At 35.6% G+C, this 144,179-nt stretch overlaps 5 protein-coding genes across 11 annotated transcripts; 2 read left to right on the plus strand and 3 right to left on the minus strand.

Annotated features, from left to right (window-relative positions):
- Positions 1–32,399: 32,399 nt before the first annotated feature.
- Positions 32,400–66,828, minus strand: LOC144354711 (uncharacterized). Of its 4 annotated transcripts, XM_085495650.1 has the most exons (11): positions 66,483–66,828; positions 65,537–65,565; positions 64,594–64,751; positions 64,173–64,317; positions 60,073–60,179; positions 56,419–56,566; positions 54,719–55,935; positions 54,096–54,201; positions 48,995–49,249; positions 38,558–38,638; positions 32,400–34,237 (listed from the first exon to the last, which is right to left on the minus strand). In XM_085495650.1, the coding sequence occupies exons 3-11, from the start codon at positions 64,732–64,734 to the stop codon at positions 34,083–34,085; spliced, it is 2,355 nt and encodes a 784-aa protein (XP_085351776.1). In that variant the 5' UTR covers positions 64,735–64,751; positions 65,537–65,565; positions 66,483–66,828; the 3' UTR covers positions 32,400–34,082. The 4 variants fall into 4 exon arrangements, with proteins under 4 accessions (XP_085351776.1, XP_085351780.1, XP_085351774.1 ...); XM_085495654.1 differs by lacking the exon at positions 65,537–65,565 and having other exon boundaries at positions 64,594–64,707; XM_085495648.1 differs by lacking the exon at positions 65,537–65,565.
- A 6,579-nt stretch (positions 66,829–73,407) lies between these two features.
- LOC100373421 (centrosomal protein CCDC61-like) lies at positions 73,408–85,809 on the plus strand. Of its 2 annotated transcripts, none has more exons than XM_085495660.1 (15): positions 73,408–73,810; positions 74,366–74,448; positions 75,429–75,589; positions 75,976–76,081; positions 76,200–76,246; positions 80,000–80,216; positions 80,344–80,426; positions 81,009–81,184; positions 81,301–81,379; positions 81,470–81,570; positions 82,326–82,428; positions 82,612–82,675; positions 83,044–83,102; positions 83,559–83,665; positions 85,627–85,809. In XM_085495660.1, the coding sequence occupies exons 1-15, from the start codon at positions 73,651–73,653 to the stop codon at positions 85,725–85,727; spliced, it is 1,647 nt and encodes a 548-aa protein (XP_085351786.1). In that variant the 5' UTR covers positions 73,408–73,650; the 3' UTR covers positions 85,728–85,809. The 2 variants fall into 2 exon arrangements, with proteins under 2 accessions (XP_085351786.1, XP_085351793.1); XM_085495667.1 differs by having other exon boundaries at positions 81,012–81,184.
- A 10,236-nt stretch (positions 85,810–96,045) lies between these two features.
- Positions 96,046–98,677, minus strand: LOC100373269 (optic atrophy 3 protein homolog). Its single transcript, XM_002736019.3, has 2 exons — positions 98,499–98,677; positions 96,046–96,642 (listed from the first exon to the last, which is right to left on the minus strand). Exons 1-2 carry the CDS (start codon positions 98,638–98,640, stop codon positions 96,194–96,196), a joined length of 591 nt encoding a protein of 196 aa, XP_002736065.1. The 5' UTR covers positions 98,641–98,677; the 3' UTR covers positions 96,046–96,193.
- A 668-nt stretch (positions 98,678–99,345) lies between these two features.
- On the plus strand, positions 99,346–102,921 carry LOC146749018 (uncharacterized). Of its 3 annotated transcripts, none has more exons than XM_085507560.1 (5): positions 99,346–99,496; positions 100,969–101,271; positions 101,385–101,516; positions 101,635–101,760; positions 102,243–102,921. In XM_085507560.1, exons 1-5 carry the CDS (start codon positions 99,469–99,471, stop codon positions 102,251–102,253), a joined length of 600 nt encoding a protein of 199 aa, XP_085363686.1. In that variant the 5' UTR covers positions 99,346–99,468; the 3' UTR covers positions 102,254–102,921. The 3 variants fall into 3 exon arrangements, with proteins under 3 accessions (XP_085363686.1, XP_085363683.1, XP_085363680.1); XM_085507557.1 differs by having other exon boundaries at positions 99,438–99,674; positions 101,388–101,516; XM_085507554.1 differs by having other exon boundaries at positions 99,439–99,674.
- Positions 102,922–104,209: 1,288 nt separating this feature from the next.
- On the minus strand, positions 104,210–107,161 carry LOC146749019 (uncharacterized). The gene is made up of 4 exons (XM_085507564.1): positions 106,875–107,161; positions 106,485–106,625; positions 106,193–106,342; positions 104,210–105,015 (listed from the first exon to the last, which is right to left on the minus strand). The coding sequence occupies exons 2-4, from the start codon at positions 106,498–106,500 to the stop codon at positions 104,864–104,866; spliced, it is 318 nt and encodes a 105-aa protein (XP_085363690.1). The 5' UTR covers positions 106,501–106,625; positions 106,875–107,161; the 3' UTR covers positions 104,210–104,863.
- Positions 107,162–144,179: the final 37,018 nt, after the last annotated feature.

Raw genomic sequence — 144,179 nt, forward strand, 5'->3', positions numbered from 1 at the left:
ATTCTGCATATTAATAGGAGTCATATGCTATTCTGCATATTAATAGAAGTCATATGCTATTCTGCATATTAATAGGAGTCATATTCTATTCTGCATATTAATAGGAGTCATTATATTCTGCATATTAATAGGAGACATGTGTTATTATGCATAATAATAGGGGTCATATGCTATTCTGCATGTTAACAAGGGCCATATGCTATTCTGCATATTAATAGGAGTCATGTGCTATTCTGCATATATTAATAGGGGCCATATGCTATTATGCATATTAATAATGGCCATATGCTATTCTGCATATTAATAGGAGTCATATGCTATTCTGCATATTAATAGGAGTCATGTGCTATTCTGTATATTAATAGGGGTCATATGCTATTCTGCATATTAATAGGTGTCATATGCTATCCTGCATATTAATAGGAGTCATATGCTATTCTGCATATCAATAGGGGTCATATGCTATTCTGCATATTAATAGGGGTCATATGCTATTCTGCATATATTAATAGGGGCCATATGCTATTCTGTTGTATGCATAATAATAGGAGTCATGTGCTATTCTGCATATTAATAGGAGTCATGTGTTATTCTGTATATTAATAGGGGTCATATGCTATTTTGCATATTAATAGGAGTCATATGCTATTCTGCATATTAATAGGGGTCATATGCTATTCTGCATATTAATAGGTGTCATATGCTATCCTGCATATTAATAGGAGTCATATGCTATTCTGCATATCAATAGGGGTCATATGCTATTCTGCATATTAATAGGGGTCATATGCTATTCTGCATATTAATAGGGGCCATATGTTATTCTGCATATATTAATAGGGGCCATATGCTATTCTGCATATTAATAGGGGTCATATGCTATTCTGCATATTAATAGGGGCCATATGCTATTCTGCATATATTAATAGGGGCCATATGCTATTCTGTTGTATGCATAATAATAGGAGTCATGTGCTATTCTGCATATTAAAAGGGTCATATGCTATTCTGTATATTAATAGGGGTCATATGCTATTCTGCATGTCAATTGGGGTCATATGCTATTCTGCATATTAATAGGGGTCATAAGCTATTCTGCATATTAATATGGGTCATATACAATTCTGCATATTAATAGGGGCCATATGCTATTCTGCATATATTAATAGGGGTCATATGCTATTCTGTATATTAATAGGGGTCATATGCTATTCTGCATATTAATAGGTGTCATATGCTATCCTGCATATTAATAGGTGTCATATGCTATTCTGCATATTAATAGGGGTCATATGCTATTCTGCATATTAATAGGGGCCATATGCTATTCTGCATATATTAATAGGGGCCATATGCTATTCTGTTGTATGCATAATAATAGGAGTCATGTGCTATTCTGCATATTAATAGGAGTCATGTGTTATTCTGTATATTAATAGGGGACATATGCTATTTTGCATATTAATAGGAGTCATATGCTATTCTGCATATTAATAGGGGTCATATGCTATTCTGCATATTAATAGGTGTCATATGCTATCCTGCATATTAATAGGAGTCATATGCTATTCTGCATATCAATAGGGGTCATATGCTATTCTGCATATTAATAGGGGTCATATGCTATTCTGCATATTAATAGGGGCCATATGCTATTCTGCATATATAAATAGGGGCCATATGCTATTCTGTTGTATGCATAATAATAGGAGTCATGTGCTATTCTGCATATTAAAAGGGTCATATGCTATTCTGTATATTAATAGGGGTCATATGCTATTCTGCATGTCAATTGGGGTCATATGCTATTCTGCATATTAATAGGGGTTATAAGCTATTCTGCATATTAATATGGGTCATATACAATTCTGCATATTAATAGGGGCCATATGCTATTCTGCATATATTAATAGGGGTCATATGCTATTCTGCATATCAATAGGGGTCATATGCTATTCTGCATATTAATAGGGGTCATATGCTATTCTGCATATTAATAGGGGCCATATGCTATTCTGCATATATTAATAGGGGCCATATGCTATTCTGTTGTATGCATAATAATAGGGGTCATATGCTATTCTGTTGTATGCATAATAATAGGGGTTATAAACTATTCTGCATATTAATAGGGGTCATATGCTATTCTGCATATTAATAGGGGTCATATGCTATTCTGCATGTGAATAGGGGCCATATGCTACTCTGCATGTCAATTGGGGTCATATGCTATTCTGCATATTAATAGGGGTTATAAGCTATTCTGCATATTAATATGGGTCATATACAATTCTGCATATTAATAGGGGCCATATGCTATTCTGCATATATTAATAGGGGTCATATGTTATTCTGCATGTTAATAGGGGCCATGTGCTATTCTGCATATTAATAGGAGTCATATGCTATTCTGCATATTAATAGAAGTCATGTGCTATTCTGCATATTAAAAGGGGTCATATGCTATTCTGTATATTAATAGGGGTCATATTCTATTCTGCATATTAATAGGAGTCATGTGTTATTCTGCATATTAATATGGGTCATATGCTATTTTGCATATTAATAGGAGTCATATGCTATTCTGCATATTAATAGGAGTCATATGCTATTCTGCATATTAATAGAAGTCATATGCTATTCTGCATATTAATAGGAGTCATATTCTATTCTGCATATTAATAGGAGTCATTATATTCTGCATATTAATAGGAGACATGTGTTATTATGCATAATAATAGGGGTCATATGCTATTCTGCATGTTAACAAGGGCCATATGCTATTCTGCATATTAATAGGAGTCATGTGCTATTCTGCATATATTAATAGGGGCCATATGCTATTATGCATATTAATAATGGCCATATGCTATTCTGCATATTAATAGGAGTCATATGATATTCTGCATATTAATAGGAGTCATGTGTTATTCTGTATATTAATAGGGGTCATATGCTATTCTGCATATTAATAGGTGTCATATGCTATCCTGCATATTAATAGGAGTCATATGCTATTCTGCATATCAATAGGGGTCATATGCTATTCTGCATATTAATAGGGGTCATATGCTATTCTGCATATTAATAGGGGCCATATGCTATTCTGCATATATTAATAGGGGTCATATGCTATTCTGTTGTATGCATATTAATAGGGGTCATATGCTATTCTGTTGTATGCATAATAATAGGGGTCATAAGCTATTCTGCATATTTATAGGGGTCATATGCTATTCTGCATATTAATAGGGGCCTTATGCTATTCTGCATATATTAATAGGGGCCATATGCTATTATGCATATTAATAATGGCCATATGCTATTCTGCATATTAATAGGAGTCATATGCTATTCTGCATATTAATAGGAGTCATGTGTTATTCTGTATATTAATAGGGGTCATATGCTATTTTGCATATTAATAGGAGTCATATGCTATTCTGCATATTAATAGGAGTCATATGCTATTCTGCATATTGATAGGAGTCATATTCTATTCTGCATATTAATAGGAGTCATGTGTTATTCTGCATAATAATAGGGGTCATATGCTATTCTGCATATTAATAGGAGTCAAATGCTATTCTGCATATTAATAGGAGTCATATGCTATTATGCATGTTAACAAGGGCCATATGCTATTCTGCATATTAATAGGAGTCATATGCTATTCTGCATATTAATAGGGGTCGTATGCTATTCTGCATATTAATAGGGGTCATATGCTATTCTACATATTAATAGGAGTCATATGCTATTCTGCATATTAATAGGGGTCATATGCTATTCTGCATATTAATAGGTGTCATATGCTATCCTGCATATTAATAGGTGTCATATGCTATTATGCATATCAATAGGGGTCATATGCTATTCTGCATATTAATAGGGGTCATATGCTATTCTGCATATTAATAGGGGCCATATGCTATTCTGCATATATTAATAGGGGCCATATGCTATTCTGTTGTATGCATAATAATAGGAGTCATGTGCTATTCTGCATATTAAAAGGGTCATATGCTATTCTGTATATTAATAGGGGTCATATGCTATTCTGCATGTCAATTGGGGTCATATGCTATTCTGCATATTAATAGGGGTCATAAGCTATTCTGCATATTAATATGGGTCATATACAATTCTGCATATTAATAGGGGCCATATGCTATTCTGCATATATTAATAGGGGTCATATGCTATTCTGTATATTAATAGGGGTCATATGCTATTCTGCATATTAATAGGTGTCATATGCTATCCTGCATATTAATAGGTGTCATATGCTATTCTGCATATTAATAGGGGTCATATGCGATTCTGCATATTAATAGGGGCCATATGCTATTCTGCATATATTAATAGGGGCCATATGCTATTCTGTTGTATGCATAATAATAGGAGTCATGTGCTATTCTGCATATTAATAGGAGTCATGTGTTATTCTGTATATTAATAGGGGTCATATGCTATTTTGCATATTAATAGGAGTCATATGCTATTCTGCATATTAATAGGGGTCATATGCTATTCTGCATATTAATAGGTGTCATATGCTATCCTGCATATTAATAGGAGTCATATGCTATTCTGCATATCAATAGGGGTCATATGCTATTCTACATATTAATAGGGGTCATATGCTATTCTGCATATTAATAGGGGCCATATGCTATTCTGCATATATTAATAGGGGCCATATGCTATTCAGTTGTATGCATAATAATAGGAGTCATGTGCTATTCTGCACATTAAAAGGGTCATATGCTATTCTGTATATTAATAGGGGTCATATGCTATTCTGCATGTCAATTGGGGTCATATGCTATTCTGCATATTAATAGGGGTCATAAGCTATTCTGCATATTAATATGGGTCATATACAATTCTGCATATTAATAGGGGCCATATGCTATTCTGCATATATTAATAGGGGTCATATGCTATTCTGCATATCAATAGGGGACATATGCTATTCTGCATATTAATAGGGGTAATATTCTATTCTGCATATTAATAGGGGCCATATGCTATTCTGCATATATTAATAGGGGCCATATGCTATTCTGTTGTATGCATAATAATAGGGGTCATATGCTATTCTGTTGTATGCATAATAATAGGGGTTATAAACTATTCTGCATATTAATAGGGGTCATATGCTATTCTGCATGTGAATAGGGGCCATATGCTACTCTTCATATTAATAGGGGTCATATGCTATTCTGCATGTTAATAGGGGCCATGTGCTATTCTGCATATTAATAGGAGTCATATGCTATTCTGCATATTAATAGAAGTCATGTGCTATTCTGCACATTAAAAGGAGTCTTATATTATTCTGCATATTAATAGGGGTCATATGCTATTCTGTATATTAATAGGGGTCATATTCTATTCTGCATATTAATAGGAGTCATGTGTTATTCTGCATATTAATATGGGTCATATGCTATTTTGCATATTAATAGGAGTCATATGCTATTCTGCATATTAATAGGAGTCATATGCTATTCTGCATATTAATAGAAGTCATATGCTATTCTGCATATTAATAGGAGTCATATTCTATTCTGCATATTAATAGGAGTCATTATATTCTGCATATTAATAGGAGACATGTGTTATTATGCATAATAATAGGGGTCATATGCTATCCTGCATGTTAACAAGGGCCATACGCTATTCTGCATATTAATAGGAGTCATGTGCTATTGTGCATATTAAAAGGAGTCATATTATTCTGCATATTAATAGGGGTCATATGCTATTCTGTATATTAATAGGAGTCGTATGCTATTCTGCATATTAATAGGAGTCATAAGCTATTCTGCATATTAATAGGGGTCATATGCTATTCTGCATATTAATAGGGGCCATATGCTAATCTGCCTATATTAATAGGGGTCATATGCTATTCTGCATATCAATAGGGTTCATATGCTATTCTGCATATTAATAGGGGTCATAAGCTATTCTGCATATTAATAGGGGTCATATGCTATTCTGCATATTAATAGGGGCCATTTGCTAATCTGCCTATATTAATAGGGGTCATATGCTATTCTGCATATCAATAGATGTCATATGCTATTCTGCATATTAATAGGGGTCATATGCTATTCTGCATATTAATAGGAGTCATATGATATTCTCTTGTATGCATAATAATAGTGGTCATATGCTGTTCTGCATATTGATAGGGGTATAAGCTATTCTGTATATTAATTGGGGTCATATGCTATTCTGTTGTATGCATATTAATAGGGGTCATATGCTATTCTGTTGTATGCATAATAATAGGGGTCATAAGCTATTCTGCATATTAATAGGGGTCATATGTTATTCTGCATATTAATAGGGGCCTTATGCTATTCTGCATATATTAATAGGGGCCATATGCTATTATGCATATTAATAATGGCCATATGCCATTCTGCATATTAATAGGGGTCATATACCATCTGTTGTATGTATATCAATAGGGGCCATATGCTATTCTGCATATTAATAGAGGTCATAAGCTATTCTGCATGTTAATAGGGGTCATATGCTATTCTGCATATTTATAGGGGCCATATCCTAATCTGCCTATATTAATAGGGGTCATATGCTATTCTGCATATCAATAGGGGTCATATGCTATTCTGCATATTAATAGGGCTCATATGCTATTCTGCATATTAATAGGAGTCATATGATATTCTCTTGTATGCATAATAATGGTGGTCATATGCTGTTCTGCATATTGATAGGGGTATAAGCTATTCTGTATATTAATAGGGGTCATATGCTATTCTGTTGTATGCATATTAATAGGGGTCATATGCTATTCTGTTGTATGCATAATAATAGGGGTCATAAGCTATTCTGCATATTACTAGGGGTCATATGCTATTCTGCATATTAATAGGGCCTTATGCTATTATGCATATATTAATATGGGCCATATGCTATTATGCATATTAATAATGGCCATATGCTATTCTGCATATTAATAGGGGTCATAAGCTATTCTGCATATTAATAGGGGTCATATGCTATTCTGCATATTAATAGGGGCCATATGCTAATCTGCCTATATTAATAGGGGTCATATGCTATTCTGCATATTAATAGGGGTCATATGCTATTCTGCATATTAATAGGAGTCATATGATATTCTCTTGTATGCATAATAATAGTGGTCATATGCTGTTCTGCATATTGATAGGGGTATAAGGTATTGTGTATATTAATAGGGGTCATATGCTATTCTGTTGTATGCATATTAATAGGGGTCATATGCTATTCTGTTGTATGCATAATAATAGGGGTCATAAGCTATTCTGCATATTAATAGGGGTCATATGCTATTCTGCATATTAATAGGGGCCTTATGCTATTCTGCATATATTAATAGGGGCCATATGCTATTATGCATATTAATAATGGCCATATGCTATTCTGCATATTAATAGGAGTCATATGCTATTCTGCATATTAATAGGAGTCATGTGTTATTCTGTATATTAATAGGGGTCATATGCTATTTTGCATATTAATAGGAGTCATATGCTATTCTGCATATTAATAGGAGTCATATGCTATTCTGCATATTGATAGGAGTCATATTCTATTCTGCATATTAATAGGAGTCATGTGTTATTCTGCATAATAATAGGGGTCATATGCTATTCTGCATATTAATAGGAGTCATATGCTATTATGCATGTTAACAAGGGCCATATGCTATTCTGCATATTAATAGGAGTCATATGCTATTCTGCATATTAATAGGGGTCGTATGCTATTCTGCATATTAATAGGGGTCATATGCTATTCTACATATTAATAGGAGTCATATGCTATTCTGCATATTAATAGGGGTCATATGCTATTCTGCATATTAATAGGTGTCATATGCTATCCTGCATATTAATAGGTGTCATATGCTATTATGCATATCAATAGGGGTCATATGCTATTCTGCATATTAATAGGGGTCATATGCTATTCTGCATATTAATAGGGGCCATATGCTATTCTGCATATATTAATAGGGGCCATATGCTATTCTGTTGTATGCATAATAATAGGAGTCATGTGCTATTCTGCATATTAAAGGGTCATATGCTATTCTGTATATTAATAGGGGTCATATGCTATTCTGCATGTCAATTGGGGTCATATGCTATTCTGCATATTAATAGGGGTCATAAGCTATTCTGCATATTAATATGGGTCATATACAATTCTGCATATTAATAGGGGCCATATGCTATTCTGCATATATTAATAGGGGTCATATGCTATTCTGCATATCAATAGGGGTCATATGCTATTCTGCATATTAATAGGGGTCATATGCTGTTCTGCATATTGATTGGGGTATAAGTTATTCTGTATATTAATAGGGATCATATGCTATTCTGTTGTATGCATATTAATAGGGGTAATATGCTATTCTGTTGTATGCATAATAATAGGGGTTATAAACTATTCTGCATATTAATAGGGGTCATATGCTATTCTGCATATTAATAGGGGTCATATGCTATTCTGCATGTGAATAGGGGCCATATGCTACTCTTCATATTAATAGGGGACATATGCTATTCTGCATGTTAATAGGGGCCATGTGCTATTCTGCATATTAATAGGAGTCATATGCTATTCTGCATATTAATAGAAGTCATGTGCTATTCTGCATATTAAAAGGAGTCATATATTATTCTGCATATTAATAGGGGTCATATGCTATTCTGTATATTAATAGGGGTCATATTCTATTCTGCATATTAATAGGAGTCATGTGTTATTCTGCATATTAATATGGGTCATATGCTATTTTGCATATTAATAGGAGTCATATGCTATTCTGCTTATTAATAGGAGTCATATGCTATTCTGCATATTAATAGAAGTCATATGCTATTCTGCATATTAATAGGAGTCATATTCTATTCTGCATATTAATAGGAGTCATTATATTCTGCATATTAATAGGAGACATGTGTTATTCTGCATAATAATAGGGGTCATATGCTATTCTGCATGTTAACAAGGGCCATATGCTATTCTGCATATTAATAGGAGTCATGTGCTATTCTGCATATTAAAAGGAGTCATATATTATTCTGCATATTAATAGGGGTCATATGCTATTCTGTATATTAATAGGGGTCATATGCTATTCTGTATATTAATAGGGGTCAAATGCTATTCTGCATATTAATAGGAGTCATATTCTATTCTGCATATTAATAGGAGACATGTGTTATTCTGCATAATAATAGGGGTCATATGCTATTCTGCATGTTTACAAGGGCCATACGCTATTCTGCATATTAATAGGAGTCATGTGCTATTGTGCATATTAAAAGGAGTCATATTATTCTGCATATTAATAGGGGTCATATGCTATTCTGTATATTAATAGGGGTCTTATGCTATTCTGCATATTAATAGGGGTCATATGCTCCTCTGCATGTCAATTGGGGTCATATGCTATTCTGCATATTAATAGGAGTCGTATGCTATTCTGCATATTAATAGGAGTCATAAGCTATTCTGCATATTAATAGGGGTCATATGCTATTGTGCATATTAATAGGGGCCATATGCTAATCTGCCTATATTAATAGGGGTCATATGCTATCTGCATATCAATAGGGTTCATATGCTATTCTGCATATTAATAGGGGTCAATAAGCTATTCTGCATATTAATAGGGGTCATCTGCTATTCTGCATATTAATAGGGGTCATATGCTAATCTGCCTATATTAATAGGGGTCATATGCTATTCCTGCATATCAATAGGGGTCATATGCTATTCTGCATATTAATAGGGGTCATATGCTATTCTGCATATTAATAGGAGTCATATCATATTCTCTTGTATGCATAATAATAGTGGTCATATGCTGTTCTGCATATTGATAGGGGTATAAGCTATTCTGTATATTAATAGGGGTCATATGCTATTCTGTTGTATGCATATTAATAGGGGTCATATGCTATTCTGTTGTATGCATAATAATAGGGGTCATAAGCTATTCTGCATATTACTAGGGGTCATATGCTATTCTGCATATTAATAGGGCCTTATGCTATTCTGCATATATTAATAGGGGCCATATGCTATTATGCATATTAATAATGGCCATATGCTATTCTGCATATTAATAGGGGTCATATACCATCTGTTGTATGCATATTAATAGGGGCCATATGCTATTCTGCATATTAATAGGGGCCAAATGCTATTCTGCATATTAATAGGGGCCATATGTTATTCTGTTGTATGCATATCAATAGGGGCCATATGCTATTTCTGCATATTAATAGAGACCATATGCTATTCTGCATATTAATAGGGGTCATATGCTATTCTGCATATCAATAGGGGTCATAGCTATTCTGCATATTAATAGGGGTCATAAGCTATTCTGCATATTAATCGGGGTCATATGCTATTCTGCATATTAATAGGGGCCATATGCTAATCTGCCTATATTAATAGGGGTCATATGCTATTCTGCATATCAATAGGGGTCATATACTATTCTGCATATTAATAGGGGTCATATGCTATTCTGCATATTAATAGGAGTCATATGATATTCTCTTGTATGCATAATAATAGTGGTCATATGCTGTTCTGCATATTGATAGGGGTATAAGCTATTCTGTATATTAATAGGGGTCATAAGCTATTATGCATAATAATAATGGCCATATGCTATTCTGCATATTGATAGGGGTATAAGCTATTCTGTATATTAATAGGGGTCATAAGCTATTATGCATAATAATAATGGCCATATGCTATTCTGCATGTTAATAGGGGCCATGTGCTATTTTGCATATTAATAGGAGTCATATGCTATTCTGCATATTAATAGAAGTCATGTGCTATTCTGCATATTAAAAGGAGTCATATATTATTCTGCATATTAATAGGGGTCATATGCTATTCTGTATATTAATAGGGGTCATATTCTATTCTGCATATTAATAGGAGTCATGTGTTATTCTGCATATTAATATGGGTCATATGCTATTTTGCATATTAATAGGAGTCATATGCTATTCTGCTTATTAATAGGAGTCATATGCTATTCTGCATATTAATAGAAGTCATATGCTATTCTGCATATTAATAGAGTCATATTCTATTCTGCATATTAATAGGAGTCATTATATTCTGCATATTAATAGGAGACATGTGTTATTCTGCATAATAATAGGGGTCATATGCTATTCTGCATGTTAACAAGGGCCATATGCTATTCTGCATATTAATAGGAGTCATGTGGCTATTCTGCATAGTAAAAGGAGTCATATATTATTCTGCATATTAATAGGGGTCATATGCTATTCTGTATATTAATAGGGGTCATATGCTATTCTGTATATTAATAGGGGTCAAATGCTATTCTGCATATTAATAGGAGTCATATTCTATTCTGCATATTAATAGGAGACATGTGTTATTCTGCATAATAATAGGGGTCATATGCTATTCTGCATGTTTACAAGGGCCATACGCTATTCTGCATATTAATAGGAGTCATGTGCTATTGTGCATATTAAAAGGAGTCATATTATTCTGCATATTAATAGGGGTCATATGCTATTCTGTATATTAATAGGGGTCTTATGCTATTCTGCATATTAATAGGGGTCATATGCTCCTCTGCATGTCAATTGGGGTCATATGCTATTCTGCATATTAATAGGAGTCGTATGCTATTCTGCATATTAATAGGAGTCATAAGCTATTCTGCATATTAATAGGGGTCATATGCTATTGTGCATATTAATAGGGGCCATATGCTAATCTGCCTATATTAATAGGGGTCATATGCTATTCTGCATATCAATAGGGTTCATATGCTATTCTGCATATTAATAGGGGTCATAAGCTATTCTGCATATTAATAGGGGTCATCTGCTATTCTGCATATTAATAGGGGTCATATGCTATTCTGCATATTAATAGGGGTCATATGCTATTCTGCATATTAATAGGAGTCATATGATATTCTCTTGTATGCATAATAATAGTGGTCATATGCTGTTCTGCATATTGATAGGGGTATAAGCTATTCTGTATATTAATAGGGGTCATATGCTATTCTGTTGTATGCATATTAATAGGGGTCATATGCTATTCTGTTGTATGCATAATAATAGGGGTCATAAGCTATTCTGCATATTACTAGGGGTCATATGCTATTCTGCATATTAATAGGGCCTTATGCTATTCTGCATATATTAATAGGGGCCATATGCTATTATGCATATTAATAATGGCCATATGCTATTCTGCATATTAATAGGGGTCATATACCATCTGTTGTATGCATATTAATAGGGGCCATATGCTATTCTGCATATTAATAGGGGCCAAATGCTATTCTGCATATTAATAGGGGCCATATGTTATTCTGTTGTATGCATATCAATAGGGGCCATATGCTATTCTGCATATTTAATAGGGACCATATGCTATTCTGCATATTAATAGGGGTCATATGCTATTCTGCATATCAATAGGGGTCATATGCTATTCTGCATATTAATAGGGGTCATAAGCTATTCTGCATATTAATCGGGGTCATATGCTATTCTGCATATTAATAGGGGCCATATGCTAATCTGCCTATATTAATAAGGGTCATATGCTATTCTGCATATCAATAGGGGTCATATACTATTCTGCATATTAATAGGGGTCATATGCTATTCTGCATATTAATAGGAGTCATATGATATTCTCTTGTATGCATAATAATAGTGGTCATATGCTGTTCTGCATATTGATAGGGGTATAAGCTATTCTGTATATTAATAGGGGTCATAAGCTATTATGCATAATAATAATGGCCATATGCTATTCTGCATATTGATAGGGGTCATATACCATCTGTTGTATGCAGATCAATAGGGGCCATATGCTATTCTGCATATTAATAGGGGTCATAAGCTATTCTGCATATTAATAGGGGTCATATGCTATTCTGCATATTAATAGGGGCCATATGCTATTCTGCATATATTAATAGGGGTCATATGCTATTCTGCATATCAATAGGGGTCATATGCTATTCTGCATATTAATAGGGGTCATATGCTGTTCTGCATATTGATAGGGGTATAAGTTATTCTGTATATTAATAGGGATCATATGCTATTCTGTTGTATGCATATTAATAGGGTAATATGCTATTCTGTTGTATGCATAATAATAGGGGTTATAAACTATTCTGCATATTAATAGGGGTCATATGCTATTCTGCATATTAATAGGGGTCATATGCTATTCTGCATGTGAATAGGGGCCATATGCTACTCTTCATATTAATAGGGGACATATGCTATTCTGCATGTTAATAGGGGCCATGTGCTATTCTGCATATTAATAGGAGTCATATGCTATTCTGCATATTAATAGGGGCCATATGCTATTCTGCATATATTAATAGGGGTCATATGCTATTCTGCATATCAATAGGGGTCATATGCTATTCTGCATATTAATAGGGGTCATATGCTGTTCTGCATATTGATAGGGGTATAAGTTATTCTGTATATTAATAGGGATCATATGCTATTCTGTTGTATGCATATTAATAGGGGTAATATGCTATTCTGTTGTATGCATAATAATAGGGGTTATAAACTATTCTGCATATTAATAGTGGTCATATGCTGTTCTGCATATTGATAGGGGTATAAGCTATTCTGTATATTAATAGGGGTCATAAGCTATTATGCATAATAATAATGGCCATATGCTATTCTGCATATTGATAGGGGTCATATACCATCTGTTGTATGCAGATCAATAGGGGCCATATGCTATTCTGCATATTAATAGGGGTCATAAGCTATTCTGCATATTAATAGGGGTCATATGCTATTCTGCATATTAATAGGGGCCATATGCTATTCTGCATATATTAATAGGGGTCATATGCTATTCTGCATATATTAATAGGGGCCATATGCTATTATGCATATTAATAATGGCCATATGCTATTCTGCATATTAATAGGGGTCATATACCATCTGTTGTATGCATATTAATAGGGGCCATATGCTATTCTGCATATTAATAGGGGCCAAATGCTATTCTGCATATTAATAGGGGCCATATGTTATTCTGTTGTATGCATATCAATAGGGGCCATATGCTATTCTGCATATTAATAGGGACCATATGCTATTCTGCATATTAATAGGGGTCATATGCTATTCTGCATATCAATAGGGGTCATATGCTATTCTGCATATTAATAGGGGTCATAAGCTATTCTGCATATTAATCGGGGTCATATGCTATTCTGCATATTAATAGGGGCCATATGCTAATCTGCCTATATTAATAAGGGTCATATGCTATTCTGCATATCAATAGGGGTCATATACTATTCTGCATATTAATAGGGGTCATATGCTATTCTGCATATTAATAGGAGTCATATGATATTCTCTTGTATGCATAATAATAGTGGTCATATGCTGTTCTGCATATTGATAGGGGTATAAGCTATTCTGTATATTAATAGGGGTCATAAGCTATTATGCATAATAATAATGGCCATATGCTATTCTGCATATTGATAGGGGTCATATACCATCTGTTGTATGCAGATCAATAGGGGCCATATGCTATTCTGCATATTAATAGGGGTCATAAGCTATTCTGCATATTAATAGGGGTCATATGCTATTCTGCATATTAATAGGGGCCATATGCTATTCTGCATATATTAATAGGGGTCATATGCTATTCTGCATATCAATAGGGGTCATATGCTATTCTGCATATTAATAGGGGTCATATGCTGTTCTGCATATTGATAGGGGTATAAGTTATTCTGTATATTAATAGGGATCATATGCTATTCTGTTGTATGCATATTAATAGGGGTAATATGCTATTCTGTTGTATGCATAATAATAGGGGTTATAAACTATTCTGCATATTAATAGGGGTCATATGCTATTCTGCATATTAATAGGGGTCATATGCTATTCTGCATGTGAATAGGGGCCATATGCTACTCTTCATATTAATAGGGGACATATGCTATTCTGCATGTTAATAGGGGCCATGTGCTATTCTGCATATTAATAGGAGTCATATGCTATTCTGCATATTAATAGAAGTCATGTGCTATTCTGCATATTAAAAGGAGTCATATATTATTCTGCATATTAATAGGGGTCATATGCTATTCTGTATATTAATAGGGGTCATATTCTATTCTGCATATTAATAGGAGTCATGTGTTATTCTGCATATTAATATGGGTCATATGCTATTTTGCATATTAATAGGAGTCATATGCTATTCTGCTTATTAATAGGAGTCATATGCTATTCTGCATATTAATAGAAGTCATATGCTATTCTGCATATTAATAGGAGTCATATTCTATTCTGCATATTAATAGGAGTCATTATATTCTGCATATTAATAGGAGACATGTGTTATTCTGCATAATAATAGGGGTCATATGCTATTCTGCATGTTAACAAGGGCCATATGCTATTCTGCATATTAATAGGAGTCATGTGCTATTCTGCATATTAAAAGGAGTCATATATTATTCTGCATATTAATAGGGGTCATATGCTATTCTGTATATTAATAGGGGTCATATGCTATTCTGTATATTAATAGGGGTCAAATGCTATTCTGCATATTAATAGGAGTCATATTCTATTCTGCATATTAATAGGAGTCATTATATTCTGCATATTAATAGGAGACATGTGTTATTCTGCATAATAATAGGGGTCATATGCTATTCTGCATGTTTACAAGGGCCATACGCTATTCTGCATATTAATAGGAGTCATGTGCTATTGTGCATATTAAAAGGAGTCATATTATTCTGCATATTAATAGGGGTCATATGCTATTCTGTATATTAATAGGGGTCTTATGCTATTCTGCATATTAATAGGGGTCATATGCTCCTCTGCATGTCAATTGGGGTCATATGCTATTCTGCATATTAATAGGAGTCGTATGCTATTCTGCATATTAATAGGAGTCATAAGCTATTCTGCATATTAATAGGGGTCATATGCTATTGTGCATATTAATAGGGGCCATATGCTAATCTGCCTATATTAATAGGGGTCATATGCTATTCTGCATATCAATAGGGTTCATATGCTATTCTGCATATTAATAGGGGTCATAAGCTATTCTGCATATTAATAGGGGTCATCTGCTATTCTGCATATTAATAGGGGTCATATGCTAATCTGCCTATATTAATAGGGGTCATATGCTATTCTGCATATCAATAGGGGTCATATGCTATTCTGCATATTAATAGGGGTCATATGCTATTCTGCATATTAATAGGAGTCATATCATATTCTCTTGTATGCATAATAATAGTGGTCATATGCTGTTCTGCATATTGATAGGGGTATAAGCTATTCTGTATATTAATAGGGGTCATATGCTATTCTGTTGTATGCATATTAATAGGGGTCATATGCTATTCTGTTGTATGCATAATAATAGGGGTCATAAGCTATTCTGCATATTACTAGGGGTCATATGCTATTCTGCATATTAATAGGGCCTTATGCTATTCTGCATATATTAATAGGGGCCATATGCTATTATGCATATTAATAATGGCCATATGCTATTCTGCATATTAATAGGGGTCATATACCATCTGTTGTATGCATATTAATAGGGGCCATATGCTATTCTGCATATTAATAGGGGCCAAATGCTATTCTGCATATTAATAGGGGCCATATGTTATTCTGTTGTATGCATATCAATAGGGGCCATATGCTATTCTGCATATTAATAGAGACCATATGCTATTCTGCATATTAATAGGGGTCATATGCTATTCTGCATATCAATAGGGGTCATATGCTATTCTGCATATTAATAGGGGTCATAAGCTATTCTGCATATTAATCGGGGTCATATGCTATTCTGCATATTAATAGGGGCCATATGCTAATCTGCCTATATTAATAGGGGTCATATGCTATTCTGCATATCAATAGGGGTCATATACTATTCTGCATATTAATAGGGGTCATATGCTATTCTGCATATTAATAGGAGTCATATGATATTCTCTTGTATGCATAATAATAGTGGTCATATGCTGTTCTGCATATTGATATGGGTATAAGCTATTCTGTATATTAATAGGGGTCATAAGCTATTATGCATAATAATAATGGCCATATGCTATTCTGCATATTGATAGGGGTATAAGCTATTCTGTATATTAATAGGGGTCATAAGCTATTATGCATAATAATAATGGCCATATGCTATTCTGCATGTTAATAGGGGCCATGTGCTATTTTGCATATTAATAGGAGTCATATGCTATTCTGCATATTAATAGAAGTCATGTGCTATTCTGCATATTAAAAGGAGTCATATATTATTCTGCATATTAATAGGGGTCATATGCTATTCTGTATATTAATAGGGGTCATATTCTATTCTGCATATTAATAGGAGTCATGTGTTATTCTGCATATTAATATGGGTCATATGCTATTTTGCATATTAATAGGAGTCATATGCTATTCTGCTTATTAATAGGAGTCATATGCTATTCTGCATATTAATAGAAGTCATATGCTATTCTGCATATTAATAGGAGTCATATTCTATTCTGCATATTAATAGGAGTCATTATATTCTGCATATTAATAGGAGACATGTGTTATTCTGCATAATAATAGGGGTCATATGCTATTCTGCATGTTAACAAGGGCCATATGCTATTCTGCATATTAATAGGAGTCATGTGCTATTCTGCATAGTAAAAGGAGTCATATATTATTCTGCATATTAATAGGGGTCATATGCTATTCTGTATATTAATAGGGGTCATATGCTATTCTGTATATTAATAGGGGTCAAATGCTATTCTGCATATTAATAGGAGTCATATTCTATTCTGCATATTAATAGGAGACATGTGTTATTCTGCATAATAATAGGGGTCATATGCTATTCTGCATGTTTACAAGGGCCATACGCTATTCTGCATATTAATAGGAGTCATGTGCTATTGTGCATATTAAAAGGAGTCATATTATTCTGCATATTAATAGGGGTCATATGCTATTCTGTATATTAATAGGGGTCTTATGCTATTCTGCATATTAATAGGGGTCATATGCTCCTCTGCATGTCAATTGGGGTCATATGCTATTCTGCATATTAATAGGAGTCGTATGCTATTCTGCATATTAATAGGAGTCATAAGCTATTCTGCATATTAATAGGGGTCATATGCTATTGTGCATATTAATAGGGGCCATATGCTAATCTGCCTATATTAATAGGGGTCATATGCTATTCTGCATATCAATAGGGTTCATATGCTATTCTGCATATTAATAGGGGTCATAAGCTATTCTGCATATTAATAGGGGTCATCTGCTATTCTGCATATTAATAGGGGTCATATGCTATTCTGCATATTAATAGGGGTCATATGCTATTCTGCATATTAATAGGAGTCATATGATATTCTCTTGTATGCATAATAATAGTGGTCATATGCTGTTCTGCATATTGATAGGGGTATAAGCTATTCTGTATATTAATAGGGGTCATATGCTATTCTGTTGTATGCATATTAATAGGGGTCATATGCTATTCTGTTGTATGCATAATAATAGGGGTCATAAGCTATTCTGCATATTACTAGGGGTCATATGCTATTCTGCATATTAATAGGGCCTTATGCTATTCTGCATATATTAATAGGGGCCATATGCTATTATGCATATTAATAATGGCCATATGCTATTCTGCATATTAATAGGGGTCATATACCATCTGTTGTATGCATATTAATAGGGGCCATATGCTATTCTGCATATTAATAGGGGCCAAATGCTATTCTGCATATTAATAGGGGCCATATGTTATTCTGTTGTATGCATATCAATAGGGGCCATATGCTATTCTGCATATTAATAGGGACCATATGCTATTCTGCATATTAATAGGGGTCATATGCTATTCTGCATATCAATAGGGGTCATATGCTATTCTGCATATTAATAGGGGTCATAAGCTATTCTGCATATTAATCGGGGTCATATGCTATTCTGCATATTAATAGGGGCCATATGCTAATCTGCCTATATTAATAAGGGTCATATGCTATTCTGCATATCAATAGGGGTCATATACTATTCTGCATATTAATAGGGGTCATATGCTATTCTGCATATTAATAGGAGTCATATGATATTCTCTTGTATGCATAATAATAGTGGTCATATGCTGTTCTGCATATTGATAGGGGTATAAGCTATTCTGTATATTAATAGGGGTCATAAGCTATTATGCATAATAATAATGGCCATATGCTATTCTGCATATTGATAGGGGTCATATACCATCTGTTGTATGCAGATCAATAGGGGCCATATGCTATTCTGCATATTAATAGGGGTCATAAGCTATTCTGCATATTAATAGGGGTCATATGCTATTCTGCATATTAATAGGGGCCATATGCTAATCTGCCTATATTAATAGGGGTCATATGCTATTCTGCATATTAATAGGGGTCATATGCTATTCTGCATATTAATAGGAGTCATATGATATTCTCTTGTATGCATAATAATAGTGGTCATATGCTGTTCTGCATATTGATAGGGGTATAAGCTATTGTGTATATTAATAGGGGTCATATGCTATTCTGTTGTATGCATATTAATAGGGGTCATATGCTATTCTGTTGTATGCATAATAATAGGGGTCATAAGCTATTCTGCATATTAATAGGGGTCATATGCTATTCTGCATATTAATATGGGCCTTATGCTATTCTGCATATATTAATAGGGGCCATATGCTATCATGCATATTAATAATGGCCATATGCTATTCTGCATATTAAGAGGGGTCATATACCATCTGTTGTATGCATATTAATAGGGGCCATATGCTATTCTGCATATTAATAGGGGCCAAATGCTATTCTGCATATTAATAGGGGCCATATGCTATTCTGTTGTATGCATATCAATAGGGGGCATATGCTATTCTGCATATTAATAAGGACCATATGCTATTCTGCATGTTAATAGTTGTCATAATCTACTCTGCATATTAATAGGAGTCATATGCTATTCTGCATATTAATATGGGCCATATGCTATTCTGTTGTATGCATATTAATAGGGACCATATGCTATTATGTTGTATGCATATTAATAGGCGCCATGAGCTATTCTGCATATTTATAGGGGTCATTCGCTATTCTGCATGTTAATAGGGGTCATATGCTATTCTGCATATTAATAATATTATTTATATTATTCTGTTGTATGCATATTAATAGGGTTCGTATGTTATTCTGTTGTATGCATAATAATAGGGGCCATATGCTATTCTGCAAATTACTAGGAGCTATATGCTATTCTGTTGTATGCATATTAATAGGGGCCATAAGCTATTCTGCATATTTATAGGGGTCATTCGCTATTCTGCATGTTAATAGGGGCCATATGCTATTCTGCATATGTATAGGGGTCATAAGCTATTCTGCATGTTAATAGAGGTCATATGCTATTCTGAATATTAATAATATTATTCTGTTGTATGCATATTTATAGGGGTCGTATGCTATTTTGTTGTATGCATAATAATAGGGGCCATATGCTATTCTGCATATTAATAGGGGCCATATGCCATTGTGTTGTATGCATATTAATAGGGGCCATATGCTATTCTGCATATTTATAGGGGTCATAAGCTATTCTGCATGTTAATAGGGGTCGTATGCTATTCTGCATATCAATAGGAGCCATATGCTGTTCTGCATATTAATAGGGGTGATATGCTATTCTGTTGTATGCATATTAATAGGGGTGATATGCTATTCTGTTGTATGCATATTAATACGGGCCATATGCTATTTATCATATTTATGGGGGTCATAAGCTATTCTGCATGTTAATGGGGGTCATATGCTATTCTGCATATTAAGAATATTATTAATATTATTCTGTTGTATGCATATTAATAGGGGTCGTATGCTATTCTGTTGTATGCATAATAATAGGGGCCATATGCTATTCTGCATATTAATAGGAGCCATATGCTATTCTGTTGTATGCATATTAATAGGGGCCATATGCTATTCTGCATATTTATAGGGGTCATTCGCTATTCTGCATGTTAATAGGGGTCATATTAATTGCCATCTCTTGCTGTCTTGCCCACTATTTTCAATCCTAATACCTGTGATCCTCCTTATTTAGAAAACTCGCATGTCAGCTGTCTACTCTATACCGATGATATTGTGATACTTTCTAAAACTAAACAGGGATTACAGACATGTCTTGATAGTTTGACATTGTATGCTAAAACATGGAAGCTCTCTGTCAACACTGACAAAACCAAAATTTTAATTTTCAATAAATCAAACAGACGTTTGAATAATGATACATTTTTTCTTGGAGGTATCGAACTTGATACAGTTAAATCTTATAACTATCTGGGACTAGTCATTAGTGCCAATGGTAGGTTTAAGGATGGCCTAAAAAACCTTAAACGTAAGGCTCAAAAGCTCTGTTTTCAATGAAAGCAAAGCTTGGCTCAATTCAAAACATAAGTATAAAAGTTTCAATTTTCCTTTTTGACAAACTCATCAGACCTATCCTCATTTATGGTTGTGATGTTTGGGGTGATGAGTTCTCCACTAAATCACCTATTGAAGACATTCAATTAAGTTATTGTCGGTATCTACTAGGGGTGTCACAACACACACCAATTATGGCCATGTATAGCGAGTTAGACGATACCCCCTAGATGTATTTATAAAAAAAACAAATAATTAAATATTACAGTCGGGCCATGAATTCTAATAATGCGTTACTCAAGGAAGCTTTTGTGGTTAACCAAAACATTAAAAGTAAATGGTATCTAGAAGTAACATCATTATTAAACAATATCCAACAATATCATTCAGTTAACAACTGTGATAAATAAACCTCGGCACAAATAAAACAAATTGATTTGGGCATCAAGGATTTATTTCTAACAAAATGGAAAGGTGAGGTCCAAAATGATAACCGCTCCAAAGCAAATGAGAAAAACAAACTAAGAACATATCGGCTAATCAAATCAGATTTAAAACTTGAGCCATATTTAGTCAAGCTAAAAAACTTTGAACTGCGTAGTGTGCTTACCAAATTTCGTCTTAGTGACCATAGTCTCAAAATTGAAATGGGTCGTCATAAAAAATCCCATTAAACAACAGGGTTTGTGACATGTGTAACAAAGGTCTAATTGAGGATGAAATGCATTTTCTGCTGGAATGCAACAAATACAATTAGTTGCGTACCAAACTATTCAATAAAGCTAAGGATATGATCCCAGCATTTGAAAATAAACCTGCAGAGAAAAAAATCATGGAATTGTTACAGAATGAAAACGTTATTATACCAGTAGCACAGTTCATAAGTAAAAGCTTCGAAGTCAGGGAGCAGGGTCTTACTTGACATCTTAATGCCTGCTGCCAATTTAGTAATTTCATATTAGTTAGTATTTCAGAGATTTTGTATTATTTAGTAATTTAGTGATTGTATTTGTTATTTAGTATATTGTGTTTTTGTTTTATTTTAATATATATTTTTCTCCTTGTACTTTGTGACCATTTTCTTTCCCTCCGGGGATTGTGTAAGAGTCAATAAGTAAACTAAACTAGTAAATTAGCTATTATGTTGTATGCATATTAATAGGAGGGCCATATGCTATTCTGCATATTAATAGAAGTCATGTGCTATTCTGTTGTATGCATATTAATAGGGGTCATATGCTATTCTGCATATTAATAGAAGTCATGTGCTATTCTGTTGTATGCATATTAATAGGGGTCATATGCTATTCTGCATATTAATAGGGGCCATAAGCTATTCTGTTGTATGCATAATAATAGGCGCCATATGCTATTCTGCATATTTATAGGGGTCATATGCCATTCTGCATAATAATAGGGGCCATATGCTATTCTGCATATTAATAGGGGTCATATGCCATTCTGCATATTAATATGGGCCATATGATATTCTGTTGTATGCATAATAATAGGGCCATATGCTATTCTGCATATTTATAGGGGTCATATGCCATTCTGCATATTAATAGGGGCCATATGCTATTATGTTGTATGCATATTAATAGGAGGGCCATATGCTATTCTGCATATTTATAGGGGTCATAAGCTATTCTGTTGTATGCATATTAATAGGGGCCATATGCTATTCTGCATATTTATATGGGTCATAAGCTATTCTGTTGTATGCATATTAATAGGGGTCATATGCCATTCTGCATATTAATATGGGCCATATGCTATTCTGTTGTATGCATAATAATAGGGCCATATGCTATTCTGCATATTTATAGGGGTCATATGCCATTCTGCATATTAATAGGGGCCATATGCTATTATGTTGTATGCATATTAATAGGAGGGCCATATGCTATTCTGCATATTTATAGGGGTCATAAGCTATTCTGTTGTATGCATATTAATAGGGGCCATATGCTATTATGTTGTATGCATATGAATATGAGGGCCATATGCTATTCTGCATATTTATAGGGGTCATAAGCTATTCTGTTGTATGCATAATAATAGGGCCATATGCTATTCTGCATATTTATAGGGGTCATATGCCATTCTGCATATTAATAGGGGCCATATGCTATTATGTTGTATGCATATTAATAGGAGGGCCATATGCTATTCTGCATATTTATAGGGGTCATAAGCTATTCTGTTGTATGCATATCAATATGAGCCATATGCTGTTCTGCATATCAATAGGAGTCATAAGCTATTCTGTTGTATGCATATTAATAGGGGCCATATGCTATTCTGCATATTTATAGGGGTCATAAGCTATTATGTTGTATGCATATTAATAGGGGCCATATGCTATTCTGCATATTTATATGGGTCATAAGCTATTCTGTTGTATGCATATTAATAGGGGCCATATGCTATTCTGCATATTTATAGGGGTCATAAGCTATTATGTTGTATGCATATTAATAGGAGGGCCATATGCTATTCTGCATATCAATAGGGGCCATATGCTATCCTGCATATTTATAGGAATCATAAGCTATTCTGTTGTATGCATATTAATAGGGGGCCATATGCTATTCTGCATATCAATAGGGGCCATATGCTATTCTGCATATTTATAGGGGTAATAAGCTATTCTGTTGTATGCATTTTAATAGGGGGCCATATGCTATTCTGCATATTGATATGGGCCATATGCTATTCTGTTGTATGCATAATAGGGGCCATATGCTATTCTGCATATGTATAGGGGTCATAAGCTATTCTGTTGTATGCATATCAATATGAGCCATATGCTGTTCTGCATATCAATAGGAGTCATAAGCTATTCTGTTGTATGCATATTAATAGGGGTCATATGCTATTCTGCATATTGATATGGGCCATATGCTATTCTGCATATTTATAGGGGTCATAAGCTATTCTGTTGTATGCATATCAATATGAGCCATATGCTATTCTGCATATCAATAGGAGTCATAAGCTATTCTGTTGTATGCATATTAATAGGGGCCATATGCTATTCTGTTGTATGCATATCAATATGAGCCATATGCTGTTCTGCATATCAATAGGAGTCATATTCTATTCTGTTGTATGCATATTAATAGGGGCCATATGCTATTCTGCATATCAATAGGGGCCATATGCTCTTCTGCATATTTATAGGGGTCATAAGCTATTCTGTTGTATGCATATTAATAGGGGGCCATATGCTATTCTGCATATTAATAGGGGTCATATGCTATTCTGCATATTAATAGGGGTCATATGCTATTATGTTGTATGCATATTAATAGAGGCCATATGCTATTCTGCATATTTATAGGGGTTATAAGCTATTATGTTGTATGCATATTAATAGAGGCCATATGCTATTCTGCATATTTATATGGGTCATAAGCTATTCTGTTGTATGCATATTAATAGGGGCCATATGCTATTCTGCATATTTATATGGGTTATAAGCTATTATGTTGTATGCATATTAATAGAGGCCATATGCTATTCTGCATATTTATATGGGTCATAAGCTATTCTGTTGTATGCATATTAATAGAGGCCATATGCTATTCTGCATATTTATAGGGGTCATAAGCTATTATGTTGTATGCATATTAATAGGGGTCATATGCTATTCTGCATATTTATAGGGGTCATAAGCTATTCTGTTGTATGCATATTAATAGGGGCCATATGCTATTATGTTGTATGCATATGAATATGAGGGCCATATGCTATTCTGCATATTTATAGGGGTCATAAGCTATTCTGTTGTATGCATAATAATAGGGCCATATGCTATTCTGCATATTTATAGGGGTCATATGCCATTCTGCATATTAATAGGGGCCATATGCTATTATGTTGTATGCATATTAATAGGAGGGCCATATGCTATTCTGCATATTTATAGGGGTCATAAGCTATTCTGTTGTATGCATATTAATAGGGGCCATATGCTATTCTGCATATTTATAGGGGTCATAAGCTATTCTGTTGTATGCATATTAATAGGGGCCATATGCTATTATGTTGTATGCATATGAATATGAGGGCCATATGCTATTCTGCATATTTATAGGGGTCATAAGCTATTCTGTTGTATGCATAATAATAGGGCCATATGCTATTCTGCATATTTATAGGGGTCATATGCCATTCTGCATATTAATAGGGGCCATATGCTATTATGTTGTATGCATATTAATAGGAGGGCCATATGCTATTCTGCATATTTATAGAGGTCATAAGCTATTCTGTTGTATGCATATCAATATGAGCCATATGCTGTTCTGCATATCAATAGGAGTCATAAGCTATTCTGTTGTATGCATATTAATAGGGGCCATATGCTATTCTGCATATTTATATGGGTCATAAGCTATTCTGTTGTATGCATATCAATAGGGGCCATATGCTATTCTGCATATTTATAGGGGTCATAAGCTATTATGTTGTATGCATATTAATAGGAGGGCCATATGCTATTCTGCATATTTATAGGGGTCATAAGCTATTCTGTTGTATGCATATCAATATGAGCCATATGCTGTTCTGCATATCAATAGGAGTCATAAGTTATTCTGTTGTATGCATATTAATAGGGGCCATATGCTATTCTGCATATTTATATGGGTCATAAGCTATTCTGTTGTATGCATATCAATAGGGGCCATATGCTATTCTGCATATTTATAGGGGTCATAAGCTATTATGTTGTATGCATATTAATAGGGGCCATATGCTATTCTGCATATTTATATGGGTCATAAGCTATTCTGTTGTATGCATATTAATAGGGGCCATATGCTATTCTGCATATCAATAGGGGCCATATGCTATTCTGCATATTTATAGGGGTCATAAGCTATTATGTTGTATGCATATTAATAGGAGGGCCATATGCTATTCTGCATATCAATAGGGGCCATATGCTATCCTGCATATTTATAGGAATCATAAGCTATTCTGTTGTATGTATATTAATAGGGGGCCATATGCTATTCTGCATATCAATAGGGGCCATATGCTATTCTGCGTATTTATAGGGGTCATAAGCTATTCTGTTGTATGCATATTAATAGGGGGCCATATGCTATTCTGCATATTGATATGGGCCATATGCTATTCTGTTGTATGCATAATAGGGGCCATATGCTATTCTGCATATGTATAGGGGTCATAAGCTATTCTGTTGTATGCATATCAATATGAGCCATATGCTGTTCTGCATATCAATAGGAGTCATAAGCTATTCTGTTGTATGCATATTAATAGGGGTCATATGCTATTCTGCATATTGATATGGGCCATATGCTATTCTGCATATTTATAGGGGTCATAAGCTATTCTGTTGTATGCATATCAATATGAGCCATATGCTATTCTGCATATCAATAGGAGTCATAAGCTATTCTGTTGTATGCATATTAATAGGGGCCATATGCTATTCTGTTGTATGCATATCAATATGAGCCATATGCAGTTCTGCATATCAATAGGAGTCATATTCTATTCTGTTGTATGCATATTAATAGGGGCCATATGCTATTCTGCATATCAATAGGGGCCATATGCTATTCTGCATATTTATAGGGGTCATAAGCTATTCTGTTGTATGCATATTAATAGGGGGCCATATGCTATTCTGCATATTAATAGGGGTCATATGCTATTATGTTGTATGCATATTAATAGAGGCCATATGCTATTCTGCATATTTATAGGGGTTATAAGCTATTATGTTGTATGCATATTAATAGAGGCCATATGCTATTCTGCATATTTATATGGGTCATAAGCTATTCTGTTGTATGCATATTAATAGGGGACATATGCTATTCTGCATATTTAAAGGGGTCATAAGCTATTATGTTGTATGCATATTAATAGGGGTCATATGCTATTCTGCATATTTATAGGGGTCATAAGCTATTCTGTTGTATGCATATTAATAGGGGGCCATATGCTATTCTGCATATCAATAGGGGCCATATGCTATTCTGCATATTTATAGGGGTCATAAGCTATTCTGTTGTATGCATATTAATAGGGGGCCATATGCTATTCTGCATATTAATATGGTCCATATGCTAATCTGCATATCAATAGGAGTCATAAGCTATTCTGTTGTATGCATATTAATAGCGGTCATATGCTATTCTGCATATTTATAGGGGTCATAAGCTATTCTGTTGTATGCATATTAATAGGGGGCCATATGCTATTCTGCATAACAATAGGGGCCATATGCTATTCTGCATATTTATAGGGGTCATAAGCTATTCTGTTGTATTCATATTAATAGGGGCCATATGCTATTCTGCATATTTATATGGGTCATATGCTATTCTGCATATTAATAGGGGTCATATTCTATTCTGTTGTATGCATATTAATAGGGGCCATATGCTATTCTGCATATCAATAGGGGCCATATGCTATTCTGCATATTTATAGGGGTCATAAGCTATTCTGTTGTATGCATATTAATAGGGGGCCATATGCTATTCTGCATATCAATAGGGGCCATATGCTATTCTGCATATTTATAGGGGTCATAAGCTATTCTGTTGTATGCATATTAATAGGGGGCCATATGCTATTCTGCATATTAATATGGTCCATATGCTAATCTGCATATCAATAGGAGTCATAAGCTATTCTGTTGTATGCATATTAATAGGGGTCATATGCTATTCTGCATATTTATAGGGGTCATAAGCTATTCTGTTATATGCATATCAATAGGGGCCATATGCTATTCTGCATATCAATAGGAGTCATAAGCTATTCTGTTGTATGCATATTAATAGGGGTCATATGCTATTCTGCATATCAATAGGGGCCATATGCTATTCTGCATATTTATAGGGGTCATAAGCTATTCTGTTGTATGCATATTAATACGTGGCCATATGCTATTCTGCATATCAATAGGGGCCATATGCTATTCTGCATATTTATAGGGGTCATATGCTATTCTGTTGTATGCATATTAATAGGGGGCCATATGCTATTCTGCATATCATATCAATAGGGGCCATATGCTATTCTGCATATCAATAGGGGTCATAAGCTATTCTGTTGTATGCATATTAATAGGGGCCATATGCTATTCTGCATATCATATCAATAGGGGCCATATGCTATTCTGCATATTAATAGGGGTCATATGCTATTCTGTTGTATGCATATTAATAGGGGCCATATGCTATTCTGCATATCAATAGGGGCCATATGCTATTCTACATATTTATAGGGGTCATAAGCTATTCTGTTGTATGCATATTAATAGGGGTCATATGCTATTTTGCATATCAATAGGGCCATATGCTATTCTGCATATTTATAGGGGTCATAAGCTATTCTGTTGTATGCATATTAATACGGGACCATATACTATTCTGCATATCAATAGGGGCCATATGCTATTCTGCATATTTATAGGGGTCATAAGCTATTCTGTTGTATGCATATTAATAGGGGCCATATGCTATTCTGCATATCATATCAATAGGGGCCATATGCTATTCTGCATATTAATAGGGGTCATATGCTATTCTGTTGTATGCATATTAATAGGGGCCATATGCTATTCTGCATATCAATAGGGGCCATATGCTATTCTGCATATTTATAAGGGTCATAAGCTATTCTGTTGTATGCATATTAATAGGGGCCATATGCTATTCTGCATATCATATCAATAGGGGCCATATGCTATTCTGCATATTAATAGGGTCATATGCTGTTCTGTTGTATGCATATTAATAGGGGCCATATGCTATTCTGCATATCGATAGGGTCCATATGCTAATCTGCATATTAATAGGGGACATATGCTATTCTGCATATCAATAGGGGCCATATGCTATTCTGCATATTTATAGGGGACATATTCTATTCTGTTGTATGCATATTAATAGGGGCCATATGCTATTCTGCATATCATATCAATATGAGCCATATGCTATTCTGCATATTTATAGGGATCATAAGCTATTCTGTTGTATGCATATTAATAGGGGGCCATATGCTATTCTGCATATCAATAGGGGTCATATGCTATTCTGCATATTAATATGGGTCATATGCTATTCTGCATATTAATAGGGGTCATATTCTATTCTGTTGTATGCATATTAATAGGGGCCATATGCTATTCTGCATATCAATAGGGGCCATATGCTATTCTGCATATTTATAGGGATCATAAGCTATTCTGTTGTATGCATATTAATAGGGGGCCATATGCTATTCTGCATATTAATAGGGGTCATATGCTATTCTGCATATTAATAGGGGTCATATGCTATTCGCATATTAATAGGGGTCATATGCTATTCTGCATATCAATAGAGGTCATATGCTATTCTGCATATTAATAGGGGTCATATGCTATTCTGCATATTAATAGGGGTCATATGCTATTCTGCATATTAATAGGGGTCATATGCTATTCTGCATATCAATAGAGGTCATATGCTATTCTGCATATCAATAGGGGCCATATGCTATTCTACATATTTATAGGGGTCATAAGCTATTCTGTTTTATGCATATTAATATGGGGCCATATGCTATTCTGCATATCAATAGGGGCCATATGCTATTCTGCATATTAATAGAGGTCATATGCTATTCTGCATATTAATAGGGGTCATATGCTATTCTGCATATCAATAGGAGCCATATGCTATTCTGCATATTGCTAGGGTCATATGCTATTCTGCATATTAATAGGAGTCATATGCTATTCTGCATATCAATAGGGGCAATATGCTATTCTGCATATTTATAGTGGTCATAAGCTATTCTGTTGTATGCATATTAATAGGGGGCCATATGCTATTCTGCATATTAATAGGGGTCATATGCTATTCTGCATATCAATAGGGGCAATATGCTATTCTGCATATTTATAGGGGTCATAAGCTATTCTGTTGTATGCATATTAATAGGGGCCATATGCTATTCTGCATATTAATAGGGGTCATATGCTATTCTGCATATCAATAGAGGTCATATGCTATTCTGCATATTAATAGGGGTCATATGCTATTCTGCATATTAATAGGGGTCATATGCTATTCTGCATATCAATAAGGGTCATATGCTATTCTGCATATTAATATTATTCTGTTGTATGCATATTAATATGGGTCGTATTCTGTTTTGTTGTATGCATAATAATAGGGGCCATATGTTATTCTGCATATTAATAGGGGCCATATGCTGTTCTGTTGTATGCATATCGATAGGGGACATATGCTATTCTGCATATTAATAGGGGCCATATGCTATTCTGCATATTTATAGGGGTCATAAGCTATTCTGTTGTATGCATATTAATAGGGGCCATATGCTATTCTGCATATCAATAGGGGTCATATGCTATTCTGCATATCAATAGGGGTCATATGCTATTCTGCATATTAATAGGGGCCATATGCTATTCTGCATATTTATAGGGGTCATAAGCTATTCTGTTGTATGCATATTAATAGGGGTCATATGCTATTCTGCATATCAATAGGGGTCATATGCTATTCTGCATATCAATAGGGGTCATATGCTATTCTGCATATTAATAGGGGCCATATGCTGTTCTGTTGTATGCATATCGATAGGGGACATATGCTATTCTGCATATTAATAGGGGCCATATGCTATTCTGTTGTATGCCTATTAATAGGGGCCATATGCTATTCTGCATATTAATAGGGGTCATATGATATTCTGCTGTATGCAGATTAATAGGGGTCATATGCTTTTCTGTTGTATGCAGATTAATAGGTGGCCATATGCTATTCTGCATATTAATAGGGGTCATATGATATTCTGCTGTATGCAGATTAATAGGGTCATATGCTATTCTGTATGCAGATTAATAGGGGTCATATGCTATTCTGCTGTATGCAGATTAATAGGGGGCCATATGCTATTTTGCATATTAATAGGGATCATATGATATTCTGCTGTATGCATTTTAATAGGGGTCATATGCTATTCTGCTGTATGCAGATTAATAGGGGTCATATGCTATTTTGCATGCTATTTAATAACATATCCAGAAAAGGCACTTTTAATCATGGTTGCTATAGGGGATTGATATGATGCGAAGAAACTCCCTTAACAAGTACACACCAAACATAAAGGAATCATATAGTTAAAAAGACAAAGACCCTTTAAGTGATTTGCAAAAATAAACTTCTTCCCCTATTTAATATTGTTTTTTTTCAATTTTGTTAATGGCCAAACAAATTATTTTGGGGCAAACTCATGTGACAATTTTCTTAATTCTCTATATACAGAGTAAAAACCTGGTGGAAAATAGACAACTAATAAAACTAGATACTACTCATAACTTTGAAGAGATTCCAACCTGTGCTTGATTGTCAACAGAGCAAACCACACCTTATATGGGTGTACACCATTTTTCAACAGGTTAGAGTTAGTTTGTATGACAATATAGTAAAATTGTTGCTGAGCAACTTTACCAACTTTCTAATCAGTTTTTACAACATTGTATGCCTTTTTAACACATTAAAGCCAACTTTTTTCGATGACAGCTCCTGCAAATCTTTTAACATCTTGGAGACTATTTTGGGTGTTGACAAATACATACTTCTGACAATAGGTAAAAGGTTTTAGTCACTTCTTTGAACATTCAACCTTATGTTTTGGTTTTACAACAGTAGAGACACCATTCAATTTAAAGTATGTTCCAAGTTAAGTGATGACAATATGTGATTATAGAAACCCATTTAATGCAAGTGTGAGTTTGGTGAAATGAGTTACATATTCAATGAATTAATAACACAAATCAAGTAGCTATGGTTACAATACAACTACCCTGTATACCATAAATAAAAAAGCTTTACAAGAACACATGCAAATTACTTCCATATTAGGAACCCATATATATGATATATAGATATTTAATAAATCTGACAGTACAAGAACGATAGAGTCAAGAGATAATTGTAAAAACAAAAAAATCATAAAAACATTTCATTCCTCATATATATCATACATTGTTTCATACAAGGATAATTCATCAAACTTGCTCTATAGAAAATAATTTAATACATATAACCTAACAAGATAGGAAATGAAAAATTGAGCACTGTGCAGTGAGCACTTATTTTGAAATAATTTTTGTAGAGATATTGCAGCATTTCATCAACTCACTACATATTAATATTATTATCTAGGCACATAATAACTATCATGTAATATTTCTGGTATATTCATTCTGAAAGTAAATTCCAAACTTTCTCCACATACAAAACCCAAAACTGAGCAGGGCAGTTCACTATTCACTGGTGGATACTCTCTTGCTGTATTATCATGTCTGCATACTTTGTGTTTCCCTATAATAACTTATGTTATTACCAACATCTAGAACTTGTTAGCTGTTATGGCGCCCTTCTTTGGCAATTCCACATTAAGCTATGAAAATGCAGAATAAGCTTTTATACTTGCCACGTAAGTGAATACAGTTAGTTAAATTAAAAAAAAAACATATTGGCAGTGTACTATATTCTATGTATAAATGCTCCAGAGGCATAATCTGAATGTCATTAAAAATGTTTTTACTTAAACATTTTAATACAATCCATTTATCACAATAGTAATCTTTCTACCAGAATTGCTTTTATAGATTTTTGCCAAAAAAAGAAATTTTTCAAACCTATTTGAACTTATTGAATCTGTTGTGCGCATGTACAGAGATTCCTGTGTTAGTATTAATCACAAACCATCTGGTAATTTCATGGTTTTGTTGTTTTGTGTAATTGCCAATCACAATAATTTACCCTGCTTTTGTCCAAAACATACAATATTTACTTAAATATACAATAAATAAGATTAAGTTTCATGTTTTTGTCACTCTGTATCAAAGTAGTTTCACAGTTTTAATCCACAATTGTGGTTATAATCATGAATTCAAGCCAGAACTAGTAACAAAAATTACCGGGTATTGTTTTCGTTAAACCTGACATTGGGTGTCAACAAAAGGCAGTTCTCACACTGTCAGCATTGAACCTGACATTGGGTGTCAACAAAAGGCAGTTCTCACACTGTCAGCATTGAACCTGACATTGGGTGTCAACAAAAGGCAGTTCTCACACTGTCAGCATTGAACCTGACATTGGGTGTCAACAAAAGGCAGTTCTCACACTGTCAGCATTGAACCTGACATTGGGTGTCAACAAAAGGCAGTTCTCACACTGTCAGCATTGAACCTGTGTAAGAAATCAGCTAATATCTCATTATGATTCAAGATTGTTGGCCATGTTGGCACTTTGCAAAATTGTTACCCATTTATTTAACGTGTAACACTTCTTGTGATGGTGTGCATTCCAATGCCGCATACATGGAGGCAGCAACTGTTTATTTGAAAGGAACAATACATTTGGTGAGATGTTTTTATGACATATGTATTTCTACTAGTAGAGCTGGCAAATCTATTTCAATGCGAGCCATTTGAAAATTCTTTTGGTGTTTTTGTGCAATGTCTTTCAGTTCCACAACAGTAGCTTGTAGAGTTTCATACAAACATGTCATACCAGTATTACATTTTTCTGAAAAAGAAACAAATAAACAAAGGACTGTATGTAAGTGTACATTTTATTGTATTCTCCTACACCACTATTACATTGGCAGATTTCGTTCAGTGAGTGTATATTAATTACACATGACGCCATTATGTCCATGGCCATCAGCTACGCCAACTCTGATTGGGTGCATAATTTACAGGCTCTTCAATCAGATCACTATATTTTACTGAGGTTGTTTACATCAATTATGCAAAGATGGACATTTTGGGAAACTGTTACGCTTGTGTTTGTTACGACAAGATTTTGTAAAATTTACGATGACTTAAGGTAGCGAGAAGGGAAATTTTCACTTTTTTCTTGATTTTTCAAAAATTGATAAAACGGTTACCCTAGACCTTGATACATCACCCCAGGTTTACAAAAGATCGAAATTGCGAAATAACGTTGCTCAAATTAGTGTTTTAAAACACTAGCAGAAAAGACTACAACTGCCGTTTCGTGGATATTTGCATAATGTTTATCTTTGAAAGGGTTTAAATGATAACATCTTATCTGTATACTCTGTTGTTGACGATTCTGATATAACGGGTGATAAGCTTCCAGTAGCAAACAATGCGTGTTTATCTAACGTCCATTGTCAGCATTATTGTCAGTCGAGATTTCGTCGGGGAAACATGGTCATACAGTACTCATTTCGCCCAACCTTCCGCTTTTACATCGACCGCTTATTGCTTAATTTACGACCACGCGGTCTTGTCCGACCGGAAACCGACCGCATTTTAATCGCGTTTTTTTTTTTCGCTCGCTCGCTCATTGAAAACATTGACCGCTCGCCCAAACACTGAAAACTGGCACATGGGTGGTCGAAATGGTGGTTTTGATAGTAAAGTGTGAACATACAACTAGTATTAACTATTATTAAATTCTGTACGACACTTCAAATCTAGTAGTTGTATGACACTTGTATCGTGAAAGCAACTGAACTGGAACCTCTTGTTACGTGTTTTGGGTGCTTGTTCTAGATGTAATTTTTTTATTTTTATTTTAATGAGACAGTTACGTGAAAAAAGCCTAGGTAACTCCTTTTGACAGAGCACAGAAACGAGGAAATGTTAGTGAATTATTCAAAAAATAACGATACCGAATCCACATCGGTCCACATCTGGTAAAATTTGACATTACATTTTTAAAATTAAGTCACGATCATTGAATGAGCTCGGTCTATACCGTATACGTACCGCAAAAGTGTTCCCACAAAAAATATTTTCGACTAAAAACGACCACATGCCCTGAAAAAATCGAACAGAGCTTGACATGTATGAATAATTTATTGGGCTTAAAAGAAAAACGTGTCAAATTTAGTTATAGCCATAACTATTTGGTGGCCAGTCGATGAACAATTCAAAACTCAGGATTCACACGGAAGTCCTTCAGGGCTGAAAATCATCGACGCTACTCTGGTTTACTTTATTTCACAACTTGCAGAGAAAACTGATTCGCGTGAGCTCTAATGTATCTTAGCCTAGTATGTTCTTTTTGAACTAAGGTCAAATTCCATCAGTTTGTCAAAATATATGTTTTTCACCGAATAATTTTGAAGCCTGTCACAGCACAAACAACTATGTGAATCGACGCCGGAGATTGGATTATACGACGACCCTTCAATTAGCGTCAAATATGCTTTGTTACAACATCATTGATTGGCTGAGAGTCACCTGATCGGAGCACGAACTGGGTCACAGAACCATATTTGTCCGTATTATCAACAGGACTTTGCAAAATAACCACACCCACATTTTCAATCTTTTTTAGCGCGGAAGTTGCCAACAAATGTAAAAAAATCGTGAATTTCATAGATTCGAATAAAATAAAGCAAGCGATTGATAAGGATGATTATTAATATTTTCCCCGATGCTCTTCGAATTTTTATTTTTTTTATTTCAAGGTAAGAAATGGCTAGTTGAAGTTGCATCGTCTTCAATGCGGTTGTTTCACCGCGAACAACTCTAGCTCTGTTTTGGGCATGGTTTAGTTTTGCGATGTAAAATAAAATATATATTAAAATAATAATACTTGATTAATTATTTGGGATTTCAGCCCACAAATTACGGACATGATCTCCATGAATTACGGTCAATGTTTGTCTTCTCTCGGCTGATTGTCACGGTGTTGATCGACGCCCTTCCTAAACTCAGTATGGAGAAACCAATGGGGATCGACATTCCAAACAAACAATCGAAATTATCAACGAAAGACGAGATTTTTCTAGATATTTACAAACATACTGTCATGACAAACATATGTAAAATTAACAAATACACAAAGAGGTGTAATATTAGGTTTTATTTTAGGCTTAGAAATATTTTCTTTCACTCAGCCCATGCATGTAACTGCCATTTAGCTTTACGGTCCTTCAGCATCGGGGGAAAACAACAATAATTATACAAAACACATTGCGAAGACTCAACAATCAGGAAAGAAACCCCAGACAACCATGTCGTACTTGTGTTGAAATACATTTTGTATTTCACGTCAGAATATTATTTAAAATATAATATTCAGTCCACGCCAAAATCGAGGTCAAAGGGTCAGGTTGCGTGCATATAATTATATATAGTTAAAACAAAAAAGTATTTGAACTTTTGTCATCTGTTCAACATCTATAAAAACCAGAAAGACAATTATAAGACAATGTGAACCTCGGAAATTATTTTGTTAGTCCGAATTTTAAATGCGCGCGAGCGAGCAGGTGGGCGGTGATATTTCGGGGTTTGCGCGGTCGAAAAAAAAGCGGAAATTATCCGGTTGAATTCAACAAGCGGTCGCAAAAGCGAAAGAAAAAGGTGATTGGAAAGCGGAAGCGGGCGGGAGGTTGTGCGAAAGGAGTACTGTAACTTTGCACAACTTTCTTTTAAATCGTTTTATTTTCCAAGTCAATATTCTATTTTACTAATACATTTTTTTCTAACGCAATGGCGAAGAAAAGAAAGAAAGCGTTGACAGACGAGGCAAAGAAAAATCTGCCACTCAGTGTCGCACTCTGACACAGCAATTTTTTTTCAAACATCGGCCATTTTGTTTCACCATGAAAACCGTTTTATTAGGATTAGCTTGTTTGTAAACTGTCAGCGTGTACAGTGGGACAGTAATGTTTGTCAGAGGATTATCCCTCGTTGTTCGTTTGCATAACAATGGAAACCCGAACGTTCCTGGAGTACGGACTCAAATGCCAGCAGTTTTCTTCATTTTTCACGCTCGAGCTTGAAATTATTCATTATCTGACACTCTTTATGAGTTCTATGATATCAGTGGTTAATATGTTTGGCCATTTTTAGTGTATATTTATAATAATGCAGCAAATATACAGTGTTTTATTAACCAAAACTGTTTTTCGCGTTTTTCTCGAGTTGAAGTTTTGATCGAGAACGACTCATTGGGACCGCCGCCAAATCAAGTGCGTTCGGACTAGGACATTCAAACTCGCAGTTATCGTTCAAAAGATAATGATGGTGCGAAATATGTCTGGGTTTTTAAAGAAAATGCTTTGTCACAGAATAATAGTCTGTTAAAGGTGCCAAGTATGAAATAATTTGGGGACAAAAAAACAAACCTGCATAGAAATCGGAATAATAGGTCTTTTGATTATCGGAGACGCATTTCAATGGACTTGATTACGGACAATGCATAACTTAAATTTCACCAGGAAATTCCGCAGTGTGCTCTCGCAATCGCGTACTTAGTCATTTTTACAAGGTTCGCCATTTTTGATGTCACGTGATAATTATGTAAACAATGTCTGTCCAGTTTGTGCGAACCTGCACCTCTATACTTAGTCTTTTGATATATATAACCTAAATTACTGTTCTGAACGAGACAACAGACAGAGAATGTTTTATTTAAAAACGTCACAAAACCTTCTCGCTACCTTAAACACCCTGTCTGCATGAACTGCAATGAAATCTTCAATATGACTCCCTATCTCAGTGACCACATGCAGTGAAATCTTCACTATGACTCCCTATCTCAGTGATCACATGCAGTGAAATCTTCACTATGACTCGCTATCTCAGTGACCACATGCAGTGAAAAGTTCACTAGGACTCCCTATCTCAGTGACCATATTTGTATGCAAATTTACCCATTTTCGAACCCAAAATGACCACTGAAGAGCCATTAGGATATCACTATATGGTTATCGCAATGTCATGAAAACAAGTTTGGGTACCAACTCAATTCTCAATTATTCGATGGAATCTCTCGCAAAACATCAAGAATTCAATTTTCAGTTGAAGAAAATTATACCCAACTATAGATCAAAAAAAAAATTATAGATGATGTACTTACCAAGACAGTAAGCTTTTAAAGTGTCCATCACAAGAACATTCAAGTTCAACACTGCTTGAGAATTATTCAAACATGGCAATTCTGCAAAAAAAAAATTGTTGAAACTAGGTCAGCATGTGTTGAAATGTGTGTGGAAATGGTCAGAAGAGTTAGGTACATGGTGAATTAAACATGATCTTGGTGAAATGTGACAAGATCGGCTCTCTGAACACTGGGCGAAAACCACTCAAGATACAGATTCAAACCACAAGGCTATGAAGGGATCATGCGCAGCTTGGTGAGGAGATGACAACTCAACCAACAACAAAAGCAGGTGTATGTGGGTGTGATATCAGAACAAGTCAAGTGAGTTGCATGTGCGTGTGATATCAGCACAAGTCAAGTGAGTTCCATGTGGGTGTGATATCAGCACAAGTCAAGTGAGTTCCATGTGGGTGTGATATCAGCACAAGTCAAGTGAGTTCCATGTGGGTGTGATATCAGCACAAGTCAAGTGAGTTTCATGTGCATGTGATATCAGCACAAGTCAAGTGAGTTCCATGTGCGTGTGATATCAGCACAAGTCAATTGAGTTCCATGTGGGTGTGATATCAGCACAAGTCAAGTGAGTTCCATGTGCGTGTGATATCAGCACAAGTCAAGTGAGTTTCATGTGCATGTGATATCAGCACAAGTCAAGTGAGTTCCATGTGCGTGTGATATCAGCACAAGTCAAGTGAGTTCCATGTGGGTGTGATATCAGCACAAGTCAAGTGAGTTCCATGTGCGTGTGATATCAGCACAAGTCAAGTGAGTTCCATGTGCATGTGATATCAGCACAAGTCAAGTGAGTTCCATGTGCGTGTGATATCAGCACAAGTCAAGTGAGTTCCATGTGCGTGTGATATCAGCACAAGTCAATTGAGTTCCATGTGGGTGTGATATCAGCACAAGTTAAGTGAGTTCCATGTGGGTGTGATATCAGCACAAGTCAAGTGAGTTCCACGTGGGTGTGATATCAGCACAAGTCAAGTGAGTTCCACGTGGGTATGATATCAGCACAAGTCAAGTGAGTTTCATGTGGGTGTGATATCAGCACAAGTCAAGTGAGTTCCATGTGGGTGTGATATCAGCACAAGTCAAGTGAGTTCCATGTGCGTGTGATATCAGCACAAGTCAAGTGAGCTCTATGTGGGTGTGATATCAGCACAAGTCAAGTGAGTTCCATGTGCGTGTGATATCAGCACAAGTCAAGTGAGTTCCATGTGCATGTGATATCAGCACAAGTCAAGTGAGTTCCATGTGCGTGTGATATCAGCACAAGTCAAGTGAGTTCCATGTGCGTGTGATATCAGCACAAGTCAAGTGAGTTCCATGTGCGTGTGATATCAGCACAAGTCAAGTGAGTTCCATGTGGGTGTGATATCAGCACAAGTCAAGTGAGTTCCATGTGGGTGTGATATCAGCACAAGTCAAGTGAGTTCCATGTGCGTGTGATATCAGCACAAGTCAATTGAGTTCCATGTGGGTGTGATATCAGCACAAGTCAATTGAGTTCCATGTGGGTGTGATATCAGCACAAGTCAAGTGAGATCCATGTGGGTGTGATATCAGCACAAGTCAAGTGAGATCCATGTGGGTGTGATATCAGCACAAGTCAAGTGAGTTCCATGTGCGTGTGATATCAGCACAAGTCAAGTGAGTTCCATGTGCGTGTGATATCAGCACAAGTCAAGTGAGTTCCATGTGCATGTGATATCAGCACAAGTCAAGTGAGTTCCATGTGCGTGTGATATCAGCACAAGTCAAGTGAGTTCCATGTGCGTGTGATATCAGCACAAGTCAAGTGAGTTCTATGTGGGTGTGATATCAGCACAAGTCGAGTGAGTTCCATGTGGGTGTGATATCAGCACAAGTCAAGTGAGTTCCATGTGGGTGTGATATCAGCACAAGTCAAGTGAGTTCCATGTGGGTGTGATATCAGCACAAGTCAAGTGAGTTCCACGTGGGTGTGATATCAGCACAAGTCAAGTGAGTTCCACGTGGGTGTGATATCAGAGGTATGTACGACCTAGAAATAGTGCCGTATGCGAGTACCAAGTTGCGAGTCGCAAGTAGCAAAATATGCCATATGCTAGTGGTAAAAACGGCATATGCGAGTGGTAAAATGTATCGTTTGCTAGTAGCAAAAAAGCCCTATGGAAGGGGTAATACAAAGGCTTGTAACGTTTGCTTATAATATAACAACGTACGTTCAATTGTGTTTTATCACAGTAAAATCAAATATTTAGCATGGTTATGAAATGATGTGTACATGGTTGGTTAAGATTGGCATGATGCTGTATCAAAAAAGTTCGTTCAGTCGTTTGCATAGAATCGATGTTTGCTCTTCACGAAATTGCACAGGAAACATGAAAGCACAATAATTTAATAAACGGCCATGACCAGCCAGCACACTCCGCATAACATGTGAAAATTGTTTTTTCTTTTGGTAAAATTAGTATGAACCCGTGGTCAGCGATTAAAGAATCATAGAATTATAATTGTAGTTAGTAACGGGTGCATGTTCACCGAAGGGTCACAGAATTCTTGTGTCACGCGCCGCCGTTTAAATGAAGACAATGGCAGGTTTCAAAAGTAGTCACACCTCGGAGAGGTGTTAAATTTGCCACAACCCAAGTGTTAACTAGCACACAATTCCATAATACATAGTATATAATAAAGAAATAAAGTGCATGTTGAGTGATAAGTCCGCATGTTTACGAGACGTCCCTCACACATGGAATGTATTTACAGGCAACCTGGATCAAATTTGAATTGAAACAAATTGAAACAAAGAAGCGTCTGCCATTGCTTGGTCAGGATAGAGAGACAATTGTCATGGGTAAATGCTAGTAGAAGACCCTCAATGCCCCAAATACTTCGACCTAACCACTTTATATGTACAAGTAGAAAAAGTGTTATGTTTCGTTAAAATAAGCATGGACATGTTAGCATTGAAATAATCATAGAAGTACAGTTATCATCAGTACAAGTAGACTCGCTGAACAGGAACTCACACGCGATCCAATGGAAACAATGGCTGATTTCAAAGCAATTTTGTCTCAGACAAGACATGGACAACAAACTCGCTGTTTTGCTGATTAGGAATAACGTGATGTTATATAATTTCGTGGTATTTCAACAGCTTTGTAATGAAGCACAGGCCCTTAGCTAAATTCTCCTATAAACTGTTGATTCTGTCGACCAATGGGAACGCACGTTTCAACCAGACTACTTGGACCTTGCACATTTGCGAGACGTAACAATAAACGCAGCCAGTGATACATTTCGAAAATAAAAATACAAAATAAACGCAATCAGAGGCGCCGACCACGCGCGTTGGAAATAAATAGAACGCATTCAACGGCGTTGTGACACAGTATCACCAGCCTCTTTTACTCACGCAATATAATTATGCTATTTCCCAACGCACTTATATTTAATACATTGACGAAAAACACCACAAGAAAAATGTCAACTAATAATACGCAATTATCCAGGCAGTACTAGAAATTATTGCTGATACTAATCATGTTTTGTATTGGAAAGTTAGATACTTGAACGTGAAGTCCCGGGCATGTAGTAATAATAATAATAACTTTATTGCCTTCCTGTAAAATGTTTTACATAGGATAAGTACAGCAAAAAAGAGTTTTAAAATAATAAGATATATGTAAGAATTGTACAAAAAACAATACAAAAGGACTTAACTAGGATTTAAATGTTAAATAAATATTTGTGTTGTGTAAATATAATTGGCCAGTTCTATAATTATGCCAGGATCTTTGCTTGAGAGTATATACATGTATGTGAACTGTATATTTTTATTGTTATTATCTTTTCTAAGGTCTATGTTTTAACGAAACATAACACTTTTTCTACTTGTACAAATAAAGTGGTTAGGTCGAAGTATTTGGGGCATTGAGGGTCTTCTACTAGCATTTACCCATGAAAATTGTCTCTCTATCCTGACCAAGCAATGGCAGACGCTTCTTTGTTTCAATTTGTTTCAATTCAAATTTGATCCAGGTTGCGTGTAAATACATTTCATGTGTGAGGGACGTCTCGTAAACATGCGGACTTATCACTCAACATGCACTTTATTTCTTTATTATATACTGTGTATTATGGAATTGTGTGCTAGTTAACACTTTGGTTGTGGCAAATTTAACACCTCTCCGAGGTGTGACTACTTTTGAAACCTGCCATTGTCTTCATTTAAACGGCGGCGCGTGACACAAGAATTCTGTGACCCTTCGGTGAACATGCACCCGTTACTAACTACAATTATAATTTTATGATTCTTTAATCGCTGACCACGGGTTCATACTAATTTTACCGAAAGAAAAAACAATTTTCACATGTTATGCGGAGTGTGCTGGCTGGTCATGGCCGTTTATTAAGTTATTGTGCTTTCACGTTTCCTGTGCAATTTCGTGAAGAGCAAACATCGATTCTATGCAAACGACTGAACGAACTTTTTGATACAGCATCATGCCAATCTTAACCAACCATGTACACATCATTTCATAACCATGCTAAATATTTGATTTTACTGTGATAAAACACAATTGAACGTACGTTGTTATATTATAAGCAAACGTTACAAGCCTTTGTATTACCCCTCGCATAGGGCTTTTTTGCTACTAGCAAACGATACATTTTACCACTCGCATATGCCGTTTTTACCACTAGCATATGGCATATTTTGCTACTTGCGACTCGCAACTTGGTACTCGCATACGGCACTATTTCTAGGTCGTAAATACCTGGATATCAGCACAAGTCAATTGAGTTCCATGTGGGTGTGATATCAGCACAAGTCAAGTGAGTTCCATGTGGGTGTGATATCAGCACAAGTCAAGTGAGTTCCATGTGGGTGTGATATCAGCACAAGTCAATTGAGTTCCATGTGGGTGTGATATCAGCACAAGTCAAGTGAGTTCCATGTGGGTGTGATATCAGCACAAGTCAAGTGAGTTCCATGTGGGTGTGATATCAGCACAAGTCAATTGAGTTCCATGTGGGTGTGATATCAGCACAAGTCAAGTGAGTTCCATGTGGGTGTGATATCAGCACAAGTCAAGTGAGTTCCATGTGGGTGTGATATCAGCACAAGTCAAGTGAGTTCCATGTGGGTCACTCTGTATACATGAAGCGTTAACAAATATTCGGCACATTCAAAAATCCCCTAATGTCAACATAGCCATTATGTACTGTATTAATCTCAATGTTTCTTACAGAATAATATAACACAAATGGTATTAAATTTACCAAATGTCAATAGTACAGCAACATATCTAAGAAAAATTGTATTGGAAAAAATACTAAGAATTTTAGTGGAAAAATTATTGTCAACTTGTGGAGTAAAAAAAATATTTATAATACATAATGAAAAAATAAAATATCCAGTCAGTGGAGATGAAAACATAATAACTACCAACCAAACAATTACCATAATATATTGCCAGAATCCAGTGACTGGTATTTTCTAAAATTTTGGAAACTTTTGCAAAGACTGGCACACCTCAAGTTGAAGGTCATTAAGCAAATTTTGAACTGGATTCTGTACTGTACAGGCAACAAAACAAATCAGGTGTGTGCTTTTGAAAAAAACATCTGTCACAATATGTGTTTGTATCATATAAGTATACACACTATGTTTCTATATCATACCACACCTATGGTCACATTATACGTACACACTAAGTTTCTATATCATATCATGATATTGCCAAATTTAATGAATTGGGAGATGTCCTAATCATGGGTGACATGAATGCTAGAAGTGCTCAACTGTCAGACTTCATTATTAATGATGACAATGACCACTTACCATTACCAGATTATTTTAATATTGATGAACATTATTACAGAAACAATATGGATTCATTTGTCAACAAATATGGTAAAGCTTTGGTTAAACTGTGTTGTACTAGTAACTGTAGGATTTTGAATGGTAGAGTTCCAGGTGACTCCTTGGGAAAATTTACGAGTCACCAATATGGGGGTAGCAGTTTGGTAGATTATGGTATTGTTAGTTCAGAACTTTTTTGTGCTGTTCAATATTTCAAAGTTTGGCCTTTGAATCACTTATCTGATCATTGTCCTATATCTGTGTCTCTGTCTGCATGTGTTAAACATAATATGGTAGATGATCATAGCCTGCTTTCCCCTTTACCCGGCAAATTTATCTGGGATGGCGACAGCCGGGAAAATTATATTAAAGCAATTTCTAGTAAGAATATAGGGGAAAAACTTCAACATTATCAGAGTTCTAATTTTGTAGATGTTGATGAAGCAGTGGCTAACTTCAATTCAATTATTATTAAAGCAGCAAAGAGTTCTCTTAAAGTTATCAATCCCAAAATTAAAAAAAAGTCTAATAAACCAAAACATAAAAAGTGGTTTGACAATGATGTCAGTGAGGTAAGAAGAAACTTAATTAAATATTCACATTTATTAGACAAGTTTCCTAAGGACAATAGTATTAGACAAGAACGATATAAAATTAATAAAAAATACAAGCATCTAATTAAGAATAAAAAAAAGGAATATAAAGCTAATTTATGTAATAGAATCATTATGCTTAAGGAGTCTAATCCTAAGTGTTTCTGGAAGTTACTTGAGGAACTTGGTGATTTAGATAAAAACCCACAAAAGCATGACAACATCAGTGTAGAGTCATGGTTAAATCACTTTAAATGTTTAAATAATAAAGTTAACGTGGAAGATAAAAGCTTCTCACAGACTATTGTAAATGATATTAGTAGTATGGAAAGTTTAGATGATTACAAACACATTATTAATCAAGATTTCACTAATAAGGAAGTATTGCAGCATATTAAACTTTTAAAGTCAGGCAAAGCTTCAGGCACTGATATGATTTCAAATGAAATGTTGAAGCATGGGGCTCCTTTTATTATTAATTCTCTTACTAAAATGTTCACACAAGTTTTAAATTCAGGCATTATGCCATTACATTGGAACAGTAGTCTCATTATTCCTATTTTTAAGTCAGGTAACCCAAAGGACACTAATAACTATAGAGGCATTGCCATTTCTAGTTGTGTATCTAAATTATATACTATGATACTAAATACTAGATTAACTAAGTACTTACAAGAAACTAATCAAATAGTGGATAATCAGTTTGGCTTCAAGAAAAACCATCGTACAACAGATAATATTTATATTCTTAAATCCTTAATTAATAAATATGTCAATTGCAAACTGAAAAAATCAGGGAATTATTTGTTTTCATGTTTTATTGATTTCTCCAAAGCATTTGATTCAGTCTGGCGAGAAGGGCTGTTATATAAACTTCTTTGGTTAGGTGTGGGAGGAAATTTTTATAAGGCTATTAAAGCTATCTATAAAAACACTAAATATAGCATTAAATTGAGTGCAGGGATTACTCCATATTTCAATTCATGCAGAGGGGTAAAACAAGGGTGTAACCTTAGTCCTCAACTATTTAATATTTTTGTTAATGGAATCTGTGATGATGTTAAAAATTTTGACCCTGTTGATTTAAATGGCTTGAAGCTCAATTGTTTGTTATATGCTGATGACTTGCTATTGTTTTCTACAACCCAAGAGGGGTTACAAAAGTGCATTGATGCAGTCCAAAATTACTGTGACAATTGGCATTTAAAAGTAAATATTAACAAAAGCAAAATCATTATTTTTAATAGACTAGGTAAAAACTTAGAAAACAAATTTCAGTTTTATTTGGACGCCACTAAATTACAGTGTGTTAATTATTATAATTACCTTGGCATTGTTTTTCAAACAAATGGTAAGTTTCATAATGCTATGTCTAGGCTACAAGACAAAGCACAGAAAGCACTGTTCAAGATGTACAAAATACTTTGGATCAGTGAGGAATGTTATTCTGTTAGTCTGGCTAAAAAACTATTTAACTCTATTATCAAACCCACAGCTTTATATGGGGCTGATGTGTGGGGAGGGGTTATGCTGAACATCTACAAGGGGTCTGGTAAAAATAAATGTACAGTTGACAATTGCAATTTTGAAACAAAACTTTTCTCAGATAAATTAATTCCAGAAAAACTTCATATTAAATTCTGTAAAAGAGTTCTGGGTGTGCACAGGAAGGCATCTAATGACCCATGTAGAGGTGAATTAGGTCAATATCCACTTATATTGGATATCTGTGTTTCAGTTATGAAATATTATCAAAGACTAGTATGTAAAAAAACAAACAATTCTATCATTGATGCAGCCTATGAAGAATCCAAAACTCTTGTGCATGACCCATGGCTTAACTTTATACAAAAATTACTAGTCATAACAGATCTAACTAATTCAGACCCACATCAGAACAATTTTTGTGATATTTTTAAAGAGAAGCTCAAATGTTTGTACCGTATGAAGTGGAAAAACAATTTGTTGAACAATTGTAAGCTTGACTTTTACAGGTGTGCTAAAGAAAATTTTGAATTTGAACATTATTTGGAAAAAATTAAAAATAAAAATCATAGAATAGCTTATACTAAATTTAGAACTTCTGCACGTTTTCTTCCCATTGAATCCGGTAGACATAAAGGCATTTTGAAGGAAAACAGGCTATGTAATCTCCATGAATGCAATGAAGTAGGGGATGAGAAACATTACATTTTATATTGTAATAATTGTCAAATCAAAGAACAAAGATCTAGATTCCTTGCAGCTTTATACATCTATGCCCCAAAGCTGGAAGATTTTAGCATGGATGAATTATTTCCTATTATTGTTTCAAGTAATGATTTTTTCATTCTTAGCATTTTTGCAAAATTTATTTTCTATATTCTTGATATGTATTAATACTGAAAGTTTTTGTTGTTCTGAATGTTTTGTTTTGTTATTGTTATTTTTGGACTTTACTCAAGTTTTCATTGGTACGTTCCAAATAAAAAATTCTATCTATCTATCTATCATACCACACCTATGGTCACATTATACGTACACACTATGTTTCTATATCATACCACACCTATGGTCACATTATACGTACACACTATGTTTCTATATCATACCACACCTATGATCACATTATACGTACACACTATGTTTCTATATCATACCACACCTATGGTCACATTATACGTACACACTATGTTTCTATATCATACCACACCTATGATCACATTATACGTACACACTATGTTTCTATATCATACCACACCTATGGTCACATTATACGTACACACTATGTTTCTATATCATACCACACCTATGATCACATTATACCTACACACTATGTTTCTATATCATACCACACCTATGGTCACATTATACGTACACACTATGTTTCTATATCATACCACACCTATGGTCACATTATACGTACACACTATGTTTCTATATCATACCACACCTATAATCACATTATACCTACACACTATGTTTCTATATCATACCACACCTATGGTCACATTATACACTACTGCACTTTATACTGTGTAGAAAGTGCAGTCAAAGAGGAAATCATTATTTATTAAAAACACCCATGTCAAATTATTTGAAAAGCCTTTCTTTTTATTTGTTTTTAACATTCATTGTCCAATAAAATCAAGAAGGCACTTACTCAAAGTGAAATAGTTGCAACCTGTACCTTTAAAACATCTTAAGCAAATAAGCATCTATTCATGTGCTATTTTAGTTGTTATTGTTATCACCGCTTTGAACTCCTGCACAACAATGTACAACTCCTCTGTTTTAGGCATTAATACATAAATCATTAATTCATTTAAAATGTCCTGTTTTCCATTTGCTAACCCGCAAACACTTTTAATGTGAATATGACATTTTAATATATTACTTTTGGCAAATAGAAGACAAGAATTGTCACCAATATTGTTTCAACTGAAAGATTTTTATTTGGTAAAATTAGAGTACAATGTAATAGAGTACATGGTTTGAATAAAAATGAAATATTGCATATCATACTCGTTTTTAGAGATCTATTTCCAACAATATTCACAATCGATAATTTAATAACATTGGCAGTTATAAATGCGATGTATGTGCCGTATTTTACTTGTCTGGTTGCTTGGGTTAAATGTACAATATTGTCATGGACTAAATTTTCAATTTATTCAAAAAAATATATATTACAATCCATGGCTCAGCAACAGCCCAATACACCACCCTTGAGTAGATTAGAAATGACAAATTATATCAACAAGGCAAAACACTTTACCAACTCTCATTTCTCTCTGTAATACCAGTGAACACAATAAGTGCATACAATGTAGACATGGTCAACAGCAGTCAGTTTTATGGTGAGCAACATGGAAACATTTTTACTGCCATCAAAAGTTCATATAAAAAGTGCTGTAACCAATGTAGTCATTAGTTACTATCATTGAATAATAGTTAATTAACTAGTGATAGAAATGAAACACTTACCAGGATTTAAAATAATAATCGCAAGAAATAATGCCATTTCTATTCGGTCAAGATGGTATTGCTGAAACGTCTTAGCAAATGCTTTAATTTCACAGATGCCTCCAACCAACACTTTGAGATAAGACACAGTGAGAAATGTATCTTCAAACCTTAAGTATTCAGTGTTATAATTCTGTGCAAAGCGTGCCAATACACAAGGAAAGGTACCCATCTTCATTAGGGCCACCTGGTCATCCTCAACAATCTGACGAAAACCTACAGAATTATGACATAAACAACATTAGAATTCTGCTCTATCCTAACACCCTTGTAGGCAATGGGGTAGAGATATACTTATGGCTACTGCTAAACGATGAATTGTGATTTGCAGTTTACAATAGGTTTTAGTTATAAGCATAACTCTATATATATCATGTTTAATTAAACTCAATTAAATTGCAATTTTAATCAAAAGTAGTAGAAACAAGCCATGCATGGCACAGTCCCCGTTAGTTATCGAATTTAAGATATATAGTTTTGTTTATAGTAATATTGCTAGAAAAAAACATATCAGGAATATGATTATGATGATTGTTTAACATTAAAATAATTGACATTTGTATCTGAAAGAATATTGCGAGATATTGCTCTGGAACAGCATTAATTAAAACAAAATCAGCCATTTTGAATACATGTATAATGAATATATAAAATTTGAACATAATCAGTCAAAGCATGTCAGAGATATGGCACTAAAGCTGCATTCATTAATACAAAATGACCAGTTGGCCATTTTTAATCCGATCTGCAAAAATAAAATGACGTGCATCAGGAACCCATAATGTCTAATGTATGTACCAAGTTTGAACAAAATCCATCTGTAAACAGCCGGGAAATGCTTGATTTCGATGATTTTTTAGCACAAAAATGGCCACCATTCGGTCATTATTTAATAGGATCGTCAAACCAATATAACTGTAAATCTATGACATGATCTATAATGAATATTTGAAATTTGAACATAATCAGTCAAAGCAAGTCAGAATTATGGCACTTGAACCACATTCATTAAAACAAAATGGCTACCAGTCGGCCATTTTTAATCTTATCTGAAAAACAAAACGATGTGCATCAAGGTCCTATAATGTCTAATGTATATACCAATCTTGAACAATATCCATCTGTAAACAGCTGAAAAATGCTTGATTTTGGTGATTTTTAGCACAAAAATGGCCGCCATTTGGCCATCTTAAATCAGATCGTGCATATGTATAAGGTCTCATGCCACGAATTAACCAATGGCTGCTCGTAGCCCTTGGTTAATTTAAATGCCTTGCAAGAACCAATAAAATTTTTTAAATATTTTTTTCTCAGGTGCTCCCTGTTTGAGGGCGTAATTACCTGGGTCAAAGGTGAGACCAACATGTGGTCTTTTGTTTACTACTTAGCGGCTGTGTACCTGTGGGTTTATTCTGTGTGTATTCGAATGTTCTAATCTTGGTGTTTTTCCAGTGATTTCTCTTGGTGCAATCCAAAAACAGTAGGTGTGTCTTGTTTACCTGAGATTTTGAGCAGGCCAACATGTTAGTTTTTTTCATATGGTTGATTACTGGCATGTTGATTTCCCATTTTTGAGCCATGTTTTCAACTTTCGTCATCATTTTCATATAGCAATCTCGTCATATGTTAACATTGTCGTCTATGGAAATTCAATTAGTGGTATGAGCCCTGAATATCATGTATGATGTATGTGTGAAGTTTGATTGTGATTGGTCCAGGCATTTCTAAGATACAGGTACATAAGTCCCGGACGTACATAAGTCCCCGTTTTTGTTGTAATAGTTAAAGAACATAGTTGAACTCTGGTAACCTTGCCCTTTGTTATATAATATAATTCCCTTTATCATAGTTTGTTTCAATATAAATATGCATTGTCATAATTAATTTTGAATACAAACAAGTTTTGGGGTTGAACCAACAGTGGGGAATCAGTCTACCGAATGTCCTTAAAAGATGTAAATATCTTACAAAAACATTGGTGCCTTATTTGTTTAATTATTATAAGGGACATAATTTCCAGCTTTCTTCAAAGTAATTCAGATATTTTAGTATAAAAACAAATGTCTCATTGAAAAAAAAAGTGCTGCATTTAGATGTGAATAGATTCATAAAACATGCAAGATAACAGAAAATTTTAACTGGCTTTAGTCCAAGTATTTTGTACAGGTGTCTGTCAAAAATTAATGATTCACTGAGACAAATATGAACTGCCTCATTGTGTGACTACTGTATTATATGAAAAGTAAAAAAAAACACCCTTTATGAATAGCTATCATGTTGCAAGCTCTGCTTTGTATGCAAATCAACTTAAATAGTTGGCGTCCAGTGGAGGGAGAAGTCAACAGTACTGTTGCCTCCTGAGAACCTACATCTTCAAACACTGCAATCTTTGTTTGAAGTGAGTTTTTAAACTAGTATTATAAAAACTCTATCATTCTATTCTAATAGCTGAAACATATTCCTGTGAGTTTTCATTTGTCGAATGAACTGTTTGTCAAATACAGAATACATATATTTTAGAATAATTTTCTTTTTAAAATGTGGATGAAATGTTTTGCTTTTAATGTATTTTTTATGTATTGTTTTTGATTTGATAACTTTGAACTAAACAGATTTTCTATTAGCTTCAGATCTTGATCAAAGTTAGGCACCCAATTCATAGGAGTGCTTATATTGATTTTCTGACATCTTGTTTTCTGTAAAGATTTTATTGGTAGGTTTGCAAATGTGTATCAGACTGTGCAATCTCTCCATGAGTTGGTTTTGAAACCCAGTATGGGATTCTGAGATACATTACCAAGGATATTATTACAAGATAAATGATTTGCTTCATTGAACACATACAACAATGCATATTTCCACTGAGATCAGTGACCTTTGATGTGTATCACCAGTGATCAGTCAAGTAGAAACAGTCAAAATATTTTATCAGATTTTCTCAATTTTTGCATGATATTTTCATACAGAACATCTGTTGTTCAAACTCAGGGAAGAATTTATACTGATGAATAAGGTGACCAAGTTTGATAAAGTTTGGAATAGAATTAGTAAAGTTATTATGCACACAATAACAATTATTAATGACAACAACAACAACAACGACGACGACAACGCCGGACAAAATTTTTCCCTTAATATACCTTTCCCTTCCATCTTTGATGGTATGGGCAAGGTAAAAAGGGATAAAACATCATATCATTCATGAAACCAGGGTAATTTTACTGTTTCTTTAAATCTATGTAGTTTTCCTTATATACCTTGTTATTACTTGATATTACGGGCCCGTGCGTTTTTATTATGGTCATGTACTCGTGACGTAATGGAAAAGTTTTGCCTCATAGCTATGGTTTTTGTTGACACTCGTTGAGACATGCTGCAGTGATTGGTTTGTCCTGCCTCTCCACTCACAAAACGAAGGCTCTTGAAAAATGGACTGAACGGCTAAGTACATGCGTTTAGGAAGCTCACAAAAAAGGTTCTAAATTCCAGCGATGGTGACTGCGAACACCAAAAAACGACCTTGATTCCAGGAAAGGACACTGCAAGGACTTTCTCTGTGGAATTTTGACCGAAGAGCACCAAGTTTAAACTGCGAGAATTGCTTTGCCAAAAACCTGCCAGGTCAGACTAAACAATCATTTTGTACTGCTACCGAAGGGACGTCGCCTCTTGTAATATCCAGCCTGTTGGAACTTCTTCTGGTTATGAACTGGTCAGTTATTTAGCAGCCAACAAGACATTGTATTTTGAATTCTGTTGCTGTAAACGAACATCACCGTTGCTGTTGTTTTCAAATATATATTTTAGTGTATTATAATTGCCGATTGTTTTGTCTCTGTTTGACAAGTTAGCCATCTCCCCAGGCGGTATAAATGCCTGTATGCTCCTCACCACACCAAATTGGCTAGCCCAAGATTTGAATACGATTTCTTTATGAAAATGGGAGATTCGCACCGGAGACCAAATCTGGGTTTTCCATGTCCTCTATTGTGTGTAAAACAAATTATCTCGCAGTGGACTTACAGTCCTACAACCATCGTATACAGATCTTGAACTGGAGTGGTTGTAGGACTGTATTACCTTTTGATGGTTCCTTCCCACATTGCGTAGCAGTGTCAACTGGTGGTCGTGGTGCGAGAAATACCCAAGTTTTATTTACATAACCCTAAGCTATGCAAAATTTGAGAGATTCACAGTTTAGCGGTTGGCAATTAACATACATCATCAGACTAGTTATACAACAGAGTTGCAACGCCTATTGTTTAAGGTGTTAATCAGCTTAATTGTACATGCTATGTGTGTCAAAGTTTACCGAACACCGGATATTCTGCACACTTCGCGCTTCTTTGGAAATTGTGTATTTCTTTGTAAAACAAATCCAGACATTTTTAAAACAACGTTCTGGACATTTTACCTTTTTAAGAATTGACCAACATTTAGGCGAGTTACAAGTAACTGAATGTCTTAGTATATACCTCAAATAGTTTTTGAATATATAATGAATTTCTCTGAAATGATGCAGATTTTGCGGAAGGTTTCTCATTTTTTTTCGGGAAGGGCATATCGCTACGTTTCAAGTGATCATACCACTTTGTGTGTTAACACTTTTGTTTTCTTTTCAGGGGTACCAAAACATGGGATAGCTGGTGTCATATACATGATATCTCTCAGCTTATCAGTATTGTTAAAAACTGGAGGTGTGTTATTTTTGTCGAGTTCTATTTCATAGTACTGTAACTATCTTCCCCAGATTAAATTCTTACGTAAATGTTATTTTCGAATTTCAGTGTGGTCATGGAGGTAATAAGAATTACCTACCCGGTATGTCTCGCGATAGTTAATCGAATATGAATAGATCTCGCGTTATTTTGTGATAATCTTGTTGATTCGCAACGTTTACTCGGTATGATAAGAACTGTTAATCTAAACAAATGTAGCATTACTTCAAAAGAAAACGCCGCCTTGCAAGTCTGTTGTATTACTAGTCTGAGATACATCTAAGGGCAGCCATTATACACTTTACAACTACAAATAACATGGTTGGCAATGTACTGAATCATACCTGGAATTCTCTTGGCAAAGTTAATAATAGCAGTTATGTGCCCCACAATTTGTTCTTTCATTAGCAGCCACTCAGCTTCAAAGAATATATCTGGATTTGATTTAAGCTGAAAGTAAAAATTTCAAACATCATAATTTTATGTTGAGTGAGTTGGAGCAACATTATAATATGGGACACAATTATGTGAAAGTAACTGTACTTACATTGGCCGTAAACAAGATTCGTACAAGCAACTTATCAATAACCCCATCAACTTCCTTCAGTTGAAGCGACCGCAAATAAGATTTGAATGGATAATTTACAACTTCCTTTGTATAGTCAAAACAATATTGTAATATGAAAACAAACAACTTCGCCATAGTACAAACCTAGACAGAAATTTATTAATCCAAAATCAAGTGACAGCAGAGGAAGTGAGATCGTTTTCATAATATTAGATTATTTGATGGCACCAATAAGAAAGTCCCCTGCTATATTGCAATGTTCATAGGGAGTTTGCTAACTCCTCGTACAAATCTTGTTTGTGCCTGCTTTTAAAGAGAATATTTAACAATATAACAAGTATGATTACTTTATCAAAAATTCAAACATAGTTACTATAATGTTTTCAGTGATGTGTTCACCTTTTGGGCTGCTTTGCAAAATGTGGGCGAATTAGCATACGTTGAGAAGACCAGTGTTACTCTATCATAGGCTCTTGCCATTTCAAACATAAACTGCTCTTGTTCAAAAGTTGTCCTTTTCTGTTTAGTCACTTCTACCGGACTAGGTTTAGGTTCACATTTTATTTGCATTTGATTAGCAGTAACACCCAAAAGGTCTTGAGTCGGTGGGGTAGTCTTTGATATCAATGCTTGAGTCTCTTGTATTAGTTCTTCTGTAATCTTATCAATGTCCTTAGAGATTCCCTTCATTTTTTTACTCTCATGTTCACCTGATGGTGTACACTGTGAGTCAGTGCGCGATGATACTGCCGAGAGAGACTTAACACTCTCTTCTTCATCCCTAGAATGTGTTCGCTGTAGCACTGTATTAAGTCCAGATATTGATGTTTTTTGTTCGATATTCATCAGAGATTTGACTAGATTTTCTGTATTAGATTTACTAGGCACAACCATGTTCTGTGAAAACTCTTTATTTTCACTCAAGGTTCTCCAAGTACTTGATTGATTTCTGTTCAGTGCTGATGCGACCTTGGATGAGTACGTACTGCTTGGAGATACGATGGATTTTACTTCATCTTTGTCAACAATATTGCAAACTTTGTCAGATATATCACTTTTCCTAATTTGCACACTTTTATTCTGCATCAGGTTGTTTACTATGTCTTCATTTTGACAACTTTCTAGACATGAACCAGGCTGACTAATCATTGGAGAATCAACTAGTTCACTTAAAACACTATTAGCAGTGCTACAGATTACAGAGTCTGTACAATGGCTATCCTGTCCTGACTTTTCAATATTAGACATGCTAAGTACACCATCATCTTCTGATAAGTTTTCGATTACAGACTTGTTGAGACCGATGCCATCATTCACTGACTCGGTTGAACCACTGCCATTATTTTCCAACACATTGACATTCTCTAAGCCTACAGCTGACAATGTTTTACTAGTCTCAGAAGGTGATTTTCCATGGTCAATATCGTCACTGTTTTTTTTCTGGAATACTGCATTGACTGTGATTGGATCAATGGTCAGATGTCCCGACTGGTTCAACCTAGTATGATTTATCACTGGTTTAAGTAATCCCGCACATTTCCATGGAATATCTTTCTTATTTTCAAATTCATCACTGGCCTTGTCCAGAATTTTGAGGTGTCTTCCAAGTTTGATTCCTAAAACAAATAAAAGTTTTTTCCATTAAACATGTAATGGTCATGGATTGCAATGGTTTGGTCAAAATATGTCAGCAAATTGTCATTTAAAAATATGTGAATAAAAAATTGCAGAAAACAAATGAAGTCTCGTAGCTAGGAAATTTAGTGTCATAGGGATGTATATGATGTCCTTTTGAAATTTATAGAAATGTAATACACCATGGATAATTGACATGTAAGTGGCTAATCACAATTACAGTACATCTCCAGTAGAAGCACACATGAAAAAAAATTTTGGATCATTTAAATCATTAAAGAGCGTGTGTTCGAATTTCATGTAAATAAACAATGTATTTTACATGCGTTGTATACATTGCTATGAGTCCCATATCGAACAGGACGCGGCACGATGACTATCGCCCTTTAAACTTATTTTAACCATAGTGAAACCTCTAACAAGCACAAAAGCAAACAATGGAAACAATAAATAACAGTGTATACCATCTCTTGACATTCCAACGCTAAGACACTTGTCAAATCTACAATACCGACAGACATTCCTGGTCAACAGAGTAATTTCACAAGGTTGATCTTTGTTACAGTGACAATGATAAAATGAACTGTCTTTTAAACTTCTTCTGAAGAATCCCTGTAAGTATAAAACAAACTGTCATAAGGGTCACATAAAGAGTTACATGTATACTAGTTAGAGGAGCATTCACTTGTATTCATTCAAATAGAAATTAATGACTGAAACACTTACTGGCAGCCACATGATAACTTAATAATATCAGAGAGTTGGGAAATAGTAACCATGATGAAAATAGTTTGAAAGAATTAATCATGGCCTCCACATCATAATATGAATACATAGGATATACATTGCCCAACTTTATTGAATGTGTAACATGATGTATGTGTATACTTTGAACATGGTCAGTTCAGCTATGTTAGCAACATGGCTCCAAAAACAGCATTGGTTAAAAATAAAATTGACATCAGTCAGCCATTTTTACTAAAATCTTAGATAAACAAGCCACTGAGAATGTCACAGCACTTTGTTCTAGTAAATCAATACATGACAAATGAAATGTCAACATTTATATGGTTCTTTTTTTTCAAGTACATGTACACTGAACTAATGACTTGGACTGCCAAACAATTTAACATGTGTGAGTCTCTAATATCTATGTTTTCAAATTCAAAGTTCTAGTGCATTATGGGATAGTTATGTTAGATTGCGAGAACAGATATGCTGTATGATGCTGTCATAACTATCCCACAATACACAATGATTTGTAAGTGCTCTATGATCTATAGCTGTCATTCAACCACCTTGAATTGTGATGCAAATCAACTGTTGTTGATATGTGAAAACACAGTTGTCTGTGAACTAAGTTTCAACCTAACAGTTGAGTTTGAGATATAAGCAGAAAACATGCAAAAACACTAAAATTATTGACTTTTGTCTTTTCTGACAGTGACATGTTGCATTGGATTGTAAAAAGTCAATTTTGTTGGAATGATAACACACAATTATATGTGAACCTTGTTTAGAGTGCATGGGTTTGAGATATAAGCCAAAATAGGTAAGAAAGAACAGAAATTGATGATTTTCGGCAAACAAAATGGCTACAAAGCAACCATCTTGAATTGGAGTGTGGCGTAATCAAACTTCCTTGTTGTGCTCTCTCACAATCATCTGTGACCCAAGTGTGAATTTTAGAAATTGTACAAATTTGTCAAACAAAATGGCTGCTGGTCATCCATACTGCATAGCATCTAAAAAAAATCAACTTGCATCTCTGTGGAATAATATACTGCCTCTGTATCAAATCTGAATAAAATTATATTCTCAAGTTATAAGCAAAAATGAACAAAAACAATTTTTGATGAACAATATGGCCGCTAGTCGGAACATGGACTGACACATTTAAAAAAAAATACCAGGAGAAATAAAAACAAGCAGCCTGTCGGCTGAGATAGCTCCGCTGTTAGCAATGCACATGGCAATTAAAGAACAGAAGATATCATTAGAAAATGAACAAATCTGAGAGAGGTCCACATGTAGTACCTATATGTATAATATATCAAAGCAATTGGACTTGCGGTTTTCAACAAGAAGTCGAAAATATCACTTTTTACCAAAAATTACAAAAATATTCATCAAAATTAGAGAATTAAAGATATCATCATGAAATGAACAAATCTGAGAGAGGTCCACATGTAGTACCTATATATGTAATATCAAAGCAATCGGACTTGCGGTTTTCAACAAGAAGTCGAAAATATCACTTTTTACCAAAAATTACAAAAATATTCACCGAAATTAGAGAATTAAAGATATCATTACAAAATGAACAAATCTGAGAGAGGTCCACATGTAGTGTAGTACCTATATATGTAATATCAAAGCAATTGGACTTGCGGTTTTCAACAAGAAGTCGAAAATATCACTTTTTACCAAAAATTACAAAAATATTCACCAAAATTAGAGAATTAAAGATATCATTACAAAATGAACAAATCTGAGAGAGGTCCACATGTAGTACCTATATATGTAATATCAAAGCAATTGGACTTGCGGTTTTCAACAAGAGGTCGAAAACATCACTTTTTACCAAAAATTACAAAAATATTCACCAAAATTAGAGAATTGAAGATATCATTACAAAATGAACAAATCTGAGAGAGGTTGACATGTAGTACCTATATATGTAAATATCAAAGCAATTGGACTTGCGGTTTTCAACAAGAAGTCGAAAATATCACTTTTTACCAAAAATGACAAAAATATTCACCAAAATTAGAGAATTAAAGATATCATTACAAAATGAACAAATCTGAGAGAGGTCCACATGTAGTACCTATATATGTAATATCAAAGCAATTGCACTTGCGGTTTTCAACAAGAAGTCGAAAATATCACTTTTTACTAAAAATGACAAAAATATTCACCAAAATTAGAGAATTGAAGATATCATCATGAAATGAACAAATCTGAGAGAGGTCTACCCAAGGTACATATACACCAAGTATCAAAGCATTCAGGCTTGTAGTTTTCAAGAAGAAGTTGAAAAAGTAAAACATTGACACGGACGACGACGACGACGGACAATCACTCATATGATAAGCTCCGCTCGACAAAGTCGACAGCGGAGCTAAAAATAGATAATTATTATTATGCACATTGATTAATTAATAAGTAGTCATTTTGGTAGTATTCATTGTACTGCCTCCCCAGACTAATGTTATTATCTATTCTTATACATCTGTCACCGTAACACCATAAGTTACAGGCTGCCATAATTTTGAGGTATTTTACAAGGTATTCTCATTCTAACATATAAGGAAATGTGAATTCCAAGTATGGAATGAATATGCGTGTAAGCGACCTCTAACAATAACAAGCTGAGATAGCTCCGCTGTTAGCAATGCACATTTCAATTAAAGAACTGAAAATCACTAGAAAATGAACAATATGTATAGTATCAAAGCAATCAGACTCTGTTTTCAACAAGAATTTGAAAATATCACTTTTTAACAAAAATGACAAAAATAATTATATTCATTAAAACTAGATAATTGAAGATAGCATCATGAAATGAACAAATCTAAGAGAGGTCTGCCCAAGGTACATATAAACCAAGTATCAAGGCATTCAGGCTTGTAGTTTTCAAGAAAAAGTCAAAAAAGTAAAACATTGACAAGGACGGCAACGGACGGCGCTGGATGCCAATGGACAATCACTCATATGATAAGCAAACATGGCTGCCACTAGGATTTGACCAGACTCCACACAAAAAAGTTCTCTGATTCTGTTCTAAACTATTTGGATTTTGGCATTCCCATGATGTATCCTTGAATAGAAAAGATGTATAATAATAAGATTATTACGAAGATACCTCCAAATATGCACTCAGACAGTACACCATCGCATCGACCTCTGCTGCGCGTTGGTTAATACTTCTGCTATACTGTCCTCGTGCATACTTTGAGGTATCCTCATAATAACCTCATACTATTGCATTTAAAGTCAGCGCTTACTAAATTGCATAAACTTTTATTAGAAACTTTTTTTTTAATTAAAACATTGAATTCTCTTTCGAAAATTCATGTTCAGCAAGATTGAGGCAATAGATGTTGAATTCTTACTTTGCATCCTTCACATGTATACACCCCAAAGTGTATGCCTGATGAGAGATCACCGCATACCCTGCATTTCATCTGATTATCACATGTTGATTTCATCTGCACGCGACCTGTAAACAAAGACACATCATTAATTATGCTACAATTTAAATCACAATGAATGCAGCAAATTGCTGTATTATTCAGTTCATACCCGCACATACCATTGCTATATTATTCAGTTCATACCCGTACATACCATTGCTGTATTATTCAATTCCTACCCGTACATACCATTGCTGTATTATTCAGTTCATACCCGTACATACCATTGCTGTATTATTCAGTTCATACCCGTACATACCATTGCTGTATTATTCAGTTCATACCCGTACATACCATTGCTGTATTATTCAGTTCATACCCGTACATACCATTGCTGTATTATTCAATTCATACCCGTACATACCATTGCTGTATTATTCAGTTCATACCCGTACATACCATTGCTGTATTATTCAGTTCATACCCGTACATACCATTGCTGTATTATTCAGTTCATACCCGTACATACCATTGCTGTATTATTCAGTTCATACCCGTACATGTACATACCATTGCTGTATTATTCAGTTCATACCCGTACATACCATTGCTGTATTATTCAGTTCATACCCGTACATACTATTGCTGTATTATTCAGTTCATACCCATACATACCATTGCTGTATTATTCAGTTCATACCCATACATACCATTGCTGTATTATTCAGTTCATACCTGTACATACCATTGCTGTATTATTCAGTTCATACCCGTACATACTATTGCTGTATTATTCAGTTCATACCCGTACATACCATTGCTGTATTATTCAGTTCATACCCGTACATACCATTGCTGTATTATTCAGTTCATACCCGTACATACCATTTCTGTATTATTCAGTTCATACCCGTACATACCATTTCTGTATTATTCAGTTCATACCCGTACATACCATTGCTGTATTATTCAGTTCATACCCGTACATACTATTGCTGTATTATTCAGTTCATACCCGTACATACCATTGCTGTATTATTCAGTTCATACCCATACATACCATTGCTGTATTATTCAGTTCATACCCATACATACCATTGCTGTATTATTCAGTTCATACCCGTACATACCATTGCTGTATTATTCAGTTCATACCCGTACATACCATTGCTGTATTATTCAGTTCATACCCGTACATACCATTGCTGTATTATTCAGTTCATACCCGTACATACCATTGCTGTATTATTCAGTTCATACCCGTACATACCATTGCTGTATTATGCAATTCATACCCGTACATGCCATTGCTGTATTATTCAATTCATACCCGTACATACCATTGCTGTATTATTCAGTTCATACCCATACATACCATTGCTGTATTATTCAGTTCATACCCGTACATACCATTGCTGTATTATGCAATTCATACCCGTACATGCCATTGCTGTATTATTCAATTCATACCCGTACATACCATTGCTGTATTATTCAGTTCATACCCGTACATACATGTACCATTGCTGTATTATTCAGTTCATACCCGTACATACCATTGCTGTATTATTCAGTTCATACCCATACATACCATTACTGTATTATTCAATTCATACCCGTACATACCATTTCTGTATTATTCAGTTCATACCCGTACATACCATTGCTGTATTATTCATCATACCCGTACATACCATTGCTGTATTATTCAATTCATACTTATACATACCATTGCTGTATTATTCAGTTCATACCCGTACATACTATTGCTGTATTATTCAGTTCATACCCGTACATACCATGGCCTTAGCCCTCTCCTTTTTAATATATTCGTGAACGATATTAAATCACACATTGAATCTGGCAAAAATGACCCACCAATGCTACTAAACAATAGGCTCTCTTGCTTACTTTATGCTGATGACTTGGTTCTTTTGTCAGAAACAAGTAGTGGTTTACAAAACGCTATTAACAATCTACAGGATTACTGCAAACAATGGATGCTACATATAAACATTTCTAAATCTAAATCAATGATCTTCAATAAATCAGGCAAGCTTCTAAATAATTTCAAATTCCAAATCAATGGCTCTGAATTAGAGAGAGTCTCAGCATATAAATATCTTGGAATGAAACTAAATTTAACAGGGAAATTTGATGTAGCACAACAGGATCTGAAAAATAGGGCACTGAAGGCATGTTTCAAAATTAAACAGCTACTATATTCAGAAACATTAATCCCAATTAAAATATACTTAAAAATGTTTGACTCAATGATCAAACCAATTCTTTTATACTGTTGTGAAATTTGGGCGGGTGACATTGTGAATAATAAAAAATACTTTATGAATCTCATGTCACCCATGGAAAAAATGCACATTAAATATTGCAAATTCCTACTCAAGGTCAATAGTAGAGCAACAAACATTGCATGCTTAATTGAATTAGGGAGATACCCATTAATTATCACTGGCATCAAACAAATGTTAAAATATTGGCTTAGAATTAAAAAAATGCCTGATAATACACTAATATATGATGCGTACAAGCTTGGCATCACTCTAGACAATTCTGGCACTCAAAACTGGGTATCCAGCATAAAAAATTGCCTAGAGTATACAAGCATGGAAAGTGCATGGAGTGATAAAAACATAGAAGATAACTTTATTGAACAAATAACTGACAAACTAATAACCAAATTTAAAGTACATGCCAGGAACACTCTAAACAACGATAATAAAGGCATCAACCACAAAAATAAACTTCGTACCTATAGGCAGCTAAAAAAGGACTTTACATTTGAAAAATACTTAGATATAATAAAAAACCCGCATCATCGATCTTCATTATCAAAATTTAGACTAAGTGCTCATGTTTTGCAGATTGAAATGGGAAGATACAGTAATGTAGAAATAAGTGACAGAAAATGTCCAGTCTGTGATGAAAATGAAATAGAGGATGAAGAACACTTCCTGCTCAAATGTAAACTCTACACAAATGTGAGAGAACCCCTAATTACCATGACAAAACATCTTAATAATATTACATCAAATGAAGAAAAAATGATAGCCATAATGACTAGTGATAATGAGTCAATTATAATAGAACTGTCGAAATATATTTACAACTGTTTCAATCTGAGAGAAGAAAATATTAAAAAAAACAGTATGTCATCTGCCTCAAAATCTAAATAGTTACATGTTTTTTAATTTTATTTAATGTGTTTAATGTTATTTTTTTATTTTTACTTCTTTTTTTTTTCTATACTTTATTGTACACTTTTGTCAAGATCCTAATAAGGATACGATTACAATAAAGATTATTATTATTACCATTTCTGTATTATTCAGTTCATACCCGTACATACCATTGCTGTATTATTCAGTTCATACCCGTACATACCATTTCTGTATTATTCAGTTCATACCCGTACATACCATTTCTGTATTATTCAGTTCATACCCGTACATACCATTGCTGTATTATTCAGTTCATACCCGTACATACCATTTCTGTATTATTCAGTTCATACCCGTACATACCATTTCTGTACTATTCAGTTCATACCCGTACATACCATTGCTGTATTATTCAATTCATACCCGTACATACTATTGCTGTATTATTCAGTTCATACCGTACATACCATTTCTGTATTATTCAGTTCATACCTGTACATACCATATACCCATGACTCTCGGGGTAGAACATTTTTTATTTACTTAATTAAAACAGGATAATGAGAAATTTATAACTTTCTTGAAATACCACTGTGTAATATTTCCATGTTTTTGTTCATTTTGATCAAGGCCAAAAAGCAAAGAACTTATAAGAAAAAATGGCAACAATATTATACAATTTTTGGGTGAAAATATTAACTTGTGTGAGGATTGTTAAAATCACACAGTATAACATCTATTACATGTTAGTTTCATAACTCCTAAATGGAACAGATTTTTGCAGAAAGATGTAATCTATGTATCAAAGATACAATTTGTTCCCAAGTAGAGAGGAGAACATTCCTACTGAACCTGAACAAATATCCAGCATAAATTAGGATATCAAGTAATATGATGTACCTGTTCTGGTCATACCGACAGCCAGACATTTGTGAAATCTACAATACTGACATAGTAACCTAGTTGCTGGAGTAATTTGACAATGCTTGTCTTGCACACAATAAAAACATGGGTCACCTTTCTTGGTACTTCTGATAAAAAAACTCTGTAAAGTAAAAAAAAAATATATTCATATACTAATACAGTTGATACGAAAACAGGATCTGATTACTCATCAAACTGTGTTCAAAACCACATACTAGTAGTTGACAGTACATTCAGTATATATGCACAAATCAAAAAATAAGCTGACTACAATAGTTTTGACTTCCATTATATCAGAGATCATACCTACTTGGACAGGTTGTATGTAAGGTGCCAGCTTACATCAGTAACTGACCTGACTTTTTAGCATCTGACAGATATGAAAAAGGCGGCTTACCTTACAGGCTTCACATACTATTGCACCAAAGTATTTGCCAGCTGCCTTGTCACTGCATACCACACATACTACATCCATGGTTGTACTGCTAACCTCAGCTACACCATCATCTGCCTTTGATGGAACAACAGAAGTCATCATTTAAATACTACAGTTACCTATATGTTAAATAGAAATAATTTTATTTTAGCAAGAATCCTGGAAATTGTGTATACCAGGTACTCGTACATTTTCACCAGCTGTGGTTCATGCAAAACAAAGTGATATTACTGTCACAGTAATACTTTGCAAAGTATGAACATTATCATTTCTACCCAAAATGATGACATAATTAACTAAAAATAGATAAGAAGATTGATGTTTTTGAAGTGTATTTTAAATTAGGTATAATGGGTTGGAATGCATATCAATCATACAGTCAAAAAAGCCTAACAAATTTGGTCCAAAAATGTTCTCCATATCTCCTGGTATTTTCACAAGGGACATACATAAGTTTTTTTTTATTTAATGTACTGTGATGTAGTAAATGATTGAAAACTAACTTAGACATCATCACATTTATAATTATGTTCTCACAAAATCCCAAGGAAAATATAAAATAAAAATCCCTGTCCAATATTTCTTTTAGGCTGTTACTGGAACACAAAAATTGTTTTATTTGGCTTTACTCACAAAATCTCTAAATAAATGTCACTTTAAGAAATAGGAAATAAACATTTGAGAATACCCCATATTTGAAAAGAAATTTGTTTTATTCACTATAACCATCATTTCTTTGAATTTACAAATGAAGAAACTCAGAACAAAAGTAACCATCATCTGAACCAAACTTAAATAACCGCTATAAATTTGACAACAACAAGATTCAGGTTAGCAGTGATTTAATAGACATACTTGGAACAATAATTTTGGATGTAATAATAATAATAATAATAATAATAACCTTTATTAATGTCATATCCACTCTGGGATCTTGACCATAATACAAAAAAAAAAAAATAAGGAATAATAAAATAAAATAGTAATAGTATGAAAATACTTGTATAAAACAGGGAATAAAAAATACCATATAATTATTTTTTATACTATTTTGAGGCAGCTGGTAAATTGCTTTTCATGAAATTCTCTCTTTCAGTAAAACAGTCACTGATGAATTTGGCAATTGCTTGGACAGATTTTCAATTTTTGTTATTGAGAAATGCTTTCAGATTTAAGTTTTCAAAGAAAGCATCTCATTCAGTGTTGTACAGAATACAATTTCATTGGAGTTACAAACAGGGCATTTCTATTAGAGACATCTATGTAAATCACCACAGTGACAACAAATCTGAGATAACAGTCAAGGAACAGCGGCGGTGGCATGGGAGGGGGCAGAGGGGGCGGTCGCCCACCCGAAAAAAATGTTGGGGGCATCGCTCCCCTAAATCAAACTGAAAACCTTTGTGTCAGCAAAATATGCCCCTAAAAATGCAGGAAATAGCTTTTCAGAGGGTCTAGATTTCAGATCTCGCCCCCCTCATGCACAATTTCATTGTGCCGCTTCTGAGGAAGGAAGTTCCTTTCCTAATAATTTATATATAATGTATATAACTGGCATACTTATAATATAAACCTACTTTCTTAACTGATCATCAAATGAAAAAAACTAGAACAATGGATTCATAAATGGACTGCACAAGTCGGGGGTATAGGATATACGACTGGAGTATAAAACAAAAAATGGCTCGGGTCATAGGTACACAGAATGCTACACGTCCCTGGGCGAGGTATTTTTGGCACAGCCACAATAGTTTTACAGACAATAAGAAAGGTCAATGTTATTGTTAAGATCTCTATTTTGAGGGATTTTTAACGAACACACAATTGAATCGCATAAAATACTATCTTACCACTATCCGTATTCGACTTACACGTTCGCAAATATACGGCTCATTTAAATCGAATTACGTATAAACACAGCAACTTTGGTGTGGGAGCCTGGTCAACTCGATCACAACTCGATTAATCATCGAGTTCGACGAAGATGTCGAGAAAACAGTACACTGCACTAGGCAGAACATTAGGTTGTTGTGAGGAGAACGAGTTGTTTTTGTCAGCATACAAGCGAATGAAAATAACCCGACGTCATAAAGCGCGTCAACATGTGCTAATAATCAAATTACAGCAAGCAAACAAAGTCCACCAAAACGATGCCACGAAATAAACATCATTAGGGTCATACGTAAATAACATGGCGGGATATGACGGCAATGATAATGAGGTCAGTTAAGGTCAGTCAATAACATTAGCCATTTTAGAACTACTGATGGCGCTATATACTAGGTGTATTCTAGTAATTTGTATTTCTCACTCAACTCAATCCGACATTTGAACAAAACACATTAATTCATTCTTTTGAAAAAATACCTAACGTAAAATAAAAAGCAGTTGAGGAGTAAATTACATTGGATGTATGTTTAGGAAATAGCATGTAAACGTCGCGGAAATCATCGATGGGCCGGCGTTGCACTGTCGACGCGTGAATTCGGCGCATTTACATTTCTGAAATAATTTTGCGCCAAATCACGCGTGGCACTGCACTGGTAAAGTTTACTTGGTACTGGACATTCTAGAATAGTGGTTGTTATGCAGATCATGGTCAATCGGTTCATTCTGCACCACTCTGCCCCCCCCCCCCACCACGCATGACACTCTAGTCAGTGTCTAGTACTCTAGTACTTATGGCTTGTTCAAGTTTATTTTACATGAGATGGGGGTAACCGATTTATTACAGGAAACGTCAAAGAAACATAATGTAGGTCGATGATTCCCTGCTTGTAATAATATAATCATTAGACTTAGCGAGGATCGAAACACGAACAATTCTAAGAAGAAGTGACAGTACATGAAAAGAAAATTCTGAAATTATGCAATATGAATATTTATAAACATTATTTAGGCATTCATAGTATATAGTGTCAGTGTATGTTTAATATTTACACTTAAACAAATCACAAATTTCATCTGCACTCTTTGCTACTTTGCAATAAGGTAATGAGCTGATACGTGTAGTCTTATTTACAACGTACACATGACATATATACTACTCTGAGTCAAAAAAATCTGTGTTTAAAAAAAAGGGCTAACAATATTTTTGTTCAGTTTCCCAACTGACTACCTTTTAACAGATTATTTCTGCCACAATCATGCATTTAATACATGTATATTAGTTTTTGTTCATCAACTACGCAGAGGAAATATTAAATACAAATATTCGTATGTATGGAACATGGCTAATTTGCATAAAATAAAATAAAAAAGACTAATTTATATAAAATAAAAGTTTCGCGAAAACATGGCTGGGAAGGGTTCTCGGAAACGCAATTAATTTATTCTCCGTTTGGGGTTTACATTGATTCCATTGTCATGTAAATGTATAGGTGTCACTAATGGACACCTCACCTTGGCGGCAGTTGGCTGTGTAAAACAACCAATTCATGCTCTGTACGCAGCGATGGTTATTCTCATACTGCTGGTATTTTCACAGCAAATCAAGTATGTATTAACAGTACTTGTAGTACATCTTTACGTGAGATTCTGTCCAGTAAAGCAGCAAAAATGGGAGAAATTTGGCAGCCGATTTACACTTACATGCGTCCATAAAAGCCCTCTATCGTTTATCTATCGTGTACAAGAAACCAAATGCCCAAATGAGATTCAGTTGTCGGGCTCCAGAGATTATTAGATAAACTAGAATTGAATTGTGAGCGCTGGAGTATGTCTGTAAACTTTTCCTGTATAAGGCCAAAATTGATGTTTTCAAGGGCGGGGGACATTTATCAAGAAACGAAAAGTGAGTGATGGCGGTCCACACCGTTTCATACTACAAACTTTGAATATCTTGGAATTATGTTTTCCTGTATATTCCACTGGTCAATGGCAACAAAACTATTGGCACAGCAAGCGAAAAAAAACTCTGAATTGTTAATGCATTCTATCGTACAGAGCCTACTTTAAGGTGTTTGATACAATGATACTACCAATACTAACCTATAGACGGAAATCTGGGGTTTTAGAGAGTGTAAATATCTGGAACGAGTCCAATATTATGCTTATACATTGTTTCTTGGTGTTTCTAATAGATCACCAAATAGAAGTATTCTAGGAGGATGTGGGAGATATCCTATCTATCTATACTCAGCGAAACGCTGCATTAAATATTGGGCAAAATTAATTTCCATGTAAAATTCAAGGTACCCCAAGAAATGTTGCAATACAATATCAAAAGGTCGGGAACCAGAACAAACACACCTAAATCAGTGACATTCTTTGCATGCACAATAAATTGGAAATGTTAATGTGTTTATAAATACATTTGTGGAACGATTCAAATAGTATCGTTCCTTGGTATGGCGGGCTGACTCGTGTACTTTAGACAAGTTAGACACTTACTGTCAATTTAAAATTACCATAGAACTAGAAAGAAAGTTTTCTGTTCATATTCGAACATAAAAAAACAGAGAAAGAGGCCAGCGTACGTGCGAGCTTTGCAATATGAATTCTATTGAAAACGAGTTTCATTTTTTATTAGTTTGTAATTTTTATAATCACATTAGATATCACTATATCCAACATTACTGCACCCCACCAATTGTAAATAAATTTCTTGAATTACTCAAAACTCAAAATTATGTATTTCTATAGTGTTTAGCTGAGTTTGTATTCAATGCAATACAACTTAGGAGGAAAGCTGCCGAAATATTGTAAATAGTTTAAATGTTTTGTTTTGGGCCGATGGCCATGTATCAGTTAATAAAGATCCAATCATCTCTGTAAGCGATGTGCGCATGAGCAATTGAATTAGTTTTCAAGTTGTCAGTGAGCGACTAAATAATTTGATACTTGTTTATATTAAGATCTAGCCTCTATAATTGAGACAGAATACAAATTGGGCTATAACGATGTGAACTGCGTTCGAGTCGTCAATGTTGTATGAAGACACATAGTATGTGTAACATGATCAACACATACATGGCAAAGAAGAAGAGGAGGCCAAGCCTGAAGGATTGAACCCTGTTGTACACCGAAAGTCACGTAACACCACAAAGATGAATTCATATGGGTGCGCTTCTTATAAAAAAAATAAAGTTGGCTAAAATGAATTGAATTCAAGTAATTTGGAGTCAAGATCTGAGATTTTTTAATGGCCTGCAATGAACATAAAGCAAAGTAAATAAATAAAGCAAAGTAATGTTAAAACGACAAACTTTTCAAATCAACAATCTATTTCCGGACCTTAAATAAAACAGGAGCCATCAGGTTTAGTACAAGATAGAACGTCTAAGCCAGCTTTACTTAGTACTCAACACTACGATAATTTACAAGGTTCGCCATTGTTGTTGTCATGTGGAACTTATGTAAACAATGACTGTCCAGTTTGCGCGAACTTCAGTTGTCCGTCTATACTTATGCTTTTGAATCATATACGCTAAATTACGGTTCTGAATGAGACAACGGACAGAGAATGCTTTATTCAAAAACGTCATCAAACCCTTAGCTACCTTAAAACGATTCAATCCACCGTTTTTCAGACCTGAGACTTATTTTGAATTTATCTCCTTATAATGTACTAATATACCAGTAATCGACTTGTTAGGCTCAATTAAAGGTAAAATGAGTTATTGCTCAGAAAGCGGGCGTGGAGAAAGGCTCTTGTTATGTTAATTGTTGAATGGAATTGAAAACACCCATTCACTTCATATAGTTATATTTATAGTTATGTGAGGAATCGATCTATTATTGTGGATTTTCTTCCGGAATCTAGTTCGCTGTTACGTTTATCTTCTTTCCGCCTCGTCATAGTAAGAACATAACTGTATACAACAAAAATGTTTCGCAAAGAAAATGCATTTAAAGGCAATGTCCAGAATCCTAATAACATGAACAAACTAAACAAACAAACAAAGAAACAAGTCATTCACTATTGAATCTTCGATCAGTGCACACACCCCCACTAACTTTCCATAAAAGAACACATAATGTTATACACGGGCAACGCGATATGTTCATGGATACGGAGCAGACGAAAAGGTCACATACTACACAAACATAGGACAATTCTTTGTCATTCTGCCAGACAACTAAACTTTAGTCTTCAAATACACCCAAACTATAAAATTTTGCATTAAAATACTTAATCTGGATTTATTTTGCATTATGTCTGTTATATATTGTAGTAGTTTATGTTAAATGGTCGATGGAAGGCGATTTTATAGTGCCCTAGCCATTCATCATTTGGGAGTTTGTGCACAGTTAACTATAAATACCCATGATGCTCTGTTTCATTTTTATATTATGCCATTTTCTCTATTATGATATTTTTTATTGACACAGCACTGACTTTGTTAAGACAGCAGTGTGGTAACTAATAATATATCCATAATTATACTCCTACTATGAGGTGCTGTGTCTTGTTTTAAGGCACTGTTTAATAAATTGTAGCGTATTGAAATATATAGACTATGAACTGACAAGTTATAGAAATTATTTATGTGCTTGGTCATATATCCAACTATAGACTTTCTTCAGTTTGTTGTTCATACTTTGGACACGACATTAATAGATTATTAGACATTACTAACCTTGTTTTACTCCAGAATGCGATTGATATTCTTTTGTTAGTCTTCCATTTGTTTTTACTTTCTATGTAATATTACTGTAATGTGTTTTATTGTTTTATACGCATTTCCTGTAACCCCCTCAGGCTATTTTAATAGTTTTTGTATAAACCGTCATGCCAGACATTGTCAAGGTATTTCTAAGTATGCATAAAATCTGTTTGTTTCTTACCCTTCTGTTTTGAAGGTTTGTTATTTTCAACTTATTAAGGCTCGTTATGGTACAGATATTCATTCAAGTTAACCATTTTATTCAAGATAAATAGATTGTCTGATGTGCATTGGTTTTTACGAAAGCCAAATACGTATGCAATAAATCCGTTAATCTGACATTGAGTACACCTGTAAATAGCATACCGAAACAACTTGATATGGCGATTCCCCTATAAATGGATGTACTTCAAGATTTTGGAAGTTATTCGACGCACAGACATTGTTGTACAATGTCTGTCAGGTAAAACTGGCCAATTTTAAATATTTTGTTGCACATTTTATCTTCTGTCGAAGCTTTATCATTTTTCGGCGATTTATTGCATTCAAGATCTCACTTGCTGGTATCGATTTGTCACCAGGTTCATATTTGTATCGCATTTGTTTATTTCACTCGAAATATTTGAGTTTAAAAAAATATTGAAATATGAAAAACATTCGTTAGAATCAAGTGGGTGATATTAAGTAACTTCATTCAGTATTTTCCAAAACGCCGTAGGTTCACCTTTATAATTTTCGAGGTTTATTTTTTTTGTTCGTTTAATTGTTTTCTTATTTTTTTTAAACTTGAAGAAGTTACTACGAATACGCGTATCGTCTGGGTGTTTTTTTATTAGGTTTGTCATGTATTTGAATTCTTTACGAAAGACCTAACAGTCTTGGTCAAAACCAATTTTTCTTCCTGTTTATTTTAGTATTAATTTGTACTTCATGAACACTATAATGCGAATATTTTTTAATTTAGAATAGCTGTAAAAATATTCCCCCACTACTGCATGTGTACAGAAGGGTGTTGGTTGGTTCAATACGTTCTGGGTGCGTGCTCATTGAACTCCATACGTGTAGCTAGCTGACTTGGCAATGACTTTCTCTCTATGTTTTACATTTTTACTCTTACATCTTAGTAGTAGAACCTTAGTCCCTCTATGATTGACCGGCTACATTACTGAAATTTCAGTGTATAATGTTAGAGAGAAAACATTTTAAACCGATAACCAACAGGTCCAGCAAATGGAGCTGTTCATCGGAAAAGCTGTTCTAATGGATTTTTGTTGAGGGCAGGAGATTTTTTTCTTTTTTTGTAGGGGCGGGAAATATCAGTGGGCAGGGCAGATTTCTAAAAAAACATGCAAGGACAGGGAAACTTTTTTTTAGTGGGTAGGGTATTTACATAAACAAATATCGCAGAGCGGTTAATGTATTCAAGAAGCCCATAGAAGCCAATGAGAGGAGGAGGCAAACAAGTGTTTGTTTTTTAATGAGGGGAGGGGAAAAATGAATTTGGTCAGCAGGAGAACAAGAAAGGCAAGTTGGCGGTAGGGGAGTAGGCAAAAAAGTGTTTTTTTTTTTAATGAGGGCAGGGGAAAGATGAGTTTGGTCAACAGGAGAACAAGAAAGGCAAGTTGGCGGTAGGGGAGTAGGGAAAAAAGTGTTGTTTTTTTTTAATGAGGACAGGGGAAAGATGAGTTTGGTCAACAGGAGGGGAAAACAATTTGTTTTCAGGTGGAGGGTAGCTTATGAACAGCTTTTAATTTCCCCTCTTTCCTTTATATTAACTAGCCTGTAACATAAATGTTGTCCCAGAGAATTGACTATTTCAATTTATTGCTCGTTAGCTGCACCTGAACCAAACGAACGACTCCTTCGAAACAGCGCCACTAACGACTTGTAAAGTGCAAAGCGTAATTTCAACGTCACTTCCGCTAAACCCTGACTTATACATGGCGGTTTCCTTCAAAATTGTGTTAGTAGGTTTGAGAAGAAAAATAAATAGTTTTGACGAAGACGTATAAGATTCGACTAGATTGGTAAACGGACATCTTTTAGGTGAATACATTCAAGAACACACAGTTATATGATTCGTTCGACTCGGTACATTGAATGAACGAGTTCACAGCTGGAGCAAGTTGAGTCAAGTTTTTGTAGACTGTCAGACTCACAACATCACAATCCTTGGAAGGGTACGACGTAAGCTGATCTTGTGAGTTTGCGATCTCAGTTTGTATTTTGTAGTATTTTTTTCTGATCGAGTGCATGTTAACGTAACTTTTTTGTATCCCGGGATATTGTCGTGTTTCGGCGTGAATCGACCAAAGGAGTGTGTGTCTCCAGGGATCTCTCCGTCCGTTGAATCGTTAACAACTTTGCAGAGAAAACCGATATTAATTGGGATTTAGAGTTCGAACAAACCATGGCTCACGAAGAAGGTAACAGTGTAATCTCTTCAACATGCGTTTTTCGTGGTATGGAATACATTGTCAGTATGCATGTGTCAGATGCATCAACGTTGACTGTGGAAGTTGAGGATAGACTCAGTGCTGACCAGTGGAGAGGAACGTTTGACGCATCCTGTAAGTAAAGTCAATTTCACGACAATTTTAAAATTTTCGAATACTTTATCTGTGTCTACAATAAACATTTATCGGCATTTTATGTAAATCTTGTGGAAGAATCATTCACTGAATTGCGTTGTCGCCGTTAGGATCTAGGTCAGTGATTGAGTGCCAGTATTCAAACGTGATGTGTCGTGTATGTGTTTACTGGGTTTGAATTTATTTCTGAGACGATAAATAATAATAATAATACATCCTAATATTGAATATACGAATATGAAATGATGAAGAACACTTTTCAAAACCAATAAAAATATTTAACTTTAATTTCAATTTTGTAGATGGTTGTGATTAACTGTCACATGTTTTGAAGTTGTGAGCATGTTGTGACACGATGTCTTCCATTTTGTAGCATTATTACATGTGAAATAAACTACCAGTAGTAAATATAATTATTGAGAAATCACAGTTTTATTAATTGTGGCAGCGTAACAATATCATTGGCAGGTAGTTGCCATACAGATGTATTTTCTAATAATGACCATTTCCCTGTGTAATCAATTCCTCTTACAGATATTGAAGACCTAACCCATAAAACTGGTAATTTTAAGCAGTATAGCATATTTGTTAGTATGTTAGAAACTGCTGTCACAAAGGTGAGTGTACTATAAATTGTTAATGGTGTAGTCAATGCTGTAATATTTAGATCAAGTATATTGGTGCCTGCATCCTAAAATATAATTGTAGATAGGGAAAAATAGAAAACTTTCTCGATCTCCAACTTATCAAGCGCTACTTTATTGATGAAAAAAAAAACATTAATGTAATCAATTTAGGCCTGTGTGAACTCCAGTTAGAGGGGGGGGGGCAAGGGGGGTGGCTGGTACAGTTTTACGAGAAATAAAAAGGGCTTTTTACAATTTACAAGAAAAAAAAGACGTTTTTACAGTTTACAATGAAAATTGAATTTTGCAGTGAATTGTGTCATCTAGTCGTTTTACAGTTTCAAAAATGTAATTTCCCTGGATAATTCTTTACATTTTTTATTTGGATGTAAATTCTTGTACGTACCGAGAAAAATTACACATTTTTACAGTGTACGAAAAAAATATTTGATTGATTACGTTGTACGTCTAGTCTGTGATTACAGAATTATGGAATTTAGTTAGGCCCTTAGTAAGTTAGGCCCTTAGCATGCCAGTACCAGTATACCAGTACAGTTGAATGGATACCAATGAAGACTTTGCATATTTGTTGCAAGTGGGGAAAAGTGAATAGTCCCTCTGTGTCATGTGTTGGGTGCTGTAATTCATTTGAGTGTTATTTCTAGTCTATGTATTCCCTAATATAGGACATTGGTTGTACTTTGATAACATTGGGCTATTTTTATTACTGTTTGTAAATTGTTTCTGGTTTAGTGATCATGAATTTATAATATTCAAGAACTTTTTTTTTCAATAGTAGCAGCTGTGAAAATACTTTATGCAGCCACCTACTAACAATCCTAATATAGAGATACAAGTTTCAATTATCTTTCTACTGTCACTACATATACTGTTATACACTTGCATTACTATATATGACAAGGCAATATAAATATTGATCAATATTAACATTTTGTGGTGTTAACTTTCAGACAAGTGATGCAGTCTCACTAGATTTATTAACCTATGCAGATCTAGAATTGCTAAGAAATCGTAAAGCTGGTGTTGGAACTAGAGCTATTCCTGGAGCCAAGTCAACAGCACTGAATACTAAAAGATATTTAATACTCACATACACAGTAGAGTTTGACAGGTACATATAATAATTCTTTTTTAATTATTATTGAATTGCTACCTGATATACTTCCTATAGGTGTCCCTGTATCTGTAATATTTGTTGTGCAAGGTGTACTAATTTTCAAGTCACCTGCTGACACTAATGCATGTTGAAAGAATCTGTAATATTTGTTGTACAAGGTGTACTAATTTTCAAGTCACCTGCTGACACTAATGCATGTTGAAAGAATCTGTAATATTTGTTGTGCAAGGTGTACTAATTTTCAAGTCACTTGCTGACACTAATGCATGTTGAAAGAAACATTTGCCCAGGTGGACCCAGTGTCAAAGATTTTGGCAGTGCATTTTTAAGACTCTTGTATATATCTTTGAATAATTAAACCATATGTGTACCATTGACAGGATACACTATCCACTACCTCTACCTTACATGGGTAAACCAGACCCAGTCTTATTACAAGAAACAGTAAGAACACTCAGGGAAGAAATTAAAAGGATAAGAAAACAAGTAAGTATTAAATTTCTAACTTGTAAGTTGTAAATGAACATTACAAATGTACGTTGGGTTCAGTAGTCTGGTTAGAACCATTGCATAAAACTAAATAATTTCTTTATTTATTTTCTAGAAGCATCCAGACTACAGAGAAGGAGAATTCACTAGGATTAAAAAAGAGTAGGTGTAAAATAACTAATAATTCTTATGTACAATTCATAATTGTTTGATGTTAAGAGACCGTTAATCGACTCAAGCAAGGAAAAAATGAAAGATTATGTCTCCAAATTCATTTCCATAGAAATAATTTGTTTTGTGATTTCTTGGATGCATCATTTGAACATACAACTAACCAGAATTCATAATTATTTTTCATAATTATTATTTTCAATATTATTTTGGGTTGTATTTCATAAAGAGGGTCTCAAGTAATTAACTTGTAAAATGTGCTACATGTTTGAAGTCTTCTTCACATGTGCTAAATATTTGTTATCAGTGGGGTTAAACCTGCTAGATCTGTTAACATGTTGCAGTTGTTTTCCCTTTACTTGATGTCAAGCCCTCTGACTTTGACCTAAGCTAATTCAGGTCATGGAAGGTACTAACTGAAGGAACCACGACGCTATTGTTTTAGCTTTACCCTGTAATTGTTTGTCAGTGTTTGTTCAAAAACATTGGTTCCCGTTAGCTCTTAGCACCTTCTTACAATGGATTACGCTAATCTTGAGCGTTCGGTAATATTTGGAGCATGCTCGGAAGCGATAGACGAACTGTACATAAATAAAATTGCGTTTAGTTTGAATGTTTTCGGTGATCTTGGTGAACTTTAATGAAGAATTGGCAGATATAACATCAATTGAAGAAGAACTGATGAGCCATCATGAATCTTTTTGTATTTATAATGGTGATGAGACTTTATAAGCAATGATTGCCTGTGACAATAACGATTGCATTATTCAATGGTACCATTGCCAGTGTGTGGGTTTGACGCCCGAAATTGTTTGAAATTTTTGACTACCGGGCATCGGCGAACAGCACCAGAAAGGATAGTATCAAAAGAAGGGCATGCCTAGACACTTTCTCTGTGATAATATTTTTTAGGAGTCCTTAGGAATTGTTCTTGTAGATGCTTGAAATCTTGTTCTTGTTACAGTTGCTAATAATTAAGACATGTGAAATCTGAGGTATGTATGGGTGCCTCAAAACAGTGTTTGCGAACAGTTGCGACTTGCCTAAGTGGTAGCAACAGTGCTTTGTGACCCGAGAAAAGGCATTTTGCGACTCGGTCGCAAAGCTCTCGTAGGACCATGCTGCTACCCAATCTCCTTCCCATAGGTCTTTGCGCTTTACGCAATAGTGTCTCTGCCACAGGCAGCCTTTAATTTTGTGGTCAATCACCTCACTACACACGGCCATTTTCCTGTAGCTGTTACATCTGAAAACGTACTACAAAAAGTGGGAAAAAAACGTATGTGACATCTGAACTATTTATTAATGTCAGACTTCAGTAAAAACGTAAATACGAACCATTTTTGCAAGGTAATGTTACTGTAGTGAAATGGCGCACGTGATACACTAAAACGTCCTGTTATCGTATATAGTTAGGAAAGAAACATTAAAGACTAATTTCACTGAAAAGAGTTTCCTAACATTTCCGTTTATCTTGTATTCTGGTGAATATTTCAATACTATTTCTGGCTTGAACGGGTTTGATTTCCCGCGTCTAGCAGCAATAGACCACAAAGGTTCTAGTAAGTTTATAAAGTTAGTCATTTATTGTACAATCTAATTCATCGGCATTTAGGAAAGGATTGTACTTTTCTAACGCAAGTCATGTATATTTAATAACTATTTAACTGAACTATTTTGCCAGAGTCGGGGCGTGAAACGTCTTATTAAAGTGATTAAAGTAACCAAGTGACTTTCGCATAACTGTGTGAACCGACTGGGACTTGTAGTTAGAACATATTCGAATATGCAAATGAGTTCTATCCAAAGCTGCTTTGTGCAGTGATGATAAGTAACGCGCATCGAACTGTAAGTTCGGCTGCTGTTCGGCTGATGATTCGATGGCCATTTATCATCTGTCACGTGGTGACACACTACATTCATTGAAATAAAACCTTTTCGTAAATAATTTTCCAAATTATCCAATCATCACAATGTCTAAACCTAACGCATTTACAGAGCAATAGTATCGTATGTGGAGGAGATCACTTTCCCGGCCAAGCGGTTCTATATAAAAGTCCAAAGATGCCCGGGTCAACGTCCCCTGGGATAAAACAAAGTGCTGCAGATGAAATAGCTTCCCAAATTAGTTTCACTTCGGGCTTTGGATTACTGTTTTGTTTTATTATTCTACTAATTTCGTAATAGTTATATTTAGACAGACATTGAATTAAAATTCTGATACATAAATGCGTACCAACAAGCCTAGTAGTAGGGGAAAATGAACAATACTGCAACAACCTTTTTTATTTTTTCGTATATAACGAGTATCTAAAATCACGATGTTCATAATTACTAGTCATGTGAGTAAAACCTGTCAAAATCGACCATGATAGGGACTGGTGAGGACAGCGATAATTTGTTTATATCCAGGGTCATACTGCCAGACACAACGCGATGCGTTGTTTTACATGGGACATTAGTGCAGTGTGAGATTTGTATATTTAAATAAAATGAACAGCAAGCCTGGAAAACAGAGCGTTAGTGTCAAATAAACAAAACAAAATGGCGATGACTCGCTGGTGTGGCAATGAAGCCAAACAAAGCTTCACTAAATATTGGAGAATGAACATTAGCCATAAAAAGAAAGTTTAACGCTGTCACAAAATGCTTTTTCTCAGGTCGCAAAGCACCTTTGCTACTACTTTGGCGAGTCGTAACTGCGGTCGCAAACGCTGTTTTGAGACACCCATACATAAATGGAAATCTGTGAAGTCAAACATTCATCTGTTGAATTTCCGGTTGTGAAATGCATATTTTGAGCATTCGCAATTCGTTACTTGTGTAAACAATCACAAACTATCATCGACATCAACGATGAGCTAGACAATGTCCATATCTGGATTAACTAGGGTTGAAACAAAAAAGAAATAAGCAAGTTAAGAGGCTTATTCCCAGTAAGTGGCCACCTGAGAGGTGTTGTGACTCCTTTCCTTAGTACTTTCCATGCTCAGGTCAAGTCCAGATTAATTAATCTGTTCACACATGGTTTTAAGTAATGGGTTATAATTAACACAAGGTTGAACCTTGTTTTTTTTAAACATGTGGGAACGTGTATCTGCAGTAAATTAATCTACTGTCTAACAATGAAGTGAAATGGTTTCTAGTGAATCAATGTATACTGATAAATGAATTGTTTGTATCCTGTATGAAATCATATGTGGCTAGTATAGGTTTCACACCACAATTAGCATTTGTATCAAGAAACAGGGTCACATAGGCACCCATAAATTTAATCCCTTCTGCATCAAAACAACTTTTTTGCTTGTGTTGTGTATTGTAGTGTGGTCAGTTGTTTTGTTTTGTTTTGTGGGATTGTAGTCTGATTGTTGTCTGTTGCTTGGTGATTAAAAAAATTGAATATTGTTTGGGTGTGCTATTTCTACTCAAACTGTTTTATTTAATATATGATATTAGAATAATGAAGCCTTACATTTGTGGGTTAAGTATCAGTGAAAACCTGATTGGTAGACAGGCACAAGCAATATTACCAATACCAGTGTGGTTGAATCAATTTCATTTTTAGAGATATTCAGCTCCTGTGATTATGTTTAATATTTTGGATTTTAATAACTTTACAGTTTACATTTTTAGAATTTCAAAGTTATTACATTGTTGTCTATGGGGATCAAGTTCAATTTTAATGTAAGACCTATTATAACATTTAATTTAATTTTTCAAGTTTTTGATCTCTGTCCAACCCAGATATGAAAAAGTGCTAAAAGAAAAAGAAGAAATAGAAGCCGCTTACATGCAGTTTAGAAGAGAAGTGAAAAATACAAGTAAAGGTAGTGCCGCAAAGGAAGTAAGAATACTGAAAAATATTGTGAAAAACTTAGAGGATGAAGTGACTACAGAGAAAGCAAAATTTCGAAGGCAAGCTAATAAAAGAAATCAGGATTACAGGAGTCTACTTGAAGAGGTGAAAATATTTCTTGTTTTTACCATCATCGAATCTGGTAAAATTGTCAACACTGAGTAGCTCAACTATCATTATCTACCACTCCACTATAAGTGACTATATTTTTTCTTTTTCATTTGAATGGTAGGTTGAAGAGTTGAGGGCAAGTGAGCGAAACTTGCGTGCACGTGTGAAAAGTCTTACCAATGAATTAGCAGTGTTCAAAAGAGGGTAAGATCAAACTGTTGATTGTATGAACAGCTTGCTTTTATTTTATTTCAAAATAGCCCTTAAATTTATTCATAATACTATTTTTTTCTGTTATTGATATCTCAATCAGACAGGTATTTGGCCATGCTTTTGTTGTATATCCTGTACTGCATTAGCTTACATAAATGACAGAGATGTGTCAATAAGTCAGATTTTATTGATCAAGCATACACAATATTTGGTTTTTGTAATCTTCTATCGGAGATATACTTTTAATAGATCAAGTATGGTTGGTTTTCATGTATATTTAACCTTACCTCTGGAATACAGTAATCTCCCCTGCTTAATGTCCATGCATTTGTGCTGATAATCTTATTCTGGTACAAGAGTCAGTGGCCAAGCATAGTAAGAATTGATGAGAATTGAAAATTCAAGCCAAGCGTAACAGATTAGATGTTGAAAGCCAGGATGAATGTCAATTTCATCACTGATTGATCTGATCACCTGGTTCAAATTTATAAGCAGAATGACAGTTTACTTGTATATTTTTTTCCATGTAGGCTTGTAATTGTTAATAATTAATTGATGGTGTTCTTATAATAGAAGGATAAGCAGAGCATCACCCATACCTAATGTGTCATCATCAGCACAGAGAAGGGAAAGAGAAAGAATCAGGAGGCCGCGATCACTACCAAGGGAGAGATCACTGTCAAGAGATAGATCATTATCGAGGGAAAGGCCATCATCAGTGTCATCTGCTAGGAGTATCACGCCATCAGGTAATACATAGTACTCTAAATAAATTAAAAAATAATACAAAAACAAAAGAAGTCTATACACGTAGGTATGTCTGTTTTAATAAACTTGATTCATTTGCATTTGTATTTTATTACAGGTTGCAGACTGCCACGATTTGACCCTACTGCTTATATATCTGATAAAAAACGCAAACAGGATGATGCCAAATCAAAAAGGTGCATATTGTTATGATTTTATATCAATACGTAATGTTCACTTTGTAACCGTTATTACTAATTTATCATTGCATTGTCTTAAATTGACAGAGATCGTTCTATTAGAAGATATGGTAACTTAGATAGAAGCCGAAATCCATCATCTGCTGAGAGAGGTAGAGAAAGGACGAGACCATCACCATTATATTCTGGTAAAAATATCTATGATAATTATCTTGTAATGCCCTACACATACTACATTAGACTGTCAACAGTCAGTCGAACCTAATAATAAATATTGTGTATAAACGTAATAGGCTTGAATAAATTGCGAATGACAAGACAGGAAGTATGGAGTACTGGAGCGTTTCGACTACCATGATATTTTGGCAAAGAATACCAGTGAGACACTATTGCAAACTACCGGTACATACGTGTTCATCAGCGTACCTACGGGAAGTCAGAGCTTTTTGTCTAGATTTTCAATGTTTCAGAGAGTTAAGTTTAAATATCAAATTACCTTTGGGGTCCATGTTGACATTCGTCTTGTCAAAAAGAACTTGTTTCGAAACCAGGGATTCCCCACTTTCAGTGCCATTCTCTTAGAGGAAATTGCCTGCGACCTTTTCAATAACTCTCGCTTCGTTTGTTGAAATTTCTTCCTGAACTCATCCATGTTTTTGTGCCGGATTAACGCTCTCTGTCAAGACGATATAATAGTTTTCTTTGTTATTTTGGTTGGAATGACTGCATTCAGAAGATCAGCCCATTTAGAATAAATTTGCATGATTATGTTAAAATAGTTATTTTGCTTGTTTGGTCCAAAATTAAGAATAAATTAAACAAAATGTGAATTTATCAAAATTTTGGACTCAAAGGGTTAACAATCAAATGGAATGGTTGTACTGCAAGACTTTATACAGACATGAGTGTTTGTATGTAAAATATACATGCTTTTATATCATAGGTGGTTACAGAAGAGCTCGAACTAGTTCTATGGGAAGTATGGGAAGTAGAACATCCTCTTTGAGTGATATTGATATGCCATCTACCAGTTCACAAAGATTAAGGTAAGTTTTGGCCACATACATAATATTTAGCATGTCCTGTTAACATCCACCTAGATGTCCAGTTGGGTACATGTATAGAATTTACAGTGAAATTAACCATTTATTGTACATAAAAATATATTTATTGTACTATATAATATCATATTTTTAACTAAAAAGCAACATCATTTGTCTTTACTGCAGGGGTATAAATAATGTGCTGAAAGGGAGGACATCATCATCAGCACGCTGGGCCAGTCCTGATGTGGTAGGTAACACTCACTTTGAACACTTACTTTCATGTGATTTCAATACATTTGGTATAAAATTTGAACATTCTGGGGGTATTGTGCAGCGCAGGCCAATGTCAAGGTGGCTACAGTTTGCTAAATTTTGACCATTCGTTGGTGTTCACTGGATTTTTATTTTAGTGTTAGTAAATGTGATAATTGAAAAAATATATAGTATAATCAATTCAGCTAAGAGGCTGTATATATGATTTTTTTTTCTAATACAAGGAGAACATTTGGCATTCTAACATTGGTTCTTCTGCACTCTGAAGCAAAGTAAGTGTATTATCATTTTCAATTTCTTGTTTTCTCTACAAATTTCATACTATTATTTGGTTATTTTCAGCCTCTACATATGGCAGGCAGTGGTAAATCATCCAAGAAAACTAAATCAAGAACTAGGAGATATCCTTTTTATAATTTTGTTTTGTTTATTTCTATGTCAATTAAGCTTGCATGTTAAATTACCCTGTAAATTTTGCTCATTTAGAACTTATTCTGATCTTATAATGAGAGTGTTTGGCATATTAATTAAAATTAGACGAATGTGCCACAGACTCAATGGGAAGGCCTAATCCACTGGCCAAGATTCATTCAATAACTAATGCGACTTTGGGCGAATCTTGGTTAAGTTCTGCAGGGGTTTGTGTTTGATTGCATTAGATGTCAGCACTTGCAACATTAAAAAAAGGTCAGGAGAGATAACAGTAATATTCAATGTATGGAACTGTTGCCTGACACAAAAATATATTTAAAACAAAAATTATGGTACTGCCAATTCACTTCACAATTTGATACATGATATTTCGATTCATATCGTTGAGAATATTCACTGTGATACTGATCCTTGACTGGCCACACAGCTGTAAGTACACCTGATCCAGCAGCTGATTTGGATAAAGTGCGTAGATTAACGAATACATCTGGGAAAATCAGAAAACGAGATGTAATAGATTATGAACCTATAGGTGAGTCTATTGAATTATGCATAGTAATGTATTTGTACTTTTTGGATTAACTTGATTATGGGCACTAGACTACTATAGATCCAGTCATTGCTCCAATTACCAGTAAAAGTCCTTATGCCAAAGCTCAATAGCTCAATCAAGTTGATACTTGGAGTAAATATTTTTCATTACACTACAGATCTAAGTGATAATCTCAGTTGATCTATACTGTACACTTGTCGACATGTGGACGGTTCTTACTTGAGTGAGTTACAAAGCAACCTCATGCTTACTGAGAGAGCTTAGCAAAAAATATTCATTTGAATGGGCGAGGCTGCATGTTCATTTACATTTTAATGGATACAGCGAAAATGTCATTCAAAAATTGGATAGTGACACTGATTAAATGAAGTAAAGTAGTGTCTAAACATAACACACAAAGTAAAGTCAGAAACAATGTAGCTGATGATTATTATAAACATGCAAGAAGTCACACTAGTCGTCTTCTGGTGTTTTGTCACCTGTGTTACCTGCTGATATATAATGGCTGTAATTTTGATAGGCTTTCAATTATTGTTTCAGTTTAAATAATCAAACAAAACAAAATTTTGCACACTGTTCATGTTGAACTGCTGTAAGCCTTAAATACACTTTCTAATGTTATTGAAAACTTAAAAAAAAAAAGATTTCACAACCATTAATTCTTAAGATTATCCTAGATCATAACATTGTGTAAGTCTGAGAAACACTGAAAAATACACACTTACTAGTTTTTGTAGAACTTTTAAATAATTTGAGTATAAGATTATCATGAGAATTTCGCACAGTATGCACAAACACAGTACAGTGATCATATCGACTGAGGCATTTGGAGATTGAGTGGTCTGAGTGCATACTTTGCAGTATACTTGTGATAGCTGTAATATTATAACTATTCTTTTTCTATTTAGTAAAGAGAATGTGAACATTTGTGTTCAATTACAGGATTCCATCATGTGCTATACTGTACTTCCAATGTAAACAATGACTAATTTTTGAATATAACATCTATAAACTATTTGTGACGTACAGTAGTTTACCCCATATAAGAGAATATTGGAACAAGTGCAGATAAGTTTTCAAGCAAATGCAGATGTGGCACATTACTGAACAGTAAATTTTATTGTTTTCATAGCCTGACATGTAGGTGTGAGTGGCGCCCTCACTGCCAAACTGCATCATAGCTCACTAACGCCTCACAGAATAGTGTATGTCTTATCGGCAAGATCAAGTTCACGCCTTCTTGCAATGAGTTTCAAAGAATATTCATTTTGGTGGTCATGGTAACACCGTTAATCTAAGCCGTGTTTGCCTTGTCGGAAAAAGTCATAGACTGTTTTCAACAAGATGATAAACATTGGGCGAAAATTTGCCAGCACATTATGTCAACAAACAAATAAATGGTTACTCTTTGATGGCTGTCACTATCTGACGCTCCTTCAAATTGATTGGTACCGATAAAAAATCATTGGGGAAGAGAAAAACTACATTGTTCTGTCAGGCGTGTGTTGGGTTTTGAGCACCGTGGAGGGTACAACTCATGTGACCTTGTCAGGCGTGTGTTGGGTTTTGAGCACCGTGGAGGGTACAACTCATGTGACCTTGTCAGGCGTGTGTCGGGTTTGGAGCACCGTGGAGGGTACAACTCATGTGACCTTGTCAGGCTATTGTTATCATGCACTACATGTAGTTGTATAATAATGCTCTGTACTCCAAAAGATGTATACTAATTATCAACTTATAAATATTCATTACCCCGCTTTGGACAAGACATACTGTTCTCTTATTGTAGATTATAGTGTGTCCAGGTCAAAATGGGATGGCCTTCATAAGATAAAGCCTGCAATAGGGCATTCTGATTGGCTGTATGAGAAGCACTCAGAAGATTTTAAACAATGCTATATGCATATAGCTGTAATAATGAAATATTTGTCACTTCACAGGTAACAGGAATGGATACTACCATGACAGATCAGCTGAGATGTCTGAAATTGATGCTAGACTCAACGCACTTCAACAGTTCATGCAAAATAATCTAAATTGAAAATCCTGCTGGGATTGTGCAAGAAAAATGAATTCAGTTGATGTAGTTATGTAAATTAAACTAAGACAACAATAGATGCTAATTCTGTACTGTTTTGTATGTGATTATATCAGAGACACTAGAATGTTGTGATAATCTTAGACATGTTTGAGAAAAGATTTGTACATTATATATGGTCTTTCTGCCCTGTCAATTAGATAATCCCCTGTACATACTAATTTTTATCATAAATTCAAAAATTGCTTTCTTTTTGTATATACACAATAATAACTGATATATCCATAATTTGTTGCACCATAACCAATAGTTTATAGTTTCCATATACCAGTAATTTGTGTACTTGCCAGCATTGTTTAAATATTTCCATTTTCTGTACGATTGTTGTTCTTTTAGTAATTGTAACTGAATGTGGTGTTGTATTTATGCCTGTCCTCTTTTACCCAGCACTTATGTTATCAGGTATGGTCTCAAAGATAACATTCAGTTTAAAATTATCACAAATACATAACTGGAGGAATGTATTCTGATTGCTCAAATGATGTAATTGTATTAAAATATACTGATCTCATTACTGGTGGTGTTCCTTTGTAAATATTGATTGGAAATTAACACTGCCAATACTTGCAGATTCAAAATTGAAGAATAAAAAATTATTTCACAATTAACTTTTATGTGTTATGGTTTTGATTTATACATTTATCTGTGGTCACTCACCATGAAGATTTAGTCTGAAGTCATAAATTGCCTGCATCTTATAGTAACAAGCTGTCTGTGGCACAATTGTGCTGCCATGGCTGTATTTAAGTGGCTTACTGTCACCGCCATACTGAACACAAAAACATCAACATTGCCAGCTAATTTGCTGACTGGTTTGTTATGCACGTCTTGAGATCTTTACTTGATTAGAACTGATTAGTTCAAACCACTTTTATGAGAGTGCGTCCTGCTAAAATACAACCCACCAGACACACTATCGCCTGTATCCAGACATTTCATACTGTGTAAATACATAACTTTGCCATTTATAGAAATGTACAAGATTAAATAAAATGTATTGAAAAGCAATCGCATCACGATTTATTTATAGTCAGATTTGTTTCCTGTTGAGGTTTGACCCAATTCACTATGTTCAATTACCCACCATAGACTCCGGTCAGTCAAAATGACTATTTTGAACTGTAGGCATTAATCAGCGATTCTGCCGGTGACTGAGAGATAGAATCTGGGTCAGGGGAAGCCCCATGACCCCAAGATTCTCTTTCCCTTACGTCGCGAACCACATGACCGAGTCCATATGGCGGCACCATAGACGGCTGTACAATCACTCTGCTTCTTCTCCACATCTCAAATGGAGATCAAGTCTAGCGAGCTCTGCCTGGATCGCCTGTTTTTTTTTCCTGTCCGGGTTTCTAGCTTGGGTTGTTGCCGCTGCCCGGCATCCGACATTGTAGCTGGTAGGATAAGTTTTCCTTGTCAGTTTTACCCTCGTGTGGTTTTCCCCTTTGTTGTGTAGTATTTTTCACAACAAAGAAATAAAACCCGGGCGACATAGCTTAATCACTTGTTGGTTTCGTTATGTCTCCTTTCCTACTGTAATTCGCTTCCCTCATGCATGTCGTCTTCATTGTATGCTTGATCTAGGTATTTAGCAATGAATAGATGTAATGACAGCACCAGGGCTTGCTGCCGTTTTTTTTTTTTTTGGGACTCCTCGTGTTTCGAGTTGATTGTGCAGTGCTTATATTCAGAATTTATTAGCATAGAACCCGCATCCGAAATACTTTTGTTGTAGCTGCGTGCGGGGTTCAGGGTTTTTGCCGTGAAGGCGTGTGTTTTTCACTGGAGTTCTGAGGCCTGAGATTTTTTTTTCAGAGCCATCAAAATCGCTGACTGACCGCGTTGCTCGTTTCTTCACAGCAAGGTTGCATGTAACAAATCGGTTAAAGTGAGTGCGTGTTTGGCATGAGTGAAAAGTCCTCACGCTCGGCTACCGGTGCTTCATGTACCGGGACGTCGAGTAGGAGGCCCGATGGTGGAGGTATCGATACTTTTTCTCGGTCTCCCCCCGCTGATCGGAAGGCATCCTCACAGTCTGTTTTTCAGGCGGTTGTTTACCCGATTTTACCGGCTGCAGCGAGGCTGTGCCCCTGGAGGCTTTTCTCCTTTGGCGCACGGCACCGGGTTTGTCTCCGAGTTGAGGGCTTCGGTCGAAGGACTGTCAAGGCAATTGCGTCTCTTGCAGGCCGGGTAGATCAGACAAAGTCAGAGCGGCCTCCTCTGGAGCCTCGGGCACTGAATGCCAACGGGGTGCTGGCAGCCAAGACTCCAATCTCGGGGCAGGGCTTTCAGGGCAGGGCACACGTTGACCCCTCTACTTTCAGCTAGCCAGGGTTCGTCGCGCGGTAACGAATTTATCCTTGTGTCCGGTCTCCTCTGTGGGTTTTGGACTCCCTTACTTACCGACCCACGGGCGTCCCCAGAGGGAACCGACCTTGTCATGAGACGCACAGTCGAACACACTCCCTCTCACATATACAAAGTGAAAGGAGACGCAGTTTGTTCGCGACGGATACAGCCGGTACTCCGGGCGGTCCCTCAGAGTTTTCCATCCGTAATGACTTGGTGAGCCACGTTTTGGGGTGATGTGGAGTATCATCGATCCCAGTGATACAATGTAAATACCCCCACCCTTGATCCTAAGGCGACCATCCAAGGTTGCTTCAATGCTTAGGGGATCACGGGCGTCGGGATCCAAAGCGACCCCGTCGGCACATCTCTCCCTGTCCGTCTGAGTGCGGAGTGGGGTGCAGGACGTGTAAACAGTGTTGATGGGCGGACGTTGGTCAGCCACGAAGGACGTAATGCTTAAAACCTTTGGCAACACTTCTCGCTGGACCAAACGCTACCCGGTCGGTGTGGTTTCGGGATCAGCCCCATAGCGTGGGATGAGACCAAAACGCCCCAACCGGATCCCAAGGCTCCTTCCCCAGACCACGGTACCACGAATTTCCGTTTGGCAAACCGGGCAAAGGGGGACAGCCGTGTTCCATGGGCATTCTCGCCAGCTCAATCGGAGACGACCCATCCAGCCCTGAGGGCAGAGTTGCTTAAGCGCATTATTGCGCACACCCAGGACTCTGGAGACCTCGGAGGCAGAACGCACCAGCCTCCTAGACCAGGCGACACATTTACTGGCGGGCCACCGCACATCTATGTGTGACATCCCCTAGTGTCACCTGGCTCTCTTGGCCGGGGCCACTACTGTGCTACAAGACGCGGCCTTAGATGCATGTGTTTTCGCCGACAAGCTGAGTCAGGGGGTACGTCCCCACCTCAGTGACGCAGACTGGACATCTTCCACCCTCTTTGTTCAGGAAATGGTGGGTACAGTCTTGGAGCTTCGGAGTGCAATGAACCAGAGGGCTCATATCGAATCCATTAGCCAGTTGACCCTGCAGAGGGCACTCCAAGCACAGAAAACACAACGCCCTAGGGTGTCGTCCACTAGCCAGAGTCAGCCAGGAGGCAAGCGCTCATACCCTTCCATGGAGTAGTGGCGCAGCGGGGGAAGCGTGTTTGACGCTCACCTCTGCAACCGAGGGGACAGGCATGTGTTCGGTGAGTGGCCAGGTCACAACTTAGTGACTACTTCAGGTCTTGGGGAACTTACCTCATGGGAGAATAGAACACCCCCTGCTCGCAACTGCCGAACCCATGGCCACATATCCCTGTCGTACACAGATTGCGTTGGTGTAGTCTGGTTTGGAGACAGCGAGTGACCGATCCCTGGACCTTCCCAGGTGGTGACATCCGGTTGCAGGATACTGCTAAAATCTCCATCTCCCCATCAGTGTCTCCCCTGTTAGGCACTGCCAGGGGACTCCCACAAGGCGGAAGCAATCAGACAGGGAGTAGCAGTTTGCTGGGAAAAGGCGCCATACACAGGGTACTAAATCCGGGTTCTACCCAAATGTGTTCATAGTACCAAACCTACAAGTGCCGGGCGTCCAGTTCTGGACCTCTGCAGACTGAATCAGTCAATCGATCGGTTCCACATGGAGACACCATTCAGGGTTCTTCTCTCCATCCACCGTTTCGACTGGCTAGCCCCACTAGACTTAAGTGGGGCCTACCTGCACATACCGATGCACCCAGCGAGTTGCCATCTCCTTCAAATCGCCCAGCTGGGCCAAGTATTCGAATTGTGGGTGCCCCCCGTTTGGGTTGTGCACAGCGCCCTATGTGTTCACCAGAGTGATGAAACAGGTATTGCTGCTGCTTCAACAAATGTCGGTACACCTCAATCCGTACCCAGACTACTGGTTACTACACAACCCGGACAAGAGGTCAATAGCCAAACACGCCAGGCTAACACAGGATATACTTCACCAGTTGGGCTCATTAGTAAATTGACAAGTCCCGCCTCGACCCAACGGGCAGTTGGTTTCCCTAGGCATGGAGTTTTGACACAGAGGTAAGCTTGGTTTAGCTATTGCAAGTGTGTGGCTTAGCGCCTAGTCAGCGTTCCCTCAGTGTCCCTCCGAGAACTAATGCGGATCATCGGATTGATGACCTAAGTTCGAAGGGTCGTTCCCCAGGCAGCTGCGTAGTGAAGGAAGCCCTGCCCAAGTGGCCGTCGCTGGCCAACCTCTGACAGGGGGCCCCCTTGGACCCGCTTGCCGCAGGTATGACTCTGGTAACTGATGCCTCCTCCCAAGGTTGGGGAGCACATCTACTGGATGAACAAGTCCAAAGATATGGCCCCCGCATTAGTTTCGGGACAACCATATCAACCGGCTCGAACTGAAAGCAGTATACTTAGCACTACAACACTTTCTACCCATAGTTCAAGACCACAGAGTCCTGCTCCGCACAGGTAACGCAACGGTGGTCTCCTTCAAGAAGGAGGGGGGGGGCGTGTTCCTCATTGTTGTCAGTCCTAGCAGAGCAAACCCTCCTTTGGTAACTGGATTACAATGTGGAGCTAACCGCACACCACCTTCCAGGGGTGAGGAACAGTCTGGCAGATACCCTTTCAGGGGGGCTCCATCTCCAGAACACTGGGTGGCTGATACAAGCCTCCAGGCAGTTTCGGCTGTTGGATGGTCCAAGGTTAGACCGTTTTGCCGCACCACGGAACGCCAAGCTCCCGACGTACGTAACACTCCTGCCGACTCCAGGAGCCTGGGCCAGGGCTGCTTTGCTAACCCCGTGGACCCACTTAGTTGTGTACGCCTTTCCTCCCTTCCCGCTAGTTCACCGGGTACCGGAGAAAACTTCGACAGGTGCACACCTGCATATTATTATTGGTTGCACCCAATTGGCCAAACAAGGCCTAGTTTCCACTTCTGTCGGAAATGCTAGTCGAAACACCAATAGTGCTTCTGGACTTACTGGACCTGCCGTCCCAACCAGACGGCGCACTACCAACGAGCCCAGCGGGTATCACTTACACACATAGAGGCTCTCATTGGACCAGCACATACAAAAGCTTTATCTGAGCGAGCTGCCAATGTCCCGACCAACGTCCTGGTCAGGGCGAACAGGGATTCCACCAATGCAGCCTACATTTCTAGGCTGCGAGCATACACTGATTGGGGTAGCGGAAGGGAGATTGATCCATACCATCCCTCTATTGGCCAGGTAGCAGGCTCCTTCATCCACCTGTTTGACGAAGTGGGTTTGCCCCATGCAGCGATCATTGGCTACAGGTCGGCCTTGTCCCCCATCATTGAGAACGTACGAGAACAAGACTAGCCGATTGTCCTATTATTAGGAGACTATTTACTGCTTTCCAGACTCCAAGACCCATACAAGGGAACCGTCCAACTCGGACTTGTTGCTTGTGTTGTCCGCTCTAAACAGACCGCCCTTTGAGCCTCTCTGATCAGTACCACTCAAATTTTTCGACGTGGAAAATAGTCTTCCTACTGGCCCTTGCCTCAGGTAGGCGTCGACCAGAGCTGGGGGCATTGTCCTTCTCGGATGATGTACCGCTGTTATGGACAATCAAGTTCTGTGAAAGACACAAATCGGGTTTCTCGCCTAGAACCAAATCCCAGGACACGATCCTCACCCGATCGTCATCCCCCAGCTGTCAAATTTTGTCTGCCCGGAGGGTCAGAAGGAATTGCTTCTCTGCCCGGTTCGAGCACGGAGTTGCTACCAAACCGTACTAAGGGTTCAGGACAGAGTGCCAGGCACATGTCTTTGTGTTACGGCCCAGGCAGGCAGGATAGGCCGGCCTCCCCAACTTCCATAACCAGGTGGTTTACTGCGACTGTATTAGAGGTCTATAATACTTTAACTTCCTTGACACAGAGCTTGCAGAGACACCAAGTACGAGCGCATGAGGTCTGTGCAATTGCTAACTCACTAGTGCTAGCGTCAAGTGCCCCCCACGAGCATACACAGAGGGCAGGCTTCTGGAGAACGCAGAACGTCTTTATCAACTACCACCTAACAGACACCGTATCTATTGGGGAAGGTCTCTTTAGGTTGGGTCCCGTCGTAGCGGGTCAGTCTAGGTTTGCTGACCCAGCCCGAACGACCACGACCCTGCGCATAGGTAATATTAAAGTCAGTCTCGGCATTTTATGCGGACAGATTTCTCTACCGTCAGCACTCCCCTGGAAGCTCCCAGGTCCTGCTTTGCGGCCTATGCCCTCATGAAGAACTATTTCGGTCTCTACTTCGAAAGCTCACTACCCCCAGTATTGGGTTGGGGTTTAGGCTTTTGGGCACACCAAACCCTGTCACCGTAGCAGCATTTTGGCTTCTTGCTCCGGGGACAGCACAGACACCACCCTTTTTGGGCCTTAACCAGGGTGTTGAGTGATTATTGTATTTCATCCCAGACTGGGAAAAGACTTTCATCATTTTTCTGTTTGCTCGGTTAAAACCCGCCACCTATCGGCGTCTGACTCTGCCTAAAGTTCACAAGTCATTGTCAATGACACGTCCGCGTTCCGTTCATATTTGAGTGACATATACATTCAAAGCAGATCATGACCGAAATCTGATCCGAAATGCACCTGCATATGTACAACACATTGTACTAAAACTGAACAAAATACGTCCATGCATAACTGAGATCCGGGTCCGGAATGGTGAAAATGTGCAATTTCAATGCATTTTCGGCCTTAAAGCGGCCGCCATTTGGCAATCGTTAATGAGATCTAGAAACAAATGCACATACATATTTGTGACATGATGTACCTTGTGTGTGTGAAATTTGAACTCTATCAATCCAGGCATGTCTCAGATACGGATCCAGAACTGAATTCTTTAAAACAAAATGGCCGTCAGTCGGCCATTTTAAACCTGATCCAAAAAAAAAAAAAATGACGTGCATCAAGGTCCTATTATGTTTAATGTATGTACCAAATTTGAACAAAATCTGTCCATGCATAACTGAGATCCGGGTCCGGAATGGTGAAAATGTGCGATTTTGATGCATTTTCGGCCTTAAAATGGCCGCTTTTCGGCTATCGTTAATCGGATCATGAAAAAATGCATGTGCATATGTCCCATATAATGTGTGATGTATGAGTGAAGTTTGAACTTAATCAGTCCATGCATGTTCGAGATACAGGTGATCACGGACGCACGGATGCACGGACGCACATAGGGCAAACCATAAGTCCTCGTTTTCGGACTACGTCCGAACAGGGACTGAAAATAGTCATTTTGACTGACCGAAGTCCATGGTGGGTAATTGAATGTAGTGAATTTAGGCAGAGGGTTCTTTGAACCCCGCCTATTCACATAGTTCATACCCACCATGGACTCCGCCCCCCCAACCACTCTTTCTGTAACGTTGGTCCAAGTCCTCGATGCGGAAAGGAACCAGAGTGATTGTACAGCCATCTATGGCGCCGCCATATGGGCTCGGTCACGTGGTTAGTGATGCAAGGGAAAGAGAATCTTGGGGTCATGGGGCTTTGCCTGACCTAGATCTCTCCGTCACCGGCAGAATCGCTAATTAATGCCTACAGTTCAAAATAGTCATTTTGACTGATCGAAGTCTATGGTGGGTATGAACTATGTGAATAGGCGGGTTCGGAGAACCATCTGCCTAAATTTGTTTAAATCACGTAATGATCTCCAAGTGCTCTAAGCAAACTTAGCTGCCAATATTCCTGCTTTGTTCAGAACAGTAATAATGCACAAATCAGTATGCCTCCGCTAATTTTATTAAGGAACCATTCAAATTGCTAATGAAACAGCAAGAGAGGGGAAAACTAGTTAAAAATTGACCTGATTCAGACATTCACTGAAAGTTACTACATATGAGCATGTTAATATACAACAACCTATCCATTATATGAAAGCTTAAAATACGGAATTGCATATGCTGTACCAATCTAAAATAAATTTAGGTTTTTTTCTAAACGGGCGCATCGCCCTGATACTCACGGCTGGTGCCCTCTTATCGAATTGCCGATTGAACTCTAATTCATAAATATATTTCTTGAGCCGTGCACTAATATATTTTTCTCCATGAAAACTTCCCTGCAACACAAGCTGACAATGTGTCTGGACACTAAAATCACTAACAATATTTCAATGGCAATAGATACACCATTAAAATGGCACAGAAACCTTCCAATATGGAGTTTCTAGGTCTATCACCTGTGTGTGCTCCTTGTTTTTCTAGAAAAATCCCCGAAATTGGTTATTTTTTTAAAGATTTTTATCAAGTAGAATATTTTGTCGGGGTAAAGGGGAAAAAAACAATCTCACATTAGCATCATCTACATGTTGACTTCAATACTAATTATGGTAGTGAGTGTGTTGTGTACACTGCTGGAGAGTAAAATGGAAAACTGAATACATAACTGAGAGTGTGTATCAGATGCATTACTAGGATAATATCACCCCTTGCCTCTTGGATATTCAGTGATGAAACTCGCTCTGAAAGTAATATTTTATCACATGAATATAGTACATATCATTCACAGTTGTGGCCACCAGTGTGAAATACGACGTTATAAGGATTGATAAATTGTTTATACAGGGGGAAAAACAATTTATGTGGCAGTAATGTAGAAATTTCAGGCAGGATATTTACTGAAATGCAATGATACTAGCTAATTCATAATAATGATTGAAAGTTTATTTTAAAGAGATATTGATAGGATAACATTTGATATTGATAGGATAACATTTGATATTGATAGGATAACATTTCATATTGATAGGATAACATTTGATATTGATAGAACATTTGACATTGATAGGAGAACATTTCATATTGATAGGATAACATTTGATATTGATAGGGGAACATTTGATATTGATAGGAGAACATTTGATATTGATAGGATAACATTTGATATTGATAGGAGAACATTTGATAATGATAACCGATGCAAATACACATCCACTCATGCACTTAGATGTACAACTTCCAGCTTTTTGGATGTGATAAAAAGTGGCATTATTACAAGAGATAACCACATTAAAGTGAGTTTTTGAATTTGATAATTGTTAGCTGATGAGGGTTTAATGACTGCATCTTGGCGAATAATTGTCACATCAATCGTCCCTGGTTATTATTTTTCAATATTTTGTATACATATTTAGGCTAATGCAGTGTCATTAACAGCATTGGAATATTTGCCATAAACATCAAACAATTTTACTTGCATAACATTTATTTCACATATTATTGGTATTACATGTATACAATTATGAACACAATTATTGATCAAAAATCACATAATTTGTGTAAAAATTAAATATTTATATTAATGCAATTATTTGTTAATTGAGGATTATAATAGTTATATTAAAGTAATTTTCATTTAATACATGATTTAGTCATTACGAGTATACCACTGATACTGACAATGTCTTAAATCATGCATCTACTCAGATGGATATTCTCATTACGTATAAAGTTTTTAATTATAGAGGGCAGTAGACAGTACAAACTGTATACAAATCATGTTTTCAGTCTATGCATTGCAATGCCCATAAGTATCACACCCTGTGTACAGAAACTAAACTCCTGCTCCTGTATCATAACATGTCACATTCAAACCATGCCATAATTTGCTACAACTTCATTGAGACATCACCTTGATGTCCAAGAAGTTTGTCTTGGTGTCCTTCAACAAATACAGATATTCCCAATACTATCCTTATTCACTAAAGCAATTTGATCAAACCTGGCGATGAAAATAGGTGACCTCTCAAGACACCCAGTCTTCTCAATGGGTGTTAAAATTCTAACATGCATTCAAAGATTTATGAGACAAATGTCTCACATTTCATATCTGGTGGATTACCAATGATGGAACAGACTAGCAAATAATTGTCAGACTTTTAACAATTACAAAGACCAAACAAGACTGCATTCAAGACATTCAATTCTCCAATCCTTTTCGTGGCATATAGCATAAGATTACTGTAATTGTAGAGAACAATTCATAAACACAGAAAGTTTTGTTTTTTAAATTTCACCACCACCCTTTCTTTCTATCTTTATTTTGAGTAGTTGTATTAGAAATCTCTTTAGTTTCTTTTGATACATCTGCAGCTGTTTTTTCCTCTTGTTTTGAAGCAGGAACCTTTGTCCAGTATGATTTTGAATGATCAACAAACGCAATTCTGCGATTAAGTTCCCGTATTTTAGCATCTTGCTGCTCTACAATAAAACCCATCTCTTCAACTTTCATTTGAAGTTCTTTGATAGAATCATTTTGCGTGTCTTCTTTGTGTTGTTCATTACGAGACTGTCTCCAAAACTCGGCTACAAGAACACCCACGCCCACAGTGAATATAAAACTTTCTCCTAGTATCTCAGCACCCAGTTCCACAGCAGCTGCTTCTGAGAGTGGCTTCACTTCCTTTACCTTTCCAAATCCCAACAGTCTCATCTTGACATTGACTTCACTCCAGTGGTAAACTAAAACAACATTAGATGTGAAGTTAGAAAGAAAAATGAAAATAAAAAATAAACTAAAATGACAGTTTGGCAATTAGGAAGATCACACCATGTAGCACATTCACATCGTTATTACCTGGAAGGAGACCATGATATTTGTATAATGGCACCTAACAGCATTTCAGTTTCAGGGTATATTGATGCCACATATGATTATGGTTCCATGCTACCACACAGAATCTTAGTATCTTGGCACAGGATCTTAATATAACAGAATTTGTGATTATATTATATTTGATTACAATATAGAAACTTGGAACACAAGAACTTGGTAGACACTCAAGACACCAAGCAGACAGGCAAATGAATGTATTGCCTTTCTTAGATATTTTTATTTGATGGTGTAAAATACTAACTGTTAATACATTGATAGGGGTTCGGACAGTTACTTCCAATAGGGGGGTCCACCATGTTTTCCAGAATTTACACACGCGCTCATGCATATATTTTTAAAAATTTATTTCAGAACAAAAGATATAAAAAAGTAAATCTCACAAATGTGTTCTCAATAATAACTATTGCCTATAAATTTGTTGATGAAAAAAAAGTTATAGTCTAAATATTTTGAGGTTAAAGTTGCCAAATAACTAACAGATTATGCAATGCGGCTTGAACCCCAATTATACTGTTAAGTTTTAAACACATCCCAAGTCCATGCGCTGCTGATATCAGATTATTTTATTTAAAGTCTGAAGTCACCATTGTATAAGATATTTACTGGATTAATCCAATTATGCTGATATATAAATTAAAATAAACGATGAAAAAATAAATAAATATTTTTTTTTTAACTTTCAAATATGCATATTTTGCTCTGTAAAATACCAAAATCCAATACAAATTTAAGCAAAAATCAAAATTTCCTTTGTTTTCATTAGCACAGACTGTGCTTCGGGTGTAAAGCATTCCTGGTATATAAGATATGAAAGATATTTTAAATCCAAATTAGTTTTCAAAGAGTTCAAACCCCCTAGATTCAAACTTTCTTTTCCTATCTTATACTGAGGGTGTTTATCAAGTGAGTACTCCACAGCTTTGCTTTTATTTACTATGTTTAGCAGCATAGATTTCCATGATATTTTCACTGCACATATAATACATTTTGTAATCATGTCAGAGCCCAAACTGTTTCTTTGATTTTTCAGGAGCAGCGCAGCATGTTTTAAAATATAATGATGGGTTGGGTCACCCACTTTTTTATTTGATAGGGGGTGGGTCAACTGAGATTTACAGCTGGCAAAATGGAATCTGCTGACCCCCCCCCCCCACGCCGAAGTAACTGACCAATCCCTGATAATACAGTTTAGAAATCCACAACTGCTTGTGTGGTCTTTGACCCCACGGGACAATTGCTCTGCTAAACGTTTATTGCGAAACTACCAGAGGATTCTTGCAACATTTGACCCTAACAGAGGGACTGTGATTTGACTGCAGTATTGAATATATTTAATGGGATCTGCAAGGTCTTATGGGTAATACTGAACGTCTTCTCTAACCAATGGAAACTTCTGATGATTTGAAAATAACACAGGGTAACAGTTTTACAAATATTTATATAAAATGTTTAACCATACACCGTAAAAAAGATCTTAAGATCTATGGTTTGACCTTTGACCTGAATAATCATTCAAGATTTAACTATGAATATATGTATTACTGAGCAATTCTAACCAATCTTATTTACTCCAAAGTACACACTATCCAATTGATTTGGTTGAAACAGTGATACCATTTATTATGTTATTTACGACACGTCGCACTTAAAGTGCTGTGCACATGTGCGCCAACACATCGTCCATGTAGTATGATGTACTTACTCTGTGCTGGTGGCATACATATCCTCCGTCTGAATAATTCGCTTGATTTCGCTGCACGTTTTAAATAATTGGCGATAGGCTTACTAATTTGGCGAACGGCCAGTGAAGCCAATTTCGCGAGAGGAAAGGCACCCACAACCATTTTGTCTGTTTGACCTATGTATGACCCCTAACTGAAGTCGACCTTGAATGACCCGTGAACCGTAGGTGGCGCTGTTATAATCGGCAGTCGTGTATTTTTTTTTCTAGTTTCTCAGCGTTTCGAATCTGACATTGTGTTTTGTTGCCGAGAACGTGAATATATTAAAAATGCCTGCGGCGTCTTGAGCTACCTCCCAGTATTGTATATAATACAACCAAGGTTTTATAAGATGACAAAATGGTTGGGGATGGCGAACTCTTGAGATTTGCCCCAATCATGAATATAAACCTTTATTGCAATTCAATACTGAGTTTCAATTTCTATACACCTACGCAATACACTGGAATACAAATAACGTAAATGAGCAAACCAGTGGAAATTTTCAAGTCGATTGCGTGATCTACGCGTGTACAAAACATGATGCAAGCGACTTGTGCTAACCGTATTTGGCTAAACTGAGAACACACATACAGGACGTGTTTACTTTCATTTAAATGATTGTCGTCATTTTCACAGCCATGAAGCTAATGTCGCGAGTGAAAAGGCTCGTGATTATTACCGATTCACTGGCATCAATCAGAACTCTGGCGGAAATCGTTCGTGTCTGATGACGTCAACCTAAGAGAAAATATCGTGAGATTATATATAATAAGCAAATTTGCAATTTGCACGACTTTAGTTTCATTTCGCATGGGATCTTCATCGCATATCATACCTTTATATGCCCCAATCATATGAAATCTAAATTCTTGATAAAATGAATACTGAGTTTTAGTTTCCACCCGCTGAGTCAACATTCCGGATTACAAGGGGAATTCCCAAACGCAAATGAGCAAACCAGTAGAAATTTCTAAAGGTGAGTGCGTGTTATACGCGTGCGATGTACAAAACATGATGTAAGCGTTTGTATTGGCCATATATAAACTGATATGAGAACGCACGTACATCGTTTTCAGTTTCGTCTGGTTTCAGCAATATATTTGTTATGTCTTCAACTAAACCGGTTTCTGCTATTGATAACTGCATTGTACCAGGTATGTGGCGGGTAATATACATACGTATTGTTCTGAGAGCGTCCGTCACGCCGGGCCGTCACGGCAATGATCGAACATACCGCGTGCAATACTGTATATTTACTGTGCATATTTTCAAGTTAAGACTCAATCATATTTAACGGTATTATTTATTTACTGAAAATAACGGGAAAAGTGAGCATGTGTACATCGAGAATTTTCCAAATATATTGCAGGGGAATTCCCGCTTTCTAGCTGCGTATAATATTGATCTGACTGAGTAGTTAAGTATATAAATACTGATCAATTTATAATGCAAATCAGCTTATGCTATCAAAACAATTTATATTATGTTTCATTTCAAACTGGAACGAGAGGTTTGTATTGGTCGATAGAATGTTTTAAATGACGTCAATACACACTGCGCTCATTGACTAGGCTGGAGTCTACTGCCATTGGCATTTATATTTATAAAAATGAACAGAATGGGTTTGGTGTGTCGATAGTATGTCAACATTATGTTCAACCATACATTTTGACCATTGTTTACATGGAGGCTGTATACTAGTAGAAACCACTAATTACAATCTGCCAATAATGATGATGAAACTGGCGAGCAACTTTAGGGGTAGCCAGGACCTCAGACAGCCAATCATCGGGTTGGTTGTCTAAGTCTGGACAGAATTTGATATGACGATAAAAACACTGTCAACAAACAAGCTAATCTCTGGTCGGCTGTTCAAGCAGAATAAAGCACAATCTTGGGACACGATCCCTCTATAAATAGATCATGGTTACTAGAACCGTGGATAGAGGGAATATATTTAGAGGGACTATATTTTGAGTGGACTATATTTAGAGGGAATATATTTAGAGGGACTATATTTAGAGAGACTGTGCTTGAGAGTAGCGTCGCAGACTCATAGATTGGAAGGATTTCGTTATCGTTCCCTATCATGGACCAATTTGCTGTGGTGTGGGCCAGTTAACGACAATAGCTGGTGAATTGCATATTAACGATGCTAACTTAAAGGGCGGTGGTCGTCGCGCAGCGCGTGTTCGCATTTCACGTAAACAAACAATGAATTTTTCTTGCCTTGTGGGCGTTGTTATGAGTCCCACTGCGGCATATCGAACACGACGCGGCGCTACGACTACCACACTTAAATAAATAAATACGAAGTAAAGTGTTCCATCCAAATGTAAATGATTTTCTTTTGGAATATTCTCAAGTAAGAGAAACAATACTTTGATTTATGGTGAACAGTAGAACAAACAGACATAATTACTGACTGTACAAATGACATCTTTGCAGAATTAATACTTGAGTCCACGTCAATTACAACTATCAATAGTGACGTCATCAAAGAAATGGAAGACTTAGCTATCGACGCCACACAGACTTGGAATGATGAAAAGGTGAATGATGAAAGAAATATCCTGGATGAGAGTATCAGTGACGTAGTTTTGAGGTTCATAGTGAATGGCATGACATCACGTCAGGCAACCGAAGAAACTGACGCTAATGCGGAGCTGGTCTATGGACTTAGGACGATCAATGGGTTAATTAATGCGGCTGATAAAATACGTAACACAATGACAGATGCCGGGAATGGAGGTCAGTATCACTCCGTTTAAGTTATAACAGTTATACTGTCCAACGGTGAGTCATGGAATGTTTTTTTTTATTTTTTTTTTATATGTTTAATCCCGACATTCGATGGAATGAAGAAGGTGGATGCGCTAGCTATCGCCAAGAACTCCTTGAAACCATGGATACGATCCTGGCGGAGGGTAATCATAGTAGTGATGAGATGAAATTATTGATTGCTGAAATCAAGAAGAAATTGCAAACAGAAGAAGGTAATACAAATATTAATGGAGTCTGATGGTTTAGTTTTACACATAGTTCTTTCTCAGTAGTCTTACGGGTAACCTCACATGACTGAGTATTTTCATATACCATAACTTCAATCTAAAGGTGATGGCGATTCTAGCAGCGATAACGACCATTTAGATACCCAAGATAATAGCGAAAGTAATGGAATAGATCTACAATCGATGCCTTCGTTGCTGGAATACTCAACTAGAGATACTGGTCTCTTCTGTAAGCATACCCATTACGATATATCATGTAGTTTGCTGTCAATATAGATGCAGAGGTGCCCAACGACCGGTGGCGTTCTATGTACAAACTTTATTTCAGTTACACTAATTTTGAATGAATTAAGTATTAGTTAAAAGATAGGCAAGTCGATTTATAGATGATACGGAACTTTGTGTTTTCATCATGTCAGAATAATATTTGCGCAATGCATAACATATACAAGCACACTAAAATTAAACTATAATATGATTTTGGTGATGAATGTTGTAATTTCTGTAGTCATATTTATGTAGTGATTATTATTTCATATATAAATTGATGGGCGTGTATAATTGATTTATTTATGTATCATTTCTAATTATGAAATAACTGACACTGTAGTTTAGTTGATAGTATTAATACGACTGTTACGAGAAGATAGTGGCATCATCACTATTGTTGCATGTGTCTTTATTATTGGTATAATATATTGTTTATTTCAGTTCCATTGTGAGTATATGTATGAGAAGATCCATGTATGCAGTAGCTTTTGTAGTGTTTAATTCCAGTCGCCGTTGTACGTTGCACATTCGACGGTCGTCTCACACTAGGCGATAGTCTTCTTGTAACACCGACGACCGTGACGAGTACCGGAGACCTGGACCTGCGTATGATTTAATCGGATTGGCCTATTGTTGAATAGATTCTGTGATAATAGTAGAATAGATGATACTATCGTATATACAAGTTTCATAAAGGAGAAGATATGTTAATATGTTTGCTATTCGTGATAAAATATACATTGTGTTTTTCCCGTTGACTATAAATGTCCTTTTGATTTATACAGGAAATGCCACATACATATGTATACATACAGCGTTTATTTGTCTGAAATTAAACTATAGTCAAGTAATTTTTAAGATCAGCAAAATATCTAGAACAAAAGTGTATTTGATTTGATTTGATTTGTGTGTCAGTAATGTTACATTATGATTGTCTCGGATTGATCGAAAACACATGCAGGATTATCCAAAATAATACGTTTTATAGATAATTTCACGCTCAACAAAGTAGCACGTATCCTGTATTTTGAAATTAATACGATATATTCTTCATTTACATTGTGTGTGCTGTTATACTTTTATTAAAGACCTATTTGCGTCTATTCCTACTATCCTAAAACGTTGTCAAACTCCATTTATGTATGGGTGTCTCAAAACAGCGTTTGCGACCGCAGTTGCGACTCGCCAAAGTGGTTGCAAAGGTGCTTTGCGACCTGAGAAAAGGCATTTTGCGACTTGTTCGCCAAAGTGGTAGCAAAGGTGCTTTGCGACCTGACACAAACGCTCTGTCTTCCAAACTATTTACTAATTAAAATTCCGTTATTTTCGGCAAATGTTTTATGTCGTTATATAAACTACTGAAAGCTGGTCAAGTTTCCACCGACAGTTGTAAATATTGTACGTGTAATATTGTTTCGCTGATTACAGATTTTCGATTATCTTTAATTAGCGAAACGAACCATTTGCTGATTAATATGTTATTTTCGGCAATTTTTTTATGTCGTTATTTATTCGCGAGTGTGCGTATTTTCGTAAAGTGGCGTAAACATTGTTACAGTCAACGATGCGCTGAACAGGAAGTCCATTCTGGGCTAGTGCCATTGTCAATTTTTGTACAGGGGACGCTCCAGTAAGAAATTGTTTCCTTATTTGTTATTTGCAGCGCATGCGCTTACGTTAGTGTTTATTTAAAAAATAATTGGATTTCCACGTTGTTTATTTGTTTACGAATATGATATTTCGTGACCGTAGCTAGCTTTTTTCATTGGAGCATCAAGAATAATGTTTTAGATTTCCAGAGTAATGTTTTATATGCATACTATATAATTTACGTTAATTGTATCATACATTAGAAAGTATAAATTTACAGTGGCCCCTCGCTAAGTCGCGGGTGTCGGGTGTATTTAGAACAAAAATCTTACAGCTTCCATCTCTAATATTGCAAAACCGTCAGTTGTGAACTGAACTATTTAGCTCCCAGACTATTTTGTCATTTCCTTTGAAATATTCGGGAACAATTGTTCCGGTCTGGTACCTTCAAAGTGCGTCGTGTGGATTTATTGTTTCGAGAAGAAAAAAAGTAACCGCATTGTCAATCAGCAATAGCGTTAATTACGCGTAAATTTAAAACGTGAAACTTTTACAAGGCATTGTGGAAAATCTATTCAGTGGAAATACTACAAACTTTTGTTGTATAATCCTAGTGAACATATGTTTTAAACAAGTCAAACTTCCATTCGTTAAACCTATGCGTTCAGAAGTTAAATAGTTTTAAACACAATTTAACCCAAAACGGACATTTTCAACCCATTTTCGATACCGTTAGCAACCACAAACAATACATCATACTGTTGAAAAGCTGGCAAAATAAGCTTTCATACGGTATATAGCATGACAAAATTAACGTATTTGTTAGTAGTGTAATTTATTGTTTAAAATTCCTATAAATCAAGGTGCAGCGCCACCTTAAATCTCATTAGGATTTCCACATAAAGTTACACAGATCGAAAAAAATGCATTATTAAGATAAGAACAAATAATGATTTTTTGTCAAGGCTATATACTACATTCTCTTATTTTTGGGGCATGTTTGTGAGTGTACACGCATGCATTAAAATATATATACCCATCATTAAAAATATCAAAACGTCAAATGTAACCATAATACAAATGTAAAGTAAACAAAATTACCCAGAGCTGATCGAGAAATGCTGTGACATTGTCTAATTGGTTGTGGAATTGCCACGAAAGACGCTCATCGAGAAGTGTACGTCTTGTAAATATCACAATCACTATAACAATGCTGATTACTACGGTACATTACGATACATGATTGTTATTAGGCTAGCTAAAATGCGAATATGACGTTCCGGAACACAATAATTTAAATATTTTACAACAATCAGAACAATCTCTATGGAATTTCGAAATCAGTGCTACCTCGACGAACAGTTGTTCGCTGTACAGAAACTGAACGATGGTGGCGCACTTTATGCCGTGATGCATCTCTTCCAACACTGTCTTCGCTGGGGAATACTGGGATCTACATATGTATAGTTGATCTATGCGTTTGTCAGATAATTGAAAGTATTTTGCGAGATTTGTCCATTTCCGATACCCAACTGATCATAATCCAACATCATTACAAGAGAAGCCAATAAATCATCATTACGTAAAATATCGGTAAAAGTCCAAGTGCATTCTGGGAATGGTTCTGTGGAAAAAAATAAACGTGTTTTAAATAATAACACATGCTTGTGAGGGTAATATCACGATTTGTTGCCTGCCCAAGGGATGATGGTCATGACCATAGTATTGATGATGCCAGAGCCGAAGGCGAGGGCATCATCAATATTATGGTCATGACCAACAGCCCGAGGGCAGACAACAAATCGTGATATTGCCCGAATAACCATGTGTTATTTATTTTATCACATCGAACAGACATCCACCATGACAATCACAACTACCATACATCACTCACACCCGCTCTCCCACAAAATAACAACACCTATATTGAAGTATGCAATATTTTATTTTATCTATTATAACAAGTTTCACATTACTCAATAACATACATACATACATTGTTTGCTGAAAAACAACGAAATACACTCAGTAAATGTAATTTTCAGCCATGGATAGTCTTTTTATTTGAACCGTGTTTCAGCAGTGTGGATCACTCAAATTATCAAGAATAACATTTTTGAAATGAATTGAGAAATTCTTAAACGCAAGTTATTTGATCACTCTACAGATAAAAATATCAGAGTGCCGTGGAAGTGACTGAAATTACTTTCTCACGTACATTTTCGCTCCATATAAAAATACCCTATACATCAAAACAGAGTATCTTACTTAGTATCCATTCTGGCACGTTCACTGTCTATTTCGGATGGCTAAAGTTCCTTCAAAACCCTGAAAGCAACCCCGAAAGCAACAGCGGCCAGAGCAGCACCAGTGCAGCGAACGACAATTTGTTATGCGCAGTATCATTGTAAAATCCTCTTGGCGGGCAATATACCATGTAATATCCATTTTTATTCCATGTCATGTGACCGAGTCTCAACCAATCATAGCATGCGTAACAGCAGTGAGATGTGATAAATTAGCATAGTGCCTTTGTCAAAAAAATTCTGAATGATTTTCTCATTTTATTTGTGAACCCATCGGCGAATCCCCGGGACGAATCTGTATGCCACCATTCATGCCAATCAGAAGGCGAATCCCCGGGACGAATCTGTATGCCACCATTCATGACAATCAGAAGGCGAATCCCTTGCAAATATGGGTTGCTTTTGATGTTATTGTACTATATGTGAGCCCGTGAACCAACGCTCCAATTCGAGTTCCCCCACCCCGGGGGGCGTAATGTCGGATAATATACTCACGAGAAGGACCCACGTAAACAACTGCTTGATATTCCATAGAATGACTATCCTTTTGAGCTGAGTCACGACGTTCAACTTCATGCTGGTAATTATACATTATATTCTGGTTTCCGACCATTACAGCGCCACCAGTTATGCTTAAATTGCTACCTGTGAACGATATGATGCAACATCTATGTTACCAAACCAACATTGGACAGATATCTAAATACAAAATCATATACAAAATACAGTTGTAAATTTAAGATGTAACTAGAAAATAGTCTATTTGATCACGTGGTATTTTTTATACTTTTTTCAGACTTCATCCTGGTGTTAATTTATTGAATCAACATTTTCATCTCATCTCTGGTTCATTCACCATCTTCGTTTACAATAGTTTCAATAGTTACAGCAAGTAGTTGATGATGTTGATCCTGTCCATTCTTCTCATCTAATAATATGATTAAAGAGAAGAGGCTTATTAACATTCGTCTATTGTCAGTATTTTAACCAATGCCATTGTAGTATATGCATTGATTAAATGATAATGTTATCCACCCCCGAAATAAACAGCTAGGCATTATAATAGAATTGCTGAATTGGCCATATACCACAATAATACACTTTTTTTATCAGGTTCTCTCAAAACAACGCAACGACGGCAAATTAGTTTACGCTATCAACAATACATTAGGCTTACCGTTAGCCCCGTTGTCATGGCAATGTTGAAGTTCTTTTAATTTGTCACAAAGGGTATTTGCTGCATGCGTAACACGTTCAATCTTGCACAATTCAGACTTCAAAGATTGGTTGTCATGGCTACCTGTATACCAACAACTTTTGTCGCACTACAAGACTGGCATGATTTCATACACGTAACGGCCACGGGAGGCGGAACTCGAACTGCGACATGACGGTGTTGAATGTTGCCATCACAAGCATTGGGCATAGACATAGTGTTCACACATTCATCTATAGTAATCTGCACTTCACTGTGTTCAATCTGTGTGTCACTGTCTCTCATAGAAAAAGAACCTGTTAAATTCGTTATTTATAATCACTACGATTTTTTATGTGTTTACAAGAGAAACAAAACCAATCAGATATAAAGTACATGTACTATATATTTAGATTACGTAGATTCAACAATTAGCTGATATATAAAATATAGGCTTGAACTAGTCCTTCGAATCTCTAAAATACCGCTATTGTTCAAAGTTGTCATCGCAGCAACATCATGTACGGCGTTCCAACACTGTGTAACCTGATCTGACCTCACACTGTGTAACCTGATCTGACCTCACACTGTGTAACCTGAACTGACCTCACACTGTGTAACCTGATCTGACCTCACAGTGTAACCTGATCTGACCTCACACTGTGTAACCTGATCCGACCTCACACTGTGTAACCTGATCTGACCTCACACTGTGTAACCTGATCCGACTTCACACTGTGTAACCTGATCTGACCTCACACTGTGTAACCTGATCTGACCTCACACTGTGTAACCTGATCTGACCTCACACTGTGTAACCTGATCTGACCTCACACTGTGTAACCTGAACTGACCTCACACTGTGTAACCTGATCTGACCTCACAGTGTAACCTGATCTGACCTCACACTGTGTAACCTGATCCGACCTCACACTGTGTAACCTGATCTGACCTCACACTGTGTAACCTGATCCGACTTCACACTGTGTAACCTGATCTGACCTCACACTGTGTAACCTGATCTGACCTCACACTGTGTAACCTGATCTGACCTCACACTGTGTAACCTGATCTGACCTCACACTGTGTAACATGATCTGACCTCACACTGTGTAACCTGATCTGACCTCACACTGTGTAACCTGATCTGACCTCACACTGTGTAACCTGATCTGACCTCACAATGTGTAACCTGATCCGACCTCACAATGTGTAACCTGATCCGACCTCACACTGTGTAACCTGATCTGACCTCACACTGTGTAACCTGACCTGACCTCACACTGTGTAACCTGATCCGACCTCACACTGTGTAACATGATCTGACCTCACACTGTGTAACCTGATCTGACCTCACACTGTGTAACCTGATCTGACCTCACATTGTGTAACCTGATCTGACCTCACAATATGTAATCTGATCTGACCTCACACTGTGTAACCTGATCTGACCTCACACTGTGTAACCTGATCCGACCTCACAATATGTAACCTGATCTGACCTCACACTGTGTAACCTGATCTGACCTCACAATATGTAACCTGATCTGACCTCACACTGTGTAACCTGATCCGACCTCACACTGTGCAAGCTGATCTGACCTCACACTGTGTAACCTGATCTGACCTCACACTGTGTAACCTGATCTGACCTCACACTGTGTAACCTGATCTGACCTCACACTGTGTAACCTGATCTGAACTCACACTGTGTAACCTGACCTGACCTCACACTGTGTAACCTGATCTGACCTCACACTGTGTAACGTATCTAGCAATAAAATATTCGAGTTTTTGTAACTGTAAAATAATTTCCTTTTTACTTATATATTAATTTTCCATTGCTGAAAAAACATTATAGGGCGGTGGTATTCGCGCGCGCACGTGTGACATTTTGTGTTGACAAACATTGATTTTTTCACAATCAAATGCGCTCTTTTAATGGTAATCGCGAGTACAAATTACATAGTTAAAGGTCAGTGACTTCTCAGTTTTGTGTTGTTGTTTGTCTGCGCTATCTTTGTTCGTATGAGTCCCATATTTCGCACATACGTGGCGCGACGACCACCACCCTTTAATAAAAGCGGGCTTCACTGTATAGTTATGTGGCCTGGTGACTTCACTCACCCTTTAATTTATTTCTTTGCATGTTCATGTAATAAAGGTAAGTTATAGCTGCGAAGGCAATTGCACATCCAATGGCATGCCTGGTCAAATTCTCTGGAATCATAGCTGAAATAAAAAAATAAAATAATGCAACCATTAGTTTGGATATCATTAAAATACTTAAAGCACCACAGATGCATTCGGACGGTGGGTGCCATGCATTACTACCATTCGTTGCAAAAGATTTAGATTGTAGTTATGGGCTACGGTATATTATATGTTAATGTCTATGAGACACACAGCAAACAGGTTGCTGGGGATGCTGCACTTCCCAGTGACACTAACCTGAAAACAAAAGCACTGTTCACATCTCGTAAACAAAAATCGCGCGGGTTCTGTGAACACGGCAATGGTCCCCGACTGTTTCCCTTCGTATTTCAGCAGTCGCCAATAAACTATGTATAATACACACGGCAAAGGTAATAATGTAACTATTAAAAGGTCACGGGTCGGGGTTGTAGCTTTGCATTTAATGCTATACCCCCTCCCCCATAATTCACGAGTGTTCATTCGAATACGATACTCTGGAAAAAAGAAGACCGATAAATTTCGTACACAAACGTGAGATGTCACAAATGTCTTATCGGCAAAGTTAATAATGTCTTCTTTCTTTCTTTATTTATTTGCATCTACAATCTACCCGCACCGTTATTTACACGGGGGATTCCGTAGTATGGAACAGCATTAGTTACGGCGTTATGGGGATTTCCCTGCCGTGTCAAGCAACATTGGCGACGATCCAAATATTAGGTTACACTCAGGGAAAACACATAGAAGCGAGAGAAACTAAACTACCGATTCACCTATAGCAGAAATCACTATTGATCTAAAAAAAAAAACGAAAACGATTTCGAGAATACACTAAAGGGAATGTTCTATAAGAGATAGTTGCGATATTGAGCTATAGGTTAATTTATGAATGACGAATAAACGGATCACAAATTACGGTTCAATTAATCGAACATGAATGTTGAATTATCAATACTGCAACATTTTCTTTTCTTCAAATATTCCTGTCGTTCGTGCATAATAGGGGTACGCCGCCATACTACAAATATTTTTTTCTTTATAATAATATTATCAAGTTATTCTTTTAATAATGTTTTAAACTTCACAAGAAGCCTTGCACTGCGCAGACTCCTCATCTAACCCCTGCTATAACCCAGATTTCTTCCCTTGTGAGACCAGTTTTGACTATTGCAAACATTATTTACTCATTATTCGTGACGCCTGTATAGAATGCCACAGCGTAGAGGAGTGAGATAGGTGTTATAGAAACACAACACAATGCGAATACATTAAAGATAAAAATAAAGACGAAATATTTAATTATAATCATATTTCGTGGAAATTACGACAGAAACGGTCTCTGTCTGACATAAGGGAAATTCCCGGATGTAAATAGCCATATAAACAAACTTACGCATTGCGCCTGTTAATCACATGACATAATACGCCATGTATCTACACTCCCACTGAATACGAACAACAACAGCGTACTGTATGGTATTGTCAGCGGCAGTTTTAGGGGGAGTTGTAAAAATTATTGGATGAGCGTAGACAGGAATAGGAATTTCCAGTTAATAATTCGTCATCTAATTTTGTTCCTTCTACAAACCGATCAGCTTCATTTTAAAGTGGGGAACTTTGGCTTAATCAGCTTCATCAGAGACAATTATCATGAACATCGAGGCGATAGTGAGAATAGCTGAAACCAGGCTAGAACATGGAAAGCAAACACAGCGAGAAATGAAAACTCCGCATGTAAACACGGAATTAACGGCTGAACGCAAACCCATGGATTTTGCCGACTGGTGCATCATTACATATAAGGTTTCTGACGACGCGTCAAACAGTCGCTCGTTTCTTATCGACAGTGGTGTATTCGACAACCTGTCCACGGAATACGTAGAAGCTGACCTTCGTTTAGTGAGTACTAAATACGCAATTAAATGAATTGCCTAAAGTTCATCAATATCCAAGACAGCAGGGAGTGTGTCATGACGCTTGAGAAAAAAACATACTAAAATCGCGTAAATGTGTATCATGACGGACGTCATGTGCATATATCAACAAATACTCGATAACTTCAAAACTGCACGATTGTAAGTGAAAACATTCCATCTGCATTTTCATATGTCACTGACAATAATAGCGAGTACAGTAAATATGTCACTTATGAATTCATTGTTGTATTTATATGTGATTGTAGTAGTATTCGTTCTACCAAAGAGGAATCATAAACTTCTACATTCATCGATTTTGAAAAGGCGTTAACAATCTAAATCGCCCCGTTGTTGTGTTTCAATTTTCAAATCTGTAAGGCTAGGCAAGCTTTAATTCGACGTATATTACTGTTGCACGAGTGCGTTAAAACCTCTCCATGGTTGGCATGCCAGTAACTTCGTACTTTCAATGTAACTGTGGGTTACAGCCCTGCTACCTTATCTCGTCATTGCTATTCTGTTTTTTCATGAACAATATCGAAAATAAGCCTGTGACCAATACTTATTTAGGTGTTATCTTTAATTTAATAGTTTTATCAAAAACTATTTATCTTTGGTGGCACACAGTTTCACATTTCAAACAAACATAGAATAGATATGTAACTCATTTATGGCACAATATTGACTTCAATAAACCATTTTAAAGGGCGGTAGTCGCCGCGTTCTGTTCGACATGGGGCTCATAGTGACGTACACTTTCATGGCCCATTGTAACAGCGTGCAACCGATATGACGCAAAAAAACACGCATAGGACGAGCATTGTACTTGTTTGTGATATCATAACTCGATCATACCGAATCCTGTCGAATTGAACGCGTAATAGAGGTGTTGACAACTGGAAACCGACAATATAGTGACGCCAGCAAGCCCACTTCTGTCTTCACCAAGATGGTTTATTCCAATCTCCCAAGGCTGCAATTCGCATAGACAAGCAGAAACTCAAATCCGAAACTCACGAGTACATAATAGGCAACGTAATTGGTCACATTACAAAACTCCTGACCCCTGACATTTTTGTTCTCAGGGGAACCAGGTAAATCACTTGACATTAGACATATATATTAGAAAATGTGTGTTTCATAAAAACAGTAATTATTGCAAAGAGACGAAATTAAATAATAATACAACAAAATATTGCAAGTATTTTCAAAATACAAGAACTCACATACTGTATAGAAACATAAAATGTTCAAATAAAATTGAATGTAAACTTTTCATGTCAATAATTTCAAATATATATACTGTACAATTTTGAAACACTAATGAAGATGCAATTTTCAATAAAAATACATGTCATACACCACTGTATTTATATATCTGTCATACACCACTGTATTTATATACCTGTCATACACCTCTGTATTTATATACCTGTCATACACCACTGTATTTATATACATGTCATACACCACTGTATTTATATACATGTCATACACCACTGTATTTATATACCTGTCATACACCACTGTATTTATATACCTGTCATACACCATTGTATTTATATACATGTCATACACCACTGTATTTATATACCTGTCATACACCTCTGTATTTATATACCTGACATACACCACTGTATTTATATACCTGTCATACACCACTGTATTTATATACCTGTCATACACCACTGTATTTATATACATGTCATACACCACTGTATTTATATACCTGTTATACACCACTGTGTTTATATACCTGTCATACACCTCTGTATTTATATACCTGTCATACACCACTGTATTTCTTTATATACATGTCATACACCACTGTATTTATATACATGTCATATACCACTGTGTTTATATACCTGTCATACACCACTGTATTTATATACCTGTCATACACCACTGTATTTATATACATGTCATACACCACTGTATTTATATACCTGTCATACACCACTGTATTTATATACCTGTCATACACCACTGTATTTATATACATGTCATACACCACTGTATTTATATACCTGTCATACACCACTGTATTTATATACCTGTCATACACCACTGTATTTATTTATATACATGTCATACACCACTGTATTTATATACCTGTCATACACCACTGTGTTTATATACCTGTCATACACCTCTGTATTTATATACCTGTCATACACCACTGTATTTATATACATGTCATACACCACTGTATTTATTTATTTATTTATTTATTTATTTATTTATTTATTTATTTATTTATTTATTTATTTATTTATTTATTTATTTATTTATTTATTTATTTATTTATTTATTTATTTATTTATTTATTTATTTACATGTCATACACCACTGTATTTATATACATGTCATACACCACTGTATTTATATACCTGTCATACACCTCTGTATTTATATACCTGTCATACACCACTGTATTTATATACATGTCATACACCACTGTATTTATTTATATACATGTCATACACCACTGTATTTATTTATTTATTTATTTATTTATTTATTTATTTATTTATTTATTTATTTATTTATTTCTTTATTTATTTATTTATTTATTTATTTATTTATTTATTTATTTATTTATTTATTTATTTATTTATTTATTTATTTATTTATTTATTTATTTATTTATTTATTTATATACATGTCATACACCACTGTATTTATATACATGTCATACACCACTGTATTTATATACCTGTCATACACCACTGTATTTATATACCTGTCATACACCACTGTATTTATATACCTGTCATACACCACTGTATTTATATACATGTCATACACCACTGTATTTATATACCTGTCATACACCACTGTATTTATTTATATACCTGTCATACACCACTGTGTTTATATACCTGTCATACACCTCTGTATTTATATACCTGTCATACACCACTGTATTTATATACATGTCATACACCACTGTATTTATTTATTTATTTATTTATTTATTTATTTATTTATTTATTTATTTATTTATTTATTTATTTATTTATTTATTTATTTATTTATTTATTTATTTATTTATTTATTTATTTATTTATTTATTTATTTATTTATTTATTTATTTACATGTCATACACCACTGTATTTATATACATGTCATACACCACTGTATTTATATACCTGTCATACACCTCTGTATTTATATACCTGTCATACACCACTGTATTTATTTATATACATGTCATACACCACTGTATTTATTTATTTATTTATTTATTTATTTATTTATTTATTTATTTATTTATTTATTTATTTATTTATTTATTTATTTATTTATTTATTTATTTATTTATTTATTTATTTATTTATTTACATGTCATACACCACTGTATTTATATACATGTCATACACCACTGTATTTATATACCTGTCATACACCTCTGTATTTATATACCTGTCATACACCACTGTATTTATATACATGTCATACACCACTGTATTTATTTATTTATATACATGTCATACACCACTGTATTTATTTATTTATTTATTTATTTATTTATTTATTTATTTATTTATTTATTTATTTATTTATTTATTTATTTATTTATTTATTTATTTATTTATTTATTTATTTATTTATTTATTTATTTATTTATTTATTTATTTATTTATTTATTTATTTATATACATGTCATACACCACTGTATTTATATACATGTCATACACCACTGTATTTATATACCTGTCATACACCACTGTATTTATATACCTGTCATACACCACTGTATTTATATACCTGTCATACACCACTGTATTTATATACATGTCATATCACTCATACAGACACCCATCATGGGCGTTGTCAGAATTCCGACGGGTACCCTTTGTACTGAAACAATATGTGTCATATGGGCAGGTGACAGTGTATGACACCACGTATATTAATATAATTCGTAAACTATATCTCTAGAGAATTCCACCACTATGTGGAGATGTTAAAATCACGATTGTACTTTTATTCAATGTATTGTCGGGAAACCTAATAAGTATGCCGGTGTATTGAATCACAGTCTTATAATAACATTTTGGTCACGTGATTTACCTTATAAAAACGTGTTACTTTTTACTTGCAGCCGTTTTCATTTTTCGAAACTAACTTTTTACTCAGACTTGGTTATCGGGAACTACACTTGTTTGCTCTCGGGATTTGGCCAAATCCTAGGGACAACCATTGTACTTCACTTTCATCACTACCAAGACCAACAACTTTGTCCATATTCAATTGTCCAATTTAATATACACAACTAGTTTCTTTTCAGTTACATTGTCTGTTAATTCACCACGCAGAAAAGATACAAATGTGACTGCTGAATGTTCTGCTACTGGTCGCCATCAAGACAGCTGCAATTGAATCTTGAATCTTTTCAGTGCAATATTGGATTCACATTTCGCATTAGCTGCAATCTAAGTAAATTTAATATGGCAAGAAATAAAGCAACAGCAGTTTTGAAGTTTTCAGAATCTGCTTGACAAAGCTGAGCTTCAGTGTTTGATGCAGCTTGCTGAAAACTTCTTTTCACTTGCAGTTTCTTTACACCATTCTGATGGTCATTGGTAACATTTGCTCGTCCTTCTGCATAGAGTACAGACCATTCCTTCATCTCCTGCAGTCTGACAGAATAAAATATATATCATGCATTTAGTAGAGACACATAATAAAGATATAGATAATAATACATCGGAATACAATCACTACATTTTCAGAACATGTTTCACATATTTTACAAATCAATTACGGCAAAAGTTTTAATTTTATATCTCTCAAATTTAATTCAATAATAGTTATTTCCAAAAATAAAAGTCGAAAAAAATTATCGAAAATTAATATGCATTTTATACATGAATAAAATGCGAAAATGATGAACTTATGATTTAAACGCACCAAAGCTTTCATTTCATGGGTTAGGGTTAGGGTTAGGGTTCGAGCTGGTAGTTATCAAAAAGTCGAAAATATAATTTTTCACAAAATATTACAAAACTATTTGCTAAAGATAGTGAGTAGTGAAAATATCATCACAAAATGAACATCGAAAATATCAGTTTTAAACCAAAATAAAAAGTTGGAGATATAGACACGAAATTAATAAAAATGATATTGTGACGTGCTACTGGCTTTCAAGAAAATGTAATTGTTAGTCAGTGTATTGACGTGCGGTTGACGACGGTAAATCAATAATAATATTTACAGATAATTAAAAACTTGTGTGATATTTTTTTGAAATCAAAGCATCACTCAATATGTATGAAAATACCCAAATGTGTTATCGGTTCAAGAAAACAGAGCCGACAAATGCTGACTTCAGAACCTACAAATTCGATGGTTGAAATCGTGCGTGAATTTGTGGTATTGAATACTTATCCTGCAATTTGTGGACGAAGATGATCGGGCACGGACACCGAATTGACATCGCTAAGCGCAGTCCCATTTGAAATGCCGAGGGATAGCCGATGTTCAGGGGGTTGTGTACTCTTAACAGAAAAACATAAAAGTTATACATAGAAGTCTGTACACGATTACTTATACCGTATATATGCTGAATTACTCAAAAACACCATATCTGTTCCAACAATTGTACACCTCACTTCGTGAGTTTGTAGGTTTATTGATCCAAGGAAAAATGACGACGACTATATGTCTGGAAACATTGTCATTGTTTGAAACTTGGAATAGTAATAAAGCATGCAGAGAACAACACCGTTTACAAATAAATAAGTGAGTCACCACCACTCATTTTTAAAATAGTATTCAAATTGTAAGTAATAGTTTGTTACATCAACACGTGCGTGATATAACGCTTTTATCTCCTGTTATTATTTCCGCGTCCACGTTAACAAGATTTTGCACAGAGATTTAAGTTATACTCGATATATACACGGGGAGAAAATTAATTCCAAAAAATATCAAAATATTCGAAATATTGAACAGTTTGCCCAAATTGATATTATGACCTTAAATTTGAAATAGTAAAAATAGCGCATCCTATTGTGCGCTCACCAAAATACTGAAACCGTATCGAACATCTTTAAAATAATATTTCGTATGATATTGTTATGATGATTAAGTGTCCGCCAAGCATCAGGGTGAATTGGTTCGATCCCCATAGTTGGCTGCACACTCATTGGTGGAAAGCAAGGGTACATTTTGTAAGCAGGCTGCACTTTACGACATTCGTATTTTGGAACGTTGCCGTTATTTTAAGCGGTTCGTCTCATCTACTGTTGTTATCCCTAGTGCAAGTACAAGATCCAAGTTGATCTAATACCTAAATGTAGCGGTTTCAGAAATTTCCCTCAATACATGTGTCTACAATATCCGAGTCAGTAATTGGGTACCGAGAATGTTGATAGGAAATAAGCAAGTATATAGCGTAATATGCATCTGTCTTCAATTCGCTAAAAACATATATACAACAAGTTAAGTAGTCTTTTAAGTAGAAACCTTTAGAATAAGTAAGGCTATTCACAAGATATTACTTGTGGCATTGATACTGTTTTCAATACAAATACGCTAATTTGTCGTTAATGACAACGACTAATTTTAAGTCATGTATTATTCAGGGTAATTCTCATTGACTATTAAAACAAGATTCATCGCTCATAGAAAGGTGAATTACACATCATGAAAGTCAATGTTATAATCGCGTATTTAAGTTTACGTGAATACGAAACATTTAGTGATTTTTGGATTGTTAGATTACCCTTAGTTGTCAGATGACTACTAAGTTGGTAATTGGATAAGACACGCAATGTAATATCAGCCAACACGACTAAGAATATTCAATATTCCAAGTTGTTAAGGTTTTGTTATACGTGTATCTTTACGGTACGAAAAGTATCATTGAAATGGCTGGGCTCTTCAAATAGTTGTCATTGTATGTAATGGAGAACTTTGCCATCCTCGGATATTTGGGGTTTGAAAGGGATTCATGAGAAAAATAACTTATTACATAAGTGATAAAAAATATTGACACCTGCAGTGTCTCGCTCTTGAAAATGGGTGTGTTGTCGATCTTCAAAATTAAACCGAAATATTCATTCATTTTTTGAGATTATATCAAATGAGACGATTATACATTGATCTAAATTGCCCATAAATTTATTGTAGTACAGATATTTGAGCTGACATGGTTATACAGATAAATATAATAAATACAATTGCAACTTCCACCTTCTTTTCCTCGTATAACGAGCAACATCGCCTCTTATTTCCCTACTAAATAACTAACTTGCATTGTCACATTGAAGTTCGCCCTGTAATATTCCTGGTCAACACATTTGTTATCTTGCATATTGTCCCAGGAAACGTACGTATTTAATTCAGTTTGCACGTCAACAAATGAATGTTGGTTGGTATTACAAAAAAGTATAATCTTTTACATTCAAGGAGTCTATGCATATACCAGATGCTGCCTCTGGCATAAGATGACGTGTGCATACGTAAAGGATAGGCAGTCCACGTCTGCCGCGGATGGCATAAGTTATGCAGAAAGCCCAAGCACAATAAAAGCTTTGGATGCAAAGTAACAGATATGGAGATATTCCGCATAATGGAGTACGGCGTATATCTAATTTTATTTATGCTAGTTTTTTAATTGTTTTTCTACTTGCATCCTATTTTGGACTACTTTAACTATCGCCATATCGTTTTGTAAGTTTTCGCGATTACATAAGTTTTGAAAAAATACCAGCAAAGATTCTTGTATTACGTCATGTAAAGACTGAATAACTGCGTGCGCTCCAATACGAATTAAACAGTGCATGTGGGCGTAAGTTGGGAGAAAATTCCCCCTTTGAATACATTGTCGATCGATCCAGGCCTGGTAAGAATTTTGATATAAATTCTTCGGGAACACTCGCACAAAAAACAGCCCCATCCCGGACAAACAATATGATTAGGTGACTCAATTGCAAGCGAAATCTTCTTTGACAGTCCCTTTTCCATGATAACGTGATAAAAGGATAGAACCATGATCAGAGCAAACGTCATTGACATATCATATTTATTAACTACATTCCACCACATCAATCGACTTATTGCAATTATCAGTCCGAACTATGCATCAAACTAGACATATATCTCAATCCAGATGTATGCATATCGCAATTGACATACCTATATGCCGATCGAGATATTGTTTAGTATCCCCAATCAGGATGTTTTGTCTGAGATCGCGCTGACAAACTTTAATACAGCATGACACACACTGAAACGTGTACGCGCACTTTTTCGAATGAAGGTTGTCGAGGCCAATTTTTGCTACATGATTGTAAATGATATTTATCCCGATGGAGAGTATTTGTATTATCACTACTGAGATATTTATCGCGATCGAGAGTATTTGTATTATCACTACTGAGATATTTATCGCGATCGACAGTATTGGTATTAACACTACTGAGATATTTATCCCGATCGAGAGTATTTGTTTTATCACTACTGAGATATTTATCCCGATCGAGAGTATTTGTTTTATCACTACTGAGATATTTATCGCGATCGAGAGTATTTGTTTTATCACTACTGAGATATTTATCCCGATCGAGAGTATTTGTATTATCACTACTGAGATATTTATCCCGATCGAGAGTATTTGTATCATCACTACTGAGATATTCATCCCGATCAAGAGTATTTGTATTATCACTACTGAAATATTTATCCCGATCGAGAGTATTTGTATTATCACTACTGAGATAATTATCCCGATCGAGAGTATTTGTATTATCACTACTGAAATATTTATCCCGATCGAGAGTATTTATATTATCACTACTGAGATATTTATCCCGATCGAGAGTATTTGTATTATCACTACTGAGATATTTATCCCAATAGAGAGTATTTGTATTATCAGTACTGAGATATTTATCCCGATCGAGAGTATTTGTATCATCACTACTGAGATATTCATCCCGATCAAGAGTATTTGTATTATCACTACTGAAATATTTATCCCGATCGAGAGTATTTGTATTATCAGTACTGAGATATTTATCCTAATCGGGGTTTAGTCCTGACTGAGTCTCTGTTTGTCTGCTGTGACGTACAAAGACAAAATATCCTGATTAATATATATTTAACTTGGCTGAGATGCAATTGTATCCAGATAGTGGTATATATCCTGTTCGAGGGTTAGTCGGGACGGTTCGGTTGGATCAATGGTGTATATGTGTGTATTTGCACAACCAGAAATATATCCAAAACACAATAAAATTTGGAGGTGGTATATATAGCACAAACTATTCTAAACAAAGACAAATATGGAAATAAATGCAACTAGCGCCCTCTTGTATTGAATAATATTTGTGTCTTGCCTAAGTTTGATTGAATAGTTTCATGAACGTTCTATACAAGTTCATATCAGAGGCATTTTTGTTTCAGAATACAGACAGCTAAGGAGGATAACGACAAAATTTCAACATTTTTAACTTCGTGATACTGGGACAATGTTTGGGAAACTGCATTTAAAAATAACCTACGCACGTTCGTAAAACCGTGTCGGCCAATCCTAAATAGCGGTAGTCCTCATGGTTTGTTGTGTTTGATCCTGTGCGACGCGTATGACAAGTGTAAAATACATCATTTACACAACAGTGAATTTATAAGCATTGTGTATAATGCTTAGTACTTTTGTACACATCTTCATTTAGACTGGCACAGTTAAGACTTCTTATTTTGTTTTTGAACGCTGGAATGCTATAGAAGTCACCATGATGATGCCAGTCTGAACATAATTGTACAGAGACAGTAACGACAGGAGTATGTCCATCAATTGTCACATTATGGGCCTCAATAAAACTAAGCATGTCAGTTTCACACAAAAATTTAATTAGTCTCCGTTCAAACGAAGTCCGCCCGTCCACACGTCCGTCCGGAGTCATATATCACAACCCTGTGGACCAAATCTGTTCATTCTTTGCATGTACCTAGTACTTTATCTAGGACATATGTGCATGCAGTGATTTACTGATTCAATCTAAGATGGCTGACTTGCAGCCATTTGGTTTTTTGTAAATATGGTATCTTATGCATATGTAGAAGATAGTATTTGGTAAACGTAGTCCTAAGAAACTTCGCCCATGAGTGTCAAATCATATATTCCACCATATAAAATGACCCTATATAGCGGTGAGTCTTTCGTTGTGGGAAAAATAGACTGCGGGACATATTGCCCATACTGCGCGCGGTTCAGACCAACATAAAGTAAGACTAGGAGCGTTCATGATGTATTTGCATATTATGCTCAGAATAGCGCCACCTAAGCGCTATGTTAAATTTCATTAGGGGTACAGGTAGAAAATAGAAACGTTAGAACGCACAAAAACTATAAAATAGATTCACCTGCATTTGTTCTTTTTGACGCTCATTTATGCGTGTTCTTGTCGGGTTCTTGTAGGTCACAATATGCGGGATTCATGTGTTACTGTGCACCGTGACACAAACGAGAAATGACATTGATTTGTATAATTATATATATATGACAACTGCATACGTCAGTAGCAGAACTAGTGGTGTTTTTAACACAAAAGCAGTGTGACACTGGTGTAACATAAAACACTATTCACCCTCAATATTAAGCTACCGCCCCGGCGATTTTGGGTTCCCCCAATCACGTGTCCCACAGGGGCTTGTTGATTGGTTAAAAGTTGCGTCGCACCTTATTGTGACGTACCTTATTTCCATAACAACACCACGACTCCATCTTCAGTTGTTTGTTTATATTCGAACAAGTGACAATTTGCATATTGTACAGCAAACCTTATAGCCACTAAATGTAAGTCAGCGTCAAATAAGCAACGAATTTCGATTTTCTATTGATTCGGGACAGTGGACCAGGACGATACAGCCATTTAACCATGCATTTAGGTACTCAATTTGTTTTCTTCTGTTGAACCGCTTCCTCGCATGTTTCAGTTGGTGCCGATCAGCTGTTGTCCCAGCATCCGCTCGACCAGACTGTTTTACCACAGGGAGCCCAGGAACTATAATCAACTGTAATACGCAGTCTCTATGAGCGAGGGGGGGGGGGATTATCGGCTGGTATCTAGTGTAAGAATATACTATTCTAGACTTTAATAGTCTATTTCTTACACTAGATACCAGCCGATAACCCCCCCCCCCCCCGCTCATAGAGACTGCGTATCACAGTTGATTATAGTTTCTGGGCTCCCTGTGGTTTTACGTAGCTATTTTTAGATGATGTTTACCAACACCCTGCTAATGTCCAGATAATGAAAAGGGCGTTCACCACAGTTCTGTACACAGAGCTACCGAACGACCAGCTAGTTGTCCATACGACTGAGGAACCCGGGAACCATGACGAGATGGCACTGCTATTTCGTAATAATAATAATAATAATAATAATAACAATTAGTTTTTAGAGTCACTTTACAATATTTATGTTAATATGAGTAAAACTGATACTGCCAATGCATTTCAGTTCTTTTCCAGTGTCATATGAAGATATGACAGTGATAATATGAACAATATAGTTCTTGTGGGAATTAAATCTATGTGATTCTTAGAGGACAGATGCTAAAAAAATAACAGTTGTAGCATGGTGATTTGTTTTTGTTTAATTTATTAAGAACAGTGATTTGTAGCAAGCGATCATATTACTTGAATGCTATGCAACTTTAACACTAAAACTATAAATGGCAATGCCAAAAATGCATGCCAACAAAACAACAAAAATCCATAATCACATCAAATTTCTTATATTTAGATTTATTTTTTTGTACCTTTTATAGAGAATTGCTAAAAGCTTTTACTCAGGCCAAATACGAAAATGAATTGTACAAAAAGAAGTGTATCAGTGAGGAGGGTAAGTTGAATAATTTATTTCTATGCCCAATTACTTTTCAACTGTCTTTGTTGAAAAAATAGTACATTCATATTGTGTCTATTATAAAATCAAATCAATAAACAATAATTCAGTTCAAATATAAATGAGTTTTTAATGCATGTTTAAAACAATAACAATGAGATTCAATGACGTATTCTGTAGGGGAGATTATTTCTAGTCAAAAGGTCACTGAATAAAATGGGAAACATGGCTATCTTAAAATGTGTTGTATTCTAGTTGTCAGAATGATATGCAGATAACACTTGTTGTTCTCATTATCTCTACAGACTAATAGAATAAACACCAACATGTGTAAGAATAACAATGTTCAAAACCTTTTGAAAACCAAATCAAAATCTTTAAAAATTTATTTGAACAGTTCTAAAGTATTTCCTGAGTCTCTTGTTGAGAACTCTGCAAGCACTAAAACTTTCATTCATAATATTCAATTAAACTCGGCACAAGTTAAACCAATGTCAGAATCTCAAATAATTAATTTGAAAAGCTTCAAAGTATTGGCAGAGTCTGTGGTTCAGAACTCTGTAGAAACTGAAACTTCTTTTCAGAATTCCAAATTAAATCTGGCACAAGTAAAATCAATATTAGAATCTCAAAAAATTAATTTGAAAAGTTCTAAAATATTTCCTGAGTCTTTGGTTCAGAAATCCTTAGTAACTAAAACTTCTTTTCAAAATTTCCAATTAAACTTGGCACAAGTAAAACCAAAGTCAGGATCTCAGAAAATGAATTTGGAAAGCTCCAATGTAGTTTTTGATGAGTCTGTTCAGAACTCTAAACTAAATTTGGTAAAAGAAAAATCAGGACTTAGAAAAAATAGTATAGAAAGCCCAAAAGTATTTCCTAAGTTTTTGGTTCAGAACTCTAAAACTAAAACTTCTTTTCACAATTCTCAATTATATACAGCAAAAGTAAAACCAAAGTCAGGATTTCAAAACTCTTCAGGCACCAAAACATGTGAGGCTAAAACTATTCAGAACTCTGAACCAACAACACGAGTAAAACCTGATTCAAGGTCTAAACAAGATAAGTTAAAAAACTCCAGTGTATTTCTAGCATTTGTAGCTCAGAACTCAGCACACGGTTTAGTATATTTATATAGCGACACAGAAAAAATATACATTAAATTTAATGGTATAAACATGGACGAATATAGGAATATAGATAAAGATAGGTGTTTGAATAAAGAGGTATAGACAATAACAGGCATATGATTAAAACAGTATAGACAAATATAGTGCTTATATAGACAATGAGAGGCGTATTAATAAAGTGGTATAAAAAAGGTTGGACAAGATACATTTATGTATATTAAATATAGTAGTACAGACATGGGTATATTTATATAGTGGTATAGATAAGAATAGGTGTATGAATAAAGTGGTATAGACAATAATAGGTGTATGAATAAAGTGGTATAAACAATAATAGGTGTATGAATAAAGTGGTATAGATAATAATAGGTGTATGAATAAAGTGGTATAGATATTAATAGGTATATGAATAAAGTTGTATAGACAATAATAGGTGTATGAATAAAGTTGTATAGACAATAAGAGGTGTATGAATAAAGTGATATAGACAATAATAGGTGTATGAATAAAGTGGTATAGATAATAATAGGTGTATGAATAAAGTGGTATAGACAATAATAGGTGTATGAATAAAGTGGTATAGACAATAATAGGTGTATGAATAAAGTGGTATAGACAATAATAGGTGTATGAATAAAGTGGTATAGACAATAATAGGTGTATGAATAAAGTGGTATAGACAATAATAGGTGTATGAATAAAGTGATATAGACAATAATAGGTGTATGAATAAAGTGGTATAGATAATAATAGGTGTATGAATAAAGTGGTATAGACAATAATAGGTGTATGAATGAAGTGGTATTGACAATAATAGGTGTATGAATAAAGTGGTATAAACAATAATAGGTGTATGAATAAAGTGGTATAGATAATAATAGGTGTATGAATAAAGTGGTATAGATATTAATAGGTATACGAATAAAGTTGTATAGACAATAATAGGTGTATGAATAAAGTTGTATAGACAATAAGAGGTGTATGAATAAAGTGATATAGACAATAATAGGTGTATGAATAAAGTGGTATAGATAATAATAGGTGTATGAATAAAGTGGTATAGACAATAATAGGTGTATGAATAAAGTGGTATAGACAATAATAGGTGTATGAATAAAGTGGTATAGACAATAATAGGTGTATGAATAAAGTGGTATAGACAATAATAGGTGTATGAATAAAGTGGTATAGACAATAATAGGTGTATGAATAAAGTGGTATAGACAATAATAGGTGTATGAATAAAGTGATATAGACAATAATAGGTGTATGAATAAAGTGGTATAGATAATAATAGGTGTATGAATAAAGTGGTATAGACAATAATAGGTGTATGAATGAAGTGGTATTGACAATAATAGGTGTATGAATAAAGTGGTATAGACAATAATAGGTGTATGAATAAAGTGATATAGACAATAATAGGTGTATGAATAAAGTGGTATAGATAATAATAGGTGTATGAATAAAGTGGTATAGACAATAATAGGTGTATGAATAAAGTGGTATAGACAATAATAGGTGTATGAATAAAGTGGTATAGACAATAATAGGTGTATGAATAAAGTGGTATAGACAATAATAGGTGTATGAATAAAGTGGTATAGACAATAATAGGTGTATGAATAAAGTGGTATAGACAATAATAGGTGTATGAATAAAGTGGTATAGATAATAATAGGTGTATGAATAAAGTGGTATAGACAATAATAGGTGTATGAATAAAGTGGTATAGACAATAGGTGTATGAATAAAGTGGTATAGATAATAATAGGTGTATGAATAAAGTGGTATTGACAATAATAGGTGTATGAATAAAGTGGTATAAACAATAATAGGTGTATGAATAAAGTGGTATAGATAATAATAGGTGTATGAATAAAGTGGTATAGATATTAATAGGTATATGAATAAAGTTGTATAGACAATAATAGGTGTATGAATAAAGTTGTATAGACAATAAGAGGTGTATGAATAAAGTGATATAGACAATAATAGGTGTATGAATAAAGTGGTATAGATAATAATAGGTGTATGAATAAAGTGGTATAGACAATAATAGGTGTATGAATAAAGTGGTATAGACAATAATAGGTGTATGAATAAAGTGGTATAGACAATAATAGGTGTATGAATAAAGTGGTATAGACAATAATAGGTGTATGAATAAAGTGGTATAGACAATAATAGGTGTATGAATAAAGTGGTATAGACAATAATAGGTGTATGAATAAAGTGATATAGACAATAATAGGTGTATGAATAAAGTGGTATAGATAATAATAGGTGTATGAATAAAGTGGTATAGACAATAATAGGTGTATGAATGAAGTGGTATTGACAATAATAGGTGTATGAATAAAGTGGTATAGACAATAATAGGTGTATGAATAAAGTGATATAGACAATAATAGGTGTATGAATAAAGTGGTATAGATAATAATAGGTGTATGAATAAAGTGGTATAGACAATAATAGGTGTATGAATAAAGTGGTATAGACAATAATAGGTGTATGAATAATGTGGTATAGACAATAATAGGTGTATGAATAAAGTGGTATAGACAATAATAGGTGTATGAATAAAGTGGTATAGACAATAATAGGTGTATGAATAAAGTGGTATAGACAATAATAGGTGTATGAATAAAGTGGTATAGACAATAATAGGTGTATGAATAAAGTGATATAGACAATAATAGGTGTATGAATAAAGTGGTATAGATAATAATAGGTGTATGAATGAAGTGGTATTGACAATAATAGGTGTATGAATAAAGTGGTATAAACAATAATAGGTGTATGAATAAAGTGGTATAGACAATAATAGGTGTATGAATAAAGTGGTATAGACAATAATAGGTGTATGAATAAAGTGGTATAGATAATAATAGGTGTATGAATAAAGTGGTATAGACAATAATAGGTGTATGAATAAAGTGGTATAGACAATAGGTGTATGAATAAAGTGGTATAGATAATAATAGGTGTATGAATAAAGTGGTACAGACAATAATAGGTGTATGAATAAAGTGGTATAGACAATAATAGGTGTATGAATATAGTGGTATAGACAATAATAGGTGTATGAATAAAGTGGTATAGACAATAATTGGTGTATGAATAAAGTGGTATAGATATTAATAGGTGTATGAATAAAGTGGTATAGATATTAATAGGTATATGAATAAAGTTATATAGACAATAATAGGTGTATGAATAAAGTGGTATAGACAATAATAGGTGTATGAATAAAGTGGTATAGACAATAATAGGTGTATGAATAAAGTGGTATAGACAATAATATGTGTATGAATAAAATGGTATAGACAATAATAGGTGTATAAATAAAGTGGTATAGATAATAATAGGTGTATGAATAAAGTGGTATAGATAATAATAGGTGTATGAATATAGTGGTATAGACAATAATAGGTGTATGAATAAAGTGGTATAGATAATAATAGGTATATGAATAAAGTGCTATAGATAATAATAGGTGTATGAATAAAGTGGCACAGATATTAATAGGTGTATGAATAAAGTGGTATAGATATTAATAGGTATATGAATAAAGTTGTATAGACAATAATAGGTGTATGAATAAAGTGGTATAGATAATAATAGGTGTATGAATAAAGTGCTATAGATAATAATAGGTGTATGAATAAAGTGGCATAGATATTAATAGGTGTATGAATAAAGTGCTATAGATAATAATAGGTGTATGAATAAAGTGGCATAGATATTAATAGGTGTATGAATAAAGTGGTATAGACAATAATAGGTGTATGAATGAAGTGGTATTGACAATAATAGGTGTATGAATAAAGTGGTATAAACAATAATAGGTGTATGAATAAAGTGGTATAGATAATAATAGGTGTATGAATAAAGTGGTATAGATATTAATAGGTATATGAATAAAGTTGTATAGACAATAATAGGTGTATGAATAAAGTTGTATAGACAATAAGAGGTGTATGAATAAAGTGATATAGACAATAATAGGTGTATGAATAAAGTGGTATAGATAATAATAGGTGTATGAATAAAGTGGTATAGACAATAATAGGTGTATGAATAAAGTGGTATAGACAATAATAGGTGTATGAATAAAGTGGTATAGACAATAATAGGTGTATGAATAAAGTGGTATAGACAATAATAGGTGTATGAATAAAGTGGTATAGACAATAATAGGTGTATGAATAAAGTGGTATAGACAATAATAGGTGTATGAATAAAGTGATATAGACAATAATAGGTGTATGAATAAAGTGGTATAGATAATAATAGGTGTATGAATAAAGTGGTATAGACAATAATAGGTGTATGAATGAAGTGGTATTGACAATAATAGGTGTATGAATAAAGTGGTATAGACAATAATAGGTGTATGAATAAAGTGATATAGACAATAATAGGTGTATGAATAAAGTGGTATAGATAATAATAGGTGTATGAATAAAGTGGTATAGACAATAATAGGTGTATGAATAAAGTGGTATAGACAATAATAGGTGTATGAATAAAGTGGTATAGACAATAATAGGTGTATGAATAAAGTGGTATAGACAGTAATAGGTGTATGAATAAAGTGGTATAGACAATAATAGGTGTATGAAAAAAGTGGTATAGACAATAATAGGTGTATGAATAAAGTGGTATAGATAATAATAGGTGTATGAATAAAGTGGTATAGACAATAATAGGTGTATGAATAAAGTGGTATAGACAATAGGTGTATGAATAAAGTGGTATAGATAATAATAGGTGTATGAATAAAGTGGTATTGACAATAATAGGTGTATGAATAAAGTGGTATAAACAATAATAGGTGTATGAATAAAGTGGTATAGATAATAATAGGTGTATGAATAAAGTGGTATAGATATTAATAGGTATATGAATAAAGTTGTATAGACAATAATAGGTGTATGAATAAAGTTGTATAGACAATAAGAGGTGTATGAATAAAGTGATATAGACAATAATAGATGTATGAATAAAGTGGTATAGATAATAATAGGTGTATGAATAAAGTGGTATAGACAATAATAGGTGTATGAATAAAGTGGCATAGACAATAATAGGTGTATGAATAAAGTGGTATAGACAATAATAGGTGTATGAATAAAGTGGTATAGACAATAATAGGTGTATGAATAAAGTGGTATAGACAATAATAGGTGTATGAATAAAGTGGTATAGACAATAATAGGTGTATGAATAAAGTGATATAGACAATAATAGGTGTATGAATAAAGTGGTATAGATAATAATAGGTGTATGAATAAAGTGGTATAGACAATAATAGGTGTATGAATGAAGTGGTATTGACAATAATAGGTGTATGAATAAAGTGGTATAGACAATAATAGGTGTATGAATAAAGTGATATAGACAATAATAGGTGTATGAATAAAGTGGTATAGATAATAATAGGTGTATGAATAAAGTGGTATAGACAATAATAGGTGTATGAATAAAGTGGTATAGACAATAATAGGTGTATGAATAAAGTGGTATAGACAATAATAGGTGTATGAATAAAGTGATATAGACAATAATAGGTGTATGAATAAAGTGGTATAGATAATAATAGGTGTATGAATAAAGTGGTATAGACAATAATAGGTGTATGAATAAAGTGGTATAGACAATAATAGGTGTATGAATAAAGTGGTATAGACAATAATAGGTGTATGAATAAAGTGGTAGAGACAATAATAGGTGTATGAATAAAGTGGTATAGACAATAATAGGTGTATGAATAAAGTGGTATAGACAATAATAGGTGTATGAATAAAGTGGTATAGATAATAATAGGTGTATGAATAAAGTGGTATAGACAATAATAGGTGTATGAATAAAGTGGTATAGACAATAGGTGTATGAATAAAGTGGTATAGATAATAATAGGTGTATGAATAAAGTGGTACAGACAATAATAGGTGTATGAATAAAGTGGTATAGACAATAATAGGTGTATGAATATAGTGGTATAGACAATAATAGGTGTATGAATAAAGTGGTATAGACAATAATAGGTGTATGAATAAAGTGGTATAGATATTAATAGGTGTATGAATAAAGTGGTATAGATATTAATAGGTATATGAATAAAGTTATATAGACAATAATAGGTGTATGAATAAAGTGGTATAGACAATAATAGGTGTATGAATAAAGTGGTATAGACAATAATAGGTGTATGAATAAAGTGGTATAGACAATAATATGTGTATGAATAAAATGGTATAGACAATAATAGGTGTATAAATAAAGTGGTATAGATAATAATAGGTGTATGAATAAAGTGGTATAGATAATAATAGGTGTATGAATATAGTGGTATAGACAATAATAGGTGTATGAATAAAGTGGTATAGATAATAATAGGTGTATGAATAAAGTGCTATAGATAATAATAGGTGTATGAATAAAGTGGCATAGATATTAATAGGTGTATGAATAAAGTGGTATAGATATTAATAGGTATATGAATAAAGTTGTATAGACAATAATAGGTGTATGAATAAAGTGGTATAGATAATAATAGGTGTATGAATAAAGTGCTATAGATAATAATAGGTGTATGAATAAAGTGGCATAGATATTAATAGGTGTATGAATAAAGTGGTATAGATATTAATAGGTATATGAATAAAGTTGTATAGACAATAATAGGTGTATGAATAAAGTGGTATAGACAATAATAGGTGTATGAATAAAGTGATATAGACAATAATAGGTGTATGAATAAAGTGGTATAGACAATAATAGGTGTATGAATAAAGTGGTATAGACAATAATAGGTGTATGAATATAGTGGTATAGACAATAATAGGTGTATGAATAAAGTGGTATAGACAATAATAGGTGTATGAATAAAGTGGTATAGACAATAATAGGTGTATGAATAAAGTGATATAGACAATAATAGGTGTATGAATAAAGTGGTATAGATAATAATAGGTGTATGAATAAAGTGGTATAGACAATAATAGGTGTATGAATAAAGTGGTATAGACAATAGGTGTATGAATAAAGTGGTATAGATAATAATAGGTGTATGAATAAAATGGTACAGACAATAATAGGTGTATGAATAAAGTGGTATAGACAATAATAGGTGTATGAATATAGTGGTATAGACAATAATAGGTGTGTGAATAAAGTGGTATAGACAATAATAGGTGTATGAATAAAGTGGTATAGACAACAATAAGACAATAATAGGTGTATGAATAAAGTGGTATAGACAATAATAGGTGTATGAATAAAGTGGTATAGACAATAATAGGTGTATGAATATAGTGATATAGACAATAATAGGTGTATGAATAAAGTGGTATAGACAATAATAGGTGTATGAATAAAGTGGTATAGACAATAATAGGTGTATGAATAAAGTGATATAGACAATAATAGGTGTATGAATAAAGTGGTATAGATAATAATAGGTGTATGAATAAAGTGGTATAGACAATAATAGGTGTATGAATAAAGTGGTATAGACAATAATAGGTGTATGATTAAAGTGGTATAGACAATAATAGGTGTATGAATAAAGTGGTATAGACAATAATAGGTGTATGAATAAAGTGGTATAGACAATAATAGGTGTATGAATAAAGTGGTATAGACAATAATAGGTGTATGAATAAAGTGGTATAGACAATAATAGGTGTATGAATAAAGTGGTATAGATAATAATAGGTGTATGAATAAAGTGGTATAGATATTAATAGGTGTATGAATAAAGTGGTATAGATATTAATAGGTATATGAATAAAGTTGTATAGACAATAATAGGTGTATGAATAAAGTGGTATAGATAATAATAGGTGTATGAATAAAGTGGTATAGACAATAATAGGTGTATGAATAAAGTTGTATAGACAATAAGAGGTGTATGAATGAAGTGGTATAGACAATAATAGGTGTATGAATAAAGTTGTATATACAATAAGAGATGTATGAATAAAGTGGTATAGATAATAATAGGTGTATGAATAAAGTGGTATAGACAATAATAGGTGTATGAATAAAGTTGTATAGACAATAAGAGGTGTATGAATAAAGTTGTATAGACAATAATAGGTGTATGAATAAAGTTGTATATACAATAAGAGATGTATGAATAAAGTGGTATAGATAATAATAGGTGTATGAATAAAGTGGTATAGACAATAATAGGTGTATGAATAAAGTTGTATAGACAATAAGAGGTGTATGAATGAAGTGGTATAGACAATAATAGGTGTATGAATAAAGTGGTATAGACAATAATAGGTGTATGAATAAAGTGGTATAGACAATAATAGGTGTATGAATAAAGTGGTATAGACAATAATAGGTGTATGAATAAAGTGGTATAGACAATAATAGGTGTATGAATAAAGTGGTATAGACAATAATAGGTGTATGAATAAAGTGGTATAGAAATAATAGGTGTATGAATAAAGTGGTATAGACAATAATAGGTGTATGAATATAGTGGTATAGACAATATTAGGTGTATGAATAAAGTGGTATAGACAATAATAGGTGTATGAATAAAGTGGTATAGACAATAATAGGTGTATGAATAAAGTGATATAGACAATAATAGGTGTATGAATAAAGTGGTATAGATAATAATAGGTGTATGAATAAAGTGGTATAGACAATAATAGGTGTATGAATAAAGTGGTATAGACAATAATAGGTGTATGAATAAAGTGGTATAGACAATAATAGGTGTATGAATAAAGTGGTATAGACAATAATAGGTGTATGAATAAAGTGGTATAGACAATAATAGGTGTATGAATAAAGTGGTATAGACAATAATAGGTGTATGAATATAGTGGTATAGACAATAATAGATGTATGAATAAAGTGTTATAGACAATAAGAGGTATATGAATAAAGTGGTATAGACAATAAGAGGTGTATGAATAAAGTGGTATAGACAATAATAGGTGTATGAATAAAGTGGTATAGATAATAATAGGTGTATGAATAAAGTGGCATAGATATTAATAGGTGTATGAATAAAGTGGTATAGATAATAATAGGTGTATGAATAAAGTGGTATAGACAATAATAGGTGTATGAATATAGTGGTATAGACAATAATAGGTGTATGAATAAAGTGGTATAGATAATAATAGGTGTATGAATAAAGTGGTATAGACAATAATAGGTGTATGAATAAAGTGGTATAGATAATAATAGGTGTATGAATAAAGTGGTATAGACAATAATAGGTGTATGAATAAAGTGGTATAGACAATAATAGGTGTATGAATAAAGTGGTATAGACAATAATAGGTGTATGAATATAGTGGTATAGACAATAATAGATGTATGAATAAAGTGTTATAGACAATAATAGGTGTATGAATAAAGTGGTATAGATAATAATAGGTGTATGAATAAAGTGGTATAGATATTAATAGGTGTATGAATAAAGTGGTATAGATATTAATAGGTATATGAATAAAGTTATATAGACAATAATAGGTGTATGAATAAAGTTGTATATTCAATAAGAGATGTATGAATAAAGTTGTATAGACAATAAGAGGTGTATGAATGAAGTGGTATAGACAATAATAGGTGTATAAATGTATATACAAGTGTAAGCATGTAGTACGGCAAAATAGTGGCAAAGTACGGCAAAGTTGTGGCAAAGTACAGTAAAGTAGTGGCAAAGTAAGACAAACTACGGCAACGTAGTGGTAAAGTATGGCATAGTAAAGGTAAAGTGCGGCAAAGTAGAGTTAAAGTGTGGCAAAGTACGGCAAAGTAGTGATAAAGTAAGGCAAAGTACAGCAAAGTAGTGGCAAAGTACGGCAAAGAAGTGGCAAAGTACTGCAAAGTAGTTACAAAGTACTTCAAAATAGTGACAACGTACGGCAAATTAGTGACAAAGTACGGTAAAGTAGTGGTAAAGTAAGGCAAAGTACGGCAAAGTAGTGGCAAAGTACGGCAAAGTAGTGGCAAAGTATTGCAAAGAAGCGGCAATATACGGTAAAGTATGGCAAAGTAGTGGCAAAGCATGGCAAAGTATTGGCAAAGTACGGCAAAGAACGGAAAAGTAGTGGCAATGTAGGGCAAAGTAGTGGCAAAGTACGGCAAAGTAGTGGCAAAGTACGGTAAAGTAGTGACAAAGTACGGTAAAGTAGTGGCAAAGTACAGCAAAGTAGTGGCAAAGTAGTGGCAAAGAAAGGCAATGTAGTGGCAAAGTACGGCAAAGTAGTGGCAAAGTAAGATAAAGTAGTGGCAAAGTACAGCAAAGTAGTGGAAAATTTCGGCAAAATAGTGGCAAAGTACGGCACAGTAGTGGCAAAGTACGGCAAAGTGGTGGCAAAGTAGTGGCAAAGTACGGCAAAGTAGTAGCAAAGTACTGCAATGAAGCGGCAAAATACGGTAAAGGATGGCAAAGTTGTGGCAAAGTAGTGGCAAAGTACTGCAAGGTTTTGGTAAAGTATGGCAAATTAGTGGCAAAGCACTGCAAAGGAGTGGCAAAGTATTGCAAAGAAGCGGCAAAATACGGTAAAGGATGGCAAAGTTGTGGCAAAGTAGTGGCAATGTACTGCAAGGTTTTGGTAAAGTATGGCAAATTAGTGGCAAAGCACTGCAAAATAGCGGCAACGTACAGCAAAGTAGTGGAAAAGTACGTCAAAGTAGTGGCAAAGTACGGCAAAGTAGTGGCAAAGTACTGCAAAGTAGTGGCAAAGTAGTGGCAAAGTACGGTAAAGTAGTGGCAAAGTACGGCAAAGTGGTGGCAAAGTAGTGGCAAAGTACGGCAAAGTAGTAGCAAAGTACTGGCAAAGTAAGAGCAAAGTAAGGCAAACTAGTGGCAAAATACGGCAAAGTAGTGGCAATGTACGGCAAAGTAGTGGCAAAGTTCGGCAAAGTAGTGGCAAAGTAGTTGCAACGTACGGTAATGTAGTGGCAAAGTATGGCAAAATAGTGGCTAAGTACAGCAAAGTAGTGGCAAAGTTCGGCAAAGTAGTGGCAAAGTATGGCAAAGTAGTGGCAAAGTTCGGCAAAGTAGTGGAAAAGTACTGCAAAGTACTTACAAAGTACGGCAAAGTAGTGGCAAAGCTTGGCAAAGTAGTGGCAAAGTACGGCAAAGAACGGAAAAGTAGTGGCAATGTACGTCAAATTAGTGGCAAAGTACGGCAAAGTAGTGACAAAGTAGTGGCAAAGTACGGTAAAGTAGTGACAAAGTATGCCAAAGAAGTGGCAAAGAAAGGCAAAGTAGTGGCAAAGTACGGCAAAGTAGTGGCAAAGTACTGCAAAGTAGTGGCAAAGTACAGCAAAGTAGTGGCAAAGTATGGCAAAGAAAGGCAATGTAGTGGCAAAGTACGGCAAAGTAGTGGCAAAGTAGTGGCAAAGTACGGTAAAGTAGTGAGAAAGTACGGTAAAGTAGTGGCGAAGTACGGCAAAGTAGTGGCAAAGTACGGCAAAGTAGTGGCAAAGTTCGGCGAAGTAGTGGCAAAGTACTGCAAAGTAGTGGCAAAGTACGGCAAAGTAGTGGCAAAGTACTGCAAAGTAGTGGCAAAGTACAGCAAAGTATTGGCAAAGTACGGCAAAGAAATGCAATGTTGTGGCAAAGTACGGCAAAGTAGTGGCAAAGTAAGATAAAGTAGTGGCAAAGTACGGCAAAGTAGTGGAAAAGTACGGCAAAGTAGTAGTAAAGTGTGGCAAAGTACGGCAAAGCAGTCCAAAGCAGTACAAAATGGCGGAAAAGTATAGCAAAGGAGTGGCAAAGTACGGCAAAGTAGTGGCAAAGTATGGTAAAGTAGAAGCAAAGTACGGCAAAGTAGAGGCAAAGTACAGCAAAATTGTGGCATAGTAGTGGCAAAGTTGTGGCAAAGTACGGCAAAGTAGTAGCAAAGAACTGGCAAAGTAGTGGTAATGTACGGCAAAGTAGTGGCAAAGTACGGCAAAGTAGTGGCAAAGTACGGAAAAGTAGTGGTAAAGTGAGGCAAAGTACAAACAAAGTAGAGGCAAAGTACGGCAAAGTAGTGGCAAAGAACGGCAAAGTAGTGGCAAAGTACGGCAAAGTAGTGGCAAAGTATGGTAAAGTAGTGGCAAAGTAAGTCAAACTACGGCAACGTAGTGGTAAAATATGGCAAAGTAGAGGTAAAGTGCGGCAAAGTAGAGGTAAAGTGTGGCAAAGTAGGGCAAAGTAGAGGTAAAGTACGGCAAAGTGGTGGCAAAGTAGTGGCAAAGTACAGCAAAGTAGTAGCAAAGTACTGGCAAAGTAAGAGCAAAGTAAGGCAAACTAGTGGCAAAATACGGCAAAGTAGTGGCAATGTACGGCAAAGTAGTGGCAAAGTTCGGCAAAGTAGTGGCAAAGTAGTTGCAACGTACGGTAATGTAGTGGCAAAGTATGGCAAAATAGTGGCTAAGTACAGCAAAGTAGTGGCAAAGTTCGGCAAAGTAGTGGCAAAGTATGGCAAAGTAGTGGCAAAGTTCGGCAAAGTAGTGGAAAAGTACTGCAAAGTACTTACAAAGTACGGCAAAGTAGTGGCAAAGCTTGGCAAAGTAGTGGCAAAGTACGGCAAAGAACGGAAAAGTAGTGGCAATGTACGTCAAATTAGTGGCAAAGTACGGCAAAGTAGTGACAAAGTAGTGGCAAAGTACGGTAAAGTAGTGACAAAGTATGCCAAAGAAGTGGCAAAGAAAGGCAAAGTAGTGGCAAAGTACGGCAAAGTAGTGGCAAAGTACTGCAAAGTAGTGGCAAAGTACAGCAAAGTAGTGGCAAAGTATGGCAAAGAAAGGCAATGTAGTGGCAAAGTACGGCAAAGTAGTGGCAAAGTAGTGGCAAAGTACGGTAAAGTAGTGACAAAGTACGGTAAAGTAGTGGCGAAGTACGGCAAAGTAGTGGCAAAGTACGGCAAAGTAGTGGCAAAGTTCGGCGAAGTAGTGGCAAAGTACTGCAAAGTAGTGGCAAAGTACGGCAAAGTAGTGGCAAAGTACTGCAAAGTAGTGGCAAAGTACAGCAAAGTATTGGCAAAGTACGGCAAAGAAATGCAATGTTGTGGCAAAGTACGGCAAAGTAGTGGCAAAGTAAGATAAAGTAGTGGCAAAGTACGGCAAAGTAGTGGAAAAGTACGGCAAAGTAGTAGTAAAGTGTGGCAAAGTACGGCAAAGCAGTCCAAAGCAGTACAAAATGGCGGAAAAGTATAGCAAAGGAGTGGCAAAGTACGGCAAAGTAGTGGCAAAGTATGGTAAAGTAGAAGCAAAGTACGGCAAAGTAGAGGCAAAGTACAGCAAAATTGTGGCAAAGTAGTGGCAAAGTTGTGGCAAAGTACGGCAAAGTAGTAGCAAAGAACTGGCAAAGTAGTGGTAATGTACGGCAAAGTAGTGGCAAAGTACGGCAAAGTAGTGGCAAAGTTCGGAAAAGTAGTGGTAAAGTGAGGCAAAGTACAAACAAAGTAGAGGCAAAGTACGGCAAAGTAGTGGCAAAGAACGGCAAAGTAGTGGCAAAGTACGGCAAAGTAGTGGCAAAGTACGGTAAAGTAGTGGCAAAGTAAGTCAAACTACGGCAACGTAGTGGTAAAATATGGCAAAGTAGAGGTAAAGTGCGGCAAAGTAGAGGCAAAGTGTGGCAAAGTAGGGCAAAGTAGAGGTAAAGTAAGGCAAAGTATGGCAAAGTAGTGGTAAAGTACGGCAAAGTAGTGGCAAAGTATTGCAAAGTAGTTACAAAGTACTTCAATATAGTGGCAACGTACGGCAAATTAGTGGCAAAGTACGGTAAAGTAGTGGTAAAGTAAGGCAAAGTACGTCAAAGTAGTGGCAAAGTACGGCAAAGTAGTGGCAAAGTATTGCAAAGAAGCGGCAAAATACGGTAAAGTATGGTAAAGTTGTGGCAAATTAGTGGCAAAGCACTGCAAAATAGCGGCAACGTACAGCAAAGTAGTGGAAAAGTACGGCAAAGAAGTGGCAAAGTGTGGCAAACTACTGCAAGGCAGTTACAAAGAACGGCAAATTAGTGGCAAGGTACGGCAAAGTACGGCAAAATAGTGGCAAAGTACGGTAAAGTAGTGGCAAAGTACGGAAAAGTAGTGGCAAAGTAGTGGCAAAGTATGCAAAGTAGTAGCAAAGTACTGGCAAAGTACGGTAAAGTAGTGACAAAGTCTGGCAAAGTAGTGGCAAAATACGGCAAAGAACGGAAAAGTAGTGGCAATGTACGGCAAAGTAGTGGCAAAGTAGTGGCAAAGTACGGTAAAGTAGTGACAAAGTCTGGCAAAGTAGTGGCAAAGAAAGGCAAAGTAGTGGCAAACTACGGCAAAGTAGTGGCAAAGTAAGGTAAAGTAGTGCCAAAGTAAGATAAAGTAGTGGCAAAGTAGTTGCAAAGTAGTGGCAAAGTAGTGGCAAAGTTCGGCAAAGTAGCGAGAAAGTACGGCAAAGTAGTGGCAAAGTGCGGCAAAGTAGTAGCAAAGGAGTAGCAAAGTACAACAAAGTACAACAAAGTACGGCAAAGTAGTGGCAACGTAAGGTAAAGTAGTGACAAAGTATAGCAAAGTAGTGGCAACGTAGTGGCAAAGTAGTGGCAAAGTTCGGCAAAATAGTGGCAAAGTACGGCAAAGTCGTGGCAAAGTACGGAAAAGTAGTGGCAAAGTTCGGCAAAATAGTCGCAAAGTACGGCAAAGTACGGCAAAGTAGTGGCAAAGTTCGGCAAAATAGTGGCAAAGTACGGCAAAGTACGGCAAAGAAGTGGCAAAGAAAGGCAAAGTAGTGGCAAAGTAAGGTAAAGTAGTGGCAAAGTACGGCAAAGTAGTAGCGAAGTACTGGCAAAGTAAGAGCAAAGTAAGGCATTGTACGGCAAAGTAGTGGCAAAGTTCGGCAAAGTAGTGGCAAAGTAGCTGCAAAGTACGGTAATGTAGTGGCAAAGTATGGCAAAATAGTGGCTAAGTACAGCAAAGTAGTGGCAAAAGTAGCTGCAATGTACGGTAATGTAGTGTCAAAGCATGGCAAAGTATTGGCAATGTACGGCAAAAACGGAAAAGTAGTGACAAAGTACGGTAAAGTAGTGGCAAAGTACGACAAAGTAGTGGCAAAGTAGTGGCAAAAAAGGCAATGTAGTGGCAAAGTACGGCAAAGTAATGGCATAGTACGGCAAAGTAGTGGCAAAGTACGGCAAAGTAGTGGAAAAGTACGGCAAAGTAGTGACAAAGTTCGGCAAAATAGTGGCAAAGTACGGCAAAGTAGTGGCAAATTTCGGCGAAATAGTGGCAAAGAACGGCAAAGTAGGGCAAAGTATGGCAAAGTAGTTGCAAGGTTCGACAAAGTAGTGGCAAAGTACGGCAAAGTAGTTACAAGGTATGGCAATGTAGTGGCAAAGTACGGCAAAGTAGTGGCAAAGTACGGCAAAGTAGTGACAAAGTACGGCAAAATAGTAGGCAAAGTACGGAAAAGTAGTGGCAAAGTACGGTATTGGCAAAGTAAGGCAAACTACGGCAACGTAGTGGTAAGGAATGGCAAAGTAGAGGTAAAGTGCGGCAAAGTAGAGGTAAAGTGTGGCAAAGTACGGCAAAGTAGTGGTAAAGTAAGGCAAAGTACGGCAAAGTAGTGGCAAAGTACGGTATTGGCAAAGTAAGGCAAACTACGGCAACGTAGTGGTAAGGACTGGCAAAGTAGAGGTAAAGTGCGGCAAAGTAGAAGTAAAGTGTGGCAAAGTACGGCAAAGTAGTGGTAAAGTAAGGCAAAGTACGGCAAAGTAGAGGTAAAGTGTGGCAAAGTACGGCAAAGTAGTGGTAAAGTACGGCAAAGTACGGCAAAGTAGTGGCAAAGTACGGTATTGGCAAAGTAAGGCAAAGTACGGCAACGTAGTGGTAAGGACTGGCAAAGTAGAGGTAAAGTGCGGCAAAGTAGAGGTAAAGTGTGGCAAAGTACGGCAAAGTAGTGGTAAAGTAAGGCAAAGTAAGGCAAAGCAGTGGCAAAGTACTGCAAAGTAGTTACAAAGTACTTCAAAATAGTGGCAACATACGGCAAATTAGTGGCAAAGTACGGTAAAGTAGTGGTAAAGTAAGGCAAAGTAGTGGCAAAGTACGGCAAAGTAGTGGCAAAGTACGGCAAAGTAGTGGCAAAGAAAGTCAAAGTAGTGGCAAAGTACGTCAAAGAAGTGGCAAAGAAAGGCAAAGTAGTTGCAAAGTACGGTAATGCAGTGACAAACTACGGCAAAGTAGTGTTAAAGTACGGCAAAGTAGTGGTAAAGTATGGCAAAGTAGTGGCAAAGTTCAGCAAAGTACGGCAAAGTAGTGGCAAAGTACTGCAAAGTACTTACAAAGTACGGCAAAGTTATGGCAAAGCAAGGCAAAGTAGTGGCAAAGTACGGCAAAGAACGGAAAAGTAGTGGCAATGTACGGCAAAATAGTGGCAAAGTAGTGGCAAAGTACGGTAAAGTAGTGACAAAGTATGGCAAAGTAGTGGCAAAGAAAGGCAAAGTATTGGCAAACTACAGCAAAGTAGTGGCAAAGTAAGATAAATTAGTGCCAAAGTAAGATAAAGTAGTGGCAAAGTAGTTGCAAAGTAGTGGCAAAGTAGTGGCAAAGTTGGGCAAAGTAGCGACAAAGTACGGCAAAGTAGTGGCAAAGTGCGGCAAAGTAGTAGCAAAGTAGTAGCAAAGTACAACAAAGTACAACAAAGTACGGCAAAGTAGTGGCAACGTAAGGTAAAGTAGTGACAAAGTATAGCAAAGTAGTGGCAACGTAGTTGCAAAGTAGTGGCAAAGTAGTGGCAAAGTTCGGCAAAATAGTGGCAAAGTACGGCAAAGTCGTGGCAAAGTTCGGCAAAATAGTAGGCAAAGTACGGAAAAGTAGTGGCAAAGTACGGTATTGGCAAAGTAAGGCAAACTACGGCAACGTAGTGGTAAGGAATGGCAAAGTAGAGGTAAAGTGCGGCAAAGTAGAGGTAAAGTGTGGCAAAGTACGGCAAAGTAGTGGTAAAGTAAGGCAAAGTACGGCAAAGTAGTGGCAAAGTACGGTATTGGCAAAGTAAGGCAAAGTACGGCAACGTAGTGGTAAGGACTGGCAAAGTAGAGGTAAAGTGCGGCAAAGTAGAGGTAAAGTGTGGCAAAGTACGGCAAAGTAGTGGTAAAGTAAGGCAAAGTAAGGCAAAGCAGTGGCAAAGTACTGCAAAGTAGTTACAAAGTACTTCAAAAAAGTGGCAACATACGGCAAATTAGTGGCAAAGTACGGTAAAGTAGTGGTAAAGTAAGGCAAAGTAGTGGCAAAGTACGGCAAAGTAGTGGCAAAGTACGGCAAAGTAGTGGCAAAGAAAGTCAAAGTAGTGGCAAAGTACGTCAAAGAAGTGGCAAAGAAAGGCAAAGTAGTTGCAAAGTACGGTAATGCAGTGACAAACTACGGCAAAGTAGTGTTAAAGTACGGCAAAGTAGTGGTAAAGTATGGCAAAGTAGTGGCAAAGTTCTGCAAAGTACGGCAAAGTAGTGGCAAAGTACAGCAAAGTACTTACAAAGTACGGCAAAGTAATGGCAAAGCAAGGCAAAGTAGTGGCAAAGTACGGCAAAGAACGGAAAAGTAGTGGCAATGTACGGCAAAATAGTGGCAAAGTAGTGGCAAAGTACGGTAAAGTAGTGACAAAGTATGGCAAAGTAGTGGCAAAGAAAGGCAAAGTATTGGCAAACTACGGCAAAGTAGTGGCAAAGTAAGATAAATTAGTGCCAAAGTAAGATAAAGTAGTGGCAAAGTAGTTGCAAAGTAGTGGCAAAGTTGGGCAAAGTAGCGACAAAGTACGGCAAAGTTGTGGCAAAGTGCGGCAAAGTAGTAGCAAAGTAGTAGCAAAGTACAACAAAGTACAACAAAGTACGGCAAAGTAGTGGCAACGTAAGGTAAAGTAGTGACAAAGTATAGCAAAGTAGTGGCAACGTAGTTGCAAAGTAGTGGCAAAGTAGTGGCAAAGCTCGGCAAAATAGTGGCAAAGTACGGCAAAGTCGTGGCAAAGTTCGGCAAAATAGTGGCAAAGTACGGCATAGTAGTGGCAAAGTTCGGCAAAATAGTGGCAAAGTACGGCAAAGTAGTGGCAAAGTACGGCAAAGTAGTGGCAAAGTACGGCAAAGTAGTTGCAAAGTATGGCAAAATAGTGGCAAAGTACGGCAAAGTACGGCAAAGTACGGCAAAGCAGTGCAAAGCAGTGCAAAATGGCGGAAAAGTATAGCAAAGCAGTGGCAAAGTACGGCAAAGTAGTGGCAAATTACGGCAAAGCAGTGGCAAAGTACGGCAAAGTAAGGCAAAGTATGGCAAAGTAGTTGCAAGGTTCGACAAAGTGGTGGCAAAGTACGGCAAAGTAGTGGCAAAGTACTGCAAAGTAGTTACAAAGTATGGCAATGTAGTGGCAAAGTACGGCAAAGTAGTGGCAAAGTACGGCAAAGTAGCGGCAAAGTACTGCAATGAACGGGAAAGTAGTGACAATGTATGGCAAAATACTGGCAAAGTACGGCAAAGTAGTGGCAAAGTAGTGGCAAAGTACTGAAAAGTAGAGGCAAAGTAGTGACAAAGTACAGCAAAGTAGTGGCAAAGTACGGCAAAGTAGTGGCAAAGTAAGGTAAAGTAGTGGCAAAGTATGGCAAAGTAGTAGCAAAGTACTGGCAAAGTAAGAGCAAAGTAAGGCATTGTACGGCAAAATAGTGGCTAAGTACAGCAAAGTAGTGGCAAAGTAGCTGCAAAGTACGGGAATGAAGTGTCAAAGCATGTCAAAGTATTGGCAAAGTACGGCAAAAACGGCAAAGTAGTGGCAAAGTACGGAAAAGTAGTGGAAAAGTACGGCAAAGTAGTGGCAAAGTTCGGCAAAATAGTGGCAAAGTACGGCAAAGTAGTGGCAAAGTTCGGCAAAATAGTGGCAAAGTACGGCAAAGTCGTGGCAAAGTACGGCAAAGTAGTGGCAAAGTTCGGCAAAATAGTGGCAAAGTACGGCAAAGTAATGGCAAAGTTCGGCAAAATAGTGGCAAAGTACGGCAAAGTAGTGGCAAAGTACGGCAAAGTAGTGGCAAAGTACGGCAAAGTACGGCAAAGTAGTTGCAAAGTATAGCAAAATAGTTGCAAAGTACGGCAAAGTACGGCAAAGCAGTGCAAAGCAGTGCATAATGGCGGAAAAGTATAGCAAAGTAGTGGCAAAGTACGGCAAAGTAGTGGCAAAGTGAGATAAAGTAGTGCCAAAGTAAGATAAAGTAGTAGCAAAGTAGTGGCAAAGTAAAGGCAACGTAGTGGCAAAGTAGTGGCAAAGTTCGGCAAAGTAGCGACAAAGTACGGCAAAGTAGTGGCAAAGTGCGGCAAAGTAGTAGCAAAGTAGTAGCAAAGTACAACAAAGTACAACAAAGTACGGCAAAGTAGTGGCAACGTAAGGTAAAGTAGTGGCAAAGTATAGCAAAGTAGTGGCAACGTAGTTGCAAAGTAGTGGCAAAGTACTGAAAAGTAGAGGCAAAGTAGTGGCAAAGTAGTGGCAAAGTACGTCAAGGAAGTGGCAAAGAAAGGCAAAGTAGTGGCAAAGTACGGCAAAGTAGTGGCAAAGTAAGGTAAAGTAGAGGCAAAGTTCGGCAAAGTAGTAGCAAAGTACTGCCAACGTAAGAACAAAGTAAGGCAATGTACGGCAAAGTAGTGGCAAAGTTCGGCAAAGTAGTGGCAAAGTAGTTGCAAAGTACGGTAATGTAGTGGCAAAGTATGGGAAAATAGTGGCTAAGTACAGCAAAGTAGTGGCAAAGTACGGCAAAGTAGTGGCAAAGTACGGCAAAGTACGGCAAAGTAGTTGCAAAGTATAGCAAAGTAGTGGCAAAGTACGGCAAAGTACGGCAAAGCAGTGCAAAGCAGTGCAAAATGGCGGAAAAGTATAGCAAAGTAGTGGCAAAGTACGGCAAAGTAGTGGCAAAGTGAGATAAAGTAGTGCCAAAGTAAGATAAAGTAGTAGCAAAGTAGTGGCAAAGTAAAGGCAAAGTAGTGGCAAAGTAGTGGCAAAGTTCGGCCAAGTAGCGACAAAGTACGGCAAAGTAGTGGCAAAGTGCAGCAAAGTAGTGGCAAAGTAGTTGCAATGTACGGCAAAATAGTGGCAAAGTACGGCAAAGTAATGGCAAAGTTCGGCAAAATAGTGGCAAAGTACGGCAAAGTAGTGGCAAAGTACGGCAAAGTAGTGCAAAGTACGGCAAAGTACGGCAA

The sequence above is a fragment of the Saccoglossus kowalevskii genome, chromosome 2 (genome assembly GCF_978046115.1).
Source record: "Saccoglossus kowalevskii chromosome 2, keSacKowa6.1, whole genome shotgun sequence".
NCBI classification, from domain to species: Eukaryota; Metazoa; Hemichordata; class Enteropneusta; family Harrimaniidae; genus Saccoglossus; species Saccoglossus kowalevskii.

Coding starts and splice junctions, on each gene's coding strand:
- LOC146749019 (XM_085507564.1), bottom strand. Junction 105,016..106,192: donor TGTTTACGTGGGTCCTTCTC/GTGAGTATATTA, acceptor TTTTTTCCACAG/AACCATTCCCAGAATGCACT.
- LOC100373421 (XM_085495660.1), top strand. CDS start 73,651: ATGGCTCACGAAGAAGGTAACAGTGTAATCTCTTCAACATGCGTTTTT. Junction 76,082..76,199: donor TTAAAAGGATAAGAAAACAA/GTAAGTATTAAA, acceptor TTTATTTTCTAG/AAGCATCCAGACTACAGAGA. Junction 81,571..82,325: donor ACCATCACCATTATATTCTG/GTAAAAATATCT, acceptor TTTATATCATAG/GTGGTTACAGAAGAGCTCGA.
- LOC144354711 (XM_085495648.1), bottom strand. CDS start 64,734: ATGATGACTTCTGTTGTTCCATCAAAGGCAGATGATGGTGTAGCTGAG. Junction 60,180..64,172: donor TGTCGGTATGACCAGAACAG/GTACATCATATT, acceptor CTTTGTTTACAG/GTCGCGTGCAGATGAAATCA. Junction 56,567..60,072: donor ATACATGTGAAGGATGCAAA/GTAAGAATTCAA, acceptor TTATACTTACAG/GGATTCTTCAGAAGAAGTTT.
- LOC100373269 (XM_002736019.3), bottom strand. CDS start 98,640: ATGGTTGTGGGTGCCTTTCCTCTCGCGAAATTGGCTTCACTGGCCGTT. Junction 96,643..98,498: donor ATGTATGCCACCAGCACAGA/GTAAGTACATCA, acceptor ATGTTGTTTTAG/TTTACCACTGGAGTGAAGTC.
- LOC146749018 (XM_085507554.1), top strand. CDS start 99,626: ATGTCTTCAACTAAACCGGTTTCTGCTATTGATAACTGCATTGTACCA. Junction 99,675..100,968: donor TGATAACTGCATTGTACCAG/GTATGTGGCGGG, acceptor ACATCTTTGCAG/AATTAATACTTGAGTCCACG. Junction 101,272..101,384: donor GACAGATGCCGGGAATGGAG/GTCAGTATCACT, acceptor GATGGAATGAAG/AAGGTGGATGCGCTAGCTAT.